Raw genomic sequence first — 144179 nt, forward strand, 5'->3', positions numbered from 1 at the left:
GGGATTGTCAGCTGCTTTGCCTAGCTATGGTTGACATAAACTAACAGCTAAAGTCCCGAGGTTTCAGATGTGCAGTGTTTCTGGGTGTATTAGCAGTATCAAAAGTGGTCGCAATCTGATTATAGTCATTTTCCTCGCACTGAGAGGTTACAGGTACAGTGTTCTGGTTTGTGGAGTGTAGGGGGAGAGCACCCATTGGATGGACTGAAAATGAAAATGAAAGTGAAGGAAGATAAAAGATTCCAGCCTTTAAAAATATATTATATGCATTCATTATATCTTCAGTGAAAAAGGCTGAGTGGGAAAAAAAAAAGATAGTGCTATCTGTAGTTGGTTTCACATACTGTCCCCAAAATTTATTCCTTCTGAAACTGTGAGGATCCCAGTACTCTATTTGGAGGTGTTGCTGCTTAAAAAGCTCAGTCACAAATGGCCAGACATGTTCTGCCCTTGCTGTGCCCTGCCGTGCAGTTTGCTGTGCCCAGTATTGATAGCTGGGAGACTCTAAAGCAGGTGCAACACACTCAGAGCAGTGTATGCTGTCTGGAATGGAGCACTAAAGGCTATTGTGTGAATTCTTGGCCTCTGTTCAACAGGTAAGGATGGGTTCTGTATGGGTGCTTTTAAAACAGGGTAGCATCCTTGCAAGCCTATCCCTTTTCCACTGCAATAAAGACTCAATATTGAAGATGTGATGGAAGCAATCTGGGAAGTTGTGTCTTAATAGCTTTGCTTGTCAGATTTAAAAAAACCACCCATCAACAAAACAAAAAGCCAGCTGTAAAAGCTGCTGAAGCAGCAATAATTGATACTTGGGCTATTTTAATCTCCTTAATCTTCTAAGTAATTGATAGCGAATGAGAGCAAGAAAGCTATGCATATGTGTTCATTCTACAGTGTATAAATATATCTTTCTCTTTTGATCTGGACAGATCTGGCGGCCGATAACTGCAACTTTCTTCTTCCCAGTGGGACCCGGAACAGGATTTCTCTACTTGGTGAATTTGTATTTCTTGTATCAATATTCATCACGATTAGAAACAGGTATGTTATCTGTTAAATTGTATGCACATGGTGAACTCTGCCTGGAGTTGATAGAGACTAAGCACTATCAGAGCTTCTGTTGGGAACGTTTGTGGCGATGGCATTGTAGCTGATTCGGTCAGAATCATGAAAAAGGTGACTTGTCTCTGTGCCTGCTTATGTTAGTCAATGGGAAACTACTCTGAAAATGGTCTGTCTGTGACTGGCTCCTTCCCTTTGGCAGGGAGCCTGTTCATTTAGGATCTGAACTTGATACTCTAGAATCATAGGATGGTTAGGGTTACAAAGTACCTTAAGATTATCTAGTTCCAACTCCCCTGCCAATGGGCAGGGATGCCTCACATTAGACCGTGTCACCCAAGGCTCTGTTCAACCTGGCCTTGAGCACTAACAGGGATGGAGCATTCACTATTTTGTTGGGCAACCCATTCCAGTGCCTCACCACCCTCACAATAAAGAACTCCTTCCTTATATTTGACCTGAACTTCCCCTATTTAAGTTTGAACCCATTACCCCTTGTCCTGTCGCAAAAGTCACTGATGAAGAGTCCCTCTCCAGCACCCTTGTAGGCCCCCTTCAGATACTGAAGGGCGCCTCTGAGGTCTCCATGCAGCTTTCTCTGCTCCAGGCTAAACAGCCCCAACTTTCTCAGCCTGTCTTTGTATGGGAGGTGCTTCATCCTCTGATAATCCTTGTGGCCTCCTCTGGCCTTGCTCTAACAGCTCCATATCCTCTTTATGTTGAGGACACCAGAACTGCCCAAAGCTTCAATAGGAGGGCCTGGTGCTTTTTGTTGTTGGATTTCAGGAAATGGGTGAGGGAGATTAAAACATGACATTACCTCTTGTTTTCTTGTGACTGACGTCCTTTAACAGAGAAGGATGACAAAGCATATATAGCAATGGATTTATCCATCTTGAGAAAATAACAATGTCAGATTTTTCTTTCTTTTAAAAGGGATGCTTGCCTGTGTTATTTTGTGTATGCTCTGCCCAACAGAAATGTGAAAAAGCTAGGAACAAGATGGATTTTCAGTTAGGGGGAAAAATTAAGAGTGAAAGAAAGGAGACCAGGTAATGGATCATTTCAAAAAAGGGATTGTTGTTACAAGGTAGCTTTAAAACTGGTTTCATTTTGCATTGCACAGTTCATTAAAGCTAGAGAGAAATTTTTTCAGTGGAAGTAAAAAATTACTTGCAAAGCCAAGCTCCTTCTGAAAGCCTTGATGAATAAGAATTTCACTGTAATTCTAATGTCGTTTTAGAACTGATGGTGTAAGTGGAAATGCATTGCACGCTGATGTTTGGGAAGTCCCACCATAGAGAAGAGATCCCTGCTAAGCCTGTCATCCAGACAGCATTGTAGAATCCCATGTAAGCTGTAATAGTAACAGTGATATGGAGGAGTGCTGTCAGATTGCATTTGATTGTTTTCTTAGTTAAAGTAAGTAGTAGTTTAATAGCTAGAAACAGTTCCTCCATTTCTGCAGTGTATTGTGAACACATGAGGGTGCTGGCAGCTACTGTGCAAAGCTGTGTGTAGTAAGAGTTCTGAATTAATATAGGCAAATTACATCACATGTCTTATACTTACAAAATTCTCTGGTTGGTTGTGCTGTGGCAGAAGTCTCATGAAAGGAAGTTAGTTCTTCCAGCAGTAAATTGACATTCCTGCTGTACAATGCATCTGGATTTTGAAACTGGGAAGTCAGCTGTGTTGTTGTTGTTTGAATCAATGCATTCCTTTTATATTATAGTAATTTTTCTGTGTATAAATGAAGTTCTTGATTATATCAGTCCTCCCCTCTAAAAAAAGGTTTGAATCCTTTTGAGAGTGGATGATGTCTAAGTTGCTGATAATATGTTCACAGATGGAAATCAGCATGGATCTATGGGTCTATGCCTCCTTTTGTCTGTGGAACTGAGGAAGTGAAACTTCTGTTTTCAGGATTGCACGTGGTTTTTTGAGCATACACTGGTGTTGCATGCTAGCTTCAAATTTAGCTGTCAAAAATACCCATCTGGTTTTGTACTGTGCTTGTGCTTTCTGAACAAGCTGACCTGTAGCTTCCTGAGGAAAGGAGCTTGGTGGGATTTTGTTTTGTTTCTGTTGGAGCAGAACATAATAAATATCAACAGGGAAAGGAGAATATGCAGCTCACTCCCCAGCAGTATGGATGATGAGGTTATGAGTCTGCAGCTTGTCCCTGATGACTGGATTATACCCTGGGCCCTATTGAAGGACCTAGTGGGCTAGAGCTCACCTTGCCCTTGTGCTCAGCTTTTTTGCAGTGTGTAGCTCAGTCCTCTTATGTTGGAAAGTCAACTTAAATAGTTTGTCCAGTATTATTTTTAGTAATCTCCTAGGTAATGAGAAGTGAAAAACTTTAAGGGGATAACATTTGCTTTGATTTCTTCCTATTCTGGAGGAATTCTTGTGCTGAGTCTCTATAGGGTTAGTCAGCTTCCTTTTTATTTGTTTCTATTTATTGCATGGCAATGGTAAGGAAAAACTTCCAGTTTATGTAGTCTCCAACTTCAAAACTTTTCAAAGAATATTTTTGAAATGTTTTGTGTGGGTTTTTTTTCCTCCTGTCATGTAACTTACATGGCTGAACTTAAATAATAAAATGATTAAAATATGACTTTTGGTTTACATAGGTTGAATTCCTGTAGTTATTCCAAAAAGCTAATAGATTTTTTTCTTTCATTTTTGGGAGACATGTGAAATACCTGTAGAAAGTCAAACAGTGCTAACATTAAGCAGTGGTCTTCTTCCTAGGCATTTTGTTTTATTGTTAGCACATAATTCAGATTGTTTGTAGTACGCTGAGTTTGCCACTGAGTGCTTTGAGTCTGTTTCAGTGGTATTCTCAGGTTTTCCTTGTCTGTGGGGGGCTATGTGGCAGTTGGTAGGAGTCTTGCTCAGATGCTGAGGTCCATGGCTGCCCTTTGCCACAGTTTGCAAGACTGAGAGCTTATGATTTTCATGTTTGCAAGGAGCTGTTGGGTGTGTGTGTGTGTTTAACCCTTGTCTCTGCCAGGTCCCAAACTCAACTGGGCATCTAAATGTAATTTCATGAAGTACGACCTGCAGGGAATGTTACTCTGGTTTTTGTCTGTGGGTGTTTTTTATTTCCACTGTCCTGAAAAAATTTGACGCACATTTGAAATAGGGAATGAAGCAAACAGTTCAGCTTAGAAGAAGGAACAGAATGATCTGCACGTGTACCCTCCTTGTCATATACATTATTTTTTCTGGAGTATGAAAACGTATCTCTTGAGTCTGAGCAGATGATGCAAAGCGGATGCAATTTGCCTAAGTAAAGACTGGTTTTCACATGACTCTATTGTTAAACGTGGTGTCTCTGCCTTTGCTGTGCAAGTGTATTTCTTTATTGTGTGCTTCTGACTGGCAGCTTCTTACAAAGGATGGGGTCCAACTCTATTTTGAAGTTCTATGAAGTTAAAACAACTTATCTCCAGAATTAAAGTGTGTTCTTTTTTAAGTAGAAACACTGTGCCCTTAATGCAGTAGGCTGAATATCTTAAGTTTTAGTTTGTAGGTTGTTCTATTTTAAGGCTTTTTAAAATTAAATAAAAACGATAAACCACAGACTACATGCAGAGGCACAACTGTTATTAGCTGAGCTTTTCTTAGACTCCCTAAAGTAAAAAAAAAAAACCCTCTTATTTTCTTATCAAGATTTCAGTATCTTTCCTAATAATTCTTTTTATTTACAGGGGCTTTTGATGGAAGGCCAGCAGATTACATGTTCATGCTGCTGTTTAACTGGATCTGCATTGTTGTATCCTTCTGCTCATCATCAAACTTAGAATATTTTGGTTCTCCTGTTTCTGCCTGAAATATGTTCAAAGACCATAGCAACTGTTAGCAACTAACAGTGTTATAATGTCGCAAATGTTCACAGGTGAGTTTTTCATCTCTGGAAAGGTAGCAAGTGATTTGCAGGGAGAATACTACTACATGTGCATACCTACTAATACAAGTATGTGATCTGGGGTCTAGAATTCTGGTTACATAAAGTTCAGATCATGTTGTATGGGATTCTGTGGTTGTTCTCTCTGTTCCTTCATTTAGATACTTCTAGGGGTTGCTGCATGAGTGAATTTAGTGTGTTGAAGTTGTCCTGTGCAAATAGGTCTGATCTCTGCTAATCCCTGAGTTGGAAATTCAGGTGGCTTATGGAGAGACCCTTTACCTACTGGGTACAAGTCAGCTGCGTTTGTCAAAGGAGTGCACTGAGCCAACTTCCTGAAGAAACTGTACTTCTTGGTTTAGGACTGTGGGTAAACAGGTTTTTTCATGAAGTTTGCTGTTTTGCTGAATTTTCTTTTCAGTTTTGGATACCAAAAACTGGGAGGAGTTGTTGAAAGACCAGATGGTTGTGGGACCTTTTGAGGCTGGAGAAATGTGTTGGTCAAGAATCTCATGAAGCTTGGTAAAGGGAAGTTATCCTGTCCCTGGGGAGGAGCAGCCTCAAGCACCAGGAGAGGCTAGGGGACTGACAGTCTGCAAAGCAGCTTGGCAGAAAAGGCCCTGGTGTCCTCCTGGGCACCAAGCTGACCCTGAGCCAGCAATGTGCTGTTGTGGCAAAGGTGGCCACTGGCCTCATAGGCTGTACTAGGCAAAGCATTGCCAGCAGCTTGAGGGAGGTGATTGCTCCTCTCTGTTCAGCCATTGTGAGATGTACGGGGGTGGCTGCATCATGCTCCAGGTTCCCAAATACAAGAGAGACATGGACATACAGGAGTGAGTCCAGTGAAAGGTCACAAAGGTGATTAAAGGGTTGGAGCATCTGTCACATAAGGAGAAGCTGAGAGAGCTCTGGGGTTGTGCAGCCTGGAGAACAGGAGGCTCAGGGGTGTCTTACCAGAGAGTAGTTTGGGTTAGAAGGGACTTTTAAAAGTCAGTTAGTCCAAACCTCCCACTCCCTGCAGTAAGCAGGAACATCTTTAACTAGATCAGGTTGCTCAGAGCTCCATCCAACCTGGCCTTGAAGGTTTCCAAGTATGGGGCATCTACTACCTCTACCTCTCTGTAGGTGGTGGTTCACCACCCTCATCATAAAAGACTTCTTCTTTATATCGGGCCTGAATCTGCCCTCTGTTAGTTTGAAGCCATCACCCCTTGTCCTATTGCAACAGGCACTGCTAAAAAGTCTGTCCCCATCTTTCTTATAAGCCCCCTCAAAGTATTGAAAGGCTGCAATAAGGTGTTCCTCGAGACTTCTTCAGGCTGAACAGCCCCAACTCTCTCAGCCTGTCTTCATAGGAGAGGTGTTTCATCCTGCTGATCCTTTTTGTGTCTGTCCTCTGGACCAGCTCCCAACAGGTCCATGTCTTTCCTGCACTGAGGACTCCAGAGCTGGATGCAGTACTCCATGTGAATAAATACCTAATGTGGGAGGAAGTAAAGGACATGGAACCAGGCTTCTCTCACTGGTGCTCAGTGGTGGGACATGAGAGAACCAGCACAAAATGAAGCTCAGAAAAATCCGTTTAAATGTAAGGAAGACTGTTTTTACTGTAAGGAAAGTCCAGCACTGGCATGGGTTGTCAAGAGGTGTTGTGGGACCTCCATCCTTGGAGATGCTCCCATTCTGTGCTGTTGTCACTTCTTTGTAGCAATTTGAGGTGGCACAGCATTTGGAAAAAAGGGGGTGGTGACATTGTGAACCAGATAGAGCCAGGAGAGCTAGCCTGTAGAAATGCTGTTGCCTTTATCAATAGATAACTATCTCCAGTTGCATTCCACTGTATGGAGGGAATTGCTGCTCTTGCTAGTCTTGTTGAACCACAGCAGTAACCAGGCAAACAACATGCATTTACTTATGTTAAGAAAACTACCAGCTGCATTGTGATTGCAGGCTGTTGCCTGTGAGCTATTAGGTGAATCTGATTGTGACTTGACTTTCAACGTGGTCATTTAAGAGCTTCCAGTTGCTTGTTCCCTATGTGATATAAGGAGCAACCTGGAAACATGATCTGGGAAAATGCTTGATGCTATTTTATATGTATTCATGAACTGTTAAAAGCATTCTGATCATAGCAAAATTCTTCAGCAGTTGTTTCTGCTCAGCAGTTAACTACAGCAAGCAGATCCTTTGGGTTCCAAGGTAGCAGAGTACTATAAAAAGCCTTCAAATTATTTTTTTTCACTGTGACTCAGTGTCAATATATTGGTATTTTTTTAATGATCCAGTATTTCTTTAGTTAGAAAACCAACACTTTAGTCTTTAAAAAAACTAATGAAAGAATCCACCTGTTAAACTTGTAACAGGCTTTTATGGATGGACTGATGGAGTTTGTAGTTAGCCGATTTCATCAGGGAGGAAAGGCCAGTCCATCAGCCCTTGGGAATAATGACTTGAGGAGGTAGCTTGAAAAGCTACTGAAAAGCAGTTACTGAAACTGTGTAAATCTGTAGATCATTGGAGGTTTTGCATTTTTTCCAGTGGTTAACTTAATACTACACAGTTTTAAACATTAAAGGTTTTTGCATATGTGTTCAGTGTGTGTGTGCAGCTTTGTTTTATTCTAGTCTATCAGGTTTTACTGCATTTTCCTCAATGGTGCAATGGTAGATAACTGGCTTGGCAATGGACATGCAGGTAAGTGTGGGACAGTTTCTTATATAATAAGCTTATGGAACTTTCTGGCTGCATAATGACTTTATAGAGAGCATTATCGACATAACTGTGGGATATAGTTAAGCTGGGCTGGTTTAATTTGTATCAAAATGGACTGCTGTGTGTGTATTGTTAGGTTTTAAGTTTGGGTCAGCCTCAGCTGGCATTACAAGCCTGTATCTGACTCTGCCATTCCTAACTTAGTTTGGGAGTCAAGGAGTGAATACTGGCTCTTTGTGCAGTCAGGAAGCATTCAGTCTTTTACTAAAATGGACACAAGATGTCACCTATGCTCTGTTTCTTCTGTTGAATGTGGATCTGCATTCTTACTTTTTTATCTAAAAATGATTCTTGGGTTCATTAGTCTTAAATTTAGTCTGCCTTTTATTTGCCAACAGAAGATCTTCTGGGGGAAAAATGCAGCTTCAGATTCAGATCAGAACTGTGAAGTGCAAAATCCTCACGAGAATAGTTAAAATACTAGTCTAAAGAATCAGTTTCTCTGAGGTAGTTCTTATCTCCCCAGATATTAAGGGGGAAATGGAGGAGTGTTTCTTGGACACAACAGAGTATCAGATAACTGCATGTCTTCGGCCTGCCTCTGCTGTTCTCATCTCATTATGTCCCTGTCACTCAAAGCCTATACTAATATCTCTAATATTCTGTACAAAATTATCTTAGAATTTATTAGATCACTTCTCAGGCTCCCCTGGTAGACAGAAATAGGGATTGTGCATCTGCAGTCAACGCTGAGCTCTGTTTAAGGGCTATTTATAAAGCCACTTCAACCTTTTCTGCTGTGGGGAAGGTGCCCCAAAATTCTTTAAAAGCATTCTGAAGCCACCCATGTGTTGCATGAATTTTAGACTGATTGTATTGATTTGTATTTTTTATAAAGGTACTTAAAATTGTTTTATATCTGCATATAAAGTATTGCCTAAAAGAGAATTAGTTGATTTATGTGCAGATGTACTTTTCTTCCAAATAAGGGATTTTTCCTTGTATTGAGCGGCTTGCTTGAAAGTGAGAAGGTAGAGTAGGATAGCTGGGCCTCTGTTGTCATCTCTAATACTTTAAGAAATTAGATATTACTTTCTTTTTCCAGTAAAATAAAAATAGTTTAAATAAAGACCCAGAGGTGCTTGTGTGATGAGTCAGGCTGTTGGTGCACTGCAGGGCGTGGGGAAAGCTGGACTGGTGCCCGTGTGCTGGCTTTAGCATGAAACCTGTTGAATAGTGGCACCCCTGAAGGGATGACTTTTAACCTCTCTTCCAAACACATCAGCTGGCTCATAGCATTAAACCAGCTCACAGAAATATTGCTGGCACGGTCTGTCTCTAGGTTCAGAAATCAGCATAGTTTAAATAGCGCTTTGTATTTGTTTCACTAGAAATAGCCCATCAGCTAATACATAGTCACAGTAAAGAGGTATTTGAAACGGTCTCATCTCCTGGCATGGAGCATGGGTTAACTCCAAGCTCTTCCAAGGTGGCTTTGCCAAGGCTGGCTGCAGTACTCTGAAGTGGTGATTTACTCATGCACCTTCCCTCTGTGGTGCCCTGAGGGGGACATAGCTGGCAATTTGGTGGAGTAGGACTTCATCTGATGTATTAGCTTTGCCCCAGATGAGTGTGTTTGGGTTAGTGCCCTGGGTTGTGATGGAAAGGATTGTGGCACAGGCACATCGCTGACTCTGGTGTAGGTATGCTATCAAGCAGTTGGGAACAGAGTTTGCCACAGCTGCTCTTTCACTGGGTGCAAGTTGGAGCCCTTTGCTTTGGCATGGTCTTGCAAAAGAGAATGACCAAGTAGGTTCTTCTGCTTAACTTTCTCAATACCTTTGAACAGATCTATGACACATGATGGCAGAGATTCTGGGGCAGTCTTTAAGCTTTTGCTGATGTATCATGCTTATAAGTCATTTTGAAGCTTATAGTTTCTGCTACCTGTTTAAGTTTCTCAGGCTTCTGTGCAAGTAATGGTAACTTTTTGCCTTGTTTTTGACATTGTAGTTGCTGATGATTCCACTCATCATGTCAGTACTTTATGTGTGGGCCCAGCTGAACAGAGACATGATTGTATCGTTTTGGTTTGGAACAAGATTTAAGGTACGTCAGACAGGATATTGGAAAGGTTTATGCCCAGAAGATGCACATGAAGATGAGGAGTAAAACATTTATATTTTCTCTTACTAAAGATGTCCCATGCTTTCACATAGCTTGAGATACAACAAAGATGAAATTTCTTCATGGTCTTCCATGCAGTGTGGCTTTACTGAAAGATGTCGTGACAACTGAGATTTATCAGTCTGAAAAGAGGGGAAAAAATTCCTGATAAATATTCAACTGGATAAAAGCTGAATATAGTGACACCAAAGTGACAAAATGTTGATACTTTAAATTGTTCCTGTGCAGCCTCATCTGTTTCTGCCAGATCTTCCAGTGAAGTCTTTTGATCATTGTTTCCAGACCTTCTTAAAATCAGAAATGTTAGGACTTTGAGATGGAAGTGTGCTGTGGAACATAGAGTGCAGAAGACTTAGAAAGTTTAAATGAGTGATATTTTTCTGACAATGTTAGTGGTGGCTTAGTTTGGAGTATCCTACCTTGTTAGATAGAATCTGCTTAAGGTAATAAAAGGGTTTGTGTAATGCCTACAACATTGAGATGATAATCACACTTCTTAGTGCAGTGGGAAGCTGAGCAGGTTTATATCCTTAAAACCTTAAGTACATCCTTAACTTGTACTTACAACTTCTGTCTTCATTACTTTCTTTTTCAGGCCTGTTACCTTCCATGGGTTATTCTGGGATTCAACTATATCATTGGTGGATCGTATGTATTTATTTATACGGCAAATTTGAAGTTATAAAAGCTTTTATGGCTGTTGAACTTATTGCTGAATTTAGAAGTGATATTAAAATAAGAGGCTTAAAGCTGTATAATCTGACAATGCTTAGTGTTACTTGGTGGACATTTAAGATAAAAGTGAAGAGGAAAGATGCATGTGAGAGCTACAGAATGTAGGTGAGGGGAAAGTAATAAAAAATTGGTTTATTTTCTAGTAAATCTGTGCATTAGGCCTTTTTCTGGCCAAAGAGTACTGGACAGTAAAGAAAGATATCACCTTGTATGACCAACCATCATTACTAGTTTTAGAAACAAATTTAGCTTGACTCTGAGAGTGCTGTTACTACTTTTCCTCACAGCCTTGCCCAACATGATGTTTTTACCAGCTTGTGAAGTAAGGAAAAATGGCAATAGAGTGCCATATTAGCACCTGCTGAATTCATTGGTCTGTCTTGGGTTTCTTTGACTAAACTCCATGATGCACAAATCCCCTCTGTGCACGGTCTTTCTTATTGGTGCCCTCAATTGGTTTGGGCCTCTTGGTGCCGCTGTAACACAATTAGTGATAATAACAAGTTACGTGGTTGATTTATAAAAGGAGGAGATGGTACAGCAAAACCAAATTCCCTTTTCTGGCAGTGCCTCCTACTGACTCATCCGTCACTTGAGAAAACTGCTTGCTGTTAGATACCTACTGTTTCTATGCATGGCAGAAGATACTCAAGGGCCTCCATTCAGCAGTGTTTTTGCAGAATTGGGAACAAAACAGTTCAGTACAGCAGGAGACAGGTTGTCCAGTGAAAACAGCAGTAACTTCTCAAGCTCAACAGACTATTATTTGGGACACTAATGGCTGTACGGTCTAATTCCTTGGTGTAAACAAGTATTTAATTGCATTTTCAGTGCAGACTGTAGAGAAGGCTTGGAAGGGAGGGTGGAATAGCCTGTGGATGTGTTGGCACAGAAGGCTGGCTCATCTTTAGAAGCGGCTGTAAAATGCTGAGGGAAGGGAAATTTTCAGCAATGCCCATGGCAGGTGAACAGTAGTAACTGGCAGAAGATGGGCACTCATTTATTTTCAGAGAAGGCAATTTGTGAAACAGTTCTTTTTCTTTTGCCTTGCAGAGTCATCAATGAGCTGATAGGAAATTTGGTTGGACATCTGTATTTCTTCTTAATGTTTAAATATCCAATGGATTTGGGAGGAAGGAATTTTCTGTCCACACCTCAGTTCCTGTAAGCTGGCTTTATTCTATAGCTCACTGTTTCTTTGGTCCAGTTTTCTGTATTGTTCATCAGACATATTTACTGGGATTGTAAGGTGTGATATACTTTGCTAAATCAGCCTGCTTCAGACTGTCATATTGACTGTGCTGCTGAGGCATGAAAAATGTTGAGTTTCTTGTAAATGGCCCATGTGAGAGTTCTTTGTTACCTCTATGGATGGCTTGTGTCCTTTACCGACTCCAAAGAGTGAGAGTAAAAGTCATAGTTCTGCTTTTGAATTGAGCTGTAGTAAAGTGAATCTGAATTATCAGATACTACCATAAAACCCCCAGTTTTCTCCTGTCAGTGATCTTTTATCTGTATTTCCATGTATCATTACAGTAGCTACCAGTTCAGCAACCTGTAACAATAGTAGGAGTCAGTTGTATACTTGTTCAGGTCTAAAATACGTTTTCTGTTTTACAGTCCTTAGCAGTCACCTTGACTGAGACTGCTTGTCTTGGTTTCTGAAGTGCTTTTTTACTCTTCTGGCATTTAAGTGCTACATCAGAAGCTGAAGTTTGTAGCTTCAGTTGCCCTTTTGGGTTGTAAATATTCCTTCTCTACCAAACTTTAGATAGCAACTCGGTTAACCGTTTTTATAACATAAGCAGGTAGTTTATGTTATAGAAGATGCAAACTTGAATTACAGTTATACTTTCTGTACAAGTTGTAGTGAGTAAGCAACTTCATGTTTGAGTTTTCAAGCCCTTCTGGTAAACCACATTTTCCATAAAGATTAGAAGACAAAATGATTTTTTGAAATGTCTTTCAAGGTAATAACAGCTCTGAAACTGCCATCAATCTTGTTAGTGATGTGCAATTTTCTTGATTCCTCATAGGTGTATTTAATTTTTCTCTGTATTTGAGAAGCAGGAACAGAAGTACTGCAAATATCTCTACAAAGGGATAAATTCTGCCTTTGCACTCTAATGTTTTGTTAAAAAAAAGATGCTGTGATGAATTACAGGTACATTTAATACAATAATGAACAACTTTTTCTATACAGGAATATTTTTCTTGTATAAAGGAATCTGGGTTTTATGTGTGAGCTCCAGATTTTAGTTGTCAAATTCAACAAGGGATTTGCAGGAGTTTGGTGTGTTATAGAGCTGAAATGACTATGCATTGGTGGCATCCCGTGCAAAATGCAGAAGCTGTATGTTAGATCACTCTGGTTTTTCCCTTATGTTTGGATTATTCTATTTAACCATATCCCAGAGATGAAAGTTCCCCACAATTCTCATTTCTCATTGTGCTGAGGGCTTAGATTTGGCAAGAATTCTGTGGAGAATTAAACTGTGAAAAGCCAGTATTACTGTGAAGCCTGGCAGCTAAAAGGAAGTGCATGGAAAAGTAGCCTGGCATTTACCCCCAAGGTACATTTGTTTCTCAAACTCTCTCCTCTTCTGGCTTGTCCTAGGTATCGCTGGCTGCCAAATAGGAGAGGAGGAGTGTCGGGGTTTGGTGTCCCACCTGCTAGCATGAGAAGAGCTGCAGAAGATCAGCAGGGTGGTGGAAGACACAACTGGGGCCAAGGTTTCCGGCTAGGTGACCAGTGAAGAACTCCTGCCCTTGGAAAACACCAACTCTTCAGTTTTAATTGGACGTAGAACCAACCCTTCCTGGTGCAGAGCATGCTTAAGAACTGAGCTCTCTGTAGTACTGTTGGATTTAACTGATAAAAAAGAATGTTTCTGGTTCAAGAAAAAATAAAAAACTCCAGAAGGGAAAAATGTAGATCTTACTCCAGGTTAGCCAGTAGTGTCCAATTTGATTCTGCCATTAAAAAAAGCCTTCTTTATACAGTATTGTGTGTCACAACAGACATCCATTATGCCATCTTATTCCGTGATGGGATGGAGCAAGCTAATGGTATGTCTCACCTGGTATATTGAAAGCTTTGTTGACCGGTAGGGTAAGAATCCAGTGTGAGGCAGATGATTCAAACTAACCCCTGAGTTTAGGAGGCTGACTTTTTCCATAGCTGTACTGGAGTCCCAGGGTCTTTGGAAACATTATTTGTTATCTTCTGCATTCATAAAGCAAAGTGCTAATGTTTCATTTCCATTGTTAGGCTGTGTTTTGAGGGGATTCTTTTTTTCTTGCTGTGCTGTCCTACTTGCTACAGCATGGGCTGGGAAAGACTAAGGATAAGAGGGCTTTCATTTGAAATGGCAATAACATATTAACAGGACTGAAATCTCTGAACTCTTCATGGCATATTATAAGGCTTGCTCTGTTCACAATGAAGTTAGCTGGCTTGTTTTTTTTTCCCCTAAGATCTGTGAATTCTTGGCTTCAAGGTTATTATTTTGATTGCAAAATTGGGTAGCACAAATACTCTTAAGCTAGAACATGTAACTTATCATTGTGGTTAATGTAAAGGGTACTGACTGCAGCATTATGTTTGTTATCTGAATCTTCAACTTTAAAGCTTTAAGACATCAAAGAATCGAAGCTGGAAATAATTTTTTCCAGGGTCAAGATACAGTAGAACAGTTTTTTTTACTTCAGGACTCTTTCATTGTCAAATAAGACATCGCATACACTGTTTATTACTTTTGGTGAAACATTTTGGCATGGAAAAGGGAATGATTCTGTACAGAGTAATTTTCCTCATAGTGGGTTCCATGGGTAGAGCACAGGGTGAAGATCCAGGAAGCTGCAAGGTGCGGTTGTTACTGACTCACTGCATGAACTTGAGTAAACTTCTTACTTACCTCAGTTTTCTCAGCTGTAAGGAAGATTCATGCATGTCTCATGGCATTCTTAAAAGTAGCTGTCCTCAACTCCCCTAGATGGGAGCTGCTAGTGAGCAAGGTAAGGCTTGGGTTCACATAAATGACAACACTGAAGCCAGGAACACAATTACTCTGAGCTTAACCAAGGCTTCTGAGTTGCAATACAGTTGGTTACTTTTTGGTTTATAGTTTCAGAAAGAAGAGCACTCTCACTAGGATGAGAGTCAAATCTCTGACCAAATTTCCCTTTAGCAAGGTTTTTTTACTGGGTTGGCAGAGCACAGAAAGCTGTTCTTCCCCAGCTTAGGTGTCTCAGGTATCTGTAAGTAGGTGAAGTGAATCTGGGCCAAAATGTTTTTATTACTGCTTTGTTTCTTCAGTAAAGCTGGGTTCTGAAGGTTTAAGAACTTGTCAATGCTATATGACATGGAACTGAGTGAAAAGCAAGCAGTTGGCCTGGAAGTTTTTTCAGGCTGGGTTGCCTGAAAAAAGTGCATGCTCCATTTCTTTATAGCAGCTCAAGGTTTTGATTTGGCTTCTCAAAAAGTGTAGAAGGCTGGTAATGATCTCATTGTGTGCTTAGGTTTTACAGAAACTTGGAGTTCAGAACTCACCTGCCATTTTTGTCCATTCAGTGATGAGTTTTAACAATGCTCTTGTCCCTGTATAAAATGCAGGCAGAAGAGAAGACTCCACAGTGTTGTAAATATTCATCTATTATTGACCGACAATGTCATTTGATGCTCAAAGTACAAATTTTGAGAACCTTCGTTTATATAGGAGTCATGATGCAGCTGGTCATTTTAGTCATAGTAATATCACTGTCTCCAAAACATTTGTTTTCATTTTGAGTCAGGACTTAACTATTACATGAAGATGCAATAGTTTGTGACTCAGCTAAACCCCTGGCATGCTCAAATTGCAAAGCACTTTTGTAGAGAAGGCCAGAGGGAAGGTTTGAGTGGGAGGAAGCATGGCAAAAGTCATTGTCCTGGCTCAGTGCACTGTCCTGGCTCTTGCTTTCTAGCACATCCTGCTTCCCTAAATTAAGAGAAAAAGGTTTGCAAGGAAAGTAGACTTCTGATAAGTCTTGATTAGCTTTTGAGCTGCTTCAGGTCAATTTACATTGGTTTATGGAAAATTCACTTTGGAATTCCATATTATGAGCTTGGTTCATTCGTTTCTCACTTGTCACTTGACCTGAAGCACTGTTCATCCTCCAGTGTATGCTGACAGTGATGGTCTCTTGTTAAATGAGTACCTCTTTTCTTATTTTGTACAGATAATTTCCCTTTTTGTAATCAAATTTTTGTTGGCAAAGTTTTAAATTAAAGTTTTAATCTCTGTTGCTGTCTCTTTCACTAAATCATATTTCAGCTGAAGTCAAGCCTTGTGATCTTCGTGTCTCTGGGGAGTGCCTGGCAGCTGCACTGTGACACCACCTCCTGCTGTTGAGAAAAGTACTCAAGAAAATGACCTGCTTTTGGGTGGGAGCATTGTCTTCTCTGATCAGTTGCAAAATTGTAAAGGCATTTTCTTTGTCTCTGTTTATCACCATGAGTTTTGGCAGTCTGTGTCCTTCCTGGGCTTTTTACATTTTACAGCTTTTTTTGTACACTTGATTATTCATCCTTTATTGTCCCCTGGGAGGAAACATCCTTCTGCTCACCTCCAGACTTTGTGGGATTGATAGAGATCACTCGCTTTTCCTAGCGTTAAGCTTGGTATTCTGCAGTATGCTCTCTCTGTCCAGCCAGATGTGCACAGCTGCTAGAATTCTTTTTGAGGCTCTTGGCTGATTTGGAGACACATTGAGCATCCTCTGAATGACTCCTTTGTTCATCTGACTCCGCTTGTCCAGTTTAATACTATAGAGTCCCCAAAAAGAGATTGTGGACTTGTGCTGTTTGAACTGGAAAGTCTTGGTCCATATTAAGTACACCAGACAGAACAGTGTGGCATGTATGTGCCTTTTGATTTTGATCCAGCTGCATAGAGTCAGCAGAAGAGCCAGGAATATGAAATCAAATGATTCTAAAATGCTTCATCTCTCATTCTTATCGCTCTGTCTTGGCGACAGCTCAACTCAACTCAACTTGGTAATGTGGTGTTGCCAGTGACTTCATGAGAAATGGAACCTGTTGCTTCATTCTGTCATCTAATTGTCACACTGGGAAAACTGAGAGGCTTTAATTTGAAGAAATGCATATTGTTTGAAATATAAGATTCCATCTGTGTTTATGTATCACTGGGTACCTTATCGGGGGTGGGGGGGAAGCTGCTTTGCCTTGATGGTTAAGGTAGTGAGCTGGAGAGGTACATGCTGATTTACAGTCTGAAGCCTCTGCTATAACAAGTCACTTAATGGTTTTGTAAATCCTCTTCTGCATCCATAAAATGAAGATGATTCATAGTCTCCCTTGTTCCGTGCTAGGCTTAGGATGATGGATTAATTTGTACTTGCTGTAGTATGGCAGAGCGCTAATTTTGGTGAAAGTGTTCTTCGCCTGTAGTAGTAAATGGCATTTCTTGTTTTGTGCTTCCCTAGATTCTTGTTTTGCCATGGATGATAGTAACAGTGTGACTTGAAATTCAAAATTGAGTCTATTGTCATGATTTTGTTCAGTTAAATGTATAATGCGTGCATATTAAGCAGAAGTACTTGCATCTAAAAGTTGATACGTTTTCTAGAATTTAAAAGATGAAAAACGTTTCAGCTGCTTGTATTTTCAAGCACACTTTGGTTGGTGAAAGGACTTTCTTCACAGCAGTGGCTCACCCTTTTAACATCTGGAACGTGGTCTAGGAGGAGAGATTACAGTACTTGTGAGCAAAAGTTGTATAAAAGGAACAGTAACTGTGGGATGCTGGCAAGCCCTCTGCAGAATCTTCTTGATGTTGGAGGGGGAAAGAGTGATGATGAAACCTTAACTGGTGCCTGAAGCTGGTTTGGGTTTTTTGTTTTGTTCCCTCTCTCAAGGACAAAGCTCTTGCAAAATGCCATTAGAGCTCACATCAGCTCTGAAGGCCAGGTTTCTCTGCACTACTAACCAGGCGTAAGTGTACCATGATGAAGGCCATGGCAACTGGAGGCAGTGTTTAAATCAAAACCACCACAAGCAGTTTTCTTTCATCTGAATGTTTACATTTATTTCTTAAAAGGGATGTGTGCATTTACTCCCTTGGACCAGCCGTGGATTAAAGGGCAGTGGATGAATCACCGCGTTGATGGTTTCATTGACTTGTGGTAACCGGAGATGTGAGGATGCTGCCTGTTGTCGCGGATGGAGTGATGCACTTCACTCATAAGAGAGAAGTAGCAATATGTTTACTGATGTAAAACAAGGTTTGATAGTAAATGTGACAGTGGTTTAACAAGATTCAGTGGCAAGGTGCACTTGAGTATTTACTGCACAGAGGACAGGGTCAGACAGAACTGTCAGGGAGACCCTCCTGTTGAGTCTTGAGGTTCCAAAAGGAATGTATGTGTGTTGGTGGATGTATGAGGTAGGGAAGCCTGAGGTAGGGAAGCCTAAGGTAGTGCTTTTTGGAATAAAATACATTATAAATCAATCAGGAAGAGATCTAAAGATGCTGAGAAGTTGGTTTTTAACTGCACTTGAGAATGGGAAGAAAAAAGATTCTATTGAGGACTATAGTCATTGATCAAAGAATGTTCTGTGTTTTTCAAAGTGCTTTTTTCCCCCCAGTATGGGCTCAGAAAGTGGCAGTCTCCATTCAGGCTGAAAAAAAGAAGCAATGCCTGATGCTCTGTCCTCGCGTACTGAATCCTTAACCCCACAGCAGGTGGAGGGGCGAGATGAGATGTTGTTTACTGTTTGTACCTGCAGCTGCACTGTGGATAAACCTTTCTCTAGAAGGAAGTCTTGAGCACATGTCTGTAATGCTGCTTTGCCTGTTGGTTGTTGACTCTGTACTTACTGCTGTTATGAACTCAAGCGATTGCAAAAGAAAATGGCAATGTGTGTACCTTGGGAGTTGGCCTTGTTTGGGTTAGGGGCTTAAGCTAAATTGTTAACTGTAACCAATGTTAATGTCAGTATTTTCACTTAGGAGCTTTTATGTACAGTATGATTTTCTTTAAAGCTGATTTGAAGCCTGGATGCTAGAGGGTTTTGGGTTTTTTAATGTATAAACCAGTAGCAAAGTTAGTCTTGTCCTGTTCTCTGTTCCATCTTGCCCTTCTTCCCCAAGGTATGTAATTTGAGATAAAAATACAGTTAATGTTGGAAAAGTACAGCAAGATTTGGGGGCATCAAGAAACTTGAACACCCCGAAGCTTTATGCAACCAATGGCATAAAGAGCTTGTATTGTTCTTTTAGCCCTTGTGTTGTGTCAATTCAGAAAACATTAAATCTTACAGGGACTGATAGTCTTAGAAGATGCTGGTCAGGATCTACAAGCAGAAGAGCAAAACTGTTGAAAGAGTTACAACTTCTGCTGAAGTCAGTGCTCTGGATTGTGCAGTACAGCAGTATTTACTCTGCAGCACTGTCTTAGCAATGCTCAAGCCCAAGCAGTCTCCACTTGTTCACAGCGATGGATGTGCTCCTCTCTAGCTGTGGTTTGGCTTTAATAGTCCAAGGTGCATGTAGCCAGGGGCAGGGGCTCCCCAGGGAGACCAGCACACCTACACACAAAACCAGGATCTGTGGGAGCTGCATTAAGAGGAAGGAGAGTGCCAGGTGTGAGCTGACAGCTTGCTTTATTTGACTTCCCTGAGTTGGCTGTGGTGAGCTGGTGGGGTTGCACAACCCAGAAGGGAGTAGGACAGGCAAGGATGAGGATGTGGTTGGTTGACAGCTCTTGGGTACAGCCTTTCCCAAGGAGTTTCAGGGAAGCCTCTCGGGATGTAAACTGCTGTTGCTGAAGGCTGTAGAGGGGAAGGTGACTCCTAGCGTGAAAGTAAGGGAAGATTCTAGCTGGAGAGCTGACTTGCGTGTGCTGCACTGGAATTGTGTGTGTAGGGGGCAGATTTTGCAACAGGAGAATATTTCAACTGGATTATACTGGTGATGATTAAATGCTTCAGGTTTTTACATCTAAAATAACTTTTTCAGCTAGGTCAGAAGATACAATGGGTTTTCTGTTTGCTTTTAGAGCTCAAATCAACCCTTAAAAGCTGAAATCAGAGCCTGCTATTTCGACTGGGGCAAAACACTTCTGCAGCCTTCGTTTCCAGAAATGTTGTAGTGGTGACTTTTCACTGCAGTAAATCAATCCAACATATATATTTGTGTCTCTTGCCCGAGATGGGACATGCATGTTGGATCAATGTCAACAGGTTTCTAACTCCTTTGCTCTGTGAGCACGGAGAACCTGGAGAGGTTTTAGAAACTATAGCTTCTGGGCAGAGAGTTTCTGCATTCCTGCTGGAAGCTTCCTAGCATGTCTGCTGCCCTCATTGGGGTAGGTACAATCCCACTTTCAGTTTTCCTGCATGTTTTAGTTACAGCAGTATTATTTAATTTAAATCTCCCTTTCCTCTTTCTGATCTGAAACCGCACTCAAAAGAGTTAAGGCCAAATTTAATGTTTCTCAATAGCACAGGAGGAAGAGGGATGTTCTCAGCTCTACTGCGTTGTACCTGCACCAGCTGCTGGTGTTCTGCAGAGGCAGGGAAGACTTACAAGAACCATCAGATGCACCTGCAAAATGTAAATCCACATCAATTTGGAAAGCCTGAGCAGGCTGTAACAGGAACTCTTCATCCATTACCTCCTGTGACAGCCATCGTATATAAAGAAGCGCTCCAAACCATACTGAGAAGTTGAGTCTTGGTACTTAAGATCATGTGCCCAGTAGCAATCTTGGGTTTATAGCAATTTATAATCTTTTCTTGCTTCGTCTGTTGGCTGTCATAGAGGCAGTAAATTACCAGTCTTTCTCTCTCTCTTCCTCCCCCTTTCCTCCCCAGCAGCTGATAACCAGTTTAATACCTCTCCATTGCTTACATCCATCTCTGTTTTCCAGGTATCAGCTACTTGCTCTCTCAGATGGCCTGATGAATGTAACTAGTTAAACTCAGTGTAATTGTCCTCAAATACCATACGTGATTTTAGAGCCTGTTCCTGCTATTTCAGAAGAGCTTTTGTACTTTCAGTCTTGCTCATTTTTTTTCTAGCGGTGTTAACTGAATGTCTAATGAATTCTTCATACCTTCTCCTTGTTTCTGTTCTCCAGAGTCACCCCATGAAGATGTGTATGAGCTGTTTTGGGAACAGAGGAGAGTGTGAAGGGCCATGGCAATAGCATGTCACTGCAAAGATACCACTGTTCCCAAGCAGAGGGGAGGCTGTTGCTGACCAGTGACCTCTGCTTACTTCTTCCCTGGACTGTCTGGCACGGGGAGTTCCCACCAGGCTGTGGAGTCCTTGGATGGACTGTTGCCTTCACAAGAGCTGGATTTTGGGGGTTCAGAGAGCCATGTATTAAGAAACAGCTTTTCTCATCTCTAACAATGCAGTTTCCCCTCTGTTGCACCCATCACTCTGCCTTTTTCAAACAGTGAGTTCTGTATAATGTATGATTTCAAAACAGAAGAAAAGGCAAGAGCAATTGATACATTTAACCTTTCTAGGCAAGGTGATGGAGGATTTTTCTCCTTCATTGCTACTATCAGAGGTGTACAGGGTGTGGTGATAATGCACTTGAAAGTCTAGTAAATCTCCAAGAACCCTATCAGTCTAACTTCTTCAAAGCAGACAGATAACAATAGGCCCTACAGCTGTATTACTTGGTGGAGTAGCTAAGTGGATAGGGGCATGTTTTAGCTGGATGCAGTCCCTGTGCTGAAGGATCTCAGATAGCTCTGTAGCTGCTATTAAAGCACAGCTCACTGGGACCAAAAAATTACTGTATAATTTAATGCCAATTCAAACAATGTAAGCGTAATGCATCTGCTCCCATATAGAAATGTTTTGTCCTCTAAATATGCTCCTGCCAGTTCCTCAAAGTCATTCTACAGCTTTGCATGTCCCCTCGTGCATCTTAAATGAGATCGATAACTTCCTAGGCTGGCTCTAGTGGAGTGGCTCACCCCACAGAGCTGCTTTCTGAAGCTGAAAGCAATGCAATCCCAAGGAAATCCTGCTGAGTAAGGAGAGTTTCTGTTAATGTGTAATCAAGTTGTGATAAGACTAGCTAATAAAGATAAGGTTTTCAAGAAGTGGCACGGGACAATGAGCAAGGAAATGGAGTGTGGAAAACCCTGTGATTAATCATGACCCTTGGCTGCATTGTTCAAAGGAAAAAAAAAACACTCCGAAGAGGATGTGTGGGCATGTTACTTAAGGGGAGGGAAAGCAGGAGGAATCTAGGGGAGAAGTGTAGCAAGCAGAAAAGCAACTGCACCTCTGTGACCCTGGGGAAGGCTGTCTGAGGATACAGTCTTGATGCCTCTATAGCGGAAAGGCCAGAGGGAATTCAATCACACTCATATGGGTTTATCTGGGCTTTTAATGCATGGAGATGGGCTTGTTCCTGCTTTCTCTGGGGGTGTTCAGTGGGAGGCGAGGGGCCGGGCAGCGGAGAAGCTTGTGAGGAGCACCCTGCCCTGGAAGTGCTGGCTCTGTCAGGGCCTGGAGCAGCAGGTCAGGGCTGTGCCTGTCTCTGCAGCCAGAGTAAGGGCAGGACAGCAGGGAGCCATCTCCTTTGTATGTGGTGCTCTTTAACTCAGTGCTGTTCTCATCATCAGGATCACTCACACTGGATATGCACCTTGCTGTATTGCTGCTGTTTGTTTGAGCCAAAGTGAGAATTAATCTGTGGGTGAAATCGCTTGCTATCTGGCCTATAAAGCTTTAATCTTTTCCCCTTTCAGAGGAGTATCTTGACATTGCAAGCTGTGTTAAAGTAAATGCTTGAAGGTAAGTTTACTTACTCTTAGGTGTTCCTTGCTGGGCAGGGAGCAATTGTAAACTCTTATGTTGCTCAAATGAGGGCAATTCTGTGGGCTTGCATTTATTTCTGAGTATGCCACTGTGTGTCAGGCTTCAGCTTTGCTGCGTTTGCCAGCAAACAGCCACTGACTGGTACTGCAGGCGCAGCAAAGAGCTGGTGAACATGGGTGGGAAAGGAGAAGACTGGAAGAAAGTAGTATATTAATGCCCTGAATCTGCAAGCCCTCTTTCTGAACAGCAGCTGCAACAGATAGGATGGGCATAATTTCCCCCTCTACCCCTTGTATCTCTGTCTTGCAACCTGAATGGTGATGGGTTTAGGAAGCTGGTAATCTGGATCATATTTGAAACATTGATCTAATGTGCATCAAGCATTAATGCCAAGTAATGAATTGTTGTTTACACATGGTAATTCGGGAAGAATTTAATTCCAAAGAACTGCTGATCTTTCCTGTCTATGAGTTTGTTTCTTGGTTTGCTTAGGTGCTGGCGGCTGTGGTGCAGGAGCGGCACATTGAAATCAGTTATGCAAGGCATGGGAAGTAGGGCAGTTCTAGCGTGCATCAAAAGATGGATGGTAAAAGCTTCATAAGCTCTGAGTAGCTCTTATATTTAGTCTTATGCTTGTTACATTAAAAAAAAACGATGCTGTGAAGATGAATTAAGAACTTCAATGTGCAGCATGTGGAGGAGATGCCGGTCTGGCTCCACTGTCGGAGAACTGAGATGGAGCTTGCTGAGTGTTGCTGGAAGAGCCTGTTAACAGCAGGTGAGCAGGAGCTGTTCATGTATGAACTGTCCCATGCCTGTGTCCTTCAGTTCTTTTGCAACTGTTCAGGTAAATCAGCAGCTTCTGCCAAGAAACTGGGATTAGAAGGAGAGCTTGGAGTTACAACCCTGGCAGGCTGAGGCTGCAGATGGCCACAGAGAGCGGCTTTGGGAGAAGTGGGAATGTCTCTTTCCCCGAGGGGGGATCAACACCGCAGTGGAAGTTGAAGCACTGTGTGAGTTTTGCCTGTTGAAGGTCAGTGTGGCAGCATCCGCAGCTATTCTGAATTGGTGGGTGGTGCTTCTACTGAGCAAAACCGTTTCTCTCCTGCCAAGGGCCACCTGGAAGTTATTTGTGAGCAGCAGAGGAAAACTTCAGCACCCTGTATGACTTCAGTTCCCAAGGTGCTTGTGTTAAAAAACACACAAACAGCCTCTAATCGAATAAGGGCTGAGTGTGTAAGAAACCCAGGAAAGCAATTCAACCCCTGAAAGGCCAAACACCCCATCAGTAACCCTGTTCTGCAGCATGACTTGCCACTGCCCAGCTGAAGGCATCCTTCAGTGCTACCACCCCACTGCCTGCTTGCTCAGAGAGGGCTGTACTTGGTCTTTATTTACATGCTGAAATGCCCTTGAAAGCAAAATCCCCTGAGAGGAGGTGGCTTGGGGATAAATCTGTGCTTGGGGCTGTGACGTGCCGTGGTGATGGTAGCCGGCACTCTGGGATGGAGCTTAAGGCAATTAAGCCATGGCCAGCACTGATGTTCAGTCCAGCGTCCTTCCCTCACACAGCATAAAATTGATGTCTGTGAGTCCGAAAAGAGAGTGGAGCTGCCCGGGTTCCAGTGCAGGCCAAGTATAAAGAAAACAAAACAAAACCTCGGCACCTCCTGTGATTTAAATGGGCAAAACTCCTGTGCCAGAGGCCAAAACCACGCTCTTTGGATAAGCGCTTATCGCTCTTGAAGCTGGCACAGCAGAGCAGAGCAGCCCATGCTTCAAAAAGCAAAGTAATTAATTCTCCTTGCTCCCAGCCGCAGCAGTCTCCGTTGTGCAATGCTGCACCGCAACCAGGCATGGAGAAACTTTCTTTCCAATCAAAAGCAGTATTCATTTCTTTGCTCTGACACAGCAGGGTTGGTCTTCCTTTTAATATTACTGAAGACAATGTCTGCCTTGCCATTCCGTGACCTTCAGCCTGTGGCTGCATGTTAAAATTTCCACCCCTCCACATTCGAATGCTGGCATTAAAAAAGAAAAAAAAAAGATTAAAATTCCTTTTGTTTAAATCCCTATCGGGGAGCTTTAGTGCATGCTGCCCTTCAGAGGAGCGGATGTGTCTTGGCTTCTTGCACTGCTGGCCCTGGGCTCTTCACCTGGGCTGTTTTGGCATTGGGAAGGTGAGTCAAACCCATGGACTCCCCAGCCCAAGTGCTGTGTGTGCCCTGTGTGCCCAGTTGTGGTTGAAGTCTGGTGGTAGCTGAGTCTGGGCTGGAGGATAGCACTGTGTGTCCTAGTGCAGGGTACTTCTGGTCACCTTCTGTATAATGGGGATAATGGTGCCAAAATCTCTGGCATTCTCTTTCTTTTGCAGCTGCTCCAGATGTGTCCCCATGCTCTTAGCATGTGCAATGCCCATCCCCATCTCCAAATGTGTCACGAGTAATAACTAATAACTACATTAGTGGGTCAGATTCAGTGGTGGTTTAAATTCCTGGTTGAAAGGAGCCTCTTTGGCTTTTATGCCCCCAGCTTTTGTGGAGACCATGGGGGGAACATGGCCCTCCAGGTGAGGCAGCAGCCAGCCCTTAGGGCTCAACAACTGAAGCTATGGCCAACCCAATTGAAGGCTGATGTTCAGAAGTGCCTTGGAGCAGAGCTGTAGGCAGCAAACCATCAGAGAGCGTCCGAGTAAACCTGAAGCTGTGTGAAACCCCATTACAATGAGCAGGCCCTGGGGCAGATCACTTTATGAAAAGATTTAACAGTTGGGTGATGTGATGCTGCTGCTTAATGTGTGTCTTGGGAGCAGGTCAAAGCAGCAGGCAAAGGTATTTCCATGTCACTGGAGAACTGCACCGTCATTCACCCCAACACTGAGGTGGGAGGGACTGCCGTGGTGAAAAAACCCAAAATATGTCAAATCTGAAACACTTAGGTACAGATGTATGTTGAATGCCGCTGTGTAGCAAAACACCTTTTGGTATTAGTGACTTTGCATTAAAGGTTCAGGGAGGCCATAGAGGCTGAACAGCTCCATTCCTCTCAGGCTGAAGAGGTAGCAATGTTCTTAATGCCAAGAGGGATTTAATCACCCATGCGTGCTAATGTGTTATAAAGCACCCCAGGGCACGCCACGAGCTCCTGCTTTAAAGAGAGGAGAAATTCCCCCTCTGTGGGAACAGAAGAGCAGCTGCAGCAATGGCCAAAGCTGCCAGCTGGGCTGGGGTAGAGTTAACTTTCTCCGCAGTAGCCGGTATGGGGCCGTGTTTTGGATTTGTGCTGGGAAGAGTATTGATAATTCAAGGATCTTTTCCTCACTGCTGAGCAGTGCTTACACAGAGCCAAGGCCTTTTCTGCTCCTCACACCACCCCACAGCAAGCAGGCTGGGGTGCACAAGGAGTTGGGAAGAGGCACAGCCAGGACAGCTGAGCCCAGCTGACCCAAGGGATATTCCATACCGTATGGCTTCATGCTCAGCATATAGAGCTGGTGGAAGAAGAAATGGGAGGACGTTCAGAGTGATGGTGTTTGGCTTCCCAAGTAGCCACTACACATAGAACCATAGAATAGTTAGGGTTGGAAAGGACCTTAAGATCATCTAGTTCCAATCCCCCTGCCATGGGCAGGGATGCCTCACATGAGACCATTATCACCCAAGGCTCTGTCCAACCTTGACTTGAACACTACCTGGGATGGAGAATTCACAGCTTCCTTGTGTGACCCATTCCAGTGCCTCACCACCCTTACAGTAAGGAACTTCTTACTTATATCCAATCTAAACTTCCCCTGTTTAAGTTTGAACTCATTACTCCTTGTCCTATCACTACAGTCCCTAATGAAGAGTCCCTCCACAGCATCCCTATAGGCCCCCTTCAGATACTGGAAGGCTGCTAGGAGGTCTCCGTGCAACCTTCTCCAGGCTGAACAGCCCCAACTTTCTCAGCCTATCTTCATATGGGAGGTGCTCCAGTCCCCTGATCATCCTCGTGGCCCTCCTCTGGACTTGTTCCAACAGTTCCATGTCCTTTTTATGTTGAGGACACCATGATGGATCCTTGCTGTCTTGGAGATGGCTGAACACCTGCCTTAACATGGGAAGTAGTGAATGAATCTCTTGTGTTGCCTTGCCTGTGTGTGTGGTATTTGCTTTACCTCTTAAACTGCCTTAATCTCAATCCACAGGTTTTCTCACTTTTACTGATTCTCTTCCCCATCCCACTGGGGGAGAGTGAGTGAGTGGCTGTGCTGGGCTTAGCTGCTGGCTGGGGTGAAACCATGAGAAGCCCCAGAACGACGGTCACTGCAGATGAGGGAAGATGTTTATGGAGAGACTTAAAGGTGGAAGAAATCAAGGCAGAAAAGTGAAAGCTTTGCCCAAAGAGCTTTGCTGGGTAAGAGGGATGCCCTGGTGGGATCATGCAGGACACAGGTCCCTGAGGACCCCCAGTCTCAGCCTACTCATTTCTGCCCTTATGCCTTTGCCTGTTGGAAAGGGAAAAGCTTTGGGTGAAAGAGTAAGAAATGCCAATAAACAGCAATGATTTGATACTAACATAAAATGAAGCTTCCCTGCTGAGCAGTCAAGACAAGGCCAAGCTGACCTCCAGGTTTTGCCTTTAGCGTGTTTGTTCTGCAGTCTTGTGAATAATACATCCATCTCTCAGTTTCGCTGTCCATAAACTCAGGTTAATGGCATTATTCCTTTGCTGTTTCATAGCTGTGTTGCAAAACCAATGATGTTTTTAGATTAAGATTGCTGCATGTTGAATTTTTACACTATATATTGCACTGGGATGATCTAGGCTTTTAAGACAGAGGAAAAAAAAAGAGCAAGGAGAGGGTGATTTTATATCCTGAAGAAGCTTCACAGATGTCTCATTTACTGTGCTTGAGCCAATTTGCTGGCTGTGTGGTTTTCACAGTAAGCTTAAATGATGAGAATTGTAATATAATTACAACTACCATTTTGGAGCATCAGGTCTGATGGAAATCAGAAAACCGTGGAAAACCCCTGCTTTTGCTTAGTGTGCTCAAGATGTGTGCTGTGTGATTAGGTCTGACAATTACCTGGTCACTCAGCTCTTGCCCCCATCCTCGCTAGAGCTTGTAGTAATCTGATTGGGATATGATTCAACTGTGCAACACACAAGTTGGTGTTTTTATGCTGCTTTTTTATTCCTTTGTCGTGTACCTCACATTCTCTTGCTCTCGATACAGTCACTTCTCCTGCTGTATGAGTTTCAGAATTATGCTCAAGAGCCTCAGGTCCCATTCATAAGCAATTTCCATTAGTTACTGAGTACAGAAGTTCTCCCTTCTGCTGATTTAAATGGTTTCAGGTCTCTTTTTACTCGGGGGATGATAAAAAAAGTTCATTTCCATCACTGGTGTGCTCCTTCCTTGCTATCAGGAAGCCAAATGACTTCCTACAATGTTGCCTTATGTGCCTTTGAAATGAATCCTCCCCCCCCGCCCTTCTGTAAGCTAGTAAGATTTCAAGATGTCTCTTTCTGTTACCTAACAAGATGTGAGGGCTACAAGAAGATGACAGGGAAAGTTTCCATGGTTAAAGTTTCTGCTAATGGCAAACAACGCATTACCATTACTTACCTTGATTGTTTCTTTACCTGTATATTTCTCTAGGTTTTTCAGTTATCACCATGTCACCATGCTGACAATTATAACTCAGATTTCTTGCATAACTCATCACTCCCCCCTGCTACCCTGTGAAGGTCCATATGACTCTCAAAGTGATGCATTAAATGAAATTCCCAGAGGTCACTACTGGAGATACGAGGTTAGCAATGGTGCCACTGCAGTGATGTGGTTCAAAAGTGAAAACCTTTTCTTTAACTTAAAAAAAAAAACCCAACCGACCCACGAGTTGTGAAAAACAAATCATTTAGACTGCAGCAAGGTCAAATATGCAGAAATTTCTGCCCTAAAACTCCCCAAGACCAGGCTAGATGGAGCTTTGAGGAACCTGGCCTAGTGAAAGATGTCCCTTCCCATGGCAGTGGTGCTGGAACTAGATGATCTATGAATCTTCCTTCCAACCCAAACACTCTGTGATGCTGATCATCTCTGCTAAGTGGTTTCTCACCATGATCACATTTAGTAAGGCCTCTATCTGACGTGTCCCAAATTGTAGCTGTGTTATTACATGCTGGAGTCCCCAGCTCTCTGACAGCGGTATGAAGCTGACTTACAGAGCAGCACCCTTCTTACAGACCAGGCAGGAGAAGTAATGTGTGCATACAATGAAAACCCATCCTCTTGTCAACGTGCTATCAGTCTCCATTAAGAAAGTAGAGGCTGTCTAATTTAATTCATTCCTGGCTTCTGAGTGATGGATTTTTCTACAAGCCACACTTAAAAAAAAAAAAAATGTTGGCCAAGTGCAAAAATCTGATTTTTATTTTAATTTGTGTGGTTTTGTTCTGATTTCTCTGATTACAACATTTCCATAGAGCTAGGCTCAAACAGCTTATGGGAGATGCCAATCAAAACCTGAGCACCAGGGGCTGCCGGGGCACCCTGACAAGGAAAGGCTTTTCCTGAGCCGCCTCCTCGCTGCAGGACTTTGCCAGGCACAGGGGCAAGGCTGTGTGGGAGGAAACTCGGTGTCAGCAGCCTATTTTCATCCATGTGCAATGAAACCCCGCAGCCAAGGCCGTCCCTGATGGCCGCCACGTACAAACAATGTCCCGATTGTGCCTCGCCGCTTGGACTCTCCTAGAAACACAGCCACTGCGGCCGTATTAATTGGAAACAAAGCCTGCTCACAGCGCCGGCCTTGGGAACCCGCTCCGGCAGCAATCTTAGCTTAAATCTAAGCAAACAGTGGCCATGGGATGGATCAGCTTTCCCCGGTAAAGCTGGCCTCGGGAGGTTTGGTAGCACACCACACAACCTGCCCGCGCACAGCGGCTCGGCACCTCCGGTCTGCCAGCGCTGGCAAGGCTGTGCCAGCCTTTTGCAAGCCTGTTTGTTTGCTGGGGGAGAGCTTCAGCTTTATTATCTGTGCAGTGACAGACTCCAGGGCCACTGCTATTGTCTTATTTGAATTGCAGAGATTTTAAAGAGCCCCAGTCCTGGGCCTTAATCCCACCGTATCTGGGTGGTAGGGCCAAACAAAACCCCTCAAGTGGGTCTTGCTCTTCCTAAACGCTCACTGGGAGCCCTGTTAGTTAAGCAAAGTAGGTCAGCACTCCAGGCACACAGCAGTACACACACATCAGACAGGAGAGATGCAAACTGGAATATTAAGCTGCCAAGTGGCTGTTAAAAACTGCACAAAGGCAATTAAAGTATTAGCATCCTTTCATGTAAGCAAAGCAGACAGAAGTGGCAATTAGTTTCAGTTACAACTTCGGAGTCCTGGAGGAGCATCCTCAGAGGCATTTTCTTTTTGGCCACCTGATGCTGGCATCCATCGATGTAACAACCCAGACATGACTGTGCAGGTATCCGCTTCAACATGTGCAGGAATACGATGCACACCACCATGTGCGATGGGACGTGTACACTCACTGCCAGGCTGCTTCTGCTTGTGGAAGAGCCGAGGCTGCTTCCCTATCTCTTGCCCCTGGCCTGCAACATGGAAACATAGCAAGTGCTGCCCCATCCAGTCATTCCTCTGGCAATGCACTTGGACAATTTCAAAGTAGGAAAAGTCTCACAGCGCTTGCTGCTGCCCACTGCAAACATCCCCTGATGTATAAATGTTGTGCTGATGATCAATAAAAATAACTCCATATAAGTGGGGATGGTTTCTTTCATTCATTCAGGTTGTGACTGCCACTAAGATAAAGGTGTCCCCAAATCCCCATTTCCAGGTGCTATCTGATCCCCAGCATTCCAGTACTGGAGAAATAAACACCAGTAGTTCACGGAGTTCACTTTAGTGTTCGCCAAGCTGATTACTGCAAAACCAGTTAAAACCATAACTGCAGTTCTAAAGACACTGAGCTCTTGTGCACCAAGGAGAGCTGGTGCGGGCCAAGTTTGGGTTCCAAATGGAATAAAATAAATAGAAACGAGAAAAGAGGTTACCAAAATGTTCAGCCTTTGTTTTATTGAGTTACAACAAATGAGCAACAAGTTAGAAAAGTTGGATTTATTCAAACTCACTAGCATCCTATTTGTGCAGCGTACTGAAAGGTGGGCAAGGTTTCTGAACCCAGCTCGTCAGAGGAACACACCAGACGTCAATAGCACCCGCTCGCCTATGCGCCCACAATCCCCATCTCCCTCCTCCTCCTCACACGTGCACGGACAGACACCTCCAGACAAGCCCAAAGTAGCAGTATTGGTAGGAAAAGTGCACTCGGGAACCTAGGATTGACCTAAAAATTTAGTGGCGAGGGTTAATCAAAAACATCTTTGTGCGCTACAACATCTAAAGCTGGAGGGCAGGCTGCTGCCTACGGCATCCATCATTGTACCAGCCAAAGAAACACAAACCAAGTTCAGATCATGAAGCATCTTAATTTCCTCGCTGCAACCCCTCTGGGGGCTGTACTGTGTTTTTGAACAAAAAGTGCTAAAAAAAACCCAAACAAAAAAGGCATCCTAGCCAAATCTTCAGAGACCCACAGCTGGGGCTGGCTTGTGTAATATGGGAGCGAGAAAAGATTCGCCTTGTAGGAGCATGGAAAAGCAAGAGATTTAAATACTTAACCAGTAGCTGGTGGCCATAAAACAAAATAAGTCAAAACAACAAGAGAAAAAGCCCAAATACCAACCACTCCAGAAGGACCCTCCCCAACCCCATAACACGTTTAAGTGGGCTGAAATGTAAACTGGGCTGGGGATCTGGGCTCAGATGCTGATCCGCACCAACAGGACTCCAAAACTCTGTCTTAAAACACTTTAGGAAAAAAGAAATCTCCTCTCCCTTCCCCACAAAAGATACTTCCCTCCCCCAACCCAACCCCGAATTTTGCAGTGGCATTATATGCAAGAATAACTTGCACCTATTAAAAAGTTAACAAAATCTCCACATTGTACAAATCTGGTCCAGCAGAGGAAGAGGCTCGGCAGGAAAGTGGGCGGGAGAAAAGCAAAGGAGAAACTTATGTACAAGGACCCTTTTCTCTTTCTTTCTTTCTTTGCTTTTTTAATGCAGTAGTAGGACTTTGGCACTATAAACGACCCCAGAATGATGCTCTATAAGAGTATTTCTCACTGTGCCTCCACAAGCAGGGTTTGAGACTTGGAGTCGCAACACGCTACCTCACCCCAGGCAGGAAAATAGAGTTTTCTTCTATTTTCAGACAGCATTTCCCCTTCATCATGAGGACAGTGCAGCTGAGGAGTACCCCTGCAAAAAGTATAAAAACAGCGTATTATTTTTGAAGGCACTATGAACAAGTACTTGAGCTGTCAATGAAATACAGCGTCCAGTTTACATCCCTGCCCAGGCAATAGCCCTGTACCCTGAAACCTATCCCTATCACAGCACGATGCTGCAGTAAGGTGCTGGATCTACTCCTGTAAGTAATCCAGCTAATAACCCCCTATAGATTTCTGACAGGCACATACACCCCTTGACTCTGCTGAGCCCTCACTACTACATACCCTGGGCAGACCCTCACTCATGTTGCTCAAAGACGATGCGCACATGGATTGGGGCAGCTACTTTGCAACCACAGAATGGATGCAACCAAAGGTAAGAAGACCTCAGGTCTTCTTCCCCCAATAAAATCCTCTCATTAAATACTTTTCCATGGTTTTAGAAAATAATTCAACAAACTGCAAGACAATGGAAAAAACTGCATGTGCTTGTACCCCGCAGAGCAGGTCCCTGGCTCCGCTGCAACTCCTGCATCGACATAAAGGCTGCACCATGGACTGGAGACTAAAAAATGAACACCCCCAAAACAACCTTTAAAGACACACCTACCTACACTTATCCCCAGTTCCCAGCACAGAGCAAGGGCTCTGTCAGCCATTATGATTTTCCCCATTGAGGTGTAAAAGTTCAAGTGCAAGCACGCACTCAGACTGGAGCTGCACTCAGGGCAAGCTGGCTTTCCTGCACCCTTCTCCTCACCCATCCTGCAGCAGTGCCTACCGAGACCTGAGCTAACTTGTTATTTCACACCTTTTATGATTGTTGCTACCAGGTCTGTTATTCCCACAAAAGCAGTGAGCTCTGCCTGGCACTTGCAATGCAGAAAGCAATAGAGTCAAGCTCTGTAGAAGTCCTCCATACTTCGGCCTCACTTCCTGAGATTCTTTAGGGTGACCACAGTTCCACAGAAACCACTGGTCAATCACACTATGACCTCAGGATGGAACCTTGGAGCCCACCACAACCTACTGGCACTACAGCTAGCCTTATGGTTGAAACTCTAAACCAGAAGAAAAATGGGAAATTGGACAGAAAAGGAGGTAAACCCCAGTTCTGTTCACTTTTACCAGTTTCAGACAACAAGGAACACAAGGATCTCAGCTCCTACAGTGATATAGAACAGGCTGAAGACACCAAGGACCCAGACCACTTCTGATGCCCAGTACATGCCAGTGTACACTCACACAGCAGAAGCAAGGGGTGACTTCCTTTGGACTCCTTTTTCTGGTGGGCAGCTCCCAGACATGGTTTTCCATTGGCACATCTCCACAGAACAGTGGTCACAGCCATTGAAAGCCAGGGCATGCATCTTTTAGGGTATCCACCTACCTTGCTCCACCGTGAGCCACCAACTTTGGTGCCTACATCTTGCAGGGTTTGGGCTCATAAGTGGAGATCATGAGATAACTCTAAAAAAGAAAGTTGATGGCAGAGAAGGAGATGATGGGGACAATAAGAAGTATGCTTCTGAGAAACAGAACAAAAGCTCTGGGCTGAGGAAACACTGACCTTGGGAAAACCCCACAGGGAGACAATGCTGTGAAGAAAGCCAGCGGTAGCTGCCAACCACTCCAGCATGCTCTGGCCCCGTTCTCATGTCTGAGCTGCAATTTGCTGTATTTAATTTAGGATCAGTTACTGTTTGTCAAGCTTGTACAAATGAGGACAAGAAATCTAACTTTGACCCAGGCTGTTGGAAGGCAAAATATCTCTACTGATGGAAAGAAAACTAAAGCACGCTCTTGACAGAGTAGTTGCAAGAGAAATGCAAGGCTTCATCTGGAGCATCTTCAGTGATGGCTTTAGTGCACCCTACAGCAGCCACCCAGAGTCTTGAAGGCCCTGATACCCTATGGGAACAGGTCTCCCAGCCTCACTGCTCAGGAAACCCGACCTGCTCCATGGAATAAATCCAGTTCTGCCAAAAGCTTCGGGTATGTACTCAATAACAGAGCTCTTTCTTAGCCTAGGGATGGTATTTCAGAGCCTGATGCGAATCCTGCTCTCACCAAGGCCAAGCACTCATGAAGCTCCCACTAGCTTCACTATTTATGCCCATGGCTCAGCTAGTATGCAATACATCTGAACACAGATCAGTTCCGAAGAAACTCAAGTTTCCTAAGGCCTAAGTCTGTCTAGGCTGTAACACAGATACTCCCTGATGAGTTTCTGACACTCCTAAAGCTACGCACCATAGCAGAGAGTGACCAACATGGTCTGGAATAGCTCCGGTTTTACAGAAGCCACACACAGATTCAGCCAACAACAGGAGTATGGAGATCGATCACCAAAAAACGTTCACTTTAAACTACATACAACTAAGAAACTAGCAACACTATGAATATCAAAGGAGGGCTCTGACTAATGTAGGGTTCAGCAGTGAACATTTCAGGTATGACTGTGGCGGTGTGAGAATCAAGAGGAGGAGAAATCCCTTATCAGCTCTCCAGTCCACCTCCTACGTGTGACCAGAACAATGGGAGCCCTCTAAGGTATGGAAAAGCATGATGTTAGGAAAAGAAAAAAATCAGATTTTTATACAACAACAGGCAAAAATAAGCTCTCTGTCAGGCCTTATGCAGTCTTTGCTCTGGAGTCATACTCTGGATGTCACCTAAGATAACATCTTGTTAATTTAACACCAAAGTTTTAGCTAAAACTTACATGAGAGAGGCTTTGCGAAGGTAAGAGTGAAAGCTTATCCTGAAGGAAAAAGGAACCAGTAGCTGGGATTTTTCCATGTGTCCCATCAGCATGGGGTGCTTTTGTGTCACAGTGCTTGCGACAATGCCTTCAAGAGGGCACCGGAGGCGCTTGTGTAAGGGGGCTGAGATTTAGAGGGAGAATAAAGACAAATGAAAGAGAAAAAAGACTTTGGGCTTTCGTCAAGTCCCCTGGCAAACAGCAGACAACAAACTGGTCCTCTGATCTCCCTGCATGGTCTGGGCTGCGGATGCGCTGCTCCAGTGTGTCTCTTCTCAGGTGGTGTACTTTACAACCAGGCACTGGAAAGCTCCTCATCAAAAGAATAAGCCAGCAGAAGTTTAACCGAGATCAAAGTTCTTATTAAAATTCCTCTCTGACAACACCTGAGCACCTCCACAGCCCTGGAGCTTTATGAAGAGCTTCTGTGTCAGGGCACAGAGGCAGGAGGTTCACTCCAATGGACCCTACACTGTTTGCAAGGATGAAACTGCAGACACCAAACCCACACTGCTGGAAGAGAGTTGCTGCAGAGCTTGGTTTCATGGTACAAGAGGTTTGTAAGAAATAGTGGTTTCAGGCAAGCCCCCTCTTCTGCCCTGCTCCCCATTCCCACAGCTGGAAGGGGGAAATGATCTGGATTTAACAACCATGGAAAAAAAGAATCCCACAATGCACGTATTCATCATGCATTTCATTTTGAAAGGCAGATCAGATCCTGCCTCTCCTTTCTTATGTGGCTGCGCAACAGCGGCACCCCAGCGTGCTGCTGGCTGATGTTTCCATCTCCTTCCTCCTTTAATCTCTGCCTTTGCAGCACAGGTAACACAACCTGCTCCTCACACACTTAATTACCAACTTCTGCAAGCATAACAGAACCTTGCATTGCAGTCTGGAGCTTTAAGATTCTGCAAGATACTTTGTGATACAAACACTGTGATTTCTCAGATCAGACACCACAACACATAGTTCAAAATAAAACCAATGCAGAGTATTCCTCTTCAACTCGAAGAAAACGTCCAGGAAACTTCCGGACAAATACTACACCAGGAGAAAGTGGAGGTCTCTATGCTAGCCAGCAGGGCTTGCTAAGAAAAACTACACCTCTGCAACACATAGTTGCAGTCAGTTCAAGTACTGCCTGCTGCAATAGTAAAAGTCTTCAGTGCAAGAGGGACTTCTACCAGTCCTAGCTTCCCCCCCCCAAAAAAATCAATTATTACTTAAGAAATGCTGAAGTATATTATACTTCTTAGACACCAGAAAACTACAATCTCTTTCTAAAATAGGTGTTCTCTCACTGTGGTTGTTAATACAGGAGTTGAGCTTTCTGTATGGTACATTCTAGCTTAAAGAGACTCCAGTCTGGGAAAGACAGACTCAGTTACACTGAGCGCAAACTGTTACAGGCTCCAGTGGACTCAATTCAACATGCAACTCAAGAAATGCTGACGGTGGTTGCTCCAGATTTATACCTGTGCAACTGCGATCAGAAACAGGATTCAGGTCCCCAAATAACACGTCCTTTCACACTGTGAAAAACTGTATAAAACACCCTTAAAGAAAAGCCCTGCATCTTGCTTTTAAATTCAAGGTCATGTGAGAAGGAACTGCTAAAACACCCACACAGCTTAGTCTGGGGCATTTCCTAAGCCTCTGGAGTGAGCAAGCAGAACAAAGCAAGGTCAGAGACAGTTCTCACCTGCAAGAGGAGGACAGCACACTGTTTTTCCTTGCTAATGCATAAAGAAGCATCTCCATCCTAAGCCCTTCCCCTAGCGACCTTTTATTCTGAGCAGGGCAGGATGCTGCAAAGGAAGGACCTGAGGTGCAAAACCAGGCACAGCCTCTATTCACAGATCAATGACCTTTTAGCAAGGGGGCTATTAGCAACCAGTGCCACTATTTCTTTGTGTGGCTCAGCCAGCATGTTGTACATCAAGTGCTGCAGAGGTTACATAGGTCAATCAAAGGCAGAACATTTAATGTTTAATCACTTATTGGAAAAAAGAAATAAAAGATCTCCCTTATACAGGGCTTGACCCACAAGGAAACAAGAAACAAGGCAAACAGCACTAACCCCTCCCCTACCATGCAGTTGCTTTAATTTACAAGCAGGATGGGTCTCCCTTTTGTTCAGGCATCCAGCAGGCACAAGGATCCGGCAGGGATGGGCTCCAGGGATTTATACTGAAGAGGGACTACAGGATGCTGGAAGCACACCCAGACAGAGGCAGGCTCAGAGAAACAGGGCACCATCAGCATTACCTGTCTATACGTGGGCATTTTCTCCAGATATACTTTCAGAGTCAAAGTCCCCCAGCTCTGCCTGGCCCTCGGGTGCCGTTTGGCTCCAGCTGTCCGTACAGTCCGATGCAGCATCATCCTCACCCACCGTCACCTCCACCCAGTTGACCTCCGCTGGTTCTTCGTTCTCCTCGCTGCCGTGGCCGTCGTGGCTGTTGCACTCCAGCTTGTCTATTCCCTCTGCTTGATTCCCCAACAAAGAGTCTTTCAGTGGTTCGCAGTCTCTTTTTGCTCTCACCACTGGTTTACCCCCATTCTCTTCATTCAGCTTTTTATGCTCCTGGTAATACTGCCGAGACACTTCGTTACCATTCTTTGCACTCTCTATGTGTTTTGAGCCCTTTTTCTGGCTTTGCTCGTTATGACCATCAACAACGTACTGCTTCTGGTACTGGTCTATCCATTTAAGTGACCCTGTTCTTAGTGAAGACCGGTTTTCCTTGAACCAGCGAACAATTTCAGTTCTTGTGAGCCCGGTTTGAGATGCTAACTGGTCATACTCCTGGGGCGACGGCCACTGGGTCCTTGCGAATGTGCTTTTCAGTAGATGACTCTGCTCTTGAGTTTTCTTCAGTGTGGTGGAGGATCCGGATAAAGCACCAGGGAGCTGAGAGCTACTCAGCAGTTCTGCTTGGCTTATTGCACCATTGGGAGTTCCTTGCTCCTTCATTTTTCTATATGATCCCATTGAGTCCAAGACAGCTTGCTCCATGCTGTCCCTTATCTTTCTCCGCTCAGAGAACCATGAATCTATCTCCCTCCTACTCAGCTTAGTTTCTACTCGAAGCCTGTCCAATTCTCCTTGGGTAGGAAAAGAGCATCTTAGGAAGCTCTCCTCAAGGGCTCTAAGCTGCTCTTGGGTTTTCTCTTTGAATCTCTGAGGAGCAAAATCTGTGTATGGGTGAAATGAGCGGCTGTGTCGACCAGCTGGAGGTGCTATTTGATCCTTCCCTAAAGCATCGCCAGGGATGTGCACAATACCCCTCTGACTTCTGTACCTATGGTCACTGAACCACTTCTTGATCTCGCTCCTGGAGAGACCTGTTGCTTCTATCAGCCGGTAGACTTCCGTATCGTCGGGAAACTGGCTTGCCATGAAACTGGCCTTCAGCTCTGCTATCTGCTCCTTCGTCTTCTTTCGCTCACTGGCTGGCGTCAGTGGTACAGCAGTCAGCTTGGCAGGCATCTCGGGCACCTGAACCACGTGAGGACGCTTGGCCTCTGGGGCACTTGATAACGTCTGCATTGCCCTCTTCTGCCCCTGGTTTGGGGCAACAGCAAGCGTAATCGGTGAACAGGAAACAGTTGAACCATTTGACACAGGAGTCAAAACCAGACCAGTTTGGCCCAGTATCTGACAAGGCAAAGCTGTCTGGATGATGGGCTGGGGCATTTTTGCAGTTGTCAAAGGAGCTGGCAGGACGGTGATGGTTTGGGGGACTGCCTGGATAGTACCATTGAACATCTTCTTTCTTGCCTCCTCCACTTCTTCAGGAGACCAACTTATACCATGCTTCAAACGTTGCGTGGCAAACCAGATTCGGATTTGTTCTTCGGGATGTTTTGATGCTGCTGTCAACCATGACAATTCTGCTTGTGTTGGGTAAGGAAATTTATTAAAGGAGTTGATCATGGTCGCATTAGTGTCCAGTGCAGAGTTGTATTTGGTACTGTTCAGAGGTACCGGGACCTTGGGGACAAGGTTAATATTTGGTGGCAGCTGTACAGAGGGCATAACATGGGCTAACACATCATGGAGAAGGTCTCCATTTATACAAGCAATAGCTTCAGTGGCTTCAGTTATGATACGGGGGAGAGTGCCATCCACGTGGTTTTCCGTAACTCCCTCTTCTGGCTTTTTGGGTCCCTTCTTGGTTTCCCCTTTAGGCTTTCCCAGTTTCATCATTGGTGTTTTATTTGCACTAATTCCCCCATGAAGTGAATCATCACACTCTGCAGTTTCTAGCCCACCGCTTGTGACAGTGACATCGTTAGCAGTGGTCTCAATAGACTGCTCTAAAACAGTCTGATTATTGCGCTTAATTAATTTCAGTTTGAAGTTAGTCTCTCCCGGGTGGTATTTTGTGTTGTGGTCAGATAAAGAATCGTATTTTTTGGTTGTGAAGTTGCACTCAGCACAGACATACAGGGGGTTCAGAATGACATTTGGATGCTGAGTGTCAACATGCTCTGTAAATTCATTTAAGTTTTGTGTTGAGTAAGGGCAGTATTTACACTCATAACCACCCTGGGGCTTCTTGGATTGACTTTCAGCTGGGGGCTTTGCCTCGACCACTTCGCAGTCTTTGACTGAGCTTTCTGAAGGCCAGTTCTTTTGGGAGTCCTGCTGCGGTGCACCAGACTCCTTCTCTTTAGGAACCTCCACGCCTTCAGCGCCTTCCTGCTCCATGACTTCCGAAGTTCGCACCATGCAGGGAGTTGTTGATTTTCTCTTGCTAGCCATCACAGCTGCTGGCAGCACACTGACGTCCCAGATGATGGCTTTTTTGACAGGGTAAGCTGTCAAAACTCAACAGACCTTGCAAACAGCTCCAACTTTCCTTGATTATTTTACTCTGTTTTACTTAATGAAGACTTTCTGTCCCGGCTGTGACCATCAGCTCCTCCAGTAGACCTGTCAGCTGCATGACACCTGCAAAACAAAGCACACAGCATCAGGCACTAAGCAATAAACCACAGATTCAGCAGAAAGCCACAGTTCAGGGTATGTCCATTTACAAAGCCCATTTTGGACAACGCTGAATTCTTCTTGCCCCATTATCAACTTAAGAGTTAAAAATCTCCCCACAAAGAATAAAAGCAGTGGGTAATTTGCAATGAAGTGCGCCACAGGAAGAAAATGGCTTTGAAACAAGTAAGATGAACAGACAGGGGATTTTAAGCTCCACTCAATGTGTTTCGCTGGAAAAGCAAGAAGATGCTGCTATAAATACTACATCTTTTTATAGAACCCACAGTTTCTATTAATTATTATTTTGAAGCCTGCACATTTTAAATTGAGTGTGATTTATATTAAACTTAATTACTTCCCACTGTCACTTACCTTGTAAATATGTCTGCTAAATGATTGTGGTTACTAATGATGGGTGATTTCTAAATAAAGCTATAGGGCCTGCCTCAGTTGTAAAAGTAAAGGCAGAAAAAAAGATTTAATGCAAATCAACACTTTCAAAGCTCTGTCTTGATGAGAAGTGGGTTCAGAGAAATTGCAGCACATCTATGAGCCCTATCAAGCCTTTTCTTGAACTAAGGCTTCCTTAAAACACCACTTTCCACTCAGTATTGACAGAGGTAGCTAGCAAAGGTCACAGAAGCCCTTAGATACCTTTTAAACAGGGTGTCTGCCTGTAACCCTCTTGATATTCTCAGCAAGACCAAACTGTGCCCTTCACTCCCTACAGAATTAAAACAAATCAATTTTAAGCATGATTTATGCCCTGAGATGGTTTTGGAAGCTCCCAACTGCAACAATTCTGAAAAACATTTGTAAAAGGATCTGAGATCAATATCAGAACCACCACAAAGAAAAAAACTGCACTAGCTGTTTCAGGATCCATCTCTGCTCACCAGGAGTGGGTGGAGGGAAGGAAGGGAATTTAGTTGTCAAAACAGTTTCATTAACTGGGGGAAAAACAAAAGGTAAGACCTGCACTGTTTTTTGTGGAAGTGCATTAAATGGAGAATCTGAGCTAGAGATCTAATGAAAGATGCTCCAGCCCAGGGCAAGGGCATGGACTAGATGATCTTTAAATGCCCCTTCCAACCCCAACCACTCTGTGATTCTATCCTCTCATGTCTAACCAAAGATTTTCTCATTGTGAAGCCTGTAAATGATTAAATGCATCCAGTACCCAGCAGACACAAAGATCAAATGACATAAAATCCCACTGCAATCACATCTGGACACATCCAACATTTGCAGTTTACAGCCACCTCAGCGCTGTCCCTGAACCTACCCCTCTCCTTGTGCACTGGCACGAGAGCCAGAAATAGTCACTGTGAAAGCAGCCACTAACTTCTGCAGCTGATGAATACTTTGCAGGTCTCCAGAGCACGTTTCCGCCCCTCTCCCCATCACAGATCACACCACTCCTGTACATATGGAACCTCATGATGCACTGCCAGAGGAAGCAGCTCCAGCTGAGGACAAGAGCCTGGATGGCAGCTTCCAGTCTGATGTACATAAAACCCAGCGTGAAGCAATTCTCCATGCACTAAGAACTTCCTATACAAGTTCTCTATGAAGTACCTTGTGAAACAGTAAGTGTGCACCACAGAGCGGACGCTGTGCAGAGGTGCTATTTGTTATATTGTGGATACCCCAGCATAGCCACACAGTGCTGTGTTCACAGCCACCATTGCCTGACAGAGACGAGGGATGCTCCCACACGCTCACCCTGATTTGGTGAAGCGCTGGAGCATGTAGTTAACTTTCAAGGGTGCCTTTAAAGGTTCTTCCCTGGGAACAGAGTATCTTTGCTCAGCTCTGTGAAACAGGGATGGGGCTGCCTCACTCAGGAAAACACAGTGACATTTCCCTTTAACCTGGGATCACCAACATTGTCATTGTTATTCCTCTAAGCATCAGCATACCTCTGAGCCCATGTAACCTCTCTCGTTTCCTTTTTCCCTTCTCCCTTTTAATAATAAACAAGCAGATGAATGATGGAAGAAATGATGCCTGGTTTTCTACAGAGTTGTGCTGACTGATCTTTAAACTAGATCACACTGAATATTCTCTATTATTTCCCTGTATTCCTTCAAACTTCCCTTCTACTTCCTCTCACAACCACCTTCTGGCAGAGTATTTTGGCTGTGATCTGTGGCTTGCAGCAACCCACTGCAGATGCAGTCAGAAATGAGAGGCAAACACGAAACTGTCCAAATACCTGCCTTCCTGGCCACCCGTTTTAACGATACTTGCAGAAAATTAATCATCTTTGAAGCTTTTTTCCTTTGTGCCTAATTTAGCTGAAACACGCCAAAAGATGAGAGAAGAGGCAGAATGGGCTCTGTAAGCCTGGCTGCTCCAGAAGCAGGGTGAAGGCAACCAGGTCACCTCACACTCTGTCCTTCAGATCCCACTGCGTTTACAACACTGACTTTCATAGATGAGGGAAGAGAGGTGCAAGGCAGTGCCTGGGGACAGGGTGGTGCAGATGGGGATGGAGCCACATCTCCTGGGATGCTCCTCTGCTGATTGCTCTCCCTCCCAAGCCATGCAGCTGTACCCAATGGTCTGCTGCCTTTCTGATGTGTGACCTTCTGCAAAATTCATGTGGCAACATCAGCAAAAGGAAGAAAATTCAAAAGACATCAAAGGCAGAGCAAGGCTGATTTATATTTCACTGAATATCCCCACACACAAAGGAAGAAAGCACCAAGAACAAAACCAGAAAGGAATGGGATGGAAGAGAAAGAGGGGAGAATGAGAAACATCTAGGTTACAACTCTGAATCAATCATAGGTTTCCTAAGAGGCAGACTAACATTCAATTCCACAGTCTCTGGAAGGCCAGTAAGCTCCCTGCTGCACTAAATTGCTGTGCTGAGCTCCCACCTCTCATGAGCACATGAGGATCAGCCCCAACCAAGGATGCTCTGGTAAGGAAGAAGAGTGAAGGTCCACCCAAAACTTGTATCAATGGGCGGACAGATGAAAAACGCTCCCTGCTATAGTTTTACTAGAAAATTGTCAGACTGTTGCTTCTCTTCCATCTTCTACTCCACAGGGCAGTTTTCTGCACACCTAATTGCGGGTTTGCTAACCCTACACTTTGCATAGTTTTTCTGCCACATGAGAATCACTGCCCACCGCAGAAATCAAGCCCAAGTCAAATGCTTCTTTTTGGAGGCCAGTAACAAACCCAAATGCGTTTCGGTCCAAGATGTACAGTTTGGGGAGCTCATGAGCAGCCACAGACTTTGTCCCTTCAATCTGTGTCATGAAAGAGATAAGAGCCAACACCTGCATGAGCAAGGAGAGCGTATTAGGACCTCCAACCCATGTCCCCTTCAGGACCTCGGTAAGGATGTCATTTGGGACAAATCAATGCACAGTTGCTAAGGAGGATGGACCACCCCCCATTGACACATTTCTCAGAGTCACATCACGTACGTATGTTTGCAGGGGCTGCCACGTTTCATCTGAGGACATCAGAGAGCAGCAGGAGCATCTCACAGGTTTTAAACATGAGCCACTCGCCAGAACATCAAAGCCCCAGCAGACAGCTTTAGATATATGGTGTTGTTCCTGATAAGAATTCTGAACCAAAGTGATACCACTTCACCTGTAGATGGCTGTTCCTGCAGCTAGTGATGGCTACCAAAGTTTGCATAGGGGAGAGAAAATACCCCTCAGCAACAGCCAAGGCTTGGCAATCAGTGCATCCTAATGGGAACCCAAGCTACCCATCATCACCTGAGCCATACCCACAGCACACCCATCCTTTTGAGAGGCAAAATTCACATCTGATGCTCAATGAACAGGGCTGCACTATGGACAGGTCAACATCCACCCTTACAGCTGGCCTGGTTCACTCTTTATGTGTTGTTATAGACAGGGCCCTGGACAATTGACCTCCTTTTTGGGTTGCTGCCACTGCAGGGTGACCACAGGCATGGGGTGCAGAGATGCAGCCAGTCCTGCCAGACATAGAGAAGGAAGGCAGCCCTCACCCCTCCAGCTCACCTGCTGCTTTGGCTGGTTTTGCCACACTGTGAGAGGTTGAAAAAAATCAAACCACCTCATTTTTGGATTTGATTTTTTAAATGAACACACAAAGCAGTAAAGGGCAACCAGCTGAAAACCAGAAGTGCTCAGCTCTAAGCAGGCAGCTGCCATTGTGAACAAGGTCCAAACCAAACCACAGAGAGCCCGTGTGCAGGAACAAGAGCTTTTGATTTGATTTGCTTCAGTAAAGCCACCTGGGACATGAGCATACAGGTCAGAGGCTGCGTGTTGTTTTATACCTATTTCCCCCAAAATGTACCACAGCAGTTACGAGCGAGGCCCTCCTCTGGTTTAATTTGTGAAACCTGTTCAATTAACTACATAACCCAGCCACAGCCCTCTGATCTTTCGAACCCCTGTGAAAACGGCTCCATAGCATCTGATGTGAGAATGAAGCGGGACCTTATTTGGCAAATCTGTGCACAACTGAGGAGGCACCAGGCTGGTAGCTGGTTGCTTGGCCTCAGACGGGGGAGAACCACACAGGGAAAACAAACCATGCTTTTAGGCACTGGAAATGTTTGCCTGTGTAGCAATGCCACCTTTCAGCAGCGAAAGATAACTGTAGAGTTTAAACAAAGGGGTGGAAAAATAAATCACAAACCTCTCTCTTGCTGAGCATTGAAATCTTTTCACTTTCCCACCCTCCCCTTGCACATATAGCTAGTTTTATACCACTCACAGCCCCAAAAGCAAATATTTGGGTAGAGACTGAGCTCCCTTTCTGCAGAGCTGGTCCCACACGGGCTCCTCCGTGGTGGTGTCAGAACAGGAATTTTCCATGGCAGCTGGGACGCAGCCCCGGCCACACAAAGCATTGGCCAAAACCCTGCAAGCTGTGGCTAGGGAAGTGGTAGGGCAGTGGAGAGACAGGGTGAGATGCTGTCTGTCTCCTCTCGTAGCCCAAAAACATGAGTGAGTCTGAGAAAGGCTGTCCAAAGACAACCAAATTTGAAGAAACATCACATTAAAAAGCAGGGAAAACCTTAATTTTGGCAGAAAAGGAAAAGCACGCCAGAACTATCACCACTTCATGCTGCATCTTGCTTCAGCCAATGGCTGGAAGAAAGTAATACCAGAGAGGCTGGAACAGGTTGAATCCTCACCCAGTGCAAATGGATCTTTCCTTTTCACAGATACACCTTGCCTTATTATTCATAAACAAACAAAACAGAAAGGAAACCTCTCTAGTGACACTTGTGTGCTTTGCCAATACATCAACCACCGCCACAGGGATACCTGCAACTAAGTGCAGAAATACAGGGGGCTCATGTGCAAGGACCAGGTGATGTTTAAAGAGGGTGGAAGCATTTTATTGCTTTTACTGCTTAGGAGCTCAAGTCCCCATGAGCAGCATCCTCTCTGCCACACCAGACAAGCAACAGCAAATGACACCCTTGTGATTTCACACACCCCTGTCCCTCAGAAACCCTTCCCCATGTCTGAACATTATGTTTAATATCACAAAGGTACAAACTTCTCTTTACAGCTTTCCCATGCACCTTCCTCGAGCTTGAGGGTGTAACAGAGGAGGAGCTCAGCACAGCACCAACCACAGCTCACCAGCAAGGACTTGTCAGACACATGTCTTTCGGTCCCTGTTTTTTCTTTTTTTGGGATGTTATCCCACTTCATCATGCAGTAAATGGATCTCGGCAAACCTCAACACAGATACCATGCTGCGCCCTTGGATGCCAGTCAGGCCCTGGTGCCCACCGCCTTGCAAACACTGCAGGTTGCTTCTTAAAGCAAAGACACCACTGCACCACTTCTTTCTTGAGTTGAAGAATGTGCCACCCCCTCCAGGACGCGTGACCATCCACACCAGGGTGAACCCCACTGTGTTCATTGCTGGCTACTTTCAACGGTCCTCTCCCTTTGGTGACCTTACAAGCTTGCAGGTCCCTGGCTCTCCCCAGGCCTCAAAAGCGTGTCCCCCTATGAGCATCTCTGCATTTAACACTTGATTCCAACCCAAGCAGCTGCCCAGAAGTAATGTCCTTAGAGTTTAGAGCAAAGCAGAAATTAATTGATGTTACTTGACAGCATCATAACCCCCACACAACCATCTACTCTTCACCCATGTAGGCTGCAGCAATGCGAACACATGCAGCACAGAGCACAGCTCTCATCCTGCTCCATATCGCAGATGCTGAACTCACATTCATTAACATCACAGCAATACTATTCTACAAACCCAAGGATGAGAGGTGAGATATGCATTTCATGGTGCAAAAAAGGCACATGCCTAGGGTAATGTTTTTCCTTCCTTACAACTGTTTTTAGCATGCAGCTGCTTCAGTAATATCAAAAAGCACATCAGCTGGCACAGCAAAAAAAGTGCTGTTGCTCTCCACTGCGATAAAACACTTTAAAAACATTGCTTAATTATATGCAGGAGAATAAGCAGAAGCAAACCAGGGCAAATAATTCCTGCGTGGTGGATCAGGACTCTAACGATTTACAGAAGAAAACCACAGAAAGGCAGGTTCTGTGAACTAGAGCAGAGCTTTTAAAACAGTATTTAAGTGAGAGCAGCCTAGAGTGCCAACACTTCCGCAGGTCCTTGTAAGCTGAATAAAACACAGCTAATGGGGAGGTATACAGGTCGTGACAGCAATAATCTTTGCAGACATGTAAAAAAAAATTTGAAATTCCCATACATTTCCACGTAGGTCAGTGTAGACATTTTTAATTAGAAAATAAAACCAACAAACCCACGTAGATGTTACTAGCAGGGAGCCCTGGCCATGAATTTTTGCCTACAGAGAAGCAGCAATTCATCATTTTTCTTATTAAGGACCAGAGGCTCACACCTTTTGAAGGCAATCAACAAATCAAACTGCCTCCAGGATTCCTGGCTCCCTCAACCATGGGTCCTGTGAAACCCCATGTCAACACATCTGAATGGGGGCAGAAACAAACCCAGCACACATCCCACCTCTGCCTTGCACCCCTACAGCACCGTCACTGCAACAACACATAGATAAAACAAAAGTGAGGGTTTCTGGTGGAGATGGGCTGAGGGGAGGATGAAACAGGGTTTCAAAAGCACCAACAGTAGTAGAAGTCCCTGGAGAGCCGTGTGCCTAAGCCAATCCACATGAAAGTGGCCTCTTTACATTAACAGCTCAGCTGCAATGTGACCACCGTGTAGGGATAAAGAAACTTATTCCGGAAAACATAGATATTCTGGAATAAAAAAGCCCCCATCCCTCTGTAGACTTTACCAGAACAGGCTGTGTTAGGCAGTGCCACACAAGAGATGCATTTCGGAGTATACCACTCACAGGCTATTCTTCTGAACTGAAACCTTCACTGCACAGCTAAAGACACGGGCAATATGGTGGGGTTTCTGTGCCGCGTGTCCTATGAGCGCAAGAGGCCAACCACTTCCCAGAAAAGGGGAAGTTGAACATTGTGTGCTGTGAATTTTCTATTATAAGCACTCATCTGCAATCACTGGCTTCTTGGGTTTTTTTTTCCTCCCCTTTTTTAAATGCAGGCTTAAGTTTAGTTGCTAAAAACTGGATTAGACCTGATTTTAGTGTTTTAAGTGGAAAAATGATGGAATAATCTACTTGGACTGCTTCATGCCCTAAAAAAAATATATTTATATTGTAGCAACAATCATTTGTCCCAGCCAAGACAGTGGCCTTAACCTCAGGTTAGGCAGGAGATGTCCTCTCTACAGGAGGGCACACGTCAGAGTGGATGGGGCATGCAACAGGCAGGAGGGAGAGCACCAGAGTGCCAAGGTGGGGACAAAATTCCAGGTTTCCTTTCTTCCCAGCCAGTGCCTTCTTCTCCCCCCAGACAAGGGCTGGTAACCCACAGCCTGCACATGAAAAGGGGCACACAGGCAGCCACAAGGGCTGCAGCTCCCACTGGTTTCTGAAGTTGGGGCAACCTGGTAAAAGCCTTTTTCCTTGTAGTTGCATGCTCCTGCTAAAGGCACCTGCTCTGGTGTCTGCTGAACACACAGCTCAGCTTGTGTTCTCCACCTGACATGCAGATGCTAAGGGATAGAAATGGACCCAAACTCCCAGTGGCATCTATGCACAAAACCCAAAGGGAGGTAATGGGTGCAACTCCTGCGATCTTGCTCCCTCCTTTGGTACGGAAAAATATAAACTGACTTCTTCCAAGCAAGAAGATCACAGAATCACAGAAAAGTCTGGGTGGGAAGTGATCTTCAAAGGTCATCTAGTACAACCACCCTGCAACGAGCAGGGACATCTTAAGCTAGATTAGGTTGCCCAGAACCACATCCAGCCTGGCCTTGACTGTCCCCAGGGATGGGGCATCCACCACCTCTCTGGGCAACCTGTGCCTCACTATAAAAAATTTCTTCCTCACATCCAGCCTGAATCTCCCTTCTTTTAGTCTAAAACCATCACCCCTCATCCTACCTCAACAGACTCTGCTAAGAAGTCTCTCCCCATCTTAAGAACTGAAAGGCCACAATAAAGTCTCCCCAGAGTCCTCTGTTCTCCAGGCAGAACAACCCCAACTCTGTCATCCTGTCCTCATAGGAGAGGTGCTTAATCTCACTGATCATTTTTGTGGTCCTCCCCTGGATCCTCTCCAACAGGTCCATATCTTTCCTGTTCTGGGGATTCCAGAGTTGGACACAGTACTCCAGGTGGGCTCTCCCCACAGCAGAGTAGAGATGCTTGAACCACCCATGCAAGATACAGCCAGATACACCATCAGACACTCTCAACACCTGCAGGGGGGCTGAACCTCTGCCCAGCACGCTCCATCAGTGGCTTTCAATGGCAGTGAGCTCCAAAGATGAGTCACGTACCCTGTCAGAATCATCTCCTTTAATCAGTGTGTGTTTACTCGTAGGGTGGGTACTTGCATGTTTGCAATAGAGAAATAAAACCCAACAGATTTCTTAAGAAAGAAATAGCAACACTATAAAAACATTCATTCTAATTAGTTTAATTACTTGTCTGTGCAGCTCACTGAATCCTCATCATCGGACTGGATTAAACTCACTAGGTTGAAGTAATTCTTCCTATTGAGTTTTTCGCCACACCATGTGGTGGGAGGACAAGATCGTCACAGACACAATGCCTACAGATAATTTTTGGTTTATATTCAGCTACATGGGTAAAACCCGGATGTACCACATCTTCAATTTCATGCAGGAAAAAATAGTTTATTCTATTTGTATGTTCAGCTTTCTTTCTTTTCAGATATGTTTTGAAAGAGTGAATTATTTTTATTCCTGGAAAAGGGAGGGGTGTTGAAAATGCATTCTTTGCTTAAACAAATTTTAGTCATCACTTCCCATTTGTTCAGATCAAACATCTTCACAGCAGTGTCTAGTCCCCTTTCTCCTTTGTGTCATCCATCAGTCCATGACACTGTCATCTAAGCAGGTTACAGCTTTTTACATTTCCTATAATAAAATGTATTTTATAAATCATTACATATACTTTCTTCAGATTTATTGTTATTATAGGGACTCCATCAGTTAAATACTTTCAAAACAGAAATAAGATGAGCTATCACAGAATCAAGTCATTTGATTTCTTTACTCCACATGCTTACAAAACTTAAACAATACAGAACTTTTCCTGCTTTCATACTTCTCCCACTGCTTGTCTCCCTTGGCAAACTCTCCTGCTCTGGTAACCTCCAGCACCCTGCCTTTAGTCTGCTCAGGGTCAGTTTCTTCCAAGTCAAATTATCAAGGCACTCACAAACACTTTTGCAGGTGAACTGCACAGGGGAAACCCAAGTAAAAACCACACGCACATTCTGGGCGTCTCTCTTGCATGGCTGCAGGGGAGAAACGAGCTCTAACTTTCTCAAATAACAAGTTTTCACTTCTCAAGAAGTGGCCCCTAAAGCCCCACGTCTCTTGGCTCAGGCAGCATCGTGACACACATCACAGCAGGAAAGACAGAAAAGCACCCACAGGACCTGACCAAGGGGAAGGAGTAAGGGCTGAGGCCAGGGGATGATTTGGTGACCACTTCTTAGAAGGGTTTAGATTAGAGGGAAAGGGGAAGAAATCTGTCACCAGGATGTCATGTCCTAAGACAGGCAATACATACAGACTTACAGGATGTTTAGACAACTCTATTTGTCCAATCTGGGGAGCAGCCTTGGCATCAGCCTCATCCAACCCAACAGCAGCACTGAAGGGGTCTACGGAGCTCCCAGAAGAGAGGAAGGAGCTCAATAATTAACACAAACCATTAGTAACCTGCGTGTGTCTATAGCTGCACACCTCCCCCTTTGACTCATTCACGATGTGTTAGGAAAACGCAGATGGTTGTGATTTATAAAGCTGATGAGTCACTGTACCTCTTTGCTTCCCCCCCAAGGGCTTCTCTGTATCTTCACATTCCTGGATGAGGAGTACGGATCAGAGGATAAAAAACTACAAAGCAGACCAGCGTAATGTCTTCCCTCCCACACGATGGTTTTAACTGTGTCCCCTAAATTTTTCTCTCCTGTCCCCATTTCCCCCTCCACTCATCTATGCTCCAGTGAACTCAACCGCTATCACCTCAAGCCATCCAGACTGATACTGCTTATGCAGTCCAAACCTTTGCATCACCAGGGAAAGCTTCAGTACATAATAATTTCCCCTTTTAAAACATGGCTTGTAATTGTAACAACTAAAATTATCCACTTCCTGAATGGGAAGTCTTGGGCTATGGTGCCAGATGCTATCAAAGGAGGCCAAAAGCTGGGTTTGGGGTATGGAACAGCATCTCAAGCCCACCACACTAAATACTTGCACAGTGATGCAAAGGAAACATTCATCTGGACATTTTCGGAAGCAGGAATTTCAACACACCTCCTTCGAAACCTAGCCACCCCTGGACACTGCCAGACTGATTATCACAGGACCTGAACACCCAGTGTCCTCCTAACACTGCCAGAGGATACCAAACAAATCTGAAGTCCACAGCACTTCAGGACAGCTCCCATTTTAAGCACATGAACAGTCAGCTGTTGGCCTAACTCACACGGTTCAGTACCCTGATGAACCAAGGAGGCAAACCTCAGGCATCCAACATCAAAAATGCCATGTTTCTGTCTGGGGGTGCATGTGCTGGCTCAGGAGAGCACACTGCAGACACTATGGTGCTTGTGCCAACAGCCAGGTCAGGTCTCCCCTTCCTAGCCAAATTCAGATGAACAACCTTGAACTGCTGGCAGACGATGCACATGCGTTTCCCAACCCAGATCTCTATTTAGGAAACTCCTGCGATACAGATGAGCCCCTGTGTTGCCAGGAAAATATATCTCCCTTCTCAAACCTGACCCTATTTATTCCCAAATAGCTGGTGCCCACTCTCCCAACCAAGACAGAGATGAAAAGCAGGTGTATAAGGTCAACAGGACACACCTCTGCCATGCCTGCACATAGGAAGGTGGCTGCTGCTGGTTAAGAGGAATGAGGTGCTCCAGCAATTACTTGCCTAATGCAGTGCTTTGCATTGGTCTGATCTCCTCAGCTCCCTCTGCCCTGGTGAAGAGCGGATCTGGTTCTGCTGAGGAGCTTTGGAAGTATCTTGGTGCAAATAACATTCAGTCTCATCGCATTTAGCATTAAATTTCATTGTGCTCTACTTGCTTAAAGGAAAGAGCATTTCAAAAATGGCCTCATAATAAACCATGAAAGACACAGTTCCTCATTTGGAGGGTTTTCTTCTCAAAAAGCAGTAACATGACTTCCACTGACTGTGTAAACCAGGTATCTTTTCTGAGTCCTTTCCCCTCATGTAGGAGTCTGCCTCAGATACTTAATGACCTGTGGTGATCAGAGGATCCCTCTGGACCAATATTTGGAGGCTTTACAGCTGTTAAACCTCCAGTCTCACAGCAGACCTGTGAATTAAGCACTGCTATTATTCCCACTGCTCAGATGGGCAATTAAGGCATGCAGACAGCGTGGCCAAGGCTTTGTTCAATGGTCAAGACAAATTACACTTTTCTGTCACCGAAAGGGATGGGGTAGTGACAGTGCAGAAATCATGTCTTACCCAAGGTCTTCAGCAGGGCTGGAAACTGCATCCAGGTTTTCCATGCTATAGGCTACTGCTCCATCCTCCAGTAAATTCAGGTTATCCTCCTGTCTCTCAGGTTCAAGATATTTAACAGCCCTTGCTAAAGGTGCTGGTACTCTTTGCTTTGGCAAATCTAATCTCTCAGCAAACCAGCACCGAAGTTAGAACACCACCACAGCTCTCACCAGCAGGCTCATGGGAGGAAGCAAAAGTCTGAAGATCAAAGGTCTGAACTATCTGCTTTCCTTCAGAAATCACTCATCAGGCCAGGTGCACGCGCACAGCAGAGGGGCCTGTCTGCTTCCGACGATGCCAAACCTCCCTCCCTTTTAGCTCATGTCCTTACACAAACTAGAAGTTACCTTCCCCTGCAGCAAAACACATCACTAGTGAAGCTGCACTGATTCTTCCTGGTCTTCCTTTGCCTGAACATTACAGTTCCGTAACTCTTCCCACCACTCCCTAAATTCTGGGAAAATTTAGTATTTTAGGGAGGGTTCCCATGTGATGAAGACCTTAAGACAATCCCATCTCATTTGAAGTCTCTGGGTACCATCAACATATTGTTCTCTTCTCTGTCTGGCACTGGAGGCTGTGGAGGAGTTGACCCACACCTCTTTGTCAAGCACATATTTTTTCCCTGCTGTTGGTAATACAAGCAGAGCATTCCTACCATCACCACATTATCCCTTCATCAGCTCCTTGGTCAGCTCTGAGGTCAAATATTGAAAAAGTGACCCTCTGAAAGATGCTTACCTACTCCGTTTTCCATCATCCTAATCACATGCTATGGCTGTTGAAGTTTTATTACATCTGCTGTACTTCATCTTCTGCAATTCCCGCTTAGATCACCTCTGCACATCATTTGCCCCTTATTGGTTTCAAATTGTATCTCAGCACTTTGTTTTCAAAGTGTATTTGAATATCTCTCCTTCCTTTAGTAAGCACCCAGACCTCATGCTTATAGAAAACACTTTGGTTTAGTACAATCCTATTAATTGTGTGACAGAGAACCTACCACATGTTCAGCAAAAAAGGCAAAGACAAATAGCAAGTCCAGCAAGATCCTTTGAAACATCCACATGCTTTTGCTTCACTGAAAGTCACAAAACGCCTTCCTCAGCTTACAGGGTATTTAAGGCATCTAATACAAGACCAAAGGCCACCAATAACTGTCTTCATTGGAAATCAGAAGTCATCTGATGTTCCAGATGTCTACACCATCTGAAGCTCCAAATTCATAGTTATTTGTAGTTGAAGGTATTAATGAAGTAACACTGCTCTAATTACTTCTGTCGTCCAACAAATATGCTGCCAATCAAATATTTTCCTTATGAAAAATCACAGATTAAGACATAGAATTTTTGCATTAAAAAAAAAACAAAAGAAACAGAACTAGAAAGCTTTTCAAAACTGTGTTTGTGCATGAGTCCCGTCTTTCCATGTGGTCCCTCTGAGGTTTTAGGTGGGTGTGCAGAGTTTATTAATCATCCCTACACGCACCTATTAAGCGGTGCAAACAAACGTATTTTGCCCCTGTGGATCACGGGACCTATGAGCTTCCTCTTCCTCCCTGCAGCACTCCGTTGCTGCTGTGATTTGCCACAGGGCAGAGCCACTGCCCTCTGTGCACAGTAACAGTTCTGCTGCTGGGAGAATTTGGCATGGCCACAAAGGACCTTTGTTCGTGCCAGAAGTCGGGCACACAATGCAATCCTTCCCCTTGTCACACAGAGTTGGGTTTCCACAGCTGGGTTAGAAACACTCCCCGATGACTGTAACTCACAAACCCAAATATCGTCCCCATTCCCAACACGAGATCCTTCTTCCAACATCAAGTACTGCAGGATAGAGGAGAAAGACGGGAGCAGTCACTGCTTTCTGGGGCACTAATTCCTGTGAACTCTAACCAGACTTGCAGCAAAGATGGGTCTGATGCTCTGCCCTCAGTCTCTTTGAAGGGTTTATTGCTATCTGGATACTACAAGACTACCTGAATATAAGGATCTCCAATTTCCAGGTACATTTTTGTCCTCAAGAGGTCAGAAACTTGGCAGATAGATCTGATCTAACATTAGGTGATTCCTTTGTGCTTCATCTGACAGCCTGTGTGTGCATGTGTGTTATATTTTTTTATATATATATATAAATTTTTTTCAGTGCAGCAGCTCTGGAGCACTGCTCTGAATCCAGCCTGTCCCACCTTTCCCTCAACTGGGCCTTTCAACACGGCTCCCTGGACCAGCAACCAGGAGCTTCATGAGATGATGCCAATATAGAGGGCAGGGGACAGAGGATGAGCACATCCTGACATGATGCTGTTGGAAAAAGAGTGGGATTTTGTGGGATGCAAATGTCTCTGCATTTTCATTTCACTCAGTCAACAGAAAGAGGAGATGATTACTGGATCACTCACAAATTACTTAATATCCCAGTTCAAAAGAAGCAGAGCTTCTTTTGGAAACATGCAGAAAAGGATCTCTGGAAGTAAATGAAGTTTCGTAAGACCTGATTATGTACTAAAAAAATAAGAGACACACTTGTAAATACAACCAGACCAGCACAGTCCATGCCTTCGCAGACTTTTGCCACAGAATGCACCACAAAGGACGCATTCTGTTCCTTCCACTTCTTGTTTTAAACATTGAGGAATGCAGAACAAGCCAGTTCCTGCTTCCAAAGCTGAGCTTGATCTGGACCATCCAAAGCATGGATGCTTTGGCATCTGCTTGGAAGGCCCCTTATGCTCCCAAACCACAAAAGGGACCATGTTGCACCCAGACAGATTATTACTATGCTGGAGAATAAACTGCCAAGGGAAAACAAACAAACAAAAAAGAATTGGCAAAGCCTCCCATTCATTTAGTTCTTACCAGTGGAAGCGTTTGCCATCAGAACACCTTAAAGTGTGACAAAGTACGTTTGGCAGTTGCCTCCGCCCATCTCCTCCCACATGTTTTAATCTGGGCATACTCGCTATTCCCAGCACAGGGCCACAGTCATCGCAGGCATCGGCATCTTTGTCTCCCTGGTGGCTGGAATCCCCCCAGGGCTACTTCATAGCACGTCCAGATGAACAAACTGTAACAATGATGCTTGAGCAATACTTGAGAAATGCAGAAAAGGAGGAGAACTGCTCCTTAAAACAGTTTCTTACTGAAGAGTATTTTCTAAATCCCTTTCCCCCCCCCTCTTTTCTGTTAAGCTGGGTTTCTTCTCCCATTTTGGGAGGGCCAGGACCAGGTCTGCAGCAGTGTGCCCAGGGCTTATGCTTGCTCCCACCCGCTCCAGCAAACCCTCCTCCTTCCTACCCTCTCCTCTCTGCTACAAAACAGGCTCCAACCAGCCAGTAATCAAAATCCAGAGTGACACTAATATTCAGTATTTGTTTGCCAAAACACATGCGCGCTCCTTCCAAGGGAAGAAAGAAAAGAAAGAGACACCCTTAATGATATAATTTCAAGAGCCACTGATTTTGTGACCAGCTTGCCTTAATTTAGTTTGTCTCCTGGGTTTGCAATGTTTGTGAAAATCCCTCTCTCGCAAAGAAACAGCCACCAAACACCCCACTATGAACTCAGTGCAATGTGGCAGCTCTTTCCATGGCAACCCACCAGCACTGAGCCTGCTTTTCTGCATGGACTTTGCTGCACTGGGAAGGAGGGCAGGAAAGCCCTGAAATGCCCTGAAAAGCTCTGGCTGTCAACTCCAGCCTGGCAATCCTGCCACCCCAGGGAACCAAATGCACCAGGGAAAGGCAGCACTTTACAGCCTTGCTGCTAAAACCTGTCATTGCTCCAACTGTTAACCAGCTGCTCGGTCATTTGCAGGTCGGTTGGTTTGCCTGCTTTGTAAATCACAGTCAACATACTCCGTTCCCTAAACAGCATGGAAAATTACTTTCTTTAGTCCCCAAATCAGTCTCTGCACCAGAAGGGAATGGAATTAGGCAACCGGGCCATGCTCTCAGATGCAACAGCAGGATGCTCACTGGGAATACCTCCTTTTGGAGAAGAAGCTGTGTCACTTCCAGCACTGGCAGGACAACCACACAGGGCCCACCATTACCATGGGCAGCCTGGCCAGTGTGGAGGGCAGGTAGGGTGCTTGTTAGCTCCCTCACTGCCCCCAGCAGCCATCACTGGATGTTGTGCCTGATGTTCTGCTAGGACCAACCTGCCATAGCATAACTAAACATGGGCCAGGCTCCCAAGCTTGTCTCTGCAACCACAAGCTTTCCTCCAAAACACACCCCACCACCCTTTGATGAATACTTCAGAAATTCAGCATCACCAGACATGTGGGAGCTCAGACCTCCTGTCACATCACGTCTTTGGCTATTCTTCAACCTAACCACGTAGCTAAACCTTTTGCGTAACTAACTCAGGATCCAAAGCTGACACACAAGGCAGCTCCAAGAATGTTGCCCCTGCCCTTCCCTGCAGCATTCCCTCCCTGTTTTATCACCTGCTTAAGACTGTGCCTTAAGCACTACCATTACCCAGACTGGAGAAATCCAGGGTTATTTCTCCTGAAGCTTTATGTGAAAGTTTAGCTGCACAACAGTTTCTGAGGGTTAGGAAAAACCACGTTCCACAGGAAGAACTGATGCTATTACTGTAAGTCGCCTGACCCCAAAATCCAAATAAGAAGGGGAAGAGGAGAGAGAACAGTCTGGTTGGTAAGGCTGGAGATAGAGATCTGAAACAGCATCTCAGAGAAGCATTCATCAGCCATCACCTCTCCCAAATCCACTGTGGGCTTCAAGCCTCTTTCCCAAGAAACGCACTGGCAAAACACATGTTGATGTGAAGAGCTTCAGTTCCAGCAGACCAGCTGCCTTCTGATGGCGAAACACTTGCTCGGGAATGTTTCCTGAAGCAACTCCAGCCTCAGGACTTGTGATATTCAGGGAACTAGATCAAGACTTACTGCATGCTCCTCACCTGAGAGAGGAGCCCAAGAAAAAACACCAAAACAAACCAAAACAAGAATTCTTTAATTCCTTCTGTTTTTTTTTTTCTCCCCATGAAGTTTCTCTTCATGATTTCTTTGTCTCATGGTGGTGATTTGCTTCTCCTCCAATGCCTTTTGCCTTCACCCCCACCCCAAATTGTTCAGGGGTGAGGGAAGATCAGCAGAAACCAGACAAACTGCTCACATAGCTCCCAATTTGCATGGCCTCTAGAAATGCTCCTGAGAGACAGTCCTTGTGGATGAGGGCTACTTCTGGCCAGGGGAAGAATCAAACCCGGTATGACCCAAAGCATTTAATTCCTCTGGTATCTCCTGTGGCCCCACAACAGTAAATTAAAGGGTAAAAATCAGAGAGTAGAAAGGCAACAAACAAGAAGCCATTAAAATCTCGTGGTGCTCACACAAGCCACAGGCCCCTGCTCTCCTTCTGAAAACATTCATTTCTACAGCAGTTATCCTGTGCATGGTACTGCAAGAGGAGGAGAGACAGCCAGTGAGCGTAAAAAGGCTGCGGAGCCTGCAATGGAAAATCCTCACTCAGTCACTGAGCAGTCCTCTTGTAACACTTATTAAAATAAAGCGAATATGATGAAACAGCCTAATTGCACACAACGCTGCTGAGAAATTGGATCCAGCTGCTTAAATCGGCTCCCAAACCCCTCCTCTCCAAATACTGGTGGTTCACATCAGTTAACTGCATCCACACTGCCCCTGGGCAAGAAGGGATGAGAGAGACAAAACCGGATGGGCACCCTGTGTTTGATTTACCTTCAGAGCAGGGATGGTGTCTAAATCTTCTCTGGTCTCTTTTGTCACTTGCCAAGGTTCAAACACAGCATCTCTAGCTGTTCCCTGATGATGAAAGGTGGCACTAACTGAAAGAGTTCAAGGGCGACATCCATGGGACTTGGTCTTAAATGTTCCATGAGCGAGTGAGAAAGGAGCCTCAATATTAGGACTGGGAAAGCAAGTTAAAAAAGGGCTTCTCTGTTTTCTTCTCATCATTTGCTTTTAATTCTAGATCTTATTCTTTCAAAAGTGAATTCAAACAAGAATAGACATTTTTACTCTTTTTGTGGTATAAATCAGCCTAACTGCTGAGGTCAGTGTTTTCAGACCAGTGCATAAAAGCAGAAGACCCAGCTGAGGAAATTCAGTGCTGGCTGATTCATCCTTTAGAAAGGATGAACAACAGCCATCCCAGCACGTCAAGTTTGTCCTTTGGAGGTGAAACAATTCAGTGCTGGTATTAGATGGCAGGAACAGGAAAAAAAACGCAAACCCTTTCCAGAGTGCCACGAGGTATCTTTTCAGGGCTTCAAATGCTAAACAACGGGATAGCCCCCCAGTCCATTGAGCTTGCAGCGAACCAAAGTGATGTGAAAGGCATCCTTCCCCATCTGCTTCTTGGCGTGGTAGTGTCTCCTGCCCCAGACATGAACACAGAGACTGGGGCAGCAAAGCAGGAGGAGAACCGTAAGTTACTTAACCCACGGAAAGGGGTTTTAGATGGGGTCCACACCTTGTGTTTCAGAGGAACCAAAGCACAGCCTGAGGCTTGCAGAAACAAAACCGCCATCAACACCCCCAAAACCACACAGCGAAAACCCATCAAAAGCATACTATGAGAGAAAAGGGAGAGGACTGGGGAGGGAAGTACAATGATACTTCATTCTGATCTGAAAAAGTCAGGAGGGCGTTTGTGTGGGGAAAAGAAAGTCTTTCCTCCTTGGACAACCCTATTTCAAGATGCAGGTGCATACACACACCACCTGCATCAAGCTATACAAAAACAGCACTCGCCATTTCCTTAGGGTGTAAACAGCACCAGGAAAGAAACATCTTTCAACCTGGCCCTCTGTTTGCTTGCAGTCCCAAGTGGCTCAAAGGAAGGGCTGTCTGAAGATGCCCTGTAGTGGGTCAATCTTACCCAGCAGGTAGGAGAGCTATAAACCAATCACTTTAAAATAAAAAAACAACAAAACCCCCTGAGGCTTGCTGGGAAGAAGTAAAATTGGGGGGGAAAAAGGTAAAGATGAAAAGCACCTGTAATGTCTTTAACACAGCACTGAAGTTCTTCTGAAGAGAAAGCACAGAAGTGCTAAGAAAAGAAAAGAAAGGAAAAGAAGAAAGCAGCCCACTGACATCAGCTACAGATATATATATTTTTAATGGGCATTAGGTCAGCAGGGTGTTTTCCATTTGCCCTGCTTAAACGAGAGCTTTGATGGATGTTACGTGCCATTTTAATACAGTATTTATCCTGTTGGGACCGTAAGTTTATTCTTTGCATGTGCACGTGTGCACTGATGACAGTGCAGGGTTTTCCCAGGGGAAAAAGGGAAGAAGGGTGATTTATAGGCAGATGAGAAGACAGCAGGTGTTGGGATGCACCTCAACTGGTTTTTGGGTTGTTGACAAGGGGAAGGGGGGAGAAAGAAACAAACAGCATGCTGGTAAAGGCAGCAATGATAAAACACATTTTTTGCTGGTTTTTTTTTTGTCTCTAGATTTGTAGTTACACATAGATGAAGACACCTGAGGCTTCCTCCTTCAAAAAGACTACAAAAAAGGAAAGAGCATGAATCCACATTCTCCTTTCCTTTCAAATTCCACAGCACTTCTCTAATGTAATTCAACAGGACTGTGTAAACAGACTGGAGCCCGTAAGAGTTCCCAGTGAATTAGCTGCTTGACTAACGATGTGGAAGTTAAAGAAGATTAGCTGGAAGCTGAGGTCAACATTGAAAACACAGACTAGGGATAGACTGAGCAGGTTTGGAAGGTAGCTTTCAGAAAAGCCTACCCTACAATCTCAGCAATCTCTTTAATTTAATTATCATGGTATTAGGATAGGTTACCATAATTAGAGTAGATTATATTTTTTCTTAAGGTGTATAAGAACCCTGGAGAACACCACCATTTGTGCTGATTCACCGTAACTGCATGCAGTACACTTAGCTACACACAATACCTTTTATAGCTGAATATAGCCTATAAACCCCAAACAAGCCCAGAGAATTTTCCTTATTACATTAGATACAGCAGTGGTATTACCCACTGTTGAACAGCTGGCAGACACAAAGACCAAAGCAGAGGACATCCATATCTCTGTGAGGCCCCCCCCCTACAGGCAGCATGCGTGTAGTGATGATATAGATGGATGGTGCATGGATTCGCTTTGCCCTTTGGCAGGTGATGTTGGGGTAGGAAAAAGGCATACAAGACCCAGCAAGAAGCTTAACATTCAAAAGTTGCTGTAAGAACAAGTAAGGGGTTAACAATTTCCAGTAGTTTTACGTTACAAGGGGCAAGACAGAAATGGGGATACATTTGCAAATTTAATTTTACATTCCCTGAGGATTATATTCCAGGAAATGACTCTGTTATGTGAATATTGTTACTGCATGACATTTTGGTCCCATTATCTCAGACTCTTTTTGGCATGTATGCCAGATGTGATTCACCATATGTTTAATGACATGCAACACATTGGTTCAAATATATCCTACTAATGCAACAAGCCAAGAGAACCTTTATTTTCTTATGCTTCAAGTTACAACTTAACTCAGAAATGCTTCAGTCACACAGTCCCCATCCAATTTTAAGATCCCCCATGTAGATTTATGGAACTTTAAACAACAAAAGAAAACCTCCCGAGACAGATAAAACTGTTTTTCATAAATTTGAGAATGACAGGATATGGTTTGACTGTTAGTACTAGAAACATCCTGATCCCAAGACCTTCTTGAGCATTTCTGAGCTATTCATGTGAAGTAGTTTCTCTGTGACTGTCAGGTAGGATTTTTATAGCAAGGAGGTTTTCCCAGATCAACAGTTTCCCCTCAATCACAGCTTCAGTGCTACAAAACTAAAGAAGTCCCAATCCCTGTCCCAAAGGGGTTACATGGTATTTCCCTGCTCAAAGGGGAGTTAGGAGGATTATTAGCTATGAATTGCTTTGAAGGTGTAAAAAAAAAAAAAAAAGTAAGTGCTAAATATTGCTGTTTCCATGAGTCAACACATATGCTTCAAAACTCCTTACCAGCCATTTACACTATAATGAAAACAGCAATTTTGAGCAACAAGCTAGATGCTTTACAATCAGTAGCTCAGGAACAACAAGCAACACAATGCGTTACTACCTCTGTCAGTAGCCCCTTGCAGACAAATCTGTTTCAAGGTTAAACCTTAAACTCATTCATTTCAACTCATGCAGTCAGCCAAACTTTGTTCAACCCCTTCAGGAAAAGGGCTGAGTGTGCTCCTGCAGAGGGCAAAGAGCAAGTGGTGTCCACTCTTGGACTTCCTATGAAAAACGGCTTGCCTCAGATTAGCCACTGCAATGCTGAAGGTGCAAAGAGCAATGTGGAACCAGCCCCTGCCAAAGAGGGTCTCAGATAAAGGGATAAGGAGCAGCAGAGGAACACCAACCACCCTCCACTTTCCACACTGGAAAGGATACACAGGCTGGCAGTGTGCATGGATCTAGCCATGCTGTCAGTCATCCTTTTGATCAAGTAAAAAAAAATCCACCAACTTCACTCACAGGAATACAAAGCCCCCCCCCCCCCCCCCCTCAGCTTCCAATTGCTTGTATAAAATCCAGCCTTTGTAAAGCAGCCACAGACTAATTTTCAGTTGTGTCCAGGACACAAATCTCCAAACAACTTAACGGGACTCCCAGGACTTCAGTGTCCCGGAAAAAAATGGAAGTCCCATATATTTCATACAGGTGTCTGACACAGCACTGGTGCCTAAACCCTGACCAATACATCAGCTATGATGTTATCGGTCTGCGGTGCCATCCCAGCCAAGGCTCCCACCAGCAGGAAGAGCCAGGGAAAGCACGAGGACACACCAAGGTCTTTACATAATGCCCTGGCTAGCCTCACTGAAACAAACTGGCTCCTTCGCTCAAGTAGACTAGATGGTATCCCACAAGGAAAGCACAGCTAATTACATGAACTCTTTGAACAGCAGGGTTTCCTGAGAGGCATCCCTGGGGATTGTCCCTCTTTTTAGAGTTACCAAGGCTGAGTGTTTGAGGAAGAGCAAAGGCACAGAGCAGTGCTGGACAGTGCCAACAACATTAATCCTGCTAAAGCCTCCTGAAAAGCAAAGTGAGCTGACTGATAGCAACTGATGGGGCTGCACAGAAGAGGGTGGTTTCTCCCCCAGAACAGACCATGACACAAAACGTGAGCATGCTGTAATGCTCAATGCACCCCAGGAGCAGCCTCCACCTGAGCACATACTACACCAGGACCAGGTGAGGCCACAGACATGCACTGCAGGGGCAAGAAGTGATGCATTTTGAACTCATTTATTACAAAAGTCCAGGGTTTGAAGGCAGCATGAAAGCAGTGTGTTTTAAAGGAGGCTTTCAATAGCCAGCAGGCAGCTGGTATGGCATCACCTCGGCACTTAGGGTGTTGGGAAGAGATCTTGGAAAGGGACTCTGCAATTTTCCAGCAGCTGTTGTGCTGTCGATGCCGTATGTGGTGCAGGGTTCATTACATTGATGGTGCTGCCGCTAAATTTACAGGCATATGTTTCAGGCAGCTGCGGAAGAGGACATGACACTTGAGCCCAGTGCTCTGTCCCACTGACATATCACACAGCATAGTAAACAGACCAGAGCAGAAGCAACAGTTTCAACACATACCTATGACTGGCCAGAAGCCTGATGGGCACAGCTATGTATTCGCTGGGAGACAAGTAACAACTTGAGAGGCCACGCGTCAGAAGCGGGGACCATGATGCGCAGGGGTAATTCATCACCTAAACCTACTAGTTGGGTTTCAATTTTTGTATTTGCTGAATGGGAAGCCCCAGACACTGCCAGTGGCATGGTAAGCCCCCTCCTGCAGACCCAGTGCCTCTGGTGTAAAGCCAAACCTTCACAAGCCCGAAGCAAACCACCATACAGCAATGACCACATGGCTCCATTGCCTGTAAGCACTGTGCTATGCAGCACACCTAACCTAGCAATGCTGCTCAGGGCTGCAGCCTAGAAGCTCCCCACCCTTATAAGCGAGTTTATTCTATGTTTATTCCTTTTGAAACTAACTTATGAAACCCTCAAAATATCTTGCTAATTGCATATGCTCTTTTGCAGTCACCCACCCTTTTACCAAAACCAAAAGCAGCTAAAACACTTTTCTTCCTCACTGCCACCATGGCAGCTGTTTGGATGCCGCCATCTCCCTCCCCTCCATGTATCACATCCCCAAGCACAGCTGTGCACGGGCCAGATACATCCAGACCTCAGAGTAACACTAAGGGCACTATGGGGGGGGACAAGCACAGGATTTCTTTTTGCCTGGTTGGCCCCAGGCTTAAGGACACATCAAAGCCATTCTCCATGGAAAGGGGGATGCAGACCACTGTCCCCTTGTGCCTGCCTGTACCATCACCATGGACACACAACATATGCCAGGGGACATAAACCCAACTTCCAGCCTGCACCGTCTGCTTCCCATGATCAAAACCCCTCTCTGGGATCCCCGAATGCATGTTACAGCTGGCTTCAGAAGCTCTTAACAAGCAGGACATACCTCCGATTTCACCATCACCTCCAGCGGTCAGGGCTAGTGAGAGGCTAAGGTATGCAGACAGAGGTTCATCCAAATGACACAATTACTCAGCCAGACTTGGCTTGAAAGATGCGCTCAGAGAGCCTCATAACACACATGAAATGCACCCTTCAGGCTTTCATACAGCAATGTAAGGTACTTTTGGATCTGCTCGTATCCCAAATGGCACAGTTTCTAGAGTGACAGACCAAAACTTATTGCTGCAACAGGCAATATGGTACATTACCATGGCAGAAGTCTGGTTTTGATAACATGCACCAAAACAACCACGTTCATAACGAAGCAACATCTATAAAGGGTGTGCTCCCTTCTCCCAGCAGGCATTAAGGGCTGCTTCTCACCTACTACTCTACCTAATTAATATATATATTTCTATAATCTTATCTAATTGGTATATAACTAAAAGAACAGAATCACAGAATAGTTAGGGTTGGAAAGGACCTTAAGATCATCTAGTTCTAACCCCCCTGCCATGGGCAGGGACACCTCACACTAAACCACGTTACCCAAGGGCTCTGTCCAACCTGGCCTTGAATACCGCCAGGGATGGAGCATTCCCAGCTTCCCTGGGCAACCCATTGCAGTGCCTCACCACCCTTACAGTAACATATACATCTATGATCAATAACAAGCAATAATAATAAATGCAAGACCATTCCCCATCATACTGGGGCTCAAGTGTCCTCCTGTAGTAGACCCTGAGCACTGCACTTGCTCCTCACCCTTCCTACACGTGCTCACAGAAGCATCTGAAACCCAGAGCCCTGAGTACGGCAGGGTTTAATTCATTGATAGCAAACCTGGCTGGATTGCAGAGTGCAGCAAACACAGTTACAGTCTGTGTTTGAGGCATGCATGCAGAAGACCATGCTTGTAGAACTGCAGACAGGAAACATGCCAGATTGTTTATACCCGAGTCATGATTAATGTTGACAGTGAGAATCAAGACAATTCAGAGACCACTACTGCACTCAGTACCTATGCGAAGCTCTTCCCTAACTGCAGCAACAGCAAAACTGGGACTTAAGCACACATTACCCATGCAAGTATCATGGTGGCATTGCATGAAACTACTCGTGATGTAAAGCACACAATGCTCACCCCTCTCTGTATCTGCTGGGTTAGGAGATAGGAGCAGGTTTTCAACGCACGAGCAGACTCACAGGTTCAAGCACTCCTGCTTTCAGGATATCAGCCTTCCTGGTTTTCCAACAGGCACCCTAGTGAGCAAGCAGCCAGTGAGAAGACAACACTACTGAAACCTACTGACAGCACAGAAGGTAAAAGAAAGGTCTGGGACAGGTGGAAATGGGAAGCTCCAGGAAAGTTCCCTGCAATTTTTGTTGCTTTCGATCTCTCTCAATTCACCCGACTCCCATCCTTTCGTGGTCTGGTTTACCAGGCAGACATGGAAGTAGCAGTGTGTGTTTTAAATCAGCTGGGACCAGTAAAGAGGAAAGCTAGCAAAGCCTGGGTTAGCTTGAAAAGTAGGGGGTGAGAGTCTGGGTGAAGGGAAGAGACCCCATGCTTGACTACATGGGGATTTGGGACAGATCACCGACTTGCAATACCAGGTGCATGCATGGATCCCAAACCTCCATAGAAAAAACAAAATCCAAAACCCAAACAAACCAAAAGGCCCCCAGGCTTCATTGCGGGGAGTCCTTGTTTCTGCAACATCTCTGAACAATCGCTTGGGAGAGGTGTGCCCTTTGCTCCCACGCAGGGCTTTTTGCCAGCTTGGATCCACCTTCAACCTCAGGGGTGGGAAAGACAGACCTGCCAGAGTGTGCATTGTGCCTCTCCAGAGGATGTGCCAGGCCCAAATCACTGTAAACTGAAAATCCATACAGCACATTACACCCATACAGAGAGCCTGAGCTGGGGAGCAGCAGGTAAACTCTTTTACACCAGCCTGTGTTTGCAGTGGAGATTTTATTTCCCTTTGCAAAACACGTTTCAGCTTTTCCAGTATGACTTCAGTACACGTCTACCCAAATGAAAACACAGGCTCTTCTGTTCCAACCCCCCGACTAACCTGATTTCCCTCTTTGGGAATGGTTTTCCAGGGCAGATCTGACCATGCAAGCCTACCACCCACCGTGGCACTCAAGCAATACGCATCAGGGATTCCCTGAATCACTCAGTGCTGGGTCTGGGCCACCACACAGGCTCCTGGCACAGCCACCCCTCCCCAGGAGCCCACTGCTCGCCTGTGTGCCCCCACCACTCAGAGATGGTGGTGCTCCCGACCTTCCCTGTTTTCTCATCTGCTCTACTGTCTGGATTTTGGCTGTTGGCCACAGCTCTGTCACCCATAACCTAGGAACATTTCTCTTACACCCCAGCACTTAGCCCAAGCAGGGTCACTATACTACAGCATTTTTCTCTGTATCCTTTCCAAAATACGGCCACAAGATGAAAATTCCAAGTAGGAGCATTATTTCTCTGCCTTCTCACCACAATTCCCATTTCAGCTACTTAACCATTCACCCTATGATATTCAAAAGCATCGCTGCTCAGACCCCTACCCACGCTAGTCACTGTCACCAAACCCTTCTGACCTGCTCAAGGGAACAGCTCCCCTTGGCCACAGTGCTTGGTTCAAACCTCTCAGCCCCCCTTGTCCCTCTGCGGTTGCCTGATGGCGCTTGTTAACGTCGCAGTGCTCGCCTCCTCCGCTCCACCAGCAATACCAGCTTCATCCATCTGCTCCTCAGCTTCCCCCACAACAGTTACTACCATCCCTCACGCTGCCCCTCCGGCATGGCAGGACCTCATGCCATCCGTCTGCACAGCCTGGCCTGCAAGCCTCCTGGAGACCCATGTCTGCTACCAAATCAGTCCAATTTCATTTCTGCAGTGCATTTCAGTTCCTTGCTGGTAGGACCTTCCCAGAGCTACTGAGAACCAGCCACTGACACGGGTGGCTCCAAGAACGTGCTGCTCTGTGGTTGCCGTTATCCACCCAGAGACCCTGCTCCCATCACATCCTGAGACTGCCTTTGAACTCCTTGAGGTTGCCATCAGCTGGCAAAAGAGTTTAAACAGCAATCAAGAAACTTATTGCACGAAGAAGCATAGGATGTAACTCAGAAAAATGCTTTAAAGAACTGCCTAACACACCCATCCTGTTTGCAGTGTTACTGCAGCAATGTATCACTACAATTTCAGTTGCAACAGCACACCATCAGCATAAATAGGAAGAAAGGCTAAGGCTAACTTTCTTCCTGGCTTGCAGGAGGAGGTTGAGCAAATCTCTTGCACCTTAGTTGACACGTCTGGGGACTGGGTTAGTATCTCCTTCCGAGCTGTTTAATCCCAAATGCCAACCCATCAGCCACATGTGGCAGAAACTGGCTGTGCTGCTTTGGAAGGAGGACCCAGCAGTGCATGATCAGAGCACTGTAACTAGTGAAGACATCCTTCAGCTTGGACCACTTGTAGAAATCTGTACAAAAGACCTCTGGTGCAGGATGGTACTTCTCTCACCTAATCTTCACCATCCAGTTCATGGCTCAGAGTGACTGGGGAAGAGACCGACAACCGAGGGTTATGCCTGCAACCTGCTTCAAACATTTGTCCTAAAGCAGGATGCAGCATCTCTGCAAGTGGTGCAGTCTCTGAACCGAAGCCAGAAGAGGTTACACAGCTACTATAGAATAACTGCTTAACCTAGAAAGAGCCAGGGTGAAACACATCCTGGTCCATCTCCCTAGGTCTATCTTCCCCACCTACAAGATGGGATAACAGCATCATGCCAGCCTTGGGAGAGCAAGAGGCCAACTGCATCAGTCCCGGGGACCTGGCAAGAAACCACAGTGACACGTGACAGAAGAACCTATAGTCTCGGACTCCTCTGCCTAAGACAAACATTCAACAGCCTTCCTCTCAGGAAATAAAGGTGTTACCTTCCAAATAAGTTTTCAATACGATATTAAGGAATGTGATGTGAATAGAGATTAAGTGTGCAATAGTGAATTAATCACAGAAAATAGGGACTGGGAGGGAATCCCATGAGAGCGACACATTTACTTCATTATTATATCACACATGACATTAAGTATCCACCAAGTCCCTCAAGGCACAATTCTTGCATAAGAAGCATCCTCGCTTACTAAGCACAATAGAACCTGCAACCACTCTACAAATAAAGGGTATTTACAAAGAGGGCTGTTAAATATTTATTTTTCTCTGGAGACAGAGATCTCTGCTCACTTGTTTCCACTGCAGAATCAGGGAACAGAGGAGCTCACCTAAAAAAAGACCAGGAACCAGTCCAGAGCCTGATCCGGACACAGCACCAGCCTCCTCGACAAGCTGGCGAGTGAAAAGCATCCAACCTGACGCAGAGAGAACATGAAGCAAACAAAATGGGAATGATCTCATCCAGGAGGCAAAGGTAGAAGAAGGAATGCCAGTGACAAAGCAGTGCTTAATAAACACTGTCACACCACTCCGTCCTGATGGAGCTGGCTTGGCAGTATACATTAATGAAGTAACAACCTTCAATTGTGAAGGGTAACTGCAGATTTGCATTACATTTGCTTTCTGTCTTGGGAACAAGCAAGGGTTTCTCAACTAATAAATTAGTGATTTTTATTTCTTTTTCACCTTTATACAAATGATTGTTTAGAAGCTGACAATTTTTCTTTTTTTTGGGGAGGGGGGGAGGAAAAAACCCAACCAAAAAACCATGGCTCTGAATTACACTTCACTGCTAACCCTTTGTAGTAGTAATTGTAATAGTTCCTACTCCAGCTTGCCAAAAGCTGAGTTTTAATTAAATATTAAAAAGCTATTTGTTAAAATAATGTTGCCATAGCAACTAGAGAAAGCTAAAATACCCCGGCGTTTCTGACTCACAGCATATTAATCAAGCATGAGCCATTATATAATGAGCACCCCCCCTGCAAGTGCCCACAGGAGCCACAGCACCGAATGCCCGAACCCACAGCCCCAGGCTGGGTTCTGCTCCTGGATGGACTCTACGCATCTGCAGGGCTTGGTAGTTATCCAGGCTCAGCCCAGGAATCACGTGCCCAGATATTCTGGGGAAGCCATTCTGGAGCACCCAGGGTTGATATGTCTCTATGGACACATTGGGGAAGGGCAGGTGTTGGTGAGGGACACAAGGATGGTGGCTCCCCATGTGCCTGCAGCAGCAAGGAGCTTATGTGGCTCCTTCCCAGTGAGCCCCGACCATCCGCCCCCAGCGCTTGTCTCTCAAATGTGATGCTCACACCAGATCCAGTTCTGTGAAAATGACTGTGTTTTTAATTATTGGAATTATTTCCTGCAGCAGGTGCCTTCCTACCATCAGGCCAACTGTGCAAAACTCCAAAGACTATAGAATCATAGAATGGTTTGGGTTGGAAAGGACCTTAAGATCATCCTGTTCCAACCCCCCTGCCATGGGCAGGCACACATCACACTAAACCATGTCACCCAAGGGCTCTGTCCAACCTGGCCTTAAACACCACCAGGGATGGAGCATTCCCAGCTTCCCTGGGCAACCCATTGCAGTGCCCCACCACCCTCACAGTAAAGAACTTCTTCCTTATATCTAACCTGAACTCCCCCTGTTTAAGTTTAAATCCATCACCCCCTGTCCTATCACTACAGTCCCTAATGAAGAGTCCCTCTCTGGCATCCCTGTGGGCCCTCTTCAGATACTGGAAGGCTTCTATGAGGTCTCCACGCAGCCTTCTAACCTTGCGAGATTAAACCCTGCATGTGCAAACCAGCTCAGCTGCCCACCCAGAATAGCTTATTTACAGATTTAAACCAAAACAAACAAAATAACCTCAAACCTCATCCCACCGAAGCTGAAAAAACCCTTCTACACTCTGTCCACACAGCACCAAGGATGGCATGGTTTAGTGTGAGGTGTCCCTGCCCATGGCAGGGGGGTTGGAACTTGATGATCTTAAGGTCTTTTCCAACCCTAACTATTCTATGATTCTATGGAAACCTCAGCCATCCATCCAGCTGCCAAAGCTTTCTGACCCATGGCACAGCAGCACTCACTGCCAGCCTTGAGGGAGGCTCTTCCCAGTGGACACAGTTTGTATCAGAGGTGATGGGTCTTTTCCCATTGCTTTCATCCATGCTGTGGCATCAACACATGGTCTGCAATGATGGGAACAGTGGCAGGAGGGAGCCAAGTGATTGAGGTCCAGAGCAACGTTGGCCTGGGGGAACAGAACCAGGAGGGAGAAGTGCAGCTGGTCCTCCCCCTCAATGATTCAATTTTGTGCTTTTAACCCCCCTTCCTCTTTTTTTTTTTCCAATGGAAAATAAGTACCTAACACACAGTTATTAACCGAAAGGAATGTGATGAATATTACAGCATTTGTATGCCAGCTTTGGTTTCCTGCTGCTTTGTTTGGGTGTCACAAGCTGTGACTATGACAACCACAAGCAGTTACTGGACTGATGTCATTTGTGACATCATGCTTAATGGAAACAAAAAGGAAGAAGAGACACTACCAAAAATAAGGAGAATGGAACAAAACCTGCTTTTGCCTCTTTAAGCACCATCAACTCCTGTTTACGGAGTAATGTCCCAAAGGATCACCACACTGGGGCTGCTGGAGAACCAGGCAGCAGCAGCCCTGTCCTTACCAAAGCCCAGGCAGTGCTAAGCACTTGGGAAAACCTGCTCTCTTCTGTCTCTTGGCTGCAGGGTGAACTGAGAGTCTGCAGTTGCATGGAAGACATTTCACCCCTTCCAGGCTGGGAACCACTGGCATGATCCAAAGCTTAAGCCTGGCTTCCAGGTCTGAGATGAAGGGAGCAATGGAGGCTCTTGGCTAAGCCTCATCTCTCCTGACTCAGTTTCTCCTGCTCTCCAAACAACCTCTCCTCTCCGTCTCTATTCTTCAGTCATAGCAGTGTTCCCCCCTCCTTTTTAACAAGGCACAGTCTGTCCAGCATTGCTGGAGAGCTGCCTGGCTGAGCACGGGGGAAACGTGCACTGACTTTGTGAGGAGTGCAGTGCTCAGAGGTGGCTTTTCTGGTGACAAGTGATGGTTTCAGCCTTACAGGGCTGCCCCAGCTGGAGCCCAATAGCTCACCCCACCTAGGAGCAAGGAGGCAGCATCACCACTGCGGTTCACGAAGCCATTACTATGAGTAGCACTGGCACTCATAGGACACTATGACCAGGACTGCTGTCAGAGCCTTTCTGTGCTTTGATAGAAAATGTTTATAAATCCACTTCTCAAGCTCCAAGTCACAAAAACCCCCAAACCCTAAAGCTCCCATCCCATCTATATCTTATCTGGCAGAGAACAGTCCACTGCAACAAGTGTCTCCTTTATAGGTACACATTCAGAAGCCTTGACATAAACCAGTTAATTTTTCAAAGTTACTTTTCCCAACACATGGGAAGTGCTCTTCCACCCTCTGTGCTCTCCTGCTGAACCCACTGCACATCCACAGCACAATGCTGCAGCCTGCCCCAAGCACTCCTGAGGCCTCACTGATCTGTAGCCAACCCACCAACCTGTCCTCACATACAGTGTCCCAGAGTGGGAGAGCAGCCACACCAACGTGCTACAGCTGAAGATGCTTCTCCTCAAACACATACAACCTGAATCCTCCCGAAGCTTGGTCCCCCACACAGAGATGGCTCTGCCTTGCACTGCCCAGAGAATAAAACTCCATCAGGAAGATCTTGCCCATTAAAAAAGTGGATATTGCTTTTAAACAGCAGAGCAGAGATGCTGCTTTACAAAGGGGAGGTGGATAAAGCCTATGAGGTAAAGCCATAACTGCTCTCTGCCCTGCCTCTTTGTCCTCATCAATGTGCCCAAGCCCACTGGAAGCCGCAGGAGCTACCCAAGGAACACCATCCCTGACTGCTCATAAAAGCACATCAGCACCTGGTGCTGGTCCCCTCTGAATGGTGATCAGCTGGATGCAGCAGTAGTTCAGGTTTGGCTTCAATGCTGCCAGCCCAAACCACTGCTGCATCCCATGCTGCTACCCCTCACAGGGGACAGCACCTCCAGGAGCAGCCACAGCGAACTTTCACCTCTGGGTGTTGGGTGGGAAATGGAGAAAGGGAAATGTCAAGCAAGACTCCTTTCCCTTCTCACCATCAAGTCTCCCACTGAACACCTGATCCTAACACATTTTCCAGGACAATACTTGGAAAGGATGCAAAGAGCAAATGTACAGGAATAGCGCTCCTCCAGCTCTGGTTTCTCTCTGCACAACTAAGGACGGAGTTTCTTGGTTGGCATCACCCCACTGCAGCCATCTCTCACTCCCCAGTTCATCACTCAGGCTTCTGCCACCAGGCAGATCATTATGAGAAAGCTAAATGAGAATCTACAGTCTCCTTTCACTGCTGAGCAACAACTACACCTTGCTGCAACAATTTCAGAGCCATCTGAAACCATACACAAGTCACCAGGGCAGCCTTCCAAGCAGCTTGCTCTTTCTTTCTTTCTCACCCTCTTAACACAGATGTATCAGAGGCACCCACAGGATGCATGCTGCCCTCAGCATCACTGCTTTGCTTTGACTTAACAACATAGTCAACAGCTACTTGGTACTGACTAGCTGTCCACCTTTGAGGAGTAGCTCCTCTTGTTTATTCCTTTTGTGGAAGCAACCACCAATGGGACGCATTAGTACACAGATTCATTAGGATCTCAGAAACACTTTCCAAATTTCAACACTTTCCAAATTTCAACAGTGCCTACTTTAACAGTAAACCAAGCAAAGTTTGTTTTTCAGATGAACAAAGAACATTTTTGGCATATGGATATACTTCGCGAGACATAACACGTACAAGTGGCATCTTTCTGCTGAATTCTGTTCACCTAAACAAGTATCTACTGTTTCCATCAATTCAGAGACAACACAGCTGTAAAAAGGACACCACAACCCATCCTGTGCAATGCTTTGTGACTGAAAAAAATAAACCTCACAGCTCAATTAACAGGTCTCATGTGACACTTAAACACCAAAGAGTGAGGAGAAAATGTTTGTATTCAAAGGGAGAATATAAACTATGTACCTTAGGGAGGGAGGGCCAATGCAAAACATCATCCTAATTTCACATCCCTTTTCTCCCAGTAACTACACTCACTGCCTTCACAAAAGGCTGAAAGTAGGATTCCTTATTATTTTTTTTTGCTTACCAGTTTCTGAATGCTTGTTACATACTTATTAAAGACTTTTAACCACATCTTTACCAAACACTGATTGACTCAAGTTTCTCTCCCATTAATGAAACATAATCCTTTTGTTTTTCAGGCTCATTTCAATTTGGGGTTTTATTCTGCTCTAGCCCAAATAGAACTGTACTGCTGTAACAGCAAACAGGCTGTAATCCACTGAAATAAAAATGGAAACAAAACTCTGCTGATTTCCAAGTAACCATAGATTTCTATCACCACAGAACAGGGTAAAAATGGGATGAGAGTTGGGCTGATTTTAAAAACCTCAATCCCCCTGCCCCCCCATATTCGGCCCCTTCTACTAAGAAATTACTTACAGTAAAGCCCAAAGCAATAGCATCCAAACTGGAGCTCTCTTATCCAGCCTTGCACCAGCCCAAAAAAGCTGCTTCAGGAGCCTGTGCTGTATTCAGGACCTCAACCAAGGTCTACCCAGGTTAGTTTAGTGAGGCCCTGGCTGGTCCACCTGGGGAGCTGCAAACCAGCCACAGCTGCTGGGAAATCACAGCCTGACTTTTAACAATGGAAAACACCATGGTGAAGTTGCTCCTTAAATGTACACTTCTGTATTTATACATTTATAGACACGCTTTTATATTTATACATTTATATATAAAGCTCCTGGCCAAGCTGCTTTGGAGCAAGGCAGGTGTCTCCTGTGCTGTAAACTTCCTCCAATGCTACTTTATCACATCAGGGAAGAGCTAAGTATTGGATAGCTTTCCATTTTGATGACAGGGCTAGGGTGGTGTGCATGCACACAAAACCAAACCTCACAGTCAATCTGTGCTCTTCTCCCGTTACAGACTTCCTTCCCAAGGAATGCCTTGCATCAACTCTCCAGCAAGATTTTGTTTCTCAATGGCTGGTAAAGCTTGGAAACAACAAACAAGCTTCAGATGGTGCTAATGGTCCATTCTGCTGACCATATTCTCAGTTAAATGCATTCATGTGGTTCAAATCTGCAGCGAGATAATTATTCAGCCTATGTGGTAACACAATGCTGACTTTATTTTGTGGCTTGCGAAGAGGTGCCAAAGGCACACAACTGGTTCCAAAAGACTGGATCTGCTTGCTGTAAACATTTCTTAAAATGTCTTAAAAAAAAAAAATTAAGAAAAAAAGAATCTTCCTTCTGTTCGAGTGAGCTTGTGTTTCTCATTTAAGGGAAAATAGGGGAAAAAAAAAGCTACTCACAGCACTGTATTTCTTACATCCCGGGAATCTCAGTACTTATACCTCTCTGAAGGCGAGCAGAACTTCTGATACCTACAAAAGGGGAAAAACTATGTAAGCTGGGGGAAAAAAAGAGGTGAAAATTGCAGACATCCCTTCCACTCTCTGACTGTCAATGTTGTTCTTTTCGCCAACACCCAGGAATGCCGACTGACAGGAATCGCAGCGATCCCCTTCCCCCTGACCACCACTGACAGAAGCAGAATCTGGAAGAGTTGGTCCTCCAGCCCTGTTACAGGAACACAACAAACCCTGGGGCCTCCTGGGGAAAAAAGAATCCACATTTCTTAGGCCAAGCAGACAGTGGGGAGCACTTGCACGCTGATGTCCTAAGACACCACTGCAGTGGTTTGGACTGGAAATACCCACAAAACATCTGCTGCTGCAGACATGCACCAGCACAAGCTCTGTTTGACTACTGGGGACTTGGACAAAATGCATCCAAATTGCATTTTCTCCTCCTTAAAGGGACTCACCTGCTGTGTCCCAGAGCTACAGGTGGCTTTCCTCATTTTTTCCCTAAAGAAATGGGAGAGGAAGGTTTAGCTTCAGCAATTGCAACTGCAGTACTGATACAAAATATTTCACCTTTCACACCTGAGAAACACGATGCCTGCAGGACTGCAAAGAACAGGCAAAGGGAAAATAAATGGTCATGGGACCTCTCTGAGTGAAATCCACACAGCAAAACACCCTGCTAGCTCCTCAAGAAAAGAGGCAGAAGCTTATCGATTGCTTCAACAGCACCAAGAGCACAACCTGCATTTTCATCTCAAGCTGAAGTACTTGAGTTTGAAGCTTCAGGCTCTTGTTATCTGGCCGGAGGAAGGGCAGATTCCTCCCCCAATTCCTTCTCTGGAGTCTTCTGCTCCTTCCCAGCAGGTATAGGAGGGTGTTTTTTGGCTGTTTTCAAAAGAACATACAACTTGATTTCCTGAAAGAACATCATGGCTAGTAGAGGAGCTGGGAGGCCAGGAGCTGTTACACAACCAAACCCATCTTTTAAGAGCTTAGAATAGAAAAAGCTGCATGTTTATTCATAGATAAAAGGGAAGCTGCTTCTCGCTTTGCTCCATCTCAGAGTAAGGCAAAAAATTGCCAGTTTCACTGAATTGCAAAAGAGCAATAAACATACAGGATAGCTGCTGATTTTGTGCTATTTACACCTCCAAAGCTTTTGGACTCAGCTGGCCACCTTCTGCTGCCCTTCCTCTCTCTTTTGAGTTAAATCCTCCACTCTCCCACTGTAGGCTGCAAGCCTGGAGCCAAGTTGTTCCTGTATTTAATGGACTTAGTCCAGTTATCTCATAGCAAAACCACTATCTGAAACCTTGCTTTTTCAACTGCTCCGTCCAACATGCAAAAGTGACTCTGCATCTTGCCAACAGGACCAAAACCACCCCCAGGGATAAAACACTTTAAACGAACAACAAAATCACCTGTAGTGCAACACAGCCCCGTCTTTCCCCTCTAACCTCTAAGCAGATCCCTAACCTCTACTTAGGAAGTTAATTAAAATAAATACATATGTATGGTGCTTTTGCTTCTTAGGACTATCTAATGAGCCTTACAATTTTTGGTGCTTTTCCTAAAGACCCTGCTGGTGAAGTTTCTGTGATGATCCCTGCTTTTGGAAATGTAAAGCAGAAAGACATCTCCAGGGTGATTAAATCCAGCCCCTTGCTGGTGTACTCATAATGCACAATCCTCTTCAGAAAGCGTGTAAAAAGTTTCTACTCCTTGTGGCTATGAGAATATGATTTGGGTTTAACACAACAGCTCAGAAAGAAGTTGGTAATATATGCATATACACATATATACATACATATTTCACATCTTTTAAACAATTTAATGGTTTTGGGAGATCTGCTGCTTTTGAAAGCCTGGAGTTAGCTACGATTCTACAATTCTATGATTCAATGGTGAAATCGTAGAATCATAGAATGGTTTGGGTTGGAAAGGACCTTAAAGTCATCCAGTTCCAACCTCCTGCCATGGGCAGGGACACCAGGTTGCTCAAAACCCTATTCAGCCTGGCTTTGGACACCGCCAGGGATGGAGCATTCACAACTTCCCTAGGCAACCCATTCCAGTGCCTCACCACGCTCACAGTAAAGAACTTCTTCCTTATATCTAACCTGAACTTCCTCTGTTTAAGTTTAAACCCATCACCCCTTGTCCTATTGCAACAGTCCCTGATGAAGAATCCCTCTCCAGCATCCTTGTAGGCCCCTTTCATATACTGGAAAATTGCTATGAGGTCTCACCACATTCATAGAGAAATGCAATTGTTTTTTTGCAACAGGTATGTAATTACTAATGAAAACTCTTGCCCAAGTTTGTTTGTCCTGAGCATCCCTGTGTTGGCAGCTCTTGAGCAGTCTCCCGTGGGGGCACGCTTACTCCAAGCCAGCTCAAGGCAGAGGAGGCAACTCTCCTTGCTATGAAAGCATCATGTCCCTGAAACGCATCACAACTCCAGGATCAGGTGAATTCAGACCAGACCTCCCCACTCCACAGGAGAGCATCCATGCAGGTATCACGTCCTCGCTTACATGAGCCATGCCACACAAACACCCGCAGACTCATGGACAACAGCCTGGGAGATCTGTATCTGCTGGTCCTTGTACACATACAAAACAGATGATGGTGGTTCATGAATTACCACACCCCACCTGGTTCACAGGAATAGCTTGTGTCTAACAACACATGGCAAAACAAAGCAAAATGAAGATTTTTTTAAAACACTTTAGTCAAGTACATCACTTGAGAAACACCGGCACTCGCACGGTTTCTGCCCCCCAAACACCACAGCAGTCAGCACCTGAAAATGGGATTCGTTTGCTTGGTTCGCCATGAAATTGCTCACAAAAAAAGATTGCCAAGATACCTTGAGTGAGCTAAAATGTAAATCTCAAGCTGCTGTTAGGGCTGGGAAGAGAAATAACGGTACTTTTTAGCTGCTTGACAGAAAAGTTCCTTTGAGACTCTCAACCTACAGAAATGATCAATTTTGCAAAAAAACATTTTACAGACAGAAATGGAGTTGGGAGCCCTGAAAGCGCTTGGCTTTCCCCAGCTGCGCTCAAAACGAAGCAAAACAAACCCCAAACTCCTCCCCACCTCTTTTCCTGAAAGATGCCAACTTGATGGTTTAAACCCTGTGGTCAGACAAAAGCATCGCTGATGGGCAGGTCATGCCAACCCTCTGCATCCCCATGAGGCTTTGGTGCTTCTCCCCCATCACTGCCATTGACCTATCCCCATGGCCTGCCTGGCTCAATGCCCAAAATGTGCTGGCTCAGGCAATGGGTCAGGGCAACTTTCTTCATTAAGCTAATGAGCCCGGGGATGCTGCTTTCCTCTGCTGGCTCAGTGGGGCAGGAACACAGCGAGGCTGGCAGCTACCCGCCACGTCCCTGCTCCTCCTAGCTTATACCTAGATTTCCCTAAAAGCTACCATGATCAAAATTACCACCTTAGCGATCTGAATTACTTCTAACACTAGAGTAGAAATGCCTTCTATTGAATTAAATATGCACAGCTGTGTCGGAAATGGGGGGTTTGCAGCCCGTAGATTGCAGACTGTTATTACAGCGTGATTAGCAGATACAAGTGTTCCTGAAAGTCGTCTGTCTTCACAGGCTGAAAAAAACAGTTATCCCAGCAGATTCTGAGTACCCCATCAGGTCCTGGCTGCTGGTCCAGTCCTTGTTAAACATTCACCAAACCTGGCAGACTTAGCATAAGGGAGCAATGTGCTCACGAGCATCCTTCCCTTCAACACCTTTTTTAAAGCTAATAAAATTAATCCATCCCTGCCCCCATCTCTATGACAAATGCACAAAACACAATCCAGAGATTCCATCAAATACCTAAACAGGCAGTAAGAAAGCTACTAAAACACCCTGAAGTGAAAGCACACAGAACCCGTGTAGATGGTGATGCTTGGAGAGGCCTGGGGATATCCCTCACCCCTCTCCATCCCCAGCAGTCTTACCCTTACCCCACTTGGTGCTAAGGGACCTTTCTCCAGCCTTTTGAACGAAGATGAAACAGGGATGGGTATTTCTACCCCACAGCCTGGGAAAACCACTGGCACCAACCTGGAAAACACAGAGTAGGAGGTTCCTGCCAAGGGTCACCTTCTCCACCTCAGCAGTGTGACAAACACTTGCATGAGGTCTTAATGCTGCACCATTTGCAGGTACCTGTGAGCAGAGGCTGTCCCAAGGCCACAGCACTCTGCAGCCCCCAGCCTTTGGTTCCCTCAGGAAAGCGTCTACAAGCTACAGGAATGGATCAAACCCCTCTTTGCAATGACTTCTTGCAATGCCAGCTGCTTTTGGAAGTATCTGGAAGCACGAGTGAAGACCAAGTAACAGCAAAATAAGAGTAAATGAGAGCTGAGGTTGTACAGCCTTTCTGCACATCAGTTTCCATTGTTAAATTTAGCTCATCGGGAACCAGAGCACTGACCAAAATGAAAGAGAATGGGAAAGCATTGCACAAAGTGGATTATATTTGCTTTTCAACACATCCCCCAGCTGTGGATGTCAGCAGAGAAAGGTATACTACATTCTTTTCTATCTCCTTAACTGTTCTTAGCTTCCTTCAACAAATCAAAGTGCTTTCTTGAGGGGTGAGAAATCTCAGTATTGTATATTATTTTGGCAGCAAGGGCTTTGAAGCAAGAAGAAGAATGCTTGATCACAAAAGAAAATTCAACCAGAGTGAGCTATGTCCTGTATGGTTCTGGCCAACAGAAAGTTCATCATTATTTTATCTGGCTTTTAGTAGGGTTGAACTATTCCACTTTATTCCTCTTAAACCCTGCATTTCAGACTGCCACTCTCTGCTTATTTACCTACTTGTCCATAGTGATGAGCACATTGGAAAACAGTTGTTAGACCCTCCTCTGTCAAAACCATGATTAATAACCGTTTTCCAACACAGTGGTTGCTACAGTAGCACTGCTGTAGGACGCTTTTGCTGCCCGACGTATGTACAGCAATAACTTTAATTTTCAAACAACCGAGCTGTGGATGGTTCATCTGATAATTAATTATCAACATCACGGGATGTCCAGTCATAGAATCACAGAATCCTTCACTTGAAAAGGACCTGTAAAATCATCAAGTCCAACCGGTAATTTAACACTGACAAGTCCACCACTAAACCATGTCCCTAAGCACGATCTACTCATCTTTTAAATACCTCCAGGGATGGTGACTCCATCACTTCCTTGGGCAGCCTGTTCCAATGCTTGACAACCATTTTGAGACGAAATTTTTCCTACTATCCAATCTAAACCTCCCCTGGTGCAACTTGAGGCTATTTCCCCTCATCCTATCACTTGTTATTTGTGAAAAGAGATTGACCCCCACCTCACTACAACCTCCTTGCAGAGAGCTGGAGAGAACAGTAAGGTCTGTCCTGAGCCTCCTTTCTCCAGATTAAGCAACCCCAGCTCCCTCAGCTCTTCCTCATAATACTTGCGCTCCACACCCTTCACCATCTTCATTGCCCTTCTCTGGACCCACTGTAGCACCTCAATGTCTTTCTTGCAGAGAGGGGCCTAGAACTGAACACAGGATTCGAGGTGCAGCCTCACCAGTGCTCATTACAGGGGGACAATCACTTCCCTGGCCCTTCTGGCCACACTACTGCTGATGCTGTTGGCTTCTTGGCTGCCTGGGCACAAGATGGCTCATCCTCAGCTGGCCATCAACCAACACCCCCGCCGTTTCTTTTGGGCAGCCTTCCAGCCACTCAATCCCACAGCACTGCAGTCCCTGTGTTCAGATCCATCCAGGTGTCATCATACAAGCTTGCTGAAGGGAAGTGGTGTATGCTGTACCCAGGGGACATAGCCAAGAATCACACCCTCCTCTCCCCTCCAAACGCCCTTACTCACAACAACAGCAGTGCTATAGAGGAAAAGACCAACAGAGCGAGAGACAGAACTGAAGCAAACAATACAAAAACATGCTAACCCACCTCAGGCCCCACGGTCTAAATGCATGTGCCAATTTGGAAAGGACGGAGGTCATCATTCCAGACTGCCTGTAAGAGGTATCACTAAGGCTGATAGGGCAAGCCAAGTGAGCAGCAGCCCATCAGCACAACTTCATGTGTGCACAGCACTACTTGACCTGGACTGCAGCCAGAAACATCACTAACTACATTCACTGCTTACATCTACTGTCAGAGTGACACAAGTTAAAGCCTCCCAGTACTGCTGTTAGGTTTGTCCTGGTGTCTCCAGTTTCAGCCTGCTTTCCCCACCACATGACCCAGCCCAACAGCAGACACTCTCTTCTCCCACTCTTAATTCATTCCCTCTTTTGTTTCCCTCAACCCTCAAGCTGAAAATCAAAAGACAACTTAAAAGGAAAAACAAAAAAAAGACTGATGAAGGCCAGGCAGCAACTACATTTTGCTGTTATAAAAATAAATACAAGAGGAAGGGGTTTTCCTTTTCCGGCTGCTCAGACCATTCCTACTTTTGGCTGTAAGCACCCATGTGTTTGCAAATTCCTGCCAAACACAGCAGCCGTCAGTGAAAAAGTGGTACAAGAAACAAAATGAGCACAGGGTGTAAATATAAAGCAAGAAAGCACTTTGCTCCTTTCAAATAACTGTGTTTGTGCTTCATTCCCTTCTGAAGACCAGCGAGTGCTGCTCAGTGTTACCGAGTCTCTTATTTTCAGTAAGAGCGTTCATATATCCGTATCTGGAAGTGAGATACACCTGGGTCAGCATCCCCTACATTCATGCGACGTGACCTATTTTCAGCTGCAAAGAGGCCATAGGAAAGGTTGATGGACTGCCCTACACATACGTTGCCACAGGGTCCTGGTGAGTGCTGAGCTCCAGCTCTTTCCTCACTGCAAACTCCTGAAGCAGCCTGTTGGAGAGGAACCTATCCCAGGATATGTGCCTGCCTGCTGCACTTGCTCCCCAGCCCCATAGCCCCCAGTGCCCACACTTCTGTCCCCCCCATGCTCCAGTAAACACAGTCGAGAGGGGAAAGTCTGCACACACCAAGCACTGAACGACAGCATCCAACCCCGAGGACCAGAAAAGCATATGGAAATCCCCACAAAGCAGCTGTTTTGTGGCATTTTCTCCCTATCCTGGGGATAGCCAGCACAGCCTGGCTGCTGCAGCTGCTTATTCTGTTAAGACTGGGTAGATTTGGGCCCATCCTTCCCCTCTAGCTAGACTTTAACAAAGGGATGGGAGACAACTTTCTCCTTACAGCCTGCCAGTCTCACGGCCTCACAAATCTGTCCTTTCCATCTAGTACCTTCACTGTGATTATGTCTGCATTGAATGCTGATGTGTTATGCTTCCAGGTCCATAGCACTGAACAGCCTGGGATGGGGATGTTTTTAGGAGCCAAAGCAGAACAGATTCAGACACTGTGTATCTGAGTCCTGCAGACCCAAGAGCTATACTGGAATCAAGATTTGGGTCCTACGTATACTGGAATACATCTATGGCAGCAGATGCTTTTTACAGCTTTCTACCTGATTCAGGATCCAGGGCACAATTACGTTTCTGAGAGTGAATCCTGCTATTGGGATACACCTTTGCCACTCACTCCAGTACGAGCAGATTTGAAGCAAGGAAGATAAAATGCAATTCACATCCTACTGTGAAGAGCTGTTCAGGAGAAATGCACTTTCACCCTTTAAAATTCAGACAAAACCAGATTTCATACAAAATTTATCCTATCCTTCCTCATAACCAGCAACATGACATTGATTTCTTCCGCCTCATGATATATTTAATGAGGGGGAAAAAAAGGCTCACGTGCACACCCCTTTCTCCAGTGCTCCTTGTTATTCCTCCAGAACAATTCTTCAAAGCTGCCGAGATCACTGCATGTTACCTCCTTTTTGAAGGATCACATACACTGCATCAAAAAGCATGCAAGAAAAGTTCTAGGGCATGAAACCAATTTTTGCACACTTTTATCTGGGTCAGCTTTTCCATTGATTCTACAAATACCACATCGTCTTTATTTTTTTCTTTAAAGCTAAGGCTTTATTAGTTTAAAAAGAAGAAAAAGAGAACATCAAAACTTAAGTCAAATATTCATCCGAGCCAAGGATTAGTTTTGTTGGGTGACTCCAAATCAAGAAAGTAGGTATATATATATACATAGATATAAAATAAAGTGTAACTAACAGTGAAAGAGCATCTGGATTGATTTCTGAAGTCAGTAAATGCCCTCTCCCCATACTGCTGCTGTTTTCAGTAAATACTATTTAACATCTTTGCTGTTAGGTGTACAAAACTTAGAGAGCTGACAACATGTAGGAAAAATCTGCCAAGTTTTCCTCCATGGTTATGAACTATTTGGCGCAGCCTTCAGCTTTGCTTTACGTTGTTTCATCAATCCAATGTGTGTCTTGAGGCGCTCTGAAACAGAAATAATAAATAAGAACTGGTGTCGGGTGACAAAGGGCTGGATCCTGTCTTCAGAGGAGATGACTTGTTGCAGACAGCATAAAGGTCTCATATCGGCTTCACCTGTACACATGGGTGGGAAATGGATAAAGGACACTTCTAGAAGCATGCCTACAAACAGGTGACAGTTTGTAGTAAGAGCAACTCATACAATTCGCTTGCAATCCACATGACAGCAGAAAAAACCAAAGTAGTTGGGAATTCTAATTAACTTCTGGTGAAAACGGCCAATGAACCGGCTCTCCAGTGTGCTTCCAGGAGTCCTTTCACTTTTCAGAGATGCTTTTGCATATTTTGGTAGTGGTGTGATGCTGGCAGTAACAACACATTGCCCAAGAGCCTGATTAGCAAGCGCACTTCTGCTGGAAGCCGGGCATCCGCTTTGGCAAGACCAAACACAGGGACCCAGCACATAGCGAGTGGGGCCATTTGCACTTCCCATTCAGAACCTGAGAGGGGTCTGACTAAGCCAAGCATTGCTTTCCTGGCTCTGGGATGCCCATCTGGCACACTCGAGATCCAGAGGATCATCAGGAGGATCCCTCAGTCTTTTTATATTCCATTTTCCCAGCCTGCAGAGCTGGGATGGAAAGATGAGTAATCATTTCCACTGCACCCATTGTGTAACACAAACAAAACCCCCAGCCTGACAGACTTCTGATATGCAAACGATTAAAGCCAAACATTTTCTTGCCACAGTTTTACCCAATTAAGCCTTGCTGTCATTAGGGGCACTGTGCCAGTCCTGCACTAGGCTGCTGGATGCTGCCTCCAGCATTGCACATCTATAACTAAAGAGCTGCAGACAAGTGAGCTGTGCTCACTGCAGTCCCCTCACTCAAGGCGACCCTCCTTCAAGCACCCCACCCTGCTGTACGCCATCCACCACTGAAGTGCAGTTCTTAATATACAAGAATTGCAAGAATTGTTGCTATATTACACCTCAACTTCTCTCCTCCCCCATGCATTAACTAGATGCTCGAAGCTTTGCAACCTTTCCAAGAAAATGCCTTGAAAAATAAGACAGGGGAGCTCACGTTAAATAGGGAAATGAAAACTCAGTGCTAGCTGCCCCGGAAAAGTAGGCCAGGCTTCTCTCGACCAAATCTCCAGGTATCTCCGAATGGCACAATTCTTAAAATATGCTCAGTCTGATGAGAAGCTGGCTCGCAGCTCTTGCTACACTTGGAGCATTAGGAGTGAATCTGAAATCAAACAGGCACAATCATTTTTGAAAGAAACCTCCAAATGCAGGGCTGCTCGCTGAACCCCTGCCCTGGCTTGCTCTCCCATCCCAAAACACACTGAGACATCACCTTGGGAAAGCCAAACTTGGTACCAACAGAGGTGCCAACACCTCTTTCAACCAGCACTGAAACTGGCTGCGAACCCCAAATTCCCAAGGTTTCTGTCTGCTGGCAGCCATCCTGCTCCTTCCCAAGGCTGGGCTCTAGTGCCAGCCTTGATGGGAGATGTGACGTGGATGGCAGAGGCGAAAGTGGAGGGACAACCGGCTGATGGACCTCCCTGCTGGGAAGGCAACCACATAGCAGATCTTAACACAAACACATATCCCATCCTAACAGGACTTCCCTTGGGGAATGTTTCTTTTCCTTGCGTGCCACATTCCAGGCCCTCTCCATTCACTTGCTTCATTTGTTCATGCCTTCTTAGTGGTGAGAAGCCAAGCCCTACTCACCCTCCTTGCTCCAGATAGTGACTGTAAAAAGCAGGACTGAGTAAGCAGCAAGTACTTTCCCCTCCTCTCCTTTACACTGGGGGGAAACAAGGGCTGCTTTCCTTTAGCTGCCTTCCTCACCCTCCTCTCAACTATCACCCCACCATAATGAATTTAATATGGGAAGTGCTCATCTTCTTATTATGGATGAGATAAAGCAAGACTGATAGCTCGGATTTATTTATGTTACCTCAGTTTAAGCTAAGGCTGCAGCTTTGCAAGTTTGCAAATCCAGCTTTGTTGTGCACATTACTCAGCTGAAACCACCATGTCCTAGCAATGCAAAGTGCTGAGTGTCTATGAACCCCCAGCAGACCCCAGTGGCTGGGCACTGGTGCTGAGCAGCGTATTACCTCTGCAGTCACTGGTGGCTGCCATTTCTGCGCCGGGATGATGGCCATGGTGCTGCAATGCCCATGGAAGTGGGCTGGGCTCCGGCTCCCATCGCCACCAGGTCACCCTGCTAACTCATCCCACACCCTCAGATGTGCATTTTGGCTGCTTACTAACACCTAATTTAAATATTGAGGTCACTGTGCGGCAAATATACATGGTTTTGTGCCTGTGCTCTTGCATGTGGGCTTCAATGAACAGGTCACCCATCCATCATGTGGGCTTCAATGAACAGGTCACCTGTCTGTCACCATTTTGGTCACCCGTCCCATGACAGGTCGTAATATGTGAGGCACTTCATCCTCTTCAATGGAACTATCAGGCAAGTGGATAATGTTTGAATAGGTTGAACCTGAATGGACTCTCTTAAGCTGAATTCAGAAATTACTACAGGCAAATATAGTCAGAGAGCACTGGAGAAAGTGACTGGTAATGCTCACACGTATACAGAATCCTAGAAGAGTTTGCCTAAGAAGGGGCCTTTAGAGGTCATCTAGTTCAACTCCCCACATACATACCATCTCTCAGTGAAGAGAACGGTGGCTTTGAAGTACTGTGTATAAAGCAAGTTAAATAAACAACTTTAAATTAAATAAAGCTGAGCAACCCTCCAAATCCAGGCAGGGTAGTTTGGGTCTTTTTACCCTGTCCTTTGTGTATCTTCAAAGTGGTCTCTGAAACTGGTCATAATTTTGCCACCGGCTTTCTTCACAACACTTTCGGACAACTTCTGAATAACTGGGAAGCAGCACAGCAACATCCACCAGAACGTTCTCCACTGTCCAAAGGCAAACTGCACAGCATGGATTTAATTTTTATTCATATACTTGTATTTTCCATATTGAATGTGTGGTCTAAGCGAAAATCTCAGCCAGAGTCTCCACTGCCTTCATCCAAACTCAGCCATGAGCCTACTGAAACAATCAGGATCCCACTTAGGCCCCAGAATCCCTTTTATTTAGAGCACTTTGCCTTACAAGGAGCTCTGTAATGCCCCGTTCAGACACGCACAGTGATCAGGCATTTTATTCTTGATAGAAGCTGTATTAAAATGTTTTTCTACTGTTCTCAGCGGGGTTTCACATTTTGCATGACACTGCAGACATTGTCTGCAAGAAGCTATAAATCTTGACTGCATACAACTACCCTAAATCTAGAGCATCCACAGACCAAATTTGACCCCTAGAATCAAGAAGCTCAAATCATCTCTACTGCAAAATAAAGGCAGAATTTGGTCCTGGAAGCTTAAGGTTGCTCCTCAGTTCACAGCAGAGCCTAACTGGAAATCTGTCAAGTTTCTAGTCAGCACCTCAAATAGCCTTGTCAAGTTGTACAATCAGCAAGAAGCAGCCAAGGCAGGGTTTTATTGTCAGGGAATGTAAACAAATAGCAGGCAGCGCTGCTCATCTATCTCAGGTTGGTGCACATAATTTTAATTAAAGCATTTATGTAAATACAGATGCAAATTAGGTTCAGTATAGCATCTAGCTATCAGATGCTACACTATACTATCAGAGCCCTGAGGCTACTGGCAAATTATCAGCATGAGCTTTCATGATGGGAAAGCACCAAGTCCAGTGTTGGTTCAAACGCTGTATATCTTATTTGGTTCAAATTGGCAGTAAGATGCCATATTGGTCCATACATAAGAAGTTAAACAGCCTTCTATTTGAAAAAGAGCTCTTAGGAGGTAAACCAACATCATTAGAACCCATCCTTTAGACAGCCCGTGTCTAGCAAGAAAAAAAACCCTTTCCGCATTTCTGCAACACCTATCAAAGGAACTCAAAGCGCCTCTGAAATGTTAATTAATCCATACTCTCCCCAAGGGAGATCTATTTTAAAGACGGTTATATGGAGACTGCATTCATCTCTCATTTGCCAAAGGTTCACAGGAGGGAAAGCTACAGAGATGAAATCTGGACCTAGGAGCCTTGATTCCCTGCTCCTCCATGTTCTTACCACAAGACCTCCCTCCCCAAAAATCACAAGAACTTGCTCACACCAGAGGTGCGAACCTCTTTGGCCTAGATACCCCTGCCTCAAAGTAGTGTTAACTTCAGAACCTTTTTAAAACTGCGAAGGCAACTACATGACAAGAAAATTAAGGGAAAACAAATCACAAGGGGAGGAAAAAAAACTAAAACCAACTTTCGAAAATTGAAGGAATCTCTGGATCATGCTGGAAGGATCTTATCTCTGGAAAATGAAAAGGTATGCCCAAAATAATGTTCACAGCAATATCAGCATCAACTTCTGCTGACTATTCCTTCACTCAAGGTGCACTTCCACCTTTACAGCCTTGCAAGTGGAGCTCAATTCGCCTTCTTTCAGAACCCCCCACTAAGACCAACTCTTGGAAAGAGCCAATAGCTCCTAAGGCTTAAGAGCACACTTAACTAGATCAACATCAATGAAGCTTAAGCACATGCATAATATTTTCCCTGTAATACCCTTGCAAATTTCCCAGGATATGGATTTCCCACCAGCACTGAATGAAGTGAAATCACATTTCCAATTTCTTCAGAATAGATGCAGAATTGCCTGGAAACAATTGCTATTACTATTGACAAAAAACAGGAGGAGGAAACACAGTAAGGTTTGGAGTCACAGAGGTACATTCACAGCGTGACAAAACGTGACACATACATGACATATCATTACTGTGACAACATTGTTTGGAAGATGTGTAACCACTATTTTGTAAGCATATGGTCATACACTGGCCCCTTCCTGTGCTCAACATTAAAAACAAAACAGAGGGACAGGAGCTAAAGGCATCAAGCCACAGACTGGCCTGTTTGCATTCCTTTGCCCTGATATCAGTTATAATGGCTGCACATTCATTTAAGTGCTTTGCTTATTGACTTATTTATTTTCCTTTAGCATTTTGCTTCCAAAACCAACCCCCAACAGACAGGTAAAAATAGCAAGTGTTGGTTTTTAATGCTGGCTAGCCGGTATCAATTCCTACAGTAACGGTGAGTTCTCGGCTGCAGGGTGAGTGTGAAGAGGAGGAATGGGGAATGCAGATGTAATTAAGGACACTGCACTGAGGTCCTATCTCCTGTGATCTATTGGAATGGGCTAAACATAAGTGTTCATACCCTGGGAAGCTGGGCATCCCTGCTCTCCATAGCTAGGAAGAGAACTGGCGCATATATCTATACAGCAAATGCCGCAGATCAGTCACATTTCAGGCTCAGCTCCTCTATAGCATGTCTGCATCTTGACTGGACCCTGCTCTAGGAAAATCATCTCCCCCTTGCAGGCAGAAAAAATGCCAAGTTTCACTGGGGGGAAAGCCTGTTACAAAAGGTGAGACACCATTCTTATTCTGGGAGAAAACCAAGTTGAAATCACAGCTTGGCCGTGTATTTGTTTCAAGTCAGAACCCACACTCCTCATGGAGGCAAAGCTGGCCATCTCAATGCTTTCTTGTTTATAATTGCATCTCAAAAGACTTTTATCTGATCAGAGCCTTAACTGGGCAATTCCAATAGACTGAATGATTGCACTGGTTTTGCCAAAGGCAGTGACTTTAAAAGTACAAGCAAACAGACAAATAAGAGGCTTGCAGGTCTAATGTATCTGTTGTCATCTGTGACACTCAGCTGCCACATCTTTAGGGACCCATTCAGAAATTGGTGTATCCTATACTGTACTGAGAAGCCAAGCTATTCAGGTAGCAATGCATAACCCAGGGACAGGGTTCACCAGAGCAAAAGGAGAAACAAGAGGGTATGGTGCCAGCCAGGCTATGGAAAAGGAGGTTCTAATTCTCTGCCTGATCCTGCATAAACCATTTTTATTCTTCAGTGCTTCTACACCTAATTCTTGTAACAAAACTTTTCAATACAATATTTCTATTTACTAACTATTTTAAAATATTTCTATTTACTAATATTACAACTATTAGGATGCAAAAGATCCAAGCAGGTATCGGGTGCTTGCATTTTAAGGGAGGTGGGATAAAATAAGCACCAACAAACTGCTCTCTTCCCTGCTTCTCCACAGAGGCTGGGGATGACCTTGTGTTTTTCTCGAGCAAAGAAATGTGTAACTAAAAGGCTGGGGCGGAAGAGAGGAGCAGTTATTTCTCCAAAGGACCTGTAGTAGCAGTGTAACAACATAAGCTCTTGAAGGGAAACAAGGATTAAAACTAACTGTGCAACGACAGGGTAGATGGTAAAAACCCAACAGAGTTACACATCTTTTCTGACTCAGGGGGTGAATCTGGGCTAGGAGGAGGTAAGGGGGTTGCTCTGCTGAAGAGGTAAACTTGCGCCTTGTTTCCTCTGTCCGCATATTTTTCCACTTTTTATTTTTGGATCTTGCAACATTATCCAGCATGAGATGGCACAGAGCTAGAATAGCAGCTGCCGTGCCCCGCTGCGGAGCACGTCGGGAACATCAAAACCACCCTGCAAAGGAACGATGAGAACCTGCAACGTTAAAATGTGCCTTTCACCTCTGTTTTATTTGAGGAGGATCTGAAAACACCCCGTTAGAAATTCACAGGAACTACAAACCCAGAAGCACTCCAGCAGCAGAGGAACACCCATGTAACCTTGTTGAAATGCTACACGGCAGATAGGGCTCTAGCAGCAAAGCTCTGGTCTACAAGAGCCCAGCAGGCTGGAGAAAGGGTGGATTCCCCAGCGTATGTACACCGTGCCTCTGTGCCTCAGGGCTGTGCCAGCATGGCTGTGTGGCTCAGGAATCACACCTCTTCACACTTCCTGGCCAGTACAGCTTTGCTGGCAGAACTCTGTAGTGTAGGCATGGCTTAACCCCAAGCTATTTTCAGAAGAAGGGGCGATGCAAGCTAACTTCCCAGCATACACGACAACCCACGTAACACAAAATCCAGCCTTTGAACCTTTCCACACAGAGCTGCTCAGTCCACTGGAGGTGGCAACCATCACATGTTGTCAAGCAAGTTAAGATGCTGATGCCCTGTAAGAAATGGTTTTATAAGAAGCCCAACAGGACAGTTTTCATTGATATGCAAACTCTAGATGAGTGCTGTTTTGGTCCCCATCACATCATGTTAGTGTGGATGGACCCAATTATGCAAGCATGACAGTTGCAAGGCAAATTTGCACTCCTTAAGCCAAAGCAAGCACAATACAAATAAACAGCATCAATGGCAAAAATGAGAAAATAACACATCCCAAAGAACAATTAAATTCTTCTGAAAAGTCCAAGGTTAGCAAGTCTTGCAGGACAGCTTCATCCCAGACTCATCCGAGAGCAGTTTTATTTGGCTGGCTGTCCTGTTCCCCCCATTTCTACCCATGAACTATAAGGCTGGTTTTGCCCTTTCTTCTTCTTAATTTTAGGCTTAGATCACATTTTCCTGAGTCAGAATTTACCGTGAACCAAAGTGGCTGTTGGCTGGAGTACCCACCAATTTAAAAGTACATGAAAATGTAAGCTATACTTCCAAACCTGGTTACCTCCGCCCTTAAGGACACAAGATGCAGCTTGGTTTCTACCATGAATGCTGGAGACCCACAAGTCCCTGTGAAGTACTGACACCTCACTGATCACTTCCATGCCAAGACATCATTTTGAAGGCTAGATTTTAGAAGCCAGTATTCATAAATGTGAGCAATCATTTTTATCTTGACAAGACATGACTACACTGGCAGGAAAGGAAAACGAATAATGAATTGCAGCGTTCTCCAAAGCACGGTCCTGTCCTCAGACCAAACGTGTTGAAATCAGGAATCTGCCCAAGACTGCGAACAGACATGCTTTTTCCTTGGAAACGTAGTCTGCAGCTGAGCAGAATACAGAAGACACATCTGGAACTTCTCTCCTGCCAGCAGCTCTTTTAGGTTACGTTATGACACCAAGGAACCAAACTCTCATGTTTCTATACAGAACCCCTCCCTCTTCCAGTTATTTTGTGGAATACAGTGACCTTACTAAAAATGTTATTTATCACTGTATTTTCTCACATCATTGATGCCTGACCATTGATGCCTTTAGCAGAGATAGACACAGCCCCCAATATTTTGAATTACACTGGTCTGCCCTCTGCTCAGGAACAGACATTTTCCAACATTCCTCACCTGTGATTCAACCCCAAACTCAGAGAGGAAAAACAGGGTCTGTTTGGGCAGACTCCTACTAACTGCCAAGGAAGAAGTGAGGAAAGGGCTCCTAAAACTTACATGGTGCTTCATGGGATGAGGGGGCAGATCTTCCATGAGGAAGAGAGCAGCTCTGCAGATGGAGAGGTACCAGCACCACTGGTAACTAATAATTAATGATGTGCTCTGCAGCCTCCACTGCAGCTGTCTCTGGAAGAGCCAAGGGACAGGGACTCAACTCCTGCATCTACCCATTTCCTGGGTAGATGGGTACTGAAGCTATTGAATTGCTTCAACAAAGAGTGGCAAGGGTTGCTCAAGATCTGGATGCTATTCTTGCAGCAGCAGAGTCCCAGAAGTCTTCCCTAGAGACACGCTAGTTTTGAGGGCAAAACCAGATGGCATTCAGCACACTGCCGGGATGCTCCTGGAGATCACTGTACTAACGCAGTCCCACCAGGGCCTGCTGCAATCATACACGGCACAATATGACCATTTTCTAAGTTGTGGCTACTACCGGGCTACCTGAGCAGGCTCTTCCTTCCCCTTGTCCTAGCAGTCTGAAATGAAGCTGTTAAGATAAACCCTTAAACGCTGTTTTGGTGAAGGCCAGAACAAATTCTATCCTGGATACACCGTAACTTTGCTCCATCAGCTGCAAGGAATGGCTCCAGGAGAGAAACCAAGCAGTCCTTGTGATTTGATTCAATGTGGGATAAAATATTCACACTCTGTAAGAAATAATGAGAAAGTTGTACCAGCAAATGTTTCTGATATGGATCTATTTTGCTGCCTGGCTCCACTCCAGTGCTACCTGCAAGCCCAGAAGCTCAAGCAGTATTAAAGGAGGGTCATTCCTGACACACCCTGCATCTTCCAAACACACAGGAGCCTTGTTACTCTAAAAGCATATGGAAAAGACATTTAACTCTGTACAGACTAGTCCTCACTCCTGAGGTCGTACCTGTTCTCTTTAAAGCATATACCCCTACTTTATAGAGGAAAGCCTTCCACATGTATTTACACTGGTTTTTGCTCTGCAGATGGCTGTGGGGAAGAAATATAGATTTTAATCTGCCTGGTGCACCACAAGCTGAACTACAGTTGGGATTTAGTGGACAGAATCTTTATTGCTGTAGATGAAAGTGATGGGAAGAACACAATTTTCTCTCCAAAATCTGGATGGAGGGGAAAAATAGCTTCCCTGCTGCTTCTTGGTACTGGAGGGAGCTAAAACAACCGGCACCTTCCAAGGGAAAGTGCCACTCAGTGCTCCTCTCTGCGATCATGCAGGAGCTCTGTTTGCGATGGGACAGGAACGACTTGTATCAATGTCTTTAGATGAGGCTTGGTGAGTGTCCCCCTCTTTCACATTAACCAGACTAATCAAAAGTAACATTACAGTTTTGGGCAAAACCACTTCCATCCTCTGCAGGCTTCCCATTGCTCAGCTCCAGGCAAGCTGTTCAACTTCTGTGCTTCAGTTTCCCCACCTATTAAACAAGAGTAATAAAACCTCCCCTGGAGGTATCATTTACACCTTGGTGCTTGTAGAGCACAACGCAAAGGAAAGCACTACAGGAACTATGAATCATCAGTAAAGCAGCCAAGGCTCTGCTAAGAAGACAGAAGACCAGACACTAGAATAGTTAGTCTCGTTATGAATCTGACACGTTACAGAGGGTTGCCTGCAGTAACAGCTTATCAAGGGACCAACTGAGCCACTGATGCTTCACCAAACCACCAGCCTGCTCAACCCCTACAGCCAGACATGCAGCACAAGCTCAGAAAGCCAAAACAAAAGAGAGAATCTGGCAGCTTCTTCATATTCATGAGCTCTTTAATAATGCTCAACAAAACTTGGAGGCATGTTCTCTGCTGTTGCTCCTGCCCTTTTGCACAGCGAGCAAGTCATAAATATTTCAGGGGAAGAAGTCCAGAAAATTTGCAAGATTGGTCCTAGCCTTTTACAGCATTAATGAGCAGGCCATTAATAGTTAATGAAGCAGCTGCTGGTGATCTCAGAGGTAAAGGCAAGACGAGAACAGCAGTGTTCGCCCATTCACTACAATGCGATAATGTGAAGGAATGGCTTGATCCTTTTATCAAACCCTCCCCATCATGGCAAGACCCAGGAGCTGATCACAGGGCCTTCAGCAGAATTGGCCTCAAGCCCCCAGCCCTGCTGCTGTCACCCAGGAGTTATGGAGACTGCTGCACAGGGTCTGCACCAACTGTCCCGATGCTATGGGCACATCTGCAAGAATTCAGAGGCCTCAGTGCTGCGTCTTAAATACTACTGCAACGTCCCAAACACTTACTTGGGCAGGACCACGCAATGCATGTAGTCATTTATGCCAATAAAAAGAGTGGGGTTGTTGGGCCTTTTAAAAGCTGCTTGTTCAAAGCTGCACCCTGAAAGTCAAATTCACAATGCAATTAGGCAGCCAACTTCAAAGAACAGCTCCTGTGGTTTCAGCTTCACATGAAGCGAAAACTGCGGTGAAAAGGTGTTTGCTGTACTTACTCTATCATATCTCTGAATTGACATCACCTTGCCTGTATGTGTGCAGCCAGGAAAGCACATCACCTCTTGGTACCTTCACTTGCTGGGAGCTTTACTCAGGAAGGGCACCAAGAGGCTGCTACCTGCCAGTCAGGCTGCTAGGAGCAACTCCAGTGCTACAGCCCGGGCAGGGGCAAAACGAAAGGGGGTGACAAGAAGAACTGGGCAAAAGTTTAGTCGTTGCCAAACTCCATTTCCTTCTTTTTATCCCTCCCAGCATCACTGATTGTTAAGGGATTTGTGACATTGGTTTCCGGCTGCTTCCATGTTCATGTGGGTCTATCAATCCCAGCACTACAGTTCTTTTAATTTGCTGGCTAATGATTGTCATTTGACAGACGTGAAAATCTTGAAGGCAGTAACTTCCTACCAGTCTCATGAAAATAGACAGGGTGTGTAGGAGAGATCTCCATCACCAGGCCATAAAGTGGAGAGGGGTTAGTCTGACCCCTCTTCAAGCATATGCAAGAATTCAATCTCATGAGTCAAACACTGGAAAGTGTTTTACATCAGTTCCACTGGCCTCAGGAATAATCAGTCTCCTGGACTTCAGGTCACATCACATCTGGCTTGTCACATGTGAAGCTTCTTCTGCTCAACAACTGATAGGGGTCTGCACAAAAAGCAAGGATTGGTAGCAAAGAGACTCCCTGAAGACCTCCAGGTGAATAGGGACATCACAGACCCATCTTTTTCAACAGCAAGCCCATGAACTGAGTGGGGTTTGGAAGCAATCTGAATATCTCGCTTTTATGTAAGTGTCCTTAGCACAGAGTGCAGAAGTTTGCACTTCAGCTGCTAGGGCTATAATGCTCAAGAGCTCTGCTTTCTTCAGGAAGAAGAAAAGGAAACGAAAAGTTTAATTTCAGAGTTGCAGTCTTAATTCCACCCTTCAAAACACAGATGTTAAACAGAGCCAAGAGTCAAAGGCAACTGTGCACCAGGCCCTTTGTTCAATAATTAACTATGACTTGCCTAATCCATCTGCAGGCACTCACTGAAGAGACAAAAAACTTCCCTACCAACACCCTACACTCACCTGAACAGTGGGCTTCCAACAAGCTTCCACTGCTCATCTGCCAACAATCCTGGAATGATGTGTTCTGATTTTTAACAGAAGTGGCCCTTGGCTTTGCTTGCCCTCAAACAAGACTGTGCCTGCCTGTTTTCAATGCAGATCAAAGGTGACCTTAACAGATCCTCACTGTATTAAGACCTATAAAATCAGTTTACTATGTTAAATTTCAAGTAATTATTTTATCATTTGATAAAAAGATATACTTTGCCCAACATGCCTTGGAAAAAAAAACCCACAACAACTACTTGGGACTTAATAAAGTACATAATTAGGAATGAATGTATAGTGCTTCCTTTTAAAACCCATAGCATGTCACATTCCTTCATGCTTTAAGTGTGGAACATCTTAAAGTTGCTATAAGTCTTGATTTAAAGACTATTACTATTACTACTGAACTATTTAAATCACATTAAAGATGTAACTTCACATATGAAGAACCCTGACAAACCCAGATGTGCATTGGGCTGTTCCTAACCCTCATACCATTTATTTTACATGATTTAAGAACAGATATTTCAAAACCACAGACAAGTAAAAAAAGGTTAATGATTAAAATACCCCTACTCATCTTCAAATGCGTCTTAATCAGATTCCCATTCGCTGCCGTTTCATTTAAAAAAGGAAAAAAAAAAATTCTTGATATTTTTCTTCCTCTTTTCTCTACATTGTAAAAGTTTCAGTACTAACTGTGTGCTAAACTTGCTGCTTCCAAATTCCTGAGTACTTATTTTTCACTGCTTTTTAAACACATCAAAGGGACAAGTGCCATTCATGTGCTAGCCAAAAACTAATCAAGCGGCAACCCCAACCAAGCCAAGTGGCACCAGTGAAAGGTGAAGTGTTTCAAGATGAGTATCTGTAGGTTGTAAAAGACCAAGAATACAGGGTGGCAACGCCACTGCTGTGAAGGCCAGCAATCATGAATTTGAGCAGAAGTGTCTCCTGGCTGATCTGTGCCATAAGTTCAGTGCAGGAACTCTTCTGTAAGATGCACAAACCAAACCCAAAGCAACAGTGACCTTGCGACACTTGGTAGCAGCCTCCACCCTGAGATTCAATCAGAGCAAGAGTGAGAAGGAGCAAATAAACCCTCCATCCCTACAGAGACACGAACAAAATGCAGCCAGGTTAACAATTAAAGTAAAATAACAAAAACACTTTGATAAAAACACGAGCGATTTTGAGCAATCCTGTGAGAGCTTCATCTACCGAGGCACTGCTCCTGCCAGGGAGAGGCAAATAGGAAAGGATGCATTGAGTCCAAGGCAGCTAACTGAAAAATGTGATCAAATTCTAACCTTGGCTGCAGAAATCAATACAGAGAGAAGGCTCAGGGAGGAATTCAGCTTTCCTGTACAAATACACCAAATGCAGCAAACTACACCTCACACTGTTGCATACAAGACATCTAAAAGGAAGGGTGAAAGCGTGGCAGAGAAGGGGTGATAATAATCCCCATCCTGCTACCTTCTGTAAGTAAAGCATCTGGCAAACAGCCACAAATTCTCTGCCATACAGTACTGCACATTGCATACATCACTACCAATTTCTGGATGCAGCAGTGCTAATGTTAAATACCCAATATCCTCCTTGCAAAGTACCTGACACACTTTTCAGGGGGTGATTCACATGTAACAGCACATTTCAAAGCAGGTCCCTCATTCCATCAAGCACAAAGCTCTTTCCTTGTGGATGGAAAGGAGCCTTCCCTGCCCTGCAAGCACCCTGCTGTGGCAGGCTCCCTGCTGGGATGCGGACTGAGCCCTTTGAAGTGATGGCATAGTGGGAACAGGCAGGTGAGAGAAGAGGGGAAGGAAGAGGGTACGGAAAAGAAGTTAAAAATGCAAACCATGCTCTCAAAAACGTGCTTCCTCCTAAACTGGTGCTCACCATGAAACAAGGGCAGAGCGAACAGAAAGGAGCTCAGAATACTTTAAATCTACCAGCTTGGTGCTCTGATCTGCTGATGGAGAAGAGATGGGGCTGGAGCTAAGATCATCCCAGTGTATGAGATCTTTCTGCCATATGTCGTATCACTCCTCTTCTGGCTCAGACACACACTGCGTATTTGCATGCTCTCCTGGACCACCACACAAAGAGTAAACATGTAAAAATGAGGTAAGACATGAAAATAAGGTACTTATAGATAAGGCTAAGATCCAGGATAACAGAAGAAGCAAACAGAATTTAAGGCACTTTAAGAATATTTAGGCTTGAAAGCAAAATACTTCAGAGAGATAACTTTTTTTAACCTGTATCTGATTAACTGCAGATTTTGAAACTTGTGTTTGCCTCCAACAGCATTTTTCAAGCCACCTCATCTCCTCGAAGGCAGTCAGATGAGATGCCAGTAGCATTGCAGTGGAGGGGCATCCTGTAAAAACTGCTTTAGCAACAGCAAAGCTGAGGATGCTCCAAGTCTAAAGAAAGAGAAGCTGCCAAGTTAACAGAAATTAAGAACACAGTTCCCTCCAAACATATCGTTCTTCCTTGTCACTCCAATTGCTTCAAAACTTATTCCTTCCTTAATGATGCTGGAGAATCCCAGGCAGATGGAGGAAGGTTAAGGCTTCCTAAGGCAGCAGTTTCCTCTGGATTTACTCATCACCATTTGCACGTGGAAACTTCCTACTCATCGGGCAAAATCCTGCAGGTCCTCAGTGGCCACCATCCCCTGTACCCAGCATCCTGGCACAACTGCACTGGAGACTGCTGCATTCGCCATCTCTCATGTGCAGCATTCCAACAAACCTTCCCTGGTTCAAACACCTCATATGAGGCTTTGTCAGCATCTTATCACTGCTGGCTTCTCAAAGAAAATGAAACCTAACCCTCAAAATGGTAACACATCTTCCTGGCAAGGTGCCTGTACCTGAACACAGGCTAGGGAGATCTGTTTCTTAGGCTAAGAATCAGGTAAAAGGGCTTTTGGCTCTCAAAAATACCTGGCTGCCGAGTCTTGAGTGATGAGAAACAGATCCCAAAAATGTGCAACTGCGAGGTCATGACTCCTCCTGGTACCAAGCATGACATGACGGCAATGAAAGGAAGCACCATAACTGTGACAGGCTGCAAGAGATGCCATGGGGATGCCAGACAGTGACAAGGAAATAAACGAGTGATAAAGAACTCTGTAATCACCTTTTGCTGAAGAAAAGGAGGGTGTTGGTGCAGTGATCCCAAGGGTGGGAGTAGCGACAGCCACACGGATACCCAGCCAGGCAGCTAAGCACTCTCCCCAGGAGGGAGGCAAGCATTCAAACAACTTCCTCGCCTTTCAGTCATATGGAAATAAAGAGATGTGATCCAACACCGCTCTTCTCAGAAGGCTGGGAAGGAAAGTCTAGTTGGAAAAATGCAGAAAAGCTTCAGGTTCGGGGGAACTGCGATCCTCTGGGATAACCCCATCTTCCACAGTTTTCAAGTAAAATATACCGAAGCCCAGGAAGATGACAAGCACCGAAGCCTGTTAACAGCAATGTGCTCCCAGCATATCATTTAAATAAATCAGTTTCTAGAGAGACAAAAGACAAGGAAAAACTCCCTGTGGTGCCTGACAGTTCGTGCTGAAGAGGATGCTGAAAAAAAAACAACCCCACAACAAAACATATTTGCTTTAGAGGTGGGAGGCAGGAAGAGAGGCGGGGAAGGCATCTCCTCAAAAACACTTCAGGCCAGAACCATCAGGACTTTCCTTTATTTCTTGCGAGGGTGAATCAGCAGAGCTCCGCCAGCAAAGCTCGGCGATGCTGGCACTGTCTGCTTTGTACCGGCTTCCCTCGGCCTGAGAGGATCCAGAACCTCCCCGCATCACTTCCTGGGGCCTCTGTCCCAGGGCTCTGTGAAATCCAACAGAACTTACTACCTCCAGCTGTTTACTCTTGGATTTTCTTCTTTCAGATAAGATTTTTGACAATAACAAGCATTTTCCCACTTCTGCTATCCAAGTGAGTGTAACATGAAATAGCTGAAACTAATAAGCACCAAATTAGGTTGGGATATATATAAGAAGTCCAAAGCTTGAAGAGTGAGAAAACGGAACACGTACATCAGAGGCAAGGGAAGGAGCATGGAATTCTTGAGAAACATTGGCATTTTATTAAACCCACCTGATGGTGCCTTTAAGGAACAGCTCAGAACCTGTTTCTTTTGGCTGCTATTTAAAAAACCATCAACCAAACAAACACAAACAATGAGATTCTGTTTAAAATGGAAACATATTTTTCCCTATACAGCTTTGCTCACAGGACTTCCTCCTCCACTCATCTGACTGGACATTAGGTTAAATAACCCTGAACTTGAGGCTGCCTTAGTTATGATCACTGACTGCAAACAAGCCAGAGAATCTCTTTCCGTTGGTGTTTGGAGCTTTGTTTGTTTGCTTGTTTTAAGCTCCAACCAGTGAAATACTGCAGTTTTAACACTGACTAGAACATTGTGGGAACAACAGACAATTTAGGACAAAAGAGAAGCCAAAATTGACAGGTAATTTGAGGTTGTGAGTTCAAGAAAAATATTTAGTATTTAAGAGGAGAAATAAGGGCAGGACAGGAAGAAGGGGGGGGGGGAATGGAAGGAAAACTAAGATTTCAGGCCCATAATGGGGCACAGAAACCAGTGAGAGAAGCTCCTGTCCCACCCCTCCCACTGCTCGCATGAAGTTAATCGTCCCCTCTCTTGGTGCCAACTTGGGACCCCACCATAAATCACATCACCAAAATACTGCAAGTTAAAAACCAATACTAATACATATCTATATATCACTTGAGAAAGAAGGGACAGAAGCAGAGGGTTGGTTCTCACTGAGATTGTTTCCATGCAAACTCATAGCTAAGGGAACAGTGAGTGGAGTACCACAAGGGAAATAACTTTGGTTTTCAGCTTTGACACATTTTTCCAGGAGAGGAGATGAATTTTAGGCTCTGAAGGAGTCTCTCAAGTGGGAGATCTGGGAAATTAGATAACACTGGTCCGGAGGGAACTCTGTGACGTGCACAGACACTTCTGCTTGGTCCAGGGTGCACCCGCTCCTGTGCCCCAGAGCCCCAATGCAAGCTCCTGCAGGGAGGACTGGGCTTAACTTGGGCTTAACTCAAGCAGTAAAAATAGTTTCCCAGGAAGAAGTGTTGATGTGCAGACATCAAGAGCTGAGCAAGCACACGACAGCAGACATCTCTGCATGGGAATGTCTCATGTCAGGTCTGTACCACTAACGCTTACCATGCGGTTCTATCAGCCCAGGGCAGGATATGTCACTGATGCAGCTGTGCTGGCAAAACACATGAGCAAAAGCATGTATTTTGCTAGTGTCACTTATCAAACTCATCAGGCAGGGCTGGGACAATAAAACTACAACCAGCAAATTCACCCAAGGAGCAAGCTTTTGGTGTGGTTGTGGGATGCTGACCACACCAAAGTGCTCGTGCACTCCTAGGATCTGGGTATCCAGTGTAATGAGACAGCAAGTAGTCCGAAATATATCCATGCTCACTTTTTGCCAAAGCCTGTAGCAGCGGGATGAGGGGCAATGGTTTTAAACTGAAAGAGGGATTGGACATAAGAAATTTTTTACAATGAGGGTGGTGAGACACTGCAACAGGTTGCTCAGTGAAGCTGTGGATGCTCCATCACTGGCAGTGCTCAAGGTCAGGCTGGACGGGGCTCTGAGCAAAAGATGCTGCCTGTTGCAGGGGATGTTGGATTAAATGATCTTTAAAGGTCCTTTTCAACCTAAACCCTTCTATGGTTCTATGATCCTATGGATGCTGCTGCTGCCCTTTAAGCCAGACCCCTGGGGGTTGGGCAGCCAGCAACCTTTTCATGGCTATGAGATGAAGGGCAGCAGGAGACAGAGAAGACCCACATCACTTCAGAGCTTGTGAATGGTGTGGATGACAACTGAGCCCAAGGGTGAGCCCTGATCACGGACCTGCTTAACCTGTAGTCTATGGCTGGGTGGGGGATCTGCAATTTCCTCCCAAAATGTGTGCAAAAGTTAATTTGAGACGCAAGCAAGTGATGAGCAGGCTTTGCTTTGCTAGATCAGGTAGGTCCCTGCTGGAAATCTGCCCAGGGGCCACAACCTGAACAGGCTATAAACAGTAGATGTAGCTGGGGAAACTTGCTGCCCGAGTGACACCAAATTCCTTGCATGTGCCCTGCTTTCACCACCCAGCACACCAGTGCGTACCCTGCACATTGGGCTGATCCACAAAAGGTTGTCAAAACTCATTGAAATCCCTGTTGTTCATGTCCCACCTAGGTACCAATGTGTGATTTCTAACCACACTGGTGTTACAGATCACTTTCTTCTCCATTTGCTTTCCAGCCCTTCATCCCTTCTCCGTCAGCCCTCCAGATCCAAATGCTGCCCTCCACCAAGCATCGACATGAGCCTTCCCATGGCCAGCCCTGCCTGGGGCATCACTTGCTGCAGGCAGTTTGGGCACATTCATCTCATCCACGAACTCAAGAGCATGTTGCACCACAACCCATGTCCTCAGCTACCAGAATAACCCCCACCCCAGGAGGACTCCTTTAAAGTCCCCTCCTGGTTATCAATGCCAAAACCCCCTTTGCTTGCCTGTGTCATTCTCTCCCTGCTCAGTAACAAAACCCACCCATCTGAGGCTTCTTCACTGCTAAATTCACAAAGCCACTTCACACATCTCCCTCAGCGTGACCGGATCTCCTGGTTTCACCAGCAGACTCACCACGCTGGCCATTTTAGGTAAACTCAGTTTAAGGATAATCCAGTTTTCACTTCAGACGCACATTTTGCCTCTCGGTTCAGAGGAAAGCTTGCCAAGGGCATTGTCTTATATCCAAACCCACAGCGTTTCTTGAAACAACCCCAAGTGCATCTTTATAAAAGCAAAACACTCAAACAACCTTTCTGACTTGCAAAGGCGCTATGGGGGAGGGAGGGCTGGGTCGGTGGTTTCTGAACTGCCTCCGGATGGGAAGGCTGGAATTGAGCTCTTGTCCTTTCATCTTCCAAGGGCCTGACTCACTTCATTACCATTTTGATGCACGTTTGCAAACCTAACTCTCAAACACTGCCCTGCTTGAAAAGTAGTTGCAACATTATGGAAATCAACAGCTTTTCTGGCCTTTTCAGAAATCAACCCAAAGTTACTGTGCCCTGGGACTGAACTGAATCGTGACACCCAGAGAACTGCAGACCTACCTATTTTTGAGGGCTTGATAAAACAAACACCTCAAATGTTAGTTCCAGCTAAGCGACACAGGTAAACACACCTTGACAAAGGGGTAGCAATTACTTTAATGGCTTTAAGTTAAAGCCTTCATAGATTATTTTAACGCCAACTTTTGTTTATTACTTACTTTCAACAGGAACAGATACTATCATGCAGATGTGCACATGGCAAACTTCAGCCTGCAATAACTTTTAGGGAAAGCAACACACTTGCTGGACTACCCTTGCACCTGAAAGAAAGTCAAAGCTACAATTACACTTTCTCCACCTAAAAAGCGAATGCAGCTTCATGGCAACCTGACAGCCACAGTAAAATCTCAGTGTCCCAAGTGACACTGTCCATTTCTAAACAAATTATGATCAAAATACTATTTAGATTTATTTTCAGTGGATGCTTTCACTCCTTAAGTGGCCACACTTGAAAATTAGACATGGGTCAAAACATCCCAACCAGACAGACTCCAAATAATATTGCTGAGGATCATCTGAGTTAGAGCAAAGCTAAAAGGAATAAAACCCAAAAATGTCGCACATGCAAATACAGTGATGTCATGCCTGGCATTAAATCTTCATCTTGTATGAGGATGAGCAAACCCTGCTGTGTTCTCACTCCAGCCTGCAGCAGTTTGAAAGTGTTTTGAAAATGTGAGAAGCAGTAGCTTTGCTATATCGAATGTCAGCTTTCTTTTTTGACTTTTAATAAAAACTCAATAAACCTCCCCCTCTCTAACAGAAAAGAACCAAACATGATGCTGCCAACTTGGGCTGTCTCATACAATGGATTATTGGTTTTACAGACACTGTTTAGAAATTACTGATTGTAACTAAGGTAAAAGACAAAGAAAATGGCACTTTGAGAGACAGTGGTTGGAAGGAGCACACACCTTTTAAACACCGACAGCAAATATTTCCTGTGGGACAAAGCATTGACAGGAGAATTTCTGGGGTGGGCAGGCAAGACAAATGTCATTTCACGAAGGTGAGTAATCAGACAGGCTTTGGGCTGATAACTGAGCTATACACATCCATAAGTGCTTTCCAGCACCAAGTTAATCATGGGTACGAGAAGAGAGGATGAACACAGGACAGCTTTCTACCATTCATTCTGCAGAAGCCTGGAAGGGGATAAACACGGCTCCTAAAGGACCAGACAACAACTTTAAAAGTGCTGTTGCTTTTTAGCATTTATATTCTCCCTGACTGTTGGCCAGTACCTTGTTTTCCCTGACCCAGAGATCAATTTGCAATTCTGTGTTTCAAAGAGCTGCAGGGTTCATACAAGAGACTGAAGCCACATCTACATGAGAAAGGCTTCAGCAGGACAGGGATACATTACACTGGCAAAGCACTTCAGTCACAGATACCTCTTAAACAGCAAAATTACTCCTCTACTGGTCTAGTAAAACCACGGCAGCACACAGCAGTGCTACTCCACATGTCATTCCCATACGGCTGCATGCAAGAGACATCAGACCCTGCTGGTCACACCTGCACCTTCACAACCATCCCAGCTAGGGCCAGGAGAGACAAACCCTGCTCTAAGTTTAAAACCAAAACCAAACAACAAAAGACAACTAACTGACCAACTACATGTGGACTATTTGTAGGTGAGCTGGATGGTGAAGCAGAGAGTGGTAAAGATTTACCATCATTTGCTGTAAAGGAATTACATTGAGACATTTGACATTTTAGTTTTCAGCCCCAATTTTGAAAGGTTTTCTTTTTGCTGGGATGACTGTCATTGCTCCACTAAAGGATGTGCTAAAATCCCTTACTGAACTTGGATCTTGACATCTGTGGGACAAAAGAAGATCTAACATGAAAGAGCAGTTTTGCCTAGCTGACAGCCTTTCACTCCACCCCTGGCATTGCTGAGGGAGATCCCCCGTGGTGCCAGAGGTGCTGCCTCACAAGGCACCCCTGGTTCACTCAGCACCCTTGTCTGCTGCTCCCCTCACTGCTGCCTCAGGACCTGCTGGCAGCGGTGCGGACCCCCATCACCAACTCACCTTCCCACACACCAAGTCCTTCTCGTCCCTCCCATTCCTACTTCTTTGGACGCATTTTCCCTTTCTGCTTTCCAACTTCCAACGCCAAACTTTTGCCGAGTTTCTCCCTGCCCAGCAGGGCCCTCACAAGCTCCCATGGTTTAGAAGCACCTGCCCCAAGAGGATGGGCATCACCATCGGAGAGGTGCCTGGGCAGCCCAAGGGGCGGGGAAATCAGGGTCATGTCCTCTTCCAGGCTGTCTATCCCTCGGGAGGAATTCCCACGCGCAAACTGAACTAAAGGGCTCAGGGAAAAGCCGGGCAGAAGGATAGCCCGAAGTCAGGCAGGCATATCCTAACTCCAAGTTTTATACCTAGCAAAGAGGGGAGAAAAATCTGCGTCTTTTGCTATCTCCCTCATCCCAGAGGGACAGAAGGAAGGAAAAAAAGGAGACGGTTGCGTGATGCTTTTGGAAAACAGCTAAAACAAAAGGAAAGTCACCCCTCCTCACCAATAAAAGTGGATGCAGCGCGCCACGGGCCGAGTTTCCCCAGCCTCCCCATCCCGGAGAAATAAAACGCCACAGGAAGGCGCTGGGGGGGTGAAGGGGGGAGGCGGAGCGGGGAGCCCGGCTCTGCCCCGCCGCGGTGCCACCCGCCCGCAGCTCCCCGCAACCCCCGCCAGCAGCCCCCGAGCCCGGCCACGGCGTCACGGGGGAACCGGTAGCGGGGAGGTTCGGGGCGGGGGGGGGGGGCGGGAGGGAGAGGAAAGGGGGCGGAGAGGAAAAACATAATCACAAATTAAAGCAGGAGGAACCGCTGCCAAGTGCGGCCGCTGAGCCACGCGTGGCGGCGGGGCCCCTCCCGCGCCTGCGGCACCCCCGGGCCGCCGCGTCCGTGTGTTCCCCCCCCGCGGGAACCGGCGGCTCCGGTTTAGAGCCCGCACTGACAAAATCGCCCAGCTCGCCTCTACGTAACGCCCTGTCGAAAGCGGACGCCATATTTTGTGTTGCTGATGTCGACACAGACAAACGTAGACATGTTTCACCCCCCCTCCCCTTCCTCCTCCTGCTACCTCCCCCCCTTCACCCAAACTTGCGATCGTGAGCGGCGGGGAGCGGGGAGGAGGGCGGGGGGGGGGGAGGAGGCGGCATGCCGAAAAATTAAACATATAGCAATAAACCATTAAGAGGCCACCCGAACAACCCTCCCGGCTCCCACCCTCAGCGGTTCCCCCCGCTTCCCCCTCTCCCGGTCGCCGCCGGAGTCCCGAGAACCGGACAGTTTGTGCGGGAGGAAAAGTTGGGTGCGAGCGGCCGGGGCTGGAGCGCCGGCGAGCGCCCGTGTGCGGGGCCGGGGCCGCCGGGGAAGCGGGGGGTTAAAGGAGGGGGGGGCGTGAGAAGGGAGAAATCAGCTTGGGAAGTTTTCCTACCTGCGCCCAGGGCGGCGGCACCGACAGTCCCGTGCGGAGCGGCACCGGGGCTCCGCGCGCCGCTCCGCGCCCCTCCGCGCGCCGCCGCGCCAGCCCGCGGGACCCCGCGCCCCCGCCGCGCCGCGCGCAACGCGGGGGGGGGGGGAACACGCGCGCACCGCCACGCGCGCTGCGCACGGGAAAAGAAGGAAATAAAATTTAAAAAAAAAACGGGGAGAAAACGGAAAATATTTAAAAAAAAAAAGAAAAAAAAAAGGAAAAATAATAAAAAAAAAGAGCCCTCGATCGGTGGGGATCTACGCCAAAACCCACATGATCTCTGACGTCAGCGTGCGTATTTGCATACGATGCCACCGCCGGCGCGGCCGCCGGGGTCCCTCGGCACGGCGGAAAGTTGCGAGCGGGGCTGTGCCCCCCCCCCGCTCTCCCTTCCCGGCTCCGGCCTCTCGTCCTCCGGCTCCGCGCGGACGGGTTTACACGCACCCCTTGAACACCCCCCGCCCCCGAGCTGCACCCTCCGTGTGTGACACCCCCTGCCCGTGCCCGACCCGGCCGATGCCATCGCAGGTCCCCGTCGCACCCCGTCCCCATTGCACGACCAGCCGGGCTGAGCCGGGGGTCGTGGTGGGAGCGGGGGGGCAGGGGGGGCGAGGTACGGCTGCTCGGTGTAGGGGGTGGGGGAAGTACTCTCTGTCCGGATGGCGTGGGACGGACCGCTCCGTGTGGGGATGGGAGAGGCTACACCTTCGTCGTAGGACGTGAGGATAGGACCCCCATCTTAGCGTCCTGCTATCGGGACGGCGGGGGCTGGACCCCGGCTGGATCGCCACTATCGGGACGGCAGGGTTAGAGCCCCGTTAAAAAGACGGAAGGCGGGGTGTGGACCCCCACTGTCGGGACGGCGATGAGATGCTGGAGGACGCTGTGCCGCCTCCCTGGGGCTGCCACCCCTCCGAAGCGGGGCAGGTTACCTGGGGAGGTAGGAGGCATTTCTTCATCCTCGGCTTGTGATGGAGGTTTTCCAAGCCATCCGGTTTTGGTGGGCTTCAGGCGATGGGTGTTTTATTGCTTTGCAGAAGGTGGTGTGTATTTCCGAGGGATGCTGCTGCTGCAATCTCTGCTCCTCTGCTGCGTCGAAGGAATCCTTTCCCCCATTTAAAACTGTCGCTGAACTCTTGCACCTCTTTGCCTGTCTGCCAAAGAGATGTAGACATATAGGACCCAGGCTATTTTCTCTTTGCTTCAATGAATTAATTAAAATAAATAATTTACCGATTGTATCTTGCTTCTAGATAGCAGATCTTCCAACAAGTCCAGGCTAATAGGATTTACGAGTAGCATAATCTCACCGTAACTTCAGGGGTGTGCTATCTGCCATGCGGTGTCTTTGATTAGGGCGCATTAAATCAATCTCTTAATTGTACAGTTAAAGCTCCAAAGGCTTTGAACCTCCACTTGCTCTCGCTTTGCCCCGGATCACTAGCGTGCAGTCAAAGCCGGGCTGCGGACCTTAACCCACCTGGATGACTTCTTTGGGCAACGTTTTGTTCCCCTTCCCCTAGGAGGGCTGGGGACTGGCTGGTAGGAGAGTGTCAGCAGAGGAGCTCTAAGTTACTGCAACTGAATAATCGCGGAAGAACGTAAATATGTCAAAGCAGTGTCAAAAGATTTCTGTGCAGGGATACCCTTATCTGAGTAGGCGTGTTTTTGACTGCCTGACTGAGTACAATTTCTGCAAGTATTTGATAACAGAATAGATTCTTTCCTAGCTGCCACCAGCTCCGAGATTTCCACTCACTTTTCCTCTTAGCTGTTAGGAAGGGACAAACATGGGCATCCTCTCCGCGCTCGCTGCGCACACAGAAGATGGCCATTAGAGCTTGCTGACGCTCATGGAATTCATTTTTTTAATGGAAATTCGTTTTCTGTTATAAATACTACAGAATATATTTTGTTGAACTCTTCAGCCCTGGCAATAGTTCTGAATGTTGAATGCCTGGGAAAGAAAGAAACAAACAAAACCAAACCTATTTTAGGGGGCAAAGATATTTCCCCCAGGACACTCTTTTTTCCCTACTGTCTCAAATTCCGTTCCTATGATTTAGAAAAGAAAGGAAAGCCGAAGTGTTTTAATAAGGCTACTATGCTTATGAGTATCGAATACTTTTGAAAGGGCAGAGCAATGGAAAGCAGGTGAAAAATCATCTCTTGCGCCTGTCCTAATTGACACTTACTCTAAGGCCTCTTTAACTTCTTTTGCTTTGCCAAATGCAAAAGGCTCTTTGATTGATTGGGTGATACGGCAGCTAATGCTGCCTTTCAAGTGCAAAACAGGGCCGTCAGTGGGAGGCGGGTCCGGGTCTCAGACTTTAAGCCGTGGTTGTAACAAAGACAGTCCTAACCTGAGGTCCAAGCGATCCCTGCAACAAGCAAGGGCAGCAGTGGGACTCATCTGCCTTCCCCCAAATCCTGGATGATGTCACACAAATTAAGAGCTGAAAGTTAATTGAATATGGGGCATAATACACTGTATTTAAAGTGAGGATGTTGTGGGTTTATAACTACACCAGTTACTATTGCCATCCTGAATGAACAAACTCAGGACATTTTTCTAAGCAGTGTGTATTTAATGCTACTGCTGGCCAAGCTGCTCAGACAGAGGAGGTAAGCCTAAGGATACCTGCTTGTCTGTGACTTCGCGTTTTCCCACATCGAGTGCAAAATATGGCACACAGGAATCTGTTCTGTGAATGTTTTTCGACCTGGTCATCAAATTCCTTTAGCAGTGGGACCAGGCGGCTGTGTGGCATCTCCACCCAGGTGCTGTCTTTTAGGAAGCTTGTGGTTAATCAGCTCCAATTCTGTTACATTTAATTGAAGTGAAAGGATCAAAAAGTTTACTGAGGGATGAGAGAACTGTGTTATGAGAAGAGTTTATAATTACAAAAGCCTTGATTCCTTAGGAAATCATGTCTGCCCCTCTAAAAAAAAAGAAGTACCAGTGATAAATGCAAGGTGAATAATCTTGCCGAGTCTCGGTATGTAACTCATCTATAGAAACCTAACATTAAAATGATGCAGGGTAACACAACAAAATGGAAACTGCTTTTACAGAAGGAGATGCAAAAAGGAAATTTGCAAATTTAGATTTCTTTTGCATAAAGCCTCTCTTTTTCCATTAAGAACACAAATGGAAGCCACACTGATTACAAAGCACAGTGGACATGAGTGCACAATTCCCCAGGAAAGTGAGGGCAGAGCACTTGCTTGCTTTAAATCTAGTGCCCTCTCCATTTCCTCGACACACGTTCTCTAGATTTAAAGTGACATCTGCTCCATAAAGCCCTTCGAGGAAGTTGCTAGCTTGCCTGTGAAATAATACCTTGGTCAGAGATAATGAACTGTGTACTGATATATGTTACTGATACATGTGTGTATATATATTTTATGGTGAGGAGGTGAGTGTCTGACATATGTACTGTCACATATGTCTCAGTCTTCTTCAGCTTAATGGTTTCTTTCTGACTGTTTAATCCTGTGAAATTGCAGGCTGAGTCAGCATTACAGATCTAATTCTCTCTCTTGGAGGTGCAGTTCTGAATGTCGATCTGAAAAGACTGAGTTAAATATCCTCAAAGGGAATGTTCATCCTTTAAGAGCCAAAACAGAGGTACGTAAATAGAAGAACTGGAGAGTCACTTTCTGTTGAGTGTGTGGCTACATATTGTTCGTGTTTATCCTGGCCTAACACTGTGGGATCAAGTGGAGTTTTGCCTACAGGTTGCATCAGCAAATGGGTGGGCTGTGAGCTTCGGGACGTGTTTACTTCTCCTGGGTGAGGTGAACCAGCCCAAGGCTGTCAGGCAGAGACAGGTTTGGGGAAAAACTAAAACCAGTCTCAATTGCCAATTTTTACAGCTTGCTTCTAACTCCTCTTTCACCCCGTTCTTCCCACCCTGCACAGGTATGGTGATTCCCCAGCTCTCATTTGGTGCTGTTAGTGACAGTTCAGGTAGCATTAGGCCTTCGATACAGGCATCAGTAGAAATTAAGGTGAAAAACTAAATAAAAAGAAGTCAGCACATGAACACTGCTACCTTTTTTTCCCTCTTCTGTGGAGATCTTGATCTCTTAGCTGAGGGCAGGAAGCAGTGCTTGGTTGGTGGTCAGCATGTGTTGTGGCAGAGAAACAAAGCTCTTTAGATGTGTGTTTGCCACTCAGTCCCCAAATTGTATGTTTTGTTTTTTTTCACCCCCAAAAACCCAACTTCCCAGATCAAGCTTTCTCCTTTGCTAAAGCTCATTGTCGACCCCACCAGTGCTCTCAATCACTGGGGTGTGCAAATGCAAGCTCAGGTAGTAAGGACTGATCAGATGTGCTGTCTGCAAAATGAGATGTTAGTATAAATGCACAGAAGAGCAAAGCAATATCAAAGTCTGATCCAATTATAAGGCTGATCTTATGATTTGTAGTGCCCTTAAGCTGGGGGAAGCTGTGAGAATGCAGGATGCCTCCCCTTCAGGATGCAGGACTGATGGGGGAGATTAGTTGTTAAGCCTGGATGGAGTGAATACCCTTAGCGCAACTTTCCTAAGCATTTGCACTCATTGCCTGAGCTTAAGATGGGTCCTGGCAAGAGGCATGCAGGCATCTGTCTTTTTCTGTTTCAAAAACTCCAGGAGAGCTGATCACTTATCACGGGAACCATCTGGCTTATTCTTAGAGAGATCAACAGTTAGTCACTGAACAAACGAGGAACATGCTGCATTGAAGTCTGCTCTCCCCATTAAATATGAGGACTCAGCCCAAGGTCCCTGAAACACCATGTGCATTGACTGCTGCAGGCAGAGCGGAAAGAGTTCTAATTCTGCCTTGAGGTTGCTGAGCTGCTGTGAAGTGGAAGAGAGCTGCTTCAGAGAGCCGGGGGACGCTGGTGTCTCTGCAACAGCCATGGTGGCCATGGGGATGGGGACCTGGGGCTTTTCTTCCTCAAGGTCACTGCCAGGGATGGAGAAGCCTGAGGAGGGAGCAGGGCTGCACCATGGCTATCTGTAAAACTTGACACAATAAGCTCTGCTTCTGTTGTTTGCTGTTGATCTCAGTTCCCCAGTTCAGGGGCAGTAGGTGTGACTGGACTATTGTTCTGCAAGAGAGATGCTGAGGATGTAGGGCAAGGCCACTGTGAAAGGTCAGTGCTGAGAATTAGGGGGCCAAGGGGTTTCACTCTCACCTTTGAGGGGTAACACTTCACCATGTCCCTGACAGAACGCAAGTGCAGGCACACCAGTGTGACTCTGGGCTCCTCATGTGCTGTATTTAGAGGGGCCATAGAAGTACCTAAGCCAGCTCCTTGCTAAAAACAGCTGAAGCCAGGCCACTACACCTCCCTTTCTGCTAAGCAGTTTGTGTGTTAATAAAGCCTGTGGCACTCTCCGCCTGCCCTCTGCCATTCCTAACAGGTCCTTGTGAAGGGCGGCTGGCCCAGCACTGTGCTTTGAAATGCACTGATGTACAGGGGGCTTCCATTGCCCACCACTGCACCAGGCCTCCTGCAGCCAGGAAGGCTCCAGACTTTTATGGATCCATCATTGATCCCAAGAGCTGGTGAACTTGGAGCAGTAGCTTGGCTGTCCTCTCCTGCAGACAACCTGCAGATCCCATGTGGATGTGTAACCTTTGTTGAGAGTGGCGGTTTGGGGATTTTTCTTTTCTTTTTAATGTCTTTTTCTATTGCTCTTGCTAATTACTAAAGCAATTTTTAAAATTTAAATGAGGGCTTCCTCCCTCACAGCCCATCTGCTGTGAAATCACAGCGCACATCCTTTGTGACAGTTCAAGCATCGCCATGGCAACGTGCTGTGATGTGATCAACCCTGAGTTATGACCTCACTGTGGGACCAGGCAGGCCAGGCTGCTTTGGCAGGAGGAATGAAAAGCAGCTTCTGTGTTAACAAAAGTGGGATCTCTGCTACAAGCTGATGGGATTTGCCCTGGAGCAGACAAGCTAAAGTCCTCCCTGGAGCTTTTTACAGGACTTCACTGCTGGGGCTGGGGGCATCCATGGAGAAATCAAGTATTTTTCTCCTTAGAGAAAATTGCTTTTTTTAAGAAGTCTTTCCTACCAGTTTATGGTACTTCTTCAGTGGAAATCCTTGGAATTTTTAAGACTTTTTTCCTTCCATCCCCCCTGAGTATCTGTAGATTGAAAGTGCTGGAGACCAAACTCTCTTTTTCCTGTTTGGAGGAAGGTACTGTATGGCCGGTGGCAATGCATATCTCAACTGTGTTCTCCGGTGACTTAGCCCAGACCCCATCCAGAAGATAACAGGGTTGGGGGTGAGTGGCTTGGCTTTGGGAAGCATTCCTCTCACACTTCCCTGCTGAGCCTGGCTTGAAGGGTGACAACTGTTGCAAGTCTTTGTGGACAACTGGAGGGGATTAGTGACCAAAGACCACCCAGCAGGTGTCATACCCAGTGTTATCCATTTCCAATTAGCCAAAGACCTGGTTCAAAGCCTCTGGTTCAAAGTAGGGGATTTTTTCTTTCTTTTTTTTTTTTTTTTTTTTTTTGTGATTCCTGTGGATTTTGGATGAGATTTTAACCATCAAACTGAGCCTGCTCTTTCAAGGAGCTCTTCGCACGTGTAACTAATTCACTGAGACAGCTTGTATATTTATCTGTACTTTAGTATGTATTTCAGAATGTCTTTATCTGTCCCTTACGTTAGAATATAGCATCTTTAGCCTGGGGATGCAAATGAAACTGATGGGCATATTTGGCAATTCTAAGCGGACTAGTGGTACAATTTGCCACCTCTCTGGGGAGAGTTAACAGGCAGCCTAGTTTGACTATGTTATTTGCTGCTGAACAGAAATGGTGCTCTTTATGAGGACTTAAACGATATGTGCCTATTAAATGATATAACGAATCTGAGAGGTGTTTTGGGAACGGGAGGAGAGAATCTGGGAAAAATGATGCAGTTCCTCAGGTGGCACACTGTGCAGAGGACAAGTATTAGACCTTCATAGAATTAGACTTTCAGGTATCAAGACTTTTATATGATGGTAAGGTATAAGGGACCACAGTGGGTCTGCTCTGCCGATGTCCTTATGGTGATAAAAGAGCATGCAGCCTTTAGCTGCTATAGGTTCCTCTGTGCCTTATGGTGGAGCTGGTGCATAAGACTTACAGACCTCACACATCTGTTCCTCTCCTGTCCCTTTTCGAAGAACATATATAATCATATAGCCCCAGTACATTACTAATCAGGCCATGTCATTTTGCATTGAGGACTCTCTGCTTTACCTATCAAGTGAGAAAGCTGGCAAATGGTTGCTGCAGCTTTGTATTTAAGCCATTTTAGAGAGACAACCTTGAAGAGCTCCATGAGTTTTTAGACTCAAAAGAAAAAGGTGATGCGTATGTGGGGAAGAAATCAAGTAAGTTACTTTCTCCCTCCAAAACTGGCTTTAAAAATACTGCATAGCTTAGTCTTTTTATGCCATTTTACAGCCTCCAGAAAGTTTTTACAGCTGAGCTACTTTCCAACCCCACAAAATGCAGTGCAGCCCCCAAACTATTGAAGTGCAAATGGCATGACCGTAATCTAGGAAGATTCAAGAGGAACAGGTCAAATGTTGCACTAAACACTTACAGCAACATATTTTAACAGCAGGAGGATAGAAACATGTTTACCCTGGGCAGGTTTAATGTGAGAATATTAAAATCTCTTTTCTGAAGGTGAATGCAATCAGTTTACTGGTGTCTGTTGTGCAGTACTTCTGCAGCTCCATCCATACCATGGTGTCATGGTGCTTAGAAGATTAACTTCATAAGCTTTACAGCACACTCATCATCCCCTTTGGTTATTCTAATTTACTGGTGGGAAACTGGGGGCTTGGGGAAACTGGAGATCAAGTTCTTCAGTGGCTTTGGCTATGGCCAAGCATTCATAAGACTATGGCCAAGCATTCATAAAAATCAGTGCCAGCGCTGGGGCTGTTGTGATGTTTGCTGACTTGACACAAGGAACCCATGTTCAGTTTCCCTGAGTCTAAACCCATTGGTTTAGCTATGCCACCCATTGTTCACCCTTCTCTGGCTCCAGCAGAAAGGCTCAGGCTGGGTCACTACATGTCATGGTAAATGTTTGTAAGACTGGCCTGGATCTCAGCAGTGGCAGTAGGAATTTTCCTGCTTTCACAGAGACAAACTGGAGTCTTTATCCAACCAGGGCTCAGCCAAGAGTCCCTATCATCTTCTTAGTAAGAGATCTGCCCTTAGGTCCTCAGTGCATAGATTTCACCTGCATGCTGGGGTAGCTCCAGGATTTTGTTTTGCTGCAAGGCCATGCTAGTAATAACTCCTGTAAGTTTTGGAAAGCTGGATTTGCAAAGCTACCTGTAGGAGAACATGCTAAATTACAGGTTAGGTTATGTGTATTTACTGTAACTAAAGGGAAATGTTTTTTTCTGATCTTGAAAATCACAGAAATGGAGCTCTCTCAGTGCAAAATATTTTGTCACAGTAGCCACCTTAAATGTCACTCTGTTTCAGTGACAAATTTATGGTGACATTTTTCAACAGAGATTGTTAAACTCAGCTCATGTGCTGTCTGTAAAATACTGATTTTCCTGCACTCTGAGAGTGTCTGGGGGAAAAAATGATGCTGTACATAAAATTTGATTTATAAAAAACATGTGTCTGTTTTTTCAACCTCTGGGTACGTTTACATTACAAGACACAAATTAAATTTAACATCATGCTGCCAATAACTGTGTTTCATCCAGGGCTGAGTAGACAGGAGGGGAGCTGGAAGTTGCAATAGGCGGGTGGCAATACAGGGATGAGGCTTGAAAAAGGCAGGGAGAGAACACACCAGCAGGGTAACTGAGAAAGGCGTATATATTTATAAAGACGTGGACATGCATTTTGCTGGCTGTGAACTAGAAATGCCCATCTGGTTTCAGAACCACTCTTTTCAGTATTAAAGAATATGAAGGTTAGGGATCCCTCTTTCCCAACCTATTGAATTTATTTCCAACAGTTTGTAGATTTTATTAATGATTTCCTTAATGCTGTAATGCTTCAGGAAAGTGCTGGGATCTACTGTCTGGAGGGGATGTGGGAAAAGCATTGCTCCCTGTCCAGGTCCTACTCACTGCTTTTGCTGATGTCTTAACACATTAATGAAATACATTTAAAAATAAATGGTATGCTAAGGATGGTGTGATGGATACTGAATTTGATGGATAGTGATACAAATGAAGATTAATATTAGTCATATGTGGATGATTTAATGAAGGATATAATGCCACCTGCTGTGTGGTGAAAACAAATTACTGTCTCTTTAGTTGATTTTGACTAGTTCTGGAAAGAAAATGAATTTGGACTAAACTAATTTCCCCTTAATGTCGTATATGTGTAGTTAAAGATTAATGTGTTGCAACTAAGTGTAAGTACTGTGTAAAAGCACATACAGGAAAGGCCTACAGTGTTAACCCCCCAATTCCCGGAGGGTACAGCACCCAGCATCTTCTAGCTGAGCTCAGCAGCAGTTTTATTTTCTTCTTTGGGGACCTAGAAGACATCCTCATACACTTCCCTGCTTTGTTACAGGTACAAAGAAAATCCCCATGGGGGCAATAATGTCCTTTTATTATAGAGCAGTTCCAGATGGAGACATATATTTATACGCTTAGTGTGGGCAGCATACTTGATGGGCCCGGATTCAGGGCCATGCTGCATTGGTACGTGTCTTTGGTGGTTGCTGCACCAGTGTCTCTCAAGACAGGCATGACATAGGAATCCAAAGAGTGAGTGATGATGCTTGGAGCAGGTGTCTCTGCTGTGTGTAGACCACAAGTGGCACCAACAGAAGGCATTAAAACCCAACAGAAGGCAATGGCTTGGACCTTTTGCCACTGTGGGCCTTTCTGAGAAGCCTTCCAGTACCTAAAGGGGCCTACAAGAAAGCTGGAGAGGGACTTTTTACAAGGATATGTAGTGACAGAACAAGGGGGAATGGCTTTAAACTGAAAGAGTTTAAATTTAGGTTAGACATTAGGAAGAAATTCTTTATTGTGAGGGTGGCGAGACACTGGAGCAGGTTGCCAAGAGAAGTTGTGGATGGCCCAGCCAAGGCCAAGTTGGATGGAGCTCAGAGCAGCCTGGTCTGGTGGAAGGTGTCCTTGCCCATGGCACTGGGGCTGGAACCAGATGATCTTTATGATTCCTTCCATCACAAACCAGTCTGTGATTCTATGGTACGACTTGGTGTGACTTTTGACTAATCGGTTATTTTAGAGCTCAGGACGTCCAGACCAGCCAAGCTCCTGCACTGGAGCATGCTATGTCTTGCCATATTTAAAGGCCGAATAGCCTACCTGCTGGACAGCATATTATATAGGGCAGACTGGCAAACGGTGGTAAAAAAATAACTTTTCCCCAACAAAGTTAATTGAATGAGATTTAATGTTGCTAAGAGATTTGGCCTGCATCCCTCAAACTTGAGGAGATTAGGCTGCCAAGCAGGAGGCACTGCAGGGGGGCTGGCGTTGTGCCAGTAAACAAGGCTTTATCAGGATGATATGTTAATATTTGTGTGTACTGTAAAGTTAAAAAAATAGGAAAAAAGGGGACAGGGTGGTGACTGCCTCATCTGCTGCTCTGGCAGAGCGATTCCCATTGAAGCCGATGGTAAAACACTAATGCTTCAGCAGTAGAGACAAGTGATTGCAAAACAGCTTGATTGCAATGGAAAACAGATGCCTAATGCAGCCAGTCCACCTTCATCTGTGGTCCCAGCAGATCGTACATGGAGAAATAGTTGACTTATGAGAAGGCCCAAAGCCCCAGCTGAAAGCAGAGCTGAGTTCTGGAAGGGGCTTCTTCAGGATGCAATAATACTGACTCAGCAGGTTGAGGGTGGATGCAAGCTCTCTCTAACCAGCCATGCATTGAGTCACTATCACTTGAAACCTTTGTGATCATGTTAGTGTAAGACTGCACTTTAGGTAACAAAACATGATGAAAAACTCAAATTACAGAAAAAAGCCTGCAGTGAACTAGCTGGTAAGAAATGCAGGCAGTGGTGAGACTCCTGGTTTCCTTCATCTGGCACAATATGGACAGGGAAAACGCCGAGAGTGCAGCAGTGGGTCTTGCAGGCTGAGAAGGTGGTCCTGAATTTCATCTAAATTTTGGACAGTTGAAACATTTAAGCTCATCCAGGATTTTTGTGAATTAATTGCTGGAGGGAAGTTGAAAGATGATAGAGCAGATGCTGAAGAGAAGAAACAACAGGATGGTTATGAGGGAATGTCCTGTTGGTTTAGTTAGTGGTGTGTGCCAGGGTTAGAAGAAATGTTTTCTGAGCATGGATGTGTGTGAGAGGCTTAAGGAGAGTCTTTCCCTTCCCTTTGAGCAGTACTCTTGCCCAGTCCTGATTGTTTACACCTACTAGGTTCTCAGCTTGGAGGTTGAGAGCCAGAGCATCATGATCCTCATTGATATGTGCTGATTAAAGTCTTTCTGTAAACCATGTCTAGATTGCCTGTAACAATCTTCTTGCCTGCTGTTTAAAGCTTCTTTGCCTACTTTCATAAGCACTTCACCTGAAATACTGGTCCTAGTGAAGCAAAATTGCAAATATCTCATGGACTCCAGTGGGACAGGAGCTAATTCTGGGATAAAATGACTATGCACTGGCTATACTCTGAGCTTACACACCCAGAAGTCACGTAACAACAACACTGAGGTCATGTGAAAGTCTGTGTAAAACGCATGAGTACAATTTGTAGGCTGATGCACCCTTAGATCACTAAGGGGATGGATAAGGCTGGGGAGCCTTGTGTAGCTTCAGCCCAGAGAGAGGTTCAAGTCCAGCTTGATTAGTTGTTGTCATCTCCACAGTGTAGTTTGGATGTGTCTGCCTGGATTTAGTAGACAAGTTTTACACCTACAAGACATTTCCTCTTTGCCAAAGCATCCCCCAGCCCTGGGGTGAAGTATAAACATGACATTTGTACCATTTCTATAGCTGGGCTACAAGCCCACCAGTTGCTATTAACATTCCCTGAAATACCCAGACTCCAGGAGAGGGGGATGAAGAAAGCATCAAGCATTTATTGGCTTTGCTGCTGATAAGTGGGTGAAGATAAATATTTGTGCAACGGTATGTCCCACTATCTGGCTCTGGGAATAAAGTGATGATTCAGTCCAAGTGCTTTATCACAGCTTCATATCAAAGAACAACTATACAGAAAGCTTATCTCAGGACTGTTTTGGCTTTCGTAGAGCTGAATAATTATGTGAATCTGGTTAGTTTTGTATTCCTTTAATGAGGCTTTTTCATCTGAATAGTCAGTTGTTCACACACACACAAAAAAATCCTCCCACTTCATATTGTTTTTTATAGTTCTGGCCTCCATGTGTCTAATGCATTTTTGTATTCCAGAAATCATCTCTCTGGTTATATTTCTGGGGATTCAGGTTGAGTTAGGACCTGCCTTCTTGAGTGCTGAGGAAAAATACAGGTTTGCAGTGAGCACTCTGTGTTTAACCCAACAACAGAAACTAGGGAGACTATAGCTAACCTCAAATTCATCCTGGTGGAAACTTTATTCTAGTGAATGAACCATATCACTGAAAAAAAAACTGGGTTTACCTCCAAACACCACATCTCCCACCTCCTTAGGAGTTCAAATGAGCTAGTCTTAGCAACTTTAAGTGACATAAGGTGACCTTCACTCCTTTTCTCCTGTTGATTTTATCCATTCGGGTGTCTTTCCACATTCAACTGGCAGCATCCACCAGAAAGGGTGGAAAATAATAACAACAGCAGTCACTGCGAGAGCAAAAAGAAAGTGTGCAATCTTTTTTGTAATGTCCAGAGGGGGGAAGACAAAAAGACTATAAGCATAGAAACTTGTGTGCTGAGTTTAATCTTAACATCCCTTCTAATGAGCCCTGATGTTGTAGTCAAAGAAGGAATCTCTAAATTGGTAAAACCAGGCTGTATATTAAAGGTATTATTTCTGGTTTAAAAACCACTAGTGGAAAGTGCTTTTGTTGATATTTTCCTCTCTCTCTGGGCTGCAAGAATTAATTCGTCTGAGCATAATGGTGATAGCTGAGACCATCACAAAGGCTGGAAGCTCTTCATTCCTCTCCTGTGTACTCATCTGGGAAGGGTCTCGCTGGCCCCATCAGGAGCTTGCTCCATCATGAGCAGCCTCCTTCTGCTGGGGCTTCAGCAGCTAGGGGAACTTGGGGGAACAGAGAAGCCAAAAATCCTTCTCCTTTGTCTGGTTTTAATGTCACTTATGAAGGAGCTATCGGAAGTTCTTAGTTTCACATTTTGATCTCATTTCCCATTCGGCAGCTTGGTACAGATGTGGATTTTCCAAGCCATCTGATCTGTTTGGATAATAAAAGCCCGTTAGGTCTTTTGGGGAAAAGCTGATACACACTTGCCAACATTTTTGTAGATGTTTTCCAAGCACATTTTTCCAATTGAACCCCAGAGGGTAGGCAGGCTGGGAGCTGCTGGAGGGCTCTGTGCTCATTTTCATCCATTTTTAATGTGCTTAAAAAAAGAAAGAAAGAAAACAATGCCCTTTCCTAGTGACCAACTTCTCTAAAATGATACAGTTTTTGGGGGGGTTGTGCTGAAGACTTTCTTTTGTGATAAAGTCTTGATTTATATCTTTTAATCTAGTTTTCTGTTTTTCTGCCAAAACACTGAAAAAGTAGCAATCCCTTCCCCATCCATGTAATGATGAGAGATCCTCACGTGCTCTGAATCAGGAAAAGCATATTAAAATCCTATATTGCGTTTTTCAGAAAGCACTTCGAGCTGTCAGTTCCCTTTGAAATCTGGTGATGGTGGTAAACTTGTAGCACCTCTAGAAATAATGTCATGGATGCTAATCCCTAAGCTCCTAACACCTCTCCTGCATTTTATGGGCTACTCCCAAGCTGGCAGTATTGCATCCACCACCTTGATGAGCCATCCTGGAGCATGTTATACTCATCTTGTGGGACTTGAATTGACAAGAGGCTCTGAATAAGTGTGTTGACTCTGGACTCCCTACTGTTGGGATGCTCTTGGAACTGATGGTGGGAGACCCAGCTGGTACCTGTGGGGAATGCCCAGGACATGCTCTGCAGTGCACTGTGTGCCACTTTGCAGACCTGTGGTGTGATGGGCGTTTAGCTGAAAAGATGCACCCTGGTCCTCTATGATGCATGCCCTCTTTTCACTCCCTTCTGCTGTTCTGAGTACTTCTACTCTTTCTCTGAGAAATATTCTCTTCTACTGAAATGGATCCTTTTCCTTTCAAGTTTCATCTCTTCCTCTGTTTTCTGTAGTTCTAAAAAATAAAACAGAGGAATGTGAATTACTCCCTCTTCTTCTCTCCCTCCTTTCTTACAATATACCTTCCCCTGCTGAAAGTACAAGTGCAGTCTGCTGCCAGGTCTTTGTAATTGCTGTTCATGAGCTGGAGAACTTACGTGCAAGGCTTTGCATGTGGATATAGAAACTAGTGTGACAAAAAGTGAACCCAGGACTCAGGAGTACAGATTTATCAAAACTAAGGTTGAAGACACCATTGCTTTATAAAGCTTTGTGCAGTGAGACCCATCAGAGGGCTCTCATTGACATCAGAAGGTGAATGCAAGCCTCATCTTAGTAGAGCAAATGGCGTAAAACCAGGCTTCTGTTCTCCAAACCTGCTTTGTTTCGATGTTATGCGAGAGTTGGAGACCTTCACTTGTGTTGCAGAGAAAGGAATACTTATTGTTTAAAAATGCTAAGATAATAAGAATATTTTTTTCTGTTAGAATTCAAAACCAACAAAGAAGCTTTAAACAACAGGCAAGAACACTGACACAGGTGACCCAGACATGATTTACAGAAAGACTTTAATCGGCACAATATCAATGAGGATCATGATGCTCTGGCTCTTTCTTCTTCCCTGAACTGTTCAGTTAATGGTTGGGCTAATTGGTAGCTGTCAAGCTTGTGCTGAATCTACTGGAGGTTTTTGAGATACTGCTCTGCCTGCTTGGAGACAAGCAGTGTGCTTTGGGTTTGAGAAAAGTGTCAGTTAGAAAGCGATTTCCACACATTCGCAGCTTACTCAGAGCATTATAATTTCACCTGATGCTTTCCATGCTGCTTTCTGTTTCAAAGCTGATCTATTTATTTCTGTTATCTGCTTCATTGTAAACTCCCAGAAAACAGACTCTCTCCTTTACTGAGTGCGTGCACAGTGCCTGCCGCGATCTAGTTTTCCTTTTTGCTGGGACTACAGGTGCTGCTACGCTTAATGTGAGGATGGAAAATTTGAATAACCTCCTTGTAGCTGCTCTGAGTTATGAATGTGTGTGAGGAAGTCTCCTAGGACTTTTCCTATAATAAAGCATTACTTTTCACTTTAACAGTTCCAAAATAGCTGATCTTTGACTTGGACTTTTCAGTACATGTTTCCCAGAGTATATGGTCACTAAGCAGTGCTGCTGAGGGTGAAATTCTGGCTTCTGTGAGCTGTACACAGTGGCCAACTCAGCTGTCTTTTGCTGCTTGAATTTGAGGGGTGGATCTTATATCTTCTTTGTTTATACCTCTATAAACTTTCAGATCATACTATAGCTTGAGCACATCCCTCTAGGAGGCATTTAAAAATACCTGTTTAGAAGATGCTTCTCAGAGACAAGTATTTTTAATTGGTCAAGATATGCTTATTAAAGGACAATAGTCTTTTTACAGGTATGCCACAGTCATGGTGGTGTAGGGGTAATGCTGGTGAAGATTAGCGGCTTTTTAGCTTCCTTTGCAGCTTAACTGTGAAGATAAAGTGTTGGGACAGGACTTTGGAGAACAAGGCTCTGAAAATAACCTTATCTTACATGTTTGGGGCAAATCACTCTTAGCTTCTTGCTACCTGAACATCTTCTCTCTATAGTGGGGATTGCAGACAAGAGGGGTGCCATCCTGGGCTGCCACTGCTGCTTCTGAAACTGCTGTGCTACCAGGCCCTGGAGCCAGGGATTACATAGGTCCTACCTGTCCAGAGGAGTGAGGGGCTGTGAACTTTTATGAGTTTCTAAGGCAGAGATTGACAGCTGGTGGATAGAGCTATGCGGTATGTCTGGCGAGGGCACTCGATGGATGTCTCTGCTAGCTCTTCGCTTAGGTTGCAACTTGTCTTACCCACACAGTGAAGCAGCTGATTTAAGCAGGTTTGGATGTTTCACTGAAACATTATCAATGCAGCCTTGTAGTGAAATACATTGGGTGATTCTTGCAGTTATTATCCTCTCAGAGCTTCTTTCTCAAAGTATTCAACAAGGGCGGGAGAGCATAGTAGAACAATTACCTGAAAGGAAGATGGATAGAGGAGGTGGCTGATCTCTTTTCCCAAGTAACAAGCCATAGGACAAGAGGTGGCCTCAAACTACCCCAGGGGAGATTTAGATTGGATATTAGGAAAAATTTCATCACTGAAAGGGTGGTCAGGCATTGGAACAGGCTGCCCAGGGGGAAGTGTTGTCCATCCCTGGAAGTGTTCAAGAACCATGTAGATAAGGCCCTTAGTGACGTGGTTTGGTGGTGGCCTCCTGGGGTAAAAGTTGGACTTTATGGTCTTAAAGGTCTTTCTAACCTAGCTGACTTTATGATCCTATGAAATACAGGGACATTTGAGAGCTGTGGTTGTCCATACAATTTGTTCTTGGCACCCATTTAATGTTCCTAAACTGTGCCTCGATCTCTCTGTAAGACCGTTGTAAGGTGTCCAGTTAATCTGCAGAACTACATCATTTTCAGCCATTTCCCATTGAAAGGCTGAGAAAAGATGAGATGAGAAAGCCCCTTTCCTTCAAGTCCCACAGGCCAGACCAAATTTCTAGCCTCTCTAGGTCCCTCTGAACATCATACCACCCTCCAGTGTATCTGACTGCCTGGTATGGTGTCCACAGCCTTTGGAGTTTGTGCTCAGTTCGGTCACACAGGCCATTAGGGGAGACAAGAAGCAGCACTGGTCCTAGGACTGGTCTGGGGGATGCTGCCAGTTCCTGGCTTCCAGATGGACTTTGCATTGCTGGTGACACCTCCTTCAGCCTGGTGACACCTCTTTCAGCCTGATGACACCTCTTTCAGCCTGGTGGCACAGACAATTTTCCATCCAGCTTATTGTCCTCTTACCCAGCCTGTGTTGCACTACTCTGATGATAAGGACACTATGGGAGATTGTGCCAAAAGCCTTGCAAAAGTCGAGGGGTACAACATCCATTTCCCTCTCCTTGTCCAGAGTGCCTGCCACCTCACTGCAGAAACTAGGTTTTTGCTTGCTAACTCAGGTATGGTTTAACTTAGGCACAGCATCAGCCAGCTTTGCACTGCATTCTCTCTACCCTCTAGGCTGTGATGTTAGTGGGGATCAAATTCATTCAGTCTCCCTGCCTCCCCTGGAGCTGACATACCTTCAACATACACTCATGCTACTGTAAAAGCAATTGAATGTAGTACTAAGCAATCGAGTCTCAGATATTCCCTCCACTTATCCAAACCACTTGTATTCTGGGAGAAAGTACAGATGATGACATTCAAGATGAAATAATTACACAGTAGAATCTTGCAGTATTTTTGTGAAGGGTTATTACAGCAGACCTCCAAACGTTAGCAAAATCACCCCTAGTAAACAGCATGCAGGGTTTGCATGTCCATCTCCCACTCTCATAATGCTCACTCATGTTTATGTGCAGACTTATATAGGTTTTTATTGCAATGTCTTTCTCATTAATAGCTTGCTTGAGTTTTGTGGTATATCTTCTTGGCACAAAATCAATTGAGAGTTTTCAATTACATTTCCGGATGGAAGATGCTGTTTACATCGTGTTGCTCTGTAAATCTTGGACAAAGAGATCTATGTGGGAGCATCAGGCATGGTGCTGGGCCAAAGACACCGGAGAGTTGTGGCCAAGAGGACAGAGTTAGCTGCCAGAGTTACAGTGTCTTCCCTCAACTGCATGCAACAGCACGACCAGAGCTACAGAAGGGACAGGAACTTTGAACAGGGTTTGCCATGGGGCGCTGCAGATTGGGAAATGCATGAGCTCTGTGGGATTTAGCTGGAGAAGAGCAGGAGCATTATGGGCAGTGATGGCAGCCCTGCCTGCCCTTGCAGAGGTGGGACCTGCCTTAGTGCAGAGGTGAGACCTGCCTTAGTGCAGAGCTCTTCCCACACTTGTGAGGCCTCGTATGGGCACACTTTGTGCAATGTTAGGCAACATGCCACATGAATCACTTTTCAGAGGCTGGAAAAATGTAGCAACATATGGAGCTGAGTTTGGGGAAAGAATTGAAAACAAACCTTATAACTTGAATGGTTTCCTCCCATGGCAGCTGTTCACATGTGCTCTTGATGCTCGATATGGGCCTCCCTGCTCACTGGGGAGATACCTGGAAGTCGTCAGCAGAGCACTTGCTCTCCAGAAGTCTTTCATCACCTCTGTTTGCAGCTATTTGGGATAAGGAGTAAAAGCTGCAATAACCTGAGGATAACACAGTATCTGCTTCCCTGCACAAGCTTTGTGAACTTCTTGGAGAGCATCTCCACAGCCTCTGAGCTAGATTACATCTGAACCCAGCAGCTATTAAATAATCTGCATTGAGGGTGTTCAGCACGACTTGACTAAAAGCCTTATAACCAGGATAGAACCAGTTTCTAGTGGACACAGCATAGCCATATCCATGTCTGATTAAAGCACCATAACTCCAGTACAGCCCAAGCTGGCACCACAGGTTCCACGAGGTTCATCTCTTTCACTAGCAGCCATGAAACCTTGCAAACTGAGTAGAACCCATGCTCTAGTTAGGATGTCATGAGGGTAAAGCTCAGGAGGAATGGGTTATATCTGCTGCTACAGAGTTAACATATGACACTGGCTAGCTAGTCTCTATGGACCTCAGCTCTCCAGCATTGAGAGAGGAGTAGTACTCTCTGCCTTAGCTGTTTGCACTTTGACTTTTACAATAGGCATATTACCATACACAAAGAGATCCAAGTCTTGCCCTGGGGACAGAAGCTGCAAGAAAGTTAAACCATCTCAGAATAAAGCAACTTCAGTAGAGAAAGGTAAACACAAGAATTAGAGTAGAATAAACTCACCTGAAAGCAGAAACTCAACAGTTTGATGGACTTAACCCATGACATTGCCAACGTTAACGTTATATCTGTTTAGGACTGCTAAGCAATTCCCGTTGGGGCATGTCTTTCAGTCAAGCTGCCACTCAGGCTTTGGATATGCATGTCTGGCTCTGTTGTCTCTATCCTGGATCCCTGGCAATCATAGAGGCAATCCTTGTGCTGTAGGAAAACCATGGCTAAATACTTCTTTTCTTGGCTGTTTTTTGCATCTCTCAAGGCATTGGTATTGGATTGGGCACTGAATCCTAGCTAATGGGTGAGGCTGCTTGTTGATTGAGCACCCTTTCTTATGGGCTAGTTTGAAGTGTGGGTGTCCTCAGGAGCAAGTCACTAATTTTGCCATCACAGACTCAGTGCTGTTGGGATGTCCTTTCCCTTATCATTTCTCATCCGACTGAGAGGCAGTTTCTGGGACTGCCACAGGGTCAAGGGCTGGGAAAAGGAGACGGGTAGGTGGGTCTCCATCTCAGCACTGGGTGGGCAGTACAAGGGGGCAGAGGTGTCTCCCAGGCCGTGCTGTTGCCTGGGGCCCTCTTGTGGAGCAGTTGTCTTGCGCATGTAGGGCCAGGATTAGGTCACTGGCATCTCTTGAGCTTCAGAGTGGCTTTTACTGAGTGGCAGGGATTTTTGCTCAGGTTGCTCCCCAGAAAGCAGTATGGCAGCTCCAGTTTTACTGGGCCAGGACAGATAGGTGCAGTGTTCATCCCATAAAGACACTGTGTCTACACTGAGCTGTCCCCTGTATAATCAGCTGAATACTACTCCATATGTTGTACAAAGAATTCCCCAGACAGACCTCTGGAGAGATCAGTTGAAGAGCAGTTCAAGAGCACATTATCTCTCTCTAATTCCTATAAAAGGAGCTGAAGGTGATAAGCAGATGTCAACAACTGTATTGAAAATACCTGCCATAGGTGAACTGAATCCCACCATTGTGCCTGAGAGCTGAGCAACCTTCACTCATGGTCTCACTCTGAGCAAGAGTCCTTCCTGTCAGGGACCCTGCTGCAAATTGATTTTGTTGGCTACTGCTATAACCGTGAGTATTCTTACTCATTAGGGGCCCTGCTCCAGCAAAACTTGAGTGTTTGTTTAATGCCTAAATGGGAATGGGGTAATTACGTACTTAAGCTTATTTAGAAAATGCTCTGATGGAGCGAGGGATGCACAAGAATTAGCTGTGAGATTGGTTGCAGTAGATAGAGGCCAAAGTGGAATCTGGCCAGGGATTCTCTCACTCATTTCCTTATCCCCGAGTACTTCACTGAGCTTAATGGGCAAAATATGGCCAAGACTGTTCTTTCCATAGTCTAAGATTTCAACTTAAAATATCTGTACTCCAAGTACTTTTTCCTCTAATGCAGATAGGCTGTGCCTTCTGCCATCTGGGACATGTACAGACCTGGTAACTCTGATTATGGTTGTTACTTATTTTCCTCTGTTTGTTAATTTAAATCTCTGAGTTTTTTCTTTTCCCCAGTCACTTTCTGTGTCTGAAATGTGAATTTGTGTAGGAAGATGTTTCACCGTGTCCTTTTGGGATAGGGCAGAGCTGGCCCCTCTGGTGTCCAGCTTATTCTCAAACAGTTGGAATGACTCCCACCACTTTTTGCAAGGATGGCTCATCCATCCATGCAGCAGCAGCTGAACTGCCATGAATTACAGCCTGATGTACTAAAGATTCCTGAAACTGAAGCCATTTTACCGTAAAACACTGTGCTGCAAGTGACGGTAATTCATTCTCAACAGCTTATGAAGCAGCTGCTGGAGCTTCACGTTAGGACTATGGTTTGCTACCAGGAGAGGTGGTTTTACTTCTTTCCCACCTATCCACTGCAGCTGCCTGTTTCATACTGCATGTGCTATAGCTGCAGGAGGGGAAAAGCTTACTGACCCACCTGAACTGCAGGAACTGTTTTACTAATGCATGGACAAACATCTCATATACAACAAGGCGAACGTGTCTGATAACCACTGGGGTCTGGTTTAATGCTTGTGAAACTGGCTTTTGCAGATCTGCCTCTTCTCCTCATAGGCCTGCATTGACCTCAGGTGTCAATGCTCTGCTGGTGTAAAATGAACAGTTATTGCACCAGAGGCCTTCAGTCTACAAGCACAAATATGACATAAATGGGTGTAATGTGCATGTGGCTTGTAATGGGTGACAGTTTAAGAGCTGCACTTTGAAAATATGGTCCTCTGTGTCCCATTTTCTTTACTTGGCTTTTGTTTACTTTTTCAGACGTGTGGAGGAGATTAAGAACAGAGCACTCACTACTCTCTAGCAATCGTGCGCTGCTGACGCTTGCTCTTTCTACACTAAAAAGAAAGCGGGGGCTACCACAGAGCTCCACCATGGATTAGCTGATATGCTGCAGGAACAGCAAGGGGATTCCTGTTTTTTTTAGACGATGCTGCAAGCTGGTTTAGGTGATTTTTATTGTCACCTGAAGCCTGAAATCCATTCACCTACAAAATAACAGGGGCAGACTGTTAACAGTTTTGAATGGTGCTCTGCATACACTATGTGCCTCTCTATTGACTTCTGAGCATCAATGAAGGGAGCGCTGAGTGAGAAGGGCCAGATACCTAAAGTATAAGGTTTTCTGAACACTGCAAACTGCCTTTACTCACTGTCCTGAGTCCTGCAGCAGGCACATGAGAACACCGTGCTTTAATATGCATCTGCATTTTCACGTGCGGAAGGGGAAAGAGTGAAATGTATTTCTGTGAGCACTTTGCGGGTGTGAATGAGGCAAGAACAGTATTTAATTGTTCTTGTCCTCATGTCACGTACTTAAAGTTACTTTTCCTTTTCAAAGACATAATTTCAAGCTGTCACTGGGTACACTTTCCTAAGAAGGCAAATTTGCTGAAAAGACTGAAACTACATGATGCCTTCTCACTGATGCCAGAACAGCTGTTTCTCTATTGCCAGTCACTCCCCTATCTTTTCTTCCTGGAAAAAGAACCAAACACAAATGCTACAAGCTCATATTAGTTACAGCCAATGAGAGGAACAGCTTAAGAAGGTTGTATTGGTTTTATTTTTTGTTTTTATTTTTGTACATGCTAGTGGAGGGAAGCTGTTGATCCAAAGAGAGTTGTGACCATCTTTCCCAGTACAGAAGGAAACCTGGATCTATCCAGTGAGGATTTTGTTTCATAGCTACTACAGCCCCTGCTCCTGTTACCATGGCCCCAGTCAAACATTAAACTGGAGAGGATCAGGATGGAAGAATGGTCTGGCTGTTCAACCATTGAAGCAAAGGGTAACAGTCAAGTTGACGGCATGAAGTTCTGGAGGTCTCCAGTGAAACCTCCTTCTCAAAGCAGGCTTATTTTAGTCCAGGTCAGCTGTGCCTTTGCCTGTCTGAGTCTTGAAAACCTCCAAGGGCAGAGGTGCTACAACCTCAACAGCATTGTTCCATGCTGCCTACTGTGCGTCACAGTCCAACCTGATCCTCCCAAGCTTGTCACCCTTGTAACTACCCATCAGGTAGCTGCTGACCTGTGTTAGATCATCCCTTAGACTCCTTTTGATCAAATTGAGCAAGTTCGTTTTCCTCAGCATCTCCTCCTACATCTTGTTCCTTAAGCTCTATGCCTGTTCAACTGGAAGGCCACAAACCAGACCCAGCAATCCAATACTCAGTAGAGGGGGATAATGTCTTCCCTTGATTTGGAGCCTTGCTGCTTCAGATATAACTAATAATGCAGCTTGCTCTTTTCCCCTGTGGTAATACACTGCTGGCTCATAGTCAGATATTGTCCACTGTAGCTCTTGGGTCCTTTTAAGCAGTGCCCAGTTGCTGATAGAATCAATCAATTCATACTCTTAGCTAAACATGGTTGTGCATGTGCTGCCGTGACAGGGAGCTGGACTAGATCCAGTCCTCTAGGAGGAACCAAATTAATTCCCCTTTTTCCATCAGAACATGGATAGAAGCATTAAGTTTCTATGTACTGAGAAATCTTTTGTTATTCCCATACACTAGTCAAATCCATGGACTATAATCTGATATGAAATCTGGAAGCAAAGTATTATTTGATTCTGAATTTTCAGGGCATTGAGTTTGTCTTAATTTGGTGATAACTCTCTATCTTCCTGGTTTAGAAATTTTTAAAGAATCTCTCCACATTATTTTTTGTTCTGCTCAGTAAATTAGTGTTATTCATGACATTTAAACAATGATTGACTTGCTGTTCTGCTTGGTAATTATCTCTTGACCCTTAGGAGTACCTAAACAGACACATTTGTGGTACATAAAGACCCATGTCAAACTTACATAAGTAAGTAAAAGAAAGTGTAGTGTGAGCTGCTTTTGTGAAACTCTTAGTGACTGAAGGACTGTTCTCCCACTCACAAAAACATCAAACATGGGTCTTGCAATAAGTGCTAGGTACTTTCATGGAATTCACTTCCTGGAATACAGAATTTGTTCAAGTGTTTGGAATTATTTACTTACAGATTTCAGTTCAGCATTGAAATGCCCACTTTGATGAGCTAGTGATGAGATGTCATTATTTGTTCCACTGCCAACCTTCCATTCAATAATTAGCCACCCCACTCATAACATTTTTCTTGATCCTATCAAACTTGTATTCACTTTGATTGGATATATTCATTGGCAGAGGCTGTGAGGAGGCACGGAATTCTATTTATGTTCATCCCCTAATCTATTTCTACAGTTTAAAGGATCTAATAATTCCAACATTCTTTCACCCATGATTGTAACTTAATTTAGTAAATTCTTATGCTGTATTTTGTGAAAAATTTAACTTTCACTGCTGGAATGAGCTGCTGTATTCCTTACAGGTAAGAAACATTCTGCTAAATGTAAGGTATTCACACCTTTTTTATGATTAAGAATATTAAAGCTTAAACAAGCCACTGAAAAATTAACATTTTTGGTTCTCTACAGGAAGAATAAAATCCCCCAGGGAAAAAAACTGTAATATGAGGAAGTGTGGTCCTTGGAGTGTTTCTCACCTTATCAGTTGAAGATGTGTACAGCATTAAGATCTGCATCTGAGCTCATCATCTAGAGCCTCTTCATACTCAACAAATAGCAATAGACATGTCCATCATGCGATTCATGTCATCACAAAGAGCCAATCTGAAGTATTTGGTGTGAACAATAGAGGGATATCATTTGTCCACACATGTGCATCAAGTGCCATTTGAGATGCTGTGCATTTGACATACTTGCATAGGCTGGCAGATATGGTGTAAGACCTAAAGGAGACAAGTCCCCTTCTGGAACTGTAGCTGGAGACAGCCATCCCAGGCAGCACTAGACGCCTGTGTTAGGTGACCAAACATGACAGCCTGCATAAAAATAGTTCAAGGTGTTCTGAGATATCAATCTGGGAGATTATGCTTAGCCTCTGACATTGCTCAGGAGGAACTGAGCATCTCATGGATGCAGTGCCATGTCATCCAGCCCTCTGTAGATCTCCTGGATCACCTGGAGCATATCAAACAGCATGAGACAGTTGTATTTGTTCAACAAAATCAAATCTTGGAGCTGGCTGCAGTGTGAGTTTATACTACTAGTGCACATGTGGACAGCAATGTATCTGCCTGTGAATCTGGAGCTGAATTCCACCCCAAAAGTTAGGTACCTCTAATTTCCAATCTTTGTCACAGGTAGTTAGTGTTCAGGGACAGGTATGAATGAGATCCTTTCACTGATCTTGCTTCAGAAAGTGTCTGTTTGCCTAGTACAGCTCAGTGCAGTGTAGTGTTGCTGACATATCCTTTCCACAGGAGAGATGCCTGCAGTCGTTCTTGGGTGGTGACTCATAAAAAGACTCTGAATTACCACAGTTGAGACTATTTTTCTGTTTAATGTGAAGATTTGGAATTAAACACCTTACAATAAGAACAGAAATCCTCTCTTAGGATCTGCTGGAAGCTCTTACGCACAAAGGTATGCATGAGTAGTTAGCTTTATTGCTGGGAAGTGGTCCCACTGAAGACAGAGGGACTATACGTAGAATCTCTTGAGCAGGAAGGTAGGAGACATGACTCCCAAAGGTCCCTTCCAACCTCAGCCATCCTCCACAGGATTCTGGGATCCTATGATTATACAGAACTGGACTCTGCCCAACTGCACTGGGGTTAGGAAAGCTGGTGTTTAAAATCAGGTACCTGTATGAATCTTTTCTGCATCAGGATTTATCCAAGCCCAAGTGGAACTTCAGACTTCCATGAACTGGTATAGCGAAGCTGTGCCTGGCTTCCATTTGGGTGCTAAGATCCTGATGATTTCAGTGAGATTTCTGTATCTACAGAGCAGTTAGTACCGAAAATGCTTCTTTGGATCTGAATCTGAGATCAGAAAAGATGACAGCTGGAGCCTACCTAACTTCCACTAATACTCTTTTTATCCATCACTACTAAATTGGTTTCTACATTAAAGCTATTTTAATTTTTGTTCTCTTTCTGAGGTTTCAGAAGTTTATCGCTAAATCCTGCTCTTTTGGGATAATCCATTCTTTAAAAATGAGGTTTAACACTGAGATTTAATGCAGTTCAATCCCTATCTGACTACTGTGTGATATTTTTAAAGGTTTCTTCTGAAGTACATGGGACTTACTGTGCTAAAAAAACACAGGATAATGAGCTAGATGGATCTCTGCTCTGATCCAGGACAGTAGCCCTAGGACAGTTTTTGAGCAGCCTACTGAACTTCCTTGTATACCACAAGTATAGCTTAATATAAAAATGTGGCTTATACCTGGGCCTGTAGTCTGACTTTGGCAGTCAAAGGGCAGACCAAAAAGATCAATATCATCTGCATTTGATTCACAGTAGTTTGCATGGGATGTAACACTGGTATGTACAACCCTTTGAAGTCAGGTATGGGTTATAAGAGAGACCTCATGGTGACTCCAACAAAACACATCCAGGAGATAGAAGTAACAGAAGTTGGTAAATTAACTCTTACTTTTCAGACAAACCTTCTAAATTAACAGCTATTGGCATTGATATACCAATAAATGACTTTTAAATGAAAAGTAGTAGAGTATAAGCTAATGCAATCAGTATATTTACGCAGTTTCACCTAAAAAAATTTATGTTAACTTTTATAACATTAAAAATAAAGTCTCATACGACAGCCATGTTAAACAGAGTCATGACACACTGCAGCTGATGAGGGATGCTGCAAAACCTGCCATGGCAATTGGTTTGGGTGGAACACTCATGTGAGAACAGTGAAACAGGCTGCCTGGGGAGCTTGTGGAGCTTTCTTCTTTGGGGAATTTTCACAAATAGGTCACAGAAAGATGAGCTGGGAGGCTTCTTAGGCAGGATTGCTTCTGCTTCACTGTTTTGTCTCCTGGGTTCCCAAAGACTCTCTGGGAGAGTGAATCTGTGCAGTCTGCAAACGGGTTCTTGAACTGTGATATTTATTTGAATTGGGGTATTCTGTGGTGGTGGAGCCCCCAGACTGATAATCCAGTGAACATAATCAGTTTCTATTGCAGTCTCAATATTTAATGAATAATAATTGACTTAAACATTAAATTTTCTTTAATGCTACTGCCATTGGACTTGAGTTTTACAGTATAACAGAATCACAGAATGCTTTGGGTTGGAAAGGACCTTAGGATCATCTGGTTTCAACCGCCCTGCCAGGGACATCTCACACTAGAACTTGTTGCCCAAGACTCTGTGCAGCTTGGGCTTGAACACTGCTAGGGATGAAGCATTCACAGCTTCCTTGGGCAACCCATTCCAATGCCTCACCATCCTCACAGTAAAGAACTTCTTCCTTATATCTAACCTGAACTTCTCCTGTTTAAGCTTGAATGCATTATCCCTCATTGTGTCACTACAGTCCCTGATGATGACTCCCTCCCCAGCGTCCTTATAAGCCCCCTTCAGACACAGGAAGCTGCTCTGAGGTCTCCACACAGCTTCTCTTCTCCATGCTGCAGCCCCAATTTTCTCTGCCTGTCAGCATGGCAATAGTGTGCTGCAGCATGCTGTTTTCTTAATTGTTTTCAACAGCTGCTTGTACTAACACTTCAGTGGACTCCTCTGATGCTCCCTTCTTACACCACTGTCTCCTCCACGTTACACTTCTGTAATCATACCCCCGCTTTGATAGCATTTTTATTTTGGCTTTTAAAATTAGGACGTGAGCATGCAACATCTCAGGGAGCTGTGAATAAGAGTACAAACGTGAGCAGACCTGCTGATTTCAGTGGGACTGTTTGACACCAAGCACCCTGGGAACAGGCAGGAATCATGCTGAGCCTGACAATGCTTTGACCTCATGGTCTGAGCTTTGCCTATGGATTCTTCTGCCTCTGAGGACACACTGACTTCATGGGGACCTGTCTGAACGTGGGGATCTCCAGGCACGTGCTGGCTGACAACAGGCTCCTGTAAAGAGAAACCGAGGGAGGAATGCAGTCCCTTTCTCAGAGAGGGGTGCTTACTTTTAAGCAATATACAAAATCCTTTTTCTCTGAACTTTGAAAGGCTTGGGCAGCAAGAGGCAGTGGCTTTTGTCTATGAGCCACATGCCCTTTCCCTCACGCTTCTGCTTTCTCTTCTACCTTGCCATGCTGGTGATGTTTTTTCAAGTTGTACCCTTTGCATTTCTGTTCCCTTTGATCTCCCTGTTTGTCTGCTTAAAATATGCACGTTTACACAAGAACAGCAAGTAAACCCCTTTTGTCTTTTGTACCTACTTCTCTTTTGGGTGATGGCATGTGCTGTGTTTAGGCTGGAGGTGGCTATTGTTTCAGTGATCCATTCCCACAGAAGAACCTAACTTTTTCCTTACAACTCCTAGAAAATCAGGTAATCACTTTCACAAACTTTTTAATCTAACACATAACATCAAGGCTCACAGAATCAATACTGGCTTTTCTATTGATATATAAAATAATAAAATAAATTTACTAAGTTCTTTTCTTTTGTAAATTGTTCACTGGATTACAGCTACTATGGAAGTTAATATACCTATTCCAGTGTATAAATTTTAAAGCTTTTTTAAGTAGTATAATAAAACATAATAATACTGAGAGTACCTTGGAGTTTGCAACGGGAGCCCTCCAACACATTCAGTTTAAGAAGTGGTCACAAGTCTTAGATTTATTGTAGGTGTTTATAGCTCTTTGTGAGTTTCTGTGGAGAGAAGAATGGTTATTACTGCTTTGCTGACACTACAAAATGTAAAACTTCCTCAGGGTTTTGTAGAAGTTCCACTTTAGTTTTTAAATCATTCCTAAGTTCTGCTGGATGTAGCACTGAATATTTGTTTAATTTTGTTATTCCTTGGGACTCTCAATTTGCTCTGATTGACATTGCTGGAATTTCCAGAGATGAAATTACAGAGTAGAGAGAAGTATGCACAGTGCTAAAGGGATGATGGATTTTGCTCTGACTCATTTAAAACAATTTTCCTTGCCCTAAAATCTTCAAGTGAATAAAAATGGTGATACAGCTAATTCTCCTTAGGAACTGAAATCAGTGAGTTGTCCTGATTTACACCTATGAAAGAGCTCCTTTGAGCACTTGCAAAGAGCAAGAGAAAAGTCCTACCATTCAGGATCAGTTCAAAAGCACACTGCAGTAGTGAGGGAATTTGTCATCCTATAGCTCCAGAGACCTTCTGGAAGTTTTCCCAAGTACATGAATTTTAATCTCCTAAAATTCTGGGACAGGGAAAATAATCTTGAAATTATCCAGGGGGAAAACCACCGTCCCTCCAATCTAATCAGAGAAATCACTGCCTGCAGAAGAAGAATCCAGCAGTCTGTGACAGTAATAAGCTCTTGACTGTGTCAAGACTGGTTCTTCCTGTGTTATTATTGATCATTTGACAGTCATTGTCACTTTCAATCAGGGCACCCTGCCTCACCTGGTCACCTTTAACCCCAGAATCAGTTCAATAGGTTTGCGTATTTATCTAGGAAACATGGTGAGCAACAAGCCATCCTTATACACGCTGCATAGGAGTGACTGCAATGGCAGTCATTCTGATTTGCCTCTTGTACATTGGAGGGTTAAATTTTCACTGTTATCTTGTTGATGACCTGTATCTTGTTATAAGTCTACAATAATTTCTTTAATTGGTTTAGCTTCTTACTTCTGTGCTTTTCAGACCTTTCCCAGTTACGTGCTGTGTATATTGGATGTTGCTTCTTGTTCCTTCTTTCTTTGCCATCAATTTTCCCAGTACAGTGAGAATCTGGAAGAGAACTATGTTTGAGATGGCAGTTTTCTGCTGCTTGGGAATCCATCTGCTGCTGGAAAGGATTAATGAAGGCAAAGCAAACTTGCACTGTGTAGAGCACTACCTGTGAGCTGTGCATGTAGACACTTAGATCAGCTCATCTGGGAACGGCAACATGCAATCTGTCATTAAATGGTCCTTATTCTGTAGTCTAAGGGAGGTGAAGGTCTCTCCCCAGGAATCCCAGGAGGCTGTGTTGTGGCATGGAGGGAGGACAGCAGGTCCTGGCTAAGTGCTGGACTGGCTGGTCCAGACTCCTGCATCGATGACTGCTGCAGTATGAGCTGATGGGATAGGTTCTTGGGGTTCTGTCTCTGTGGGATTCATACTCTGGCTTTATTTCACCCACCAGGGAGCTGAATGATGTCAGATGATTTGTGTGAGCTAAAAAGTGAGTATCAGCTTACTGCATGGCCAGTGGTTAAGTTTTCACATGTCCCTGCAGGGAAAAAGATATTAAGTAGATGAAAGGGGACTTTTATAGGATGGCTGTGCATCTATCTACATTGCTTCTCTCTGGTTTCGTTAGCAAACTGCTTTCTCCCTACCGCTGGTTCCACTTCTCCATTTGTAATTTATACTCCACTCAATGAATATTGGTGTTTCAGAATGAATGCTACCTGTTTGTTCCTCATTTTTATTCCAAACTGCAGCTGGAGCCCTAGGGAATGTCACAGCGTGCTTGTGAAGCTCTGGAGGAAAGTCCAGAGCTAGGAAGACAGATGCAGCAGTGAGCCCCAGGAGCCCTCAATGGGATAGGAGCTGCTCCATCTACTGGAACTACCAAAGGAGAACTACTGCAACTCCCACTTAAATAAGGAGCTGGCAAACTTCAGTATTTCTATATTCATCACATGACAAGGGATCCTGTTTGATCAGTGTTTTAATTGCTGTAGTGGAGTGCAGAGGTATAATCTTTCCTCTGGATAAGGAGGATCCCCACTAGGATAAAAAGCCCCATTCTCCCAGACAAAGTATCCACCAGTGGCCTTTCCTCTTCGAGCCGCTCTGCCAAGGTTGGGAGCAGGCAAACATTTACACACCTGGTTAGTATGAGTCTGCAGAAAGGTCATTTCATTCGGGCTGCAGTTTAGTTTTGTTAGCCCCGGACTTGGCCCAGTAACAACTGCTACCTGTAGCAATGCATAATTGATCTTACTCATACGGGCAATTAGACTTTATTATTGCGAGCGTTACCTTGTGAGTTGTCCATTGGTAGTGTCACACGTGACGAGGATTTTGAAAGACAGCAACAGCCCAGCGGGAATGACACAAGAGCTGCGTTCACAGCAGCACAGCTGACATAGCAGCAGTGACACAGCCAAAATTAAATCACCGCTCCAGGAATACTTGGCAGCACAATCCCAGTATGGAAGTACCCAACAGGCCTGGTGATGTCACAGGTACTTTTTCCTTGTCCTAAACCACTCCAGAATAATGCGGGATTCTTATTTCATAGGATGTGATGTTCTTCAAAGTGTTCTCCCGTGATTCATTTGTTTTGGGTGTGGTAACAGCCCTCTCAGTTCCCTGTGTACTTAGGCACTCAGTAATCTTCTCCCAGTGGAGAATTTCTGTCTTCCTTGTAATTATCTGGGGATGGAAACAAAAAGATTCCACATATGTCATCTAGCAGGACACCCCCTTACTGACTGAGTAAAGGGAAGAATGAAACTGCAGAGTGTTGACACTGTGTGATCTGAAGCCTATCAGTGTCAGTGAATTCATTGACTTATTTGTGCAATGAATCCAACTTTCTACCCTACCTGGTTTTAGAAGTGATATATCTAGCAATTATACTTTCAGGATCCTAGTAAAAGTGAATTTTGGAAGTGTGTCCTTCTGAGACAAGTCAAGAGTTTCATCACATAAAAGGAGAACTGGGCCAGTATCTCCTGATCCAAGGACAACCCAGCCACTCTGCTTTGTAAGATTCTTTACGGTTCTGGATCAAACCTTCATTCAAGGCCACCAATACTATTTGCAAAAGTGGCTATCCCCTTCTGCCACTGTTGGATGTGATCAGTCTTTTGGTGCCTACCTGTGAAAGCTGGGTGCTACTTTCTGATTTTCGGGGTCTTCTAATGGAGCAAGGCACTGGGAAAGACCTATCATTCAGATCCACATGCTCCAGTGTGGGGCTTAGCTTGATCACAGTGACCACAATACTATTTTCATGTGGATGAAGCTTTGAGCAATTTTGATATGGTTTTGATTATTTGAAAATCCTTTCCTAGCATTTTTAAGCACAGCTGATGGCAAATAGTATGGGTGGAGATGAGATCTTCTGTTTCAAGGAAACTCTGATTTTCCATTCCCAACTGGAAAGGAAAAACTACGCTTTCCAAGTAAGTGAAATTCCAGGAAGGCAGATAAATGAGACAAAATGTTTGGTCTTAATTTCAAACTTTTGTAACTATTATAATTCAATTTTGTTTTGAAAGTCCATGTCAGGAGAAGTAAAAGCAAAACTGCCATTCCAAAAGGACAAAATAAGGTACATAAACTTCACAATGCGCTGTTTAATTTCTTTCTAGGGCAAATGTTACCAAAATGAATGGATTTTTGCATTAATGGTGACAAAACGAGTTCTTTTTTTTTGGCATCCAAAATAATGTGATGAAATCTTGACAACCACCTGATACTGTAAGTGTATCCTTGGGCTGAACATATAGGCAGATCTGGAATGGGCTTGTCAAATGCACCTGGTGAGTCTAATCTTGATGTCAAACCAAGCAAACAGTAGCAAAGTTACATCAGACCAGGATACTTTGGAAAAACTCCACTGTTTTAAAGGGGGTTCAGCTACCATTAAGGCTGGATCCTCCTTTTCAATTTTTGCTTTCAGGAATTGTTATCCTCCAATTCTCCTCTGTAACTTCCCAAACCAACTTATATGGCTGCACTTCTACATCATCTTGGTTTACATTAAAGAATGGAGATAGAAAAGTTAACAAGAAAATGAGTAATTCAGTTTCTGGTAGAGTATGCTGTAATATATGATGGTGGGGTCTTTCTGTATGACTTGTTACATGGATTTCAGTACCAGGTATCTCAACCTGCATGTCAGAAACCAGTATGAGCATGGGAGACAGGAAAATGGGGATTTAAGTTACCCTGATGATCATGGTCAGGACTCTGTCAGATACAGTGTTCTGGGTAGGCTGAAATTGTGAGGTGGAAGCATACAACTTGACTACTTCTTGTTGTGAAATAGAGTGAATCTCCTTTGCTTCAAGCATTAACATCGCCTTAGGAATATATAAAATCCAAGACTATAGGTCCTTAAATCCCTCAAGTTTCTTATTTTAGTGCCAGACTTTTCCCAGTTTTCTTCATGTTTGTGCACGTGTGTGACTGTGAACTACATGTAGAATGACAGCAGCAGCAACCCAGATTTTAGCTTTGGTGATCAATTTGGAAAATGATTATTTATTTGAGAGCACCTGGAAATGAATGAGGGTCTTGAAAGGAAATTGTATGGAAAAGGAGATTACAGTGCAACGAAGGATTTGACACTTCAGTGAGGAGAAAGTGTGGGGAAGAAAATGGGTTATGGAAATTGGAATATGTGGTTACTGAAGCTAGTGTGGGTGGCTAGAAATAATTTTGCATGTGAAGTGTATGTATATCCTTTTTCTGAAAAGCATGTGAAAGAAGTGAATTTTTATTTTAAGGATAAAAGCTTCTCTTAGAGATGTTGTTTGGGATCTGTAGATGAAAAAGAACTCAGCATTGTTATTTACTGAGGAACAGAGTTTTGGGAATAGCCAAGTAAAATGCACTCCTCATGATTGCTCATCCTGATGACTCCACAGCTTTTGTGTCTTGCAGTGACATTTTCCCTTTCTTTATTGGACAAAAATGTGAGCAGCTAAAGCCAGTTGGAATATTCCTTTGGAAATACTGCTTGAAAAGAAATCACTTCATAGTCAAAATAAAAACTGATGTGGAAAATTCCTGGTTTTGCTGAAACAAACAAACAAACAAAACAATGTCAAGGCAAAATAATGATTTCTGTTTGCTTCATAATGACTGAAGGCCCAAACATATTTTTCCTGTCTGTGAATTGGTTTGAAGGCCAAAGATTTCCCTTTTTTTTTTTCAGCGGATGAAACCCAAATCTTTTTGTGCAAAATGAGGTAATATTTCGCTTTGTAAGAGTGCAAACATTTGGCTGTCCCAATAATGCAAATTCTTATGCATCCCCTACAGAAATGGGTGGACCTGGTCATGGAAACAGATAACCTAGCAACAACTGTGAGTGCAGAGTTTGCCTGACACTAATAATTCCTAATCAGACAAATTCCTTTACTAAAGATTTGTTTTTGATGCCATAAGGATCATAAAACATGGTGCAAAAATGCTCAACTGTCTTTTACGTTTTGGACACGTGAGATGGCTTTTAAATTTCAGTGAGTTTTAGGAGAGCTGTACATGCAGAGCCCTCAGATATGCAGCGCAGGTCTGCCTGTACCAGATAATATTAATCATATGTGAGGAAATTGAGATTCTTTGCCCATTTAGAGATCATCTATCATTTTCAGAATTAAGCATCCCAGAGCTTCTCACACGGAAGTTAAAGAAGGTAAGGAGAGTCAGCGTAATGGTATGTGATTGCAAGGTAATGAAAGGTGCTGGGGCTTATTACTTAATTACAAGAGGTCTATCTGCCTGCCTCACAGGGAAAGGTCTTTGGCATCCAAAGTGCTGAAACAGATTGCTCAGCCCAGGGAGCGCGATGCCATTCCCCCTCCGTCATTCATGAAGAGCTCAAGTGCCTTGTGGTTAACGGACCAGAGACATGGGACTGGCAGAGTTTTCTAATGTAAGAGCAGGGCTGTGTGAGCATAGGGATGGTGTCTGCAGATCTGAGTCAGTCTGGGAAGGGGGTTGGCTGTGCGTGCCCCATGCAGAGCTGGAGCTGATGAGCCCTGATACCACTGCTATGGGTCTCTCTGCACTTGCTTAAGTGCATCCAGTGGATGAGGTAGGACCAGACACAGGCACCTCTGCACTATGTGAATTAGGAAGGCAGAGCTTGGGGGGCTGAAGTGCAGAGACAGAGGAGCTGCCTTGGTTTGAGGTGCACCTAACTTGTCAGGTGCCAGGTGAGTCTCTGCTCAGGCTGAGGGCTATGTCCAAGGTGAGATCAGCCCCACATACCTGAGGCAGTACCTGTGACTGGCTGCCTTAGAAAATTAAATATCTCATTTTTACAGCTATATATAGGTTGATTGTATCTCAGCACACACAGCTCTGCAAGGCTGCAGCTTTTGTTTCAGATTTTTACACCTCACTTAGAATCATAGAATCACAGAACAGTTAGGGTTGGAAGGGACCTTAAGATCATCTAGTTCCAACCCCCCTGCATGGGCAGGGACACCTCATGCTAAATCATGTCATCCAAGGCTCTGTCCAACCTGGTCTTGAACCCTGCCAGGGATGGAGCATTCACAACCTCCCTGGGCAACCCATCCCAGTGCCTCACCACCCTCACAGTAAAGAACTTCTTCCTTATATCCAATCTAAACTTCCTCTGTTTAAGTTTGAACCCGTTACCCCTTGTCCTATCACTACAGTCCCTAATGAAGAGTCCCTCCCCAGCATCCCTAGAGGTCCCCTTCAGATACTGGAAGGCTGCTATGAGGTCTCCACGCAGCCTTCTCTTCTCCAGGCTGAACAGCCCCAACTTTCTCAGCCCCGACTCGTACAGGAGGTGCCCCAGTCCTCTGATCATCTTGGTGGCCCTCCTCTGGACTTGTTCCAACAGTTCCATGTCCTTTTTATGTTGAGGACACCAGAACTGCACACAATACTCCAGGTGAGGTCTCACGAGAACAGAGTAGAGGGGCAGGATCACCTCCTTTGACCTGCTAATTGACTTGATTAATTATATCGATTTGATTAATTATATCTCTTTGTAATGACTGATTAAGCAGAACAGCCATTTAAGGCATCTGGCCAGACAGACAGTTGCAGAGGGCGTAGCTCTTAGCCTTGCCCCCACTGTCACTGTCCTGTGTGTGATGGTGCAAAGGCCAGCTTTCCCCTTAGGAGCTTTCCAGCATTTTGTGGCTGTCCTTCACCTTTGCTGCTCTGGGAGTAGGCTAATGCCCAATAAATGTTGATAGCACACAGTAGAATGGCTATCACTTAACAAATGTTGTTGTGAGGATAGGTGCTGGGAGTCTGCATGCTGCCTCCAAAAAACTGTGTGCTATGTGTTGCACTTTGGGAAAGGGCAATGCTGAGATAAGACCAAATCAAAAGCTTTCTCATCACTGTTATTCACAGTGAAGAGCTTTCTGTTATGTCTTGATGCATGTTTTGCTGACACAGTTTTAACAGATGTGATCAAACTCCATTTGCCTGAGTTTGACAAATGCACATCAGTGCCGCAGGTAATGGGGTGTAAATCTCTAGACTGTGACGGCCTCTGTGTTACAGAGCTGGGACTAGTGACTTATTTGCTAGCTTTGGAATCTCTATCATGACTAGCAGACTGTCAGGGAAAAAGATCCTGAATTCAGGAAAAGCAGCATGTTACACTTCATCATATCTAGACATGAGGAATCTTAAATAGTGCTTAAATCTCCCAATAACTGTAAAAGGCAGCATTGCTCCCCATTTGAGCCACAACTGAGGTATGTGAACAAATAAAACAATAACAATCAATAGTTATTAAAGTAAGGAGGATCAGTGCCATTCAAGAGCTGTATGATTTGTGACAGTTACACCCCAAACACCTTCTCATCTGGAGGTTCACAGCTCACATCAGGGTGAATTTTCCTAGCCCACTGCAATATGTAGAGCAACCAACTGCTGGAAGGACCAGAAATGCGCATCCACACAATGGCCAGATAAGGTCTCCCTGCAGGAGCTTGGGAAATGCAGAAGCATTTTAGAAGATCTGAAGGACTTGTCTGATCATGGCTGCCTAAATTAGACAGTACAACCAGCTGTTAACAACTGTCCCACAGCTGATTACTTTAAAAAATCCCACCTCCAGCAAAGGATGCTCTTTTCTCTCCTACAGAAGTATTGCAAAGGGATGGCTTTTCTGGCCATTGTGTTCTCCTGACCTTGTGACTCCCAGCCCTCCTTTCGAGAATGGGGAGAGTTCCTTCCCTTTCCTGAGCACTGCCTGCTATTCCTCTGACAGCACACCCCTGTCCTTCAGCTGAATGGAGACAGGGCTCCTCACAGCATGTCTGTACAAGAGATGGGGGCGAGCTAAGAGGCTGGATGGAGGACTGGAGCCACTTGCTTCCCAGGGATGTGATTTAACCATCAGATGACACCAACTCAAAGCAAAAGCTGGGGAGTTAGGGGTGCCCAGATCTTAGCCCTTTCCTCCTTGCACAGAAGAAAATGAAATGATGGTGAATCCAAATGACACTTCAATGACGAGCACCAGTGAGGAAGGCTTTGCACAAAATGTTCTATACAGAACCACACAGTGATGACATGCTTTGCTTGGTGAGTATTTTTGTATGAGCACTTTTTCTTTGATGAGCACTTTTGATGAGTATTTTTGCATCTATAGAATCATAGGATCCTTTAGGTTGGAGAAGACCCTCAAGATCATCAAGTCCAACTATTAACCCGGTACTGTGAAGCCCACCACTAAACTATATCCCTAAATATCACATATACACGTCCTTCAAATACCTTCAGAGATAGTGATTCCACCACTTCCCTGGGAAACCCGTTCCAATGCTTGACAATCCTTTCAGGGAAAAAAAACATTACTAATATCCAATCTAAACCTTCCCTGGTGCAATCTGAGACCGTTTCCTCTCATTCTATCACTTGTTACTTGGGAAAAGAGACTGACACCCACTTCACCACAACCTAGTTGTAGAGAGCAATAAAGTCCCCCTTCAGCCTCCTTTTCTCCAGGCTGAACAACCCCAGTTCCCTCAGCCACTCCTCATAAGACTTGTGCTCTAGACCCTAGTATTTCAATTTTGCAGGCATAGACACGTGAAAGTACTTCCATGGACAATGCAGCAATATCAGGAACAGGTAAGAAGTCCCAAGTTCATGGATTTTTACACTGGGCTTAATCCTTCAAATCACAAACCCTCCCCTTTTAATCCAAATAAGAACACATTTTACAAGCAGGTGGCCATGAACCTAATCTCTGGGTTGGAAACAATCTGTGCCTATTCATTGTGAGCTCCAGTTTTATTATTGACTTGGGACTTCTATCACTGGCATTCAACATGACCGCATAGCAATACTGGGTCCCAGGTCATCTCCTGATTTGCTTTTGCAAGTATTCTAACTTCACTCTGCTTAGCTCAGACCCAGTTTGTGGCAGCGTGCAGTCCTGTAGTCCTGTGTTCCTGTCAAGGTATTATATTATCACTGCAACAAACAGCTTTTTGCTGGCACTTAGTAGTGGAGCACATGCCAGAGATTCATGTGAATCATAAGGAAATGGTTCCCACTACTGAGTACATTAAGTTAAAGGAGAAAGCTATTTCCATAGTAACCACATATGGTAGGTCAGATGGTGACTTTCCAGATTTACCACCAGTGGTTTTGATCCTGAATTATTTATACAGTGAATTTAGCTTCTCCGGTCTTCTTGGCATGTTGCCTGTGAATCTCCATGTTAACATGTGGGAGAAAAGAGAAGTTTTCTATGTAGTGCCAAAAAGGCTTAGACTTTATGTTTTTATTCATAGATAAAACATTGCTATTCTCATGGCAAGTATCAATGCAAATAATAGTGGAAATACTTGGGCTCACTAATCTACTTTTTACTGGCGACTCTGCAGTATACACTAATTTGAACATGTTATAGGTGGAGCTAGTAGCAGTTGCTATGCCTGTATTGCCAAACATTTTTCCACTATAAGTCCTGCTTTTCTGACTTCAGACTTCTCAAAGCTTAAAATGTGTTGGCTGAAGTTCATCGGTTCTCCTGTTTCCTTGGATTTTTGAGGAAAATTTCAGCCAATTGCAGGTTCGTGACAGTTTAAACTTTTTCTGAGAAGGTTGACTACTTCTAGTATTGGGGCAAACACCTAAAACTGGAAAATAAAGTCATCTTGCCTCATTATTTGTCTTTATTTGTTCCCAAGAATTATAGCCAAATATAATTCTGTGAAATTATAATTTTTTTAATATAGAAAATGAAAGTATTTTTTTTAATTAATTTCATTATCTGAAGCTTTTCCAGTTCTCTGAGCTCATTAGGGCTCTGTGGAGTCCAACCTTTCAGCTTTTACTAATAGCAGACCTGGAAGAGTGAGGAATGTGATTGTAGACGCCCCTTGTAGATCCTGGTGTGAAGTAGTCCCGAAACCCCTCTGTAGTTGGTGGTTATTTCCGAAAACCACTGTCAGAGGTCCTATCAGATATCACCTCTAGGTCATAAGGACTCATTGGACAGCTCCAGCATGCCAGTTAGTTCCTTTGTCAAGGAGGTGTTTGCTAGGGCCACTCTCAGCAGGACTGGCTTCTCTCTTGTACAGAAAGGAGACTGAAGAAGTCAAGAGTCTGATGTATTAAATGCATTGGAAGCAGGTGCTCATCTGCTTAGCAATGTCAGATGGGCCTTTTCCAGTCCCCAAAACAGAAGGAAAGAGGTTAATTGGATTCATGCTGGCATTTTTTATTCCATGGCAGAAATCTTCTCTTCCAAGGTCATGTAATCAGTTCACTTCATTGCTTCAGCATGACCTGGGTAGGGAGGTGATGGGACAGCAGTTTCTGGTCTGTGGTTTTGGTCACAGAGAGAGATATAACATTTTTTTCTTTATGCCTGGAGCTGAGCATATTCTTGTGTCAAAGCACAGTCCTGGAGTTATCCTGTTTCACTGTGACACTCAACTGGTATTTGAACAGCTTAAAACCAGAAGGAATGTTCCTAGCGCCTTTTGCTTCCCCATTGATGGCTCAGTACGTCACAACCCTACAAAGACAGTGCTAACACTGTCAAGCACAATATGTAGCAGCTTGTAGTGTTGTACACAGTAATGTTAGCTTACTTCTTTTGACTTTTAGTTTGGTTGGGTGTTAACCCTTGGAGCTGCA

General features: G+C 44.8%; 2 protein-coding genes across 5 annotated transcripts in view; one reads left to right on the forward strand and one right to left on the reverse strand.

The window, feature by feature from the left end:
• The window catches only part of DERL1 (derlin 1), a 16759-nt gene extending 857 nt beyond the window's left edge, over positions 1-15902 (forward strand). Inside the window, exons 2-8 of the mRNA XM_057415269.1 lie at positions 933-1044; positions 4788-4852; positions 7652-7678; positions 9710-9805; positions 10479-10531; positions 11672-11782; positions 13236-15902. Of these exons, the coding sequence (XP_057271252.1) occupies positions 933-1044; positions 4788-4852; positions 7652-7678; positions 9710-9805; positions 10479-10531; positions 11672-11782; positions 13236-13374 (603 nt within the window). The 3' untranslated portion in view covers positions 13375-15902. The remainder of the gene's footprint in view (positions 1-932; positions 1045-4787; positions 4853-7651; positions 7679-9709; positions 9806-10478; positions 10532-11671; positions 11783-13235) is intronic.
• A 15191-nt stretch (positions 15903-31093) lies between these two features.
• ZHX2 (zinc fingers and homeoboxes 2) lies at positions 31094-106110 on the reverse strand. 4 transcript variants are annotated; one of them, XM_057415265.1, is made up of 4 exons: positions 105617-106110; positions 73608-73679; positions 36804-39495; positions 31094-31799 (listed from the first exon to the last, which is right to left on the reverse strand). In XM_057415265.1, exon 3 carries the CDS (start codon positions 39304-39306, stop codon positions 36808-36810), a length of 2499 nt encoding a protein of 832 aa, XP_057271248.1. In that variant the 5' UTR covers positions 39307-39495; positions 73608-73679; positions 105617-106110; the 3' UTR covers positions 31094-31799; positions 36804-36807. The 4 variants fall into 4 exon arrangements, with proteins under 4 accessions (XP_057271248.1, XP_057271247.1, XP_057271251.1 ...); XM_057415264.1 differs by lacking the exon at positions 105617-106110 and adding an exon at positions 104646-104754; XM_057415268.1 differs by lacking the exon at positions 73608-73679.
• Between the last annotated feature and the right edge of the window lie 38069 nt (positions 106111-144179).

The sequence above is a fragment of the Pezoporus wallicus genome, unplaced genomic scaffold (genome assembly GCF_028554395.1).
Source record: "Pezoporus wallicus isolate ANWC-B61680 ecotype Strahan unplaced genomic scaffold, APGP_CSIRO_Pwel_v1 contig_3812, whole genome shotgun sequence".
Classification (NCBI taxonomy): Eukaryota; Metazoa; Chordata; class Aves; order Psittaciformes; family Psittacidae; genus Pezoporus; species Pezoporus wallicus.

Excerpts from the sequence above, each read along its gene's own strand:
- ZHX2 (XM_057415268.1), bottom strand. The coding sequence starts at position 39,306 with ATGGCTAGCAAGAGAAAATCAACAACTCCCTGCATGGTGCGAACTTCG.